General features: G+C 36.9%; 3 protein-coding genes and 1 pseudogene across 6 annotated transcripts in view; 2 read left to right on the top strand and 2 right to left on the bottom strand.

Moving 5' to 3' along the window:
- The window catches only part of SYCP1 (synaptonemal complex protein 1), a gene marked incomplete at its 3' end in the record, with an annotated part of 116,966 nt that extends 72,175 nt beyond the window's left edge, over positions 1–44,791 (top strand). For 2 of the 3 annotated variants that reach the window (XM_081308779.1, XM_081308780.1), the window contains 11 exons: positions 2,576–2,638; positions 2,799–2,861; positions 25,110–25,226; positions 25,634–25,744; positions 26,781–26,873; positions 27,108–27,182; positions 32,110–32,169; positions 36,528–36,707; positions 37,975–38,118; positions 44,464–44,553; positions 44,654–44,791. In XM_081308779.1, the coding sequence (XP_081164905.1) occupies positions 2,576–2,638; positions 2,799–2,861; positions 25,110–25,226; positions 25,634–25,744; positions 26,781–26,873; positions 27,108–27,182; positions 32,110–32,169; positions 36,528–36,707; positions 37,975–38,118; positions 44,464–44,553; positions 44,654–44,791 (1,134 nt within the window). The remainder of the gene's footprint in view (positions 1–2,575; positions 2,639–2,798; positions 2,862–25,109; positions 25,227–25,633; positions 25,745–26,780; positions 26,874–27,107; positions 27,183–32,109; positions 32,170–36,527; positions 36,708–37,974; positions 38,119–44,463; positions 44,554–44,653) is intronic. The other variant, XM_081308781.1, reaches the window with a different exon arrangement.
- A 26,178-nt stretch (positions 44,792–70,969) lies between these two features.
- On the bottom strand, positions 70,970–79,011 carry LOC308655455 (thymidylate synthase-like; annotated as a pseudogene). Its single transcript has 2 exons — positions 78,592–79,011; positions 70,970–71,905 (listed from the first exon to the last, which is right to left on the bottom strand). The product of its transcript is annotated as a thymidylate synthase-like (transcript).
- Positions 79,012–81,418: 2,407 nt separating this feature from the next.
- TSHB (thyroid stimulating hormone subunit beta) lies at positions 81,419–90,259 on the top strand. Its single transcript, XM_081306090.1, has 2 exons — positions 81,419–85,938; positions 87,135–90,259. Exons 1-2 carry the CDS (start codon positions 85,777–85,779, stop codon positions 87,387–87,389), a joined length of 417 nt encoding a protein of 138 aa, XP_081162216.1. The 5' UTR covers positions 81,419–85,776; the 3' UTR covers positions 87,390–90,259.
- Positions 90,260–95,111: 4,852 nt separating this feature from the next.
- TSPAN2 (tetraspanin 2) lies at positions 95,112–139,297 on the bottom strand. Its single transcript, XM_081306089.1, has 8 exons — positions 139,139–139,297; positions 123,945–124,047; positions 110,698–110,795; positions 109,306–109,380; positions 107,872–107,970; positions 106,592–106,663; positions 100,157–100,240; positions 95,112–96,408 (listed from the first exon to the last, which is right to left on the bottom strand). Exons 1-8 carry the CDS (start codon positions 139,205–139,207, stop codon positions 96,343–96,345), a joined length of 666 nt encoding a protein of 221 aa, XP_081162215.1. The 5' UTR covers positions 139,208–139,297; the 3' UTR covers positions 95,112–96,342.
- Between the last annotated feature and the right edge of the window lie 4,882 nt (positions 139,298–144,179).

Genomic DNA, 144,179 nt, shown 5'->3' with positions numbered 1-144,179 from the left:
AAGGCTTCTATTCAAAGACAAGGTAAAGACAAATGAGTTTTCCTTACTGTCCACTTTTATATGGCAGTTTTATTTCTTGTTTTTCTTCTCATTGAATGTGTAGTTCTTTGAATTCCTAGCTTAATGCAATACTGTCTTATTAGATTTCCTACCAGTAGTGAGCCTTATGTTTGTCTTATGTCTTTACTTGGGTGGGTTCAGCAGATATCCTTAGAACAAATGTTAAGTTGGTGTTAACCTGAAACGTACTAGTATAAATTTACAGTCATTTAAAATAACCAGATTCCTACTTTTTGTCTTTTATTTTAGAATTATTCTTAGAAGGATCTAAGTGGCTTTTCTGTTACAAATGGAAATACTTTTTATTTTTAATAAATAAAAATTATATGAATTTGATGTATAATTATAAAATTATAAAAAGTTTTATATTTGTATAAATATCCCAATAAAACTAATATGAAAATTAGTGAAACATTTCTCACTTATTTAGCTTTTCTTATTTTTCCTTTTGAGTTTTCTGAAAGAGAACATAAGTGGTCTTGGGACATGTAAAAATTTAGATAAAATAAATCACTTGTAGATAGAAAAAATAGTGTCATTTATTATTTAGTCTTAGAATATTAGCTGAATATGAATACTGGGGAGTGTTGTAAGAAAAATATTTAACAAAGTACTTTGTGTTAATGAAAGTGATTTTAAAATTTGTTGAGATTTGCTTTACTTTGATGGAAATTATAACAGCTTACATATCTGTGATGCTTTGGGGCCTCTTAGAAATTCGTACTGTGCTGCTTGTTTGCTTTTTTTTTTTTTTTTTTTTTTTTTTTTGAGTTGAAGTCTAATTGTGTTTTCCAGGCTGATTTAGAACTCTTGAGCTCAAGTGATTTTCCTATCTTAGACTCCTTAATGCTGGGATTACAGGTGTGCGCCATCATACCTGGCTCTGTGACTCTGTGATGCTTTTGTGGTATTCCAAATATTTCTTGAGCTAATATCTTGTAATCGAGTTCTGCCTGCATCCCCATATTAAATAATCCTACAAACTGAAATATGAAAATTGGTTTATTTGGAATTTTAATGAGAGGAATTATAATTTAGTTAGGAGAAGATAGAATATCACAGTATTCTTCTCTCCCAAATATAAGTTTAAGGATCTCAGAAATGAGAAAGGTAAAATAATAAGGAAGAAAACAAATTATAATTATTTTTATTTCTGAATGTAGCTTTTCACAACTTATTTAATAATATGATTCCAACCTTTTGTATATGGTGATTAAGAGGCACATATTACTTAAAGTAGTTGAATTCAGATACTTTTTAAGGAGATTAAGAAATGTTAAGCAATTAATCAAAAGTACATGAAAAAATGCTCACCATCTCTAGCAGTCAGAGAAATGCAAATCAAAACCACCCTAAGATACCATCTCACTACAGTAAGATTGGCAGCCATTCTGAAGTCAAACAACAACAAGTGCTGGCGAGGATGTGGGGAAAAGGGTACACTTGTACATTGTTGGTGGGGCTGCAAATTGGTGCGGCCAATTTGGAAAGCAGTATGGAGATTCCTGGGAAAGCTGGGAATGGAACCACCATTTGACCCAGCTATTCCCCTTCTTGGACTATTCCCTAAAGACCTTAAAAGAGCGTACTATAGGGATACTGCTACCACGATGTTCATAGCAGCACAATTCACAATAGCTAGACTGTGGAACCAACCTAGATGCCCTTCAATAGATGAATGGATAAAAAAAATGTGGTATTTGTACACAGTGGAGTATTACTCTGCACTAAAAAATGACAAAATCATGGCATTTGCAGGGAAATGGATGGCACTAGAGCAGATTATGCTAAGTGAAGCTAGCCAATCCCTTAAAAACAAATGCCAAATGTCATCTTTGATATAAGGAGAGCACTAAGAACAGAATAGGGGGGAAGAGCATGAGAAGAAGATCACCATTAAACAGGGATGAGATGGGGGAGGGAAAGAGAGAGAAGGGAAATTGCATGGTAAAGGAAGGAGACCCTCATTGTTATACAAAATTACATATAAGAGGAAGTGAGGGAAAAGGGGAAAAAAACGAGAGAAATGAATTACAGTAGATGGGATAGAGAAGATGGGAGGGGAGGGGAGGGAAGGGGAGGGGGGATAGTCGATGATAGGAAAGGCAGCAGAATACAACAGACACTAGTATGGCAGTATGTAAAAAGTAGATATGTAACCGATGTGAATCTGCAGTATGTATATGGGGTAAAAATGGGAGTTCATTATCTGCTTGAATCAAATGTATGAAATATGATATGTCAAGAGCTTTGTAATGTTTTGAACAACTAATAATAAAAAAATAAAAAAGAAAAAGGAAAAAAAAGTTAAAAATTTCAAATTTATATTGAGGTGTTATTTATTAAAATGTATAATTTTTATGTAATTTTTACATTTATGGAATTATTTAACAGCACGACTTTTTAAGTGAGTTTCATATTACCTGAATGTAATATTCTTATTAATCTGAAAGGTTTATTTTGACTGGAATATTAAGTACAATGAGTAAATAATGAATTTCTCATAATTCTGCAGTGTAATAATTTAAGGAAACAAGTTGAAAATAAAGGCAAGCACATTGAAGAGCTTCAGCAGGAGGTTGGTACTATTTATAAATATTCTCAAAGTCAAACCAATATTTTCACTGTAGTTTTAGAGAGTGATACTTTCATTTCCATTAGTAAATTTAAGTCAGTGGCAGTATAAGTTTGAGTCACTTTAGTACTAAATACAATTTTTTGTTTTTAATTTTTAACAGAATAAGGCCTTGAAAAAAAAGGGTACAGCAGAAAGCAAACAACTGAATGCTTATGAAATAAAGGTATTTGGCATTTTAATTTTTTAAAACCCTAATAAATACATGAGAATTTAGAAATGTTATGTCATTTATTTATACTGTAACAGTTACTTTCAAAGTTTTTCATCTTTCTGGATTGAAATCAATTCTTATAATTGTAATAGAATGATCACTTAAGTTTTGGTTGAGTTAGAATTATCAGAACAACTTAAAAATATATGTGGGTATTCTCTATGTGTGTATGTGTTCATCATCCTTACCCATATATTTAAAAGTGAATAAGCTGGGGGAGGAGCCAGCTTATTACAATATGATGGGATTTGTTGTTACATATCCTGTGGTCTAAGAGATTTGAGAGACATCAACTTTGTAGAAAACAAACTAAAGCCCTAGTAAGCATACGATGTCAGGGTCACATTTGGTTGTTTTATTCCTAAGTCTTTAAATAATGGTTGATGTTTAGTAAGTATTAAATACATAGCTTGTTTATTTTTATGTTTTGTAGTACAAGGTTTTGAACCCAGGGCTTTGCACATATTAGTCAAATGCTCTACCACTGAACTGTATACCCAGTCCTCTTTTCATTTTATTATGAGACAAGGTCTCACTAAATTGCTCAGGCTGTCCTCAAGTTTGATGTTCTCTTGCCTCATCCTCCATACTATCTGGAGTTATAGGCATGTGCCACCATGCCTGGCAATAGTTTTTGAATCTTGAGTGGAAAATAGTGGTTCTCAGTGTACTAAATGTGTGCTTTTTGGAAGGTAATAAAATTTTTACATATTTTTAAAATATGTAAATGTGATTAAAAATTAAGACAAATCTCATAAACTATTGACATTATATAGAAAAGTAGCTGATACATAATATTGCACTTGTACTTCTGGGTAGAGTCAGGAGAAATGTAACAGCATTATTTGTAGTAGCTCCAAACTGAAAATAAAAGATATTCATCAATAGTATAAAGATCAGACAATAAAAAATGACCCCTGGATAATTGAAATGTTGGAATTTTAACAGATAAAATCTATATACAGCTATTATAAACATGTTTAAAGACAGAAATGGTTATAATGAAATACTAAAATAGAGAATCTCAGTAAATAAACAAACTATAAAGGGAATTTAGGATTAAAATGACCTAGAACTAAAAGTAAAATATTATAAAACAAACAAAACAATTTCGTATGGTCCTAATAATATATTTAGACAAATAAAGTGTTAGTACAATTGAAGCTGAATAAACAGAAATCATCCAATTAGAGGAACATGGAAACAGAGTAAAAAACAAAAAGGGGAATAGTGTCTTAGTGGTCTTGTAGAATATTATCAAGTTTTAAACATGTAATTAGAGTATCTGAGAAAGAGGAGAGAAAGAATACGGCAAAAGAAAATCAACTAAGGAATTTCTCAAAAATTTCTAGCTTTTAATAAAAACCATTAACTTGAAGATCCATGGCACTCAACAAATTCAAAGAAAGATAATTAGAAAATCATACCTAGGTACTTAGTTGAAATACCAAAACCAAAGAGAAAGGCAAACTTTTAAAATTAGATAGAAAAATGTCACACTGTAGATCAGTGACACAAATTAGACTAACATTGTATCATAACAATGAAAGCTAGATGTCAGAGGAATGACATTTTTGAAATGCTGAAAGAAAGATACCACGAACTGAGAATTCTGTATGCAAGTAAAAATATCTAAGTTAAGTTGAAATGACCTCAAAATTTGCACTGTAAAGAATACTAAAGGAATTTCTTCAGACTGCAGAAAAATGACATCAACTAGAAACTTGGATCAATAAAAGGAATGAAAAGCACTAGAAATGGTAAATATGTATGTGAATATTAAAGGCTGTATATTTTTCTTCTTAATTTTTAGAAATACATATGCACACACACAAACATGTATATACACACGTATATCTGCTTTAAATGTTTTCAAAAAGTTTGAAATTGTAAGAAAATTTGCTATTATAGAGTTTATAGATGTGTAACAACCATAGCACAAGGGATTGGGAAGTAAAATAGCCACTTTGTTCCAACAGTTTTGCATTATATACACAATATTATACAATATTCTTTTATCCCCACATTTTTATTGGTGCGTTATAGTTGTACATAATGATGGGATTTGATGTTACATATTTGTACATGTACATGATATAACAATATAATTTGGCCACTATCATGCTCAGGCACTCCCCCTCCACATTCTTTTGTTCCTTTTCCTCTACTGATTTCCCTTTGATTTTCATGTGATCTTACCCCACCTTTCTCTTTCCTCTCCAACTTCTGCATATGAGTTTGACTTATCTTGCATAACATAATAGTTTTTAGTTCTATCCATTTTCCTGCAAATGACATAATTTCATTTTTCTTTATGACTGACTAAAAGAAAACTTCATTTTATATATATCACACATTTTCTTTACCCTTTTAAACATTGATGTGCACCTAGTGTAATTGCATAGTTTGTTGTGAATAGTGCTGCTATAAACATGGATATGCATGTATCACTTTAGTATGATGACTAATATTATTTATATTCTTGATGATTGCCATTCTAACTTGTGTGAGAGATGAAATCTAAATGTAGTTTTGATTTGCATTTCCCTAATTACTAATGATGTTTAACATTTTTTTTCATGTATTTGTTGGCCATTTGTATTTCTTCTTCTTTTTTATTATTTATTTTTTAGTTGTTGGACACAATATTTAACTTATTTATTTTTATGTGGTGCTGCTGAGGATCAAACCCAGGGCCTTGCATGTGCTAGGCAAGCACTCTACTGCTGAGCCACAACCTCAGCCCTGTATTTCCTCTTTTGAGAAATGTCTGTTTAATTCACTTGGCCACTTATTAATTGGGTTATTTGACTTTTTTGGTGCAAATTTTTTTTAGTTCTTTATATATTCTAGATATTAATTATTTGTCAGAAGAATAGCTAGCAGAGATTTTCTCCCATTCTGTGGGTTTTTTCTTCACATTTCTAATTATTTCCCTTGATGTGCAGAAGCTTTTTAATTTGATTCCACCATTTGTTGACCCTGTGTTTTCTTTTAGGGGTTGCATAGTTTCTGGCCTTATTTCTAGGTTTGTGATCTATTTTGAGTTGAAGGGTCTAGTTTCATTCTTCTACATATGGATAACCAGTTTTGCCAGCACTATTTGTTAAAAAGGCTGTATGTTTTTCTAATGTATGTTTTTGGCACCTTTATCCAGGAGTCAGACAACTGTAGATGTGTGGGTTTGTCTCCGTGTCTTATTTTGTACCATTGGTTTATGTATCTGTTTTTATGCCATTGTCATGTAGTTTGTGTTACTGTAGCTCTGTAGTGTAATTTGAAATCAGGTATTATGATGTGTCCAGCATTGCTTTTTTGGATTAGAATTGCTTTGCCTATTCTGGGTCTTTTATTCTTCCAAATTAATTTTAGGACTGTTTTTTCTAGTTCTTTGAAGAATGTCGTTAGTATTTTGATGGGAATTGCAGTGAATGTATATATTGCTGTGTCTTCTTAAATTTCTTTCTTCAGTGTTCTCTAGTTTTTATTGTATAGGTCTTTCACCTTCCTGGTTAGATTTATTCCTAGGTATTTTGGTTTTAGTTTGAGATAATTGTGGATAGAATTGTTTTTCTGATTTCTTTCTCAGCAGATTGGTATATAGGAAAACTATTGATTTTTTTAATGCTATTTTCATAACCTGCTACTTTGCCAACTTTGTTTATTAGCTCCAGGAGTCTTTTGATGGAGGTTTTTTTTTTTTTTGGATCTTCTAGGTACAGGATCATGTCTTCTGCAAACAGTGATAATCTGACTTGTTTTCCTATATTTATTCCTTTTATATCCTTCCGCAGCCTAATTGCTCTAGCTTGAATTTTGAGCACTATATTAAGTAGGAGTGGTGAGAGTGGACATCCCAGTCTTTAAAGAAATGCTTTCAGTTTTTCCCATTTACTGTGAGTTTGGGTTTGGGGTTTTATATATAACCTTTATGATGCTGAGGTTGGTTCCTTCTGTCCCTGGTTTCTTTAGTTTTTTTCTCATAAGTGGGTGCTGAATTTCGTCAAAGGCCTTCTCTACATCCATGAGATGACTAAGTGATTTTTGTCCTTAATTCTATTTATATGATAAATTACACTTATTAATCTGTGTATATTAAACTATTCTTGTATCTTTGAAATAAAACCAAATTGCTCATTAAGTTTTCTTAATATGTTGTTTAACATGGTTTGGTAATATCAAGTATTTTTACACCTAAGTTCAAATGGATATTGGTTTGTAGTTTTCTTTCCTTGTTGTGTCCTTTTCTGTTTTTTTCTGAGTGATACTAGTTTCACATAATGAATTTGTAAGTGATTCATCCCTTTCTATTTTATGAAATAATTTGAGGAGTATTGGCATTAGTTCTTTTTTAAAGGTTTGGAAGAATTCAGCTGAGAATCTATCTGGTTCTGAACTTTTCTTTGTTGGAAGGCTTTTAAAAAATATTCTTTTTTTTTGTAGATGGTTACAATACCATTTATTTGTATATTTATTTATTTTTGTGGTGCTGAGCATTGAACCCAGTGCCTCACACTTGCTAGGTAAGCGCTCTACCACTGAGCTATAACTCCAGCCCCTGGAAGGCTTTTTATTACTGCTTCTATTAAATTGCAAGTTACTGGTCCGTTTTCTATGTCCTCTTGATTGAGTTTTAGCAGATCTTATTTGTCTAGAAATGTATCCGTTTCTTCTAGGTTTTTTAGTTTATTAGAGTATAAGTTTCCAAAATAGTCCCTAATGATTTGCTAGATTTCTGTGATGTCTGTGGTATTTTCTTTTCATCTCCAATTTTATTTGTTTTGGTTTTCTGTCTTTTTCTTTTGACTAAGGGCTTACCATTTTTAAAAAATCTTTTCAAAGAAACAACTCTTCATTTTTTTTTGATCCTTTGTATTGTTTTTTTTTTTTCAGTTTCAATTTTGTTGATTTTTGGCTCTGTTGTTAATTATTTCCTTCCTTCTACTGATTTTAGAATTGGTTTGTTCTTCTTTTTCAAGATGTATCAGGATGTTGTTTAATTGGGAACTTTCTGATTTTCTTATGTAGTCACTCATAGCTATAAACTTTCATCTTAGAACTATGTTTATAGTGTCCTAGAGATTCTGATATGTTGTATCAATATTCTTATTTGAGTCTAAGAATTTTTTAATTGCTCCCTTGATTTTGTCTGTCACCTCTTCATCATTCAAAAATACATTGTTTAGGGGCTGGGAATGTGGCTCAGGCGGTAGCGCGCTCGTCTGGCATGCGTGCGGCCCGGGTTCGATCCTCAGCACCACATACCAACAAAGATGTTGTGTCCGCCGAGAACTAAAAAATAAATATTAAAAATTCTCTCTCTCTCTCTCTCGTCTCTCACTCTCTCTTTAAAAAAAATACATTGTTTAGTTTCCATATGTTTATAGTTTCTATAGGGTTTTGTTGTGTGGTTTCTAATTTCATTCCACCATTATCTGATAAGATGCAAGGAATTTTATCGGTATTTGTCTAGTTGTTAAGAGTGGCTTTGTGGGCTAAAATATGGTCTGTTTTGGAGAAGTTTTCATAAACTGCTGAGAAGAAACTGTATTCAGCTGTTGTTGGATGAAATAGTCTATAGGTGTCTGTTTAGTACATTTGATTTATATTATTTTTCAGTTCCAAAGAGTCTTTACCAAGTTTCTGTCGGATAACCTCTCCAGTGGTGAGAGAGGTGTGTTGAAATCACCCAGTATTATTGCACTGGAGTCTATCTGAGGCTTCCATTTGAGTAATGTCTCTTTTATATAATTAGTTGTACCCATGTTTGGGGCATAAATATTTACTATTGTTATATCTTCTTTTTTGATTTTTCCCTTTACCAGTATGAAGTGACTGTCTTTGTCTCTCTGATTAATTTTAGTTTGAAGTTTGCTTTGTTGGATGAGAATAGCTAGTCCTACTTTTTGGGAGGCTCTATTTGCATGGTATATTAATTTCCATCCTTCCACTTTCAGCCTGTGGCTGTGTTTGCCTGTAAGATGCATCTCTTGCAAACAACATGTAGTTCTTATATTTTAATCCATTCTGTCAGTGTATGTCTTTTAATTGAAGAGTTGAGACCATTTACATTAAATGTTATTAGAGAGATATTTATTCAATCCTGCCATTTGTTTCATTCATCATGCTTAATTTGGTCCTGTTTCTTATTTGCTTAGCTACTCTCCAATTGAAATTTGTTCATTTGAGAGATTTGGAGTTTATTTTTGATTTTTCTTGGTGGAGTATTTCTTTAAGTAAATTCTGTAGTGCTTGGTTAGTACTCATGAATTCTTTTGTTTCTGCTTCTTTGAAAGGTTTTTATTTTCCCTTCAATTTTGAAGGATAACATTGCTGGATAATATCAGTCTTGGTTCACTGTCATTTTCTTTTAGAACTTGGAACACATCATTTTAGCCCTTATGACTTTTGGGGTTTGTATTGAGAAATCAAAAGCTATTCTTATAGACTTGCCTGTAAATGTGACCTGATGTTTTTCTCTTGAGGCTTTTAAATTCTAACCTTATTCTGTATATTAGACATTTTAATTATAAGGTGTTGTGGAGAGATTCTTTTTTGATCTTTCTGTTTGGAGTTCTGAATGCCTCCTGTATCTAGATGTTCATCTCATTATAAAGGTTTGTAAAATTTTCTGTTGGTGTTTCCCTGAAGAGATTATCAGTTCCCTTAACGTGCATCTTACAACCCTCCTCAATCAGTGATTCTTAAATTTGGTCTGTTACTGTTGTCTCATGTATCATAACTACTACTTCATTGTCTCCTCCTCCTCCTCTTCCTCCTCCTCTTCTTCCTCCTCTTCTTCTTCCTCCTCCTCCTCCTCCTCCTCCTCCTCCTCTTCTTCTTCTTCTTCTTATTATTATTATTTGGTACTAGGGATTGAATTCAGGGGCACTTGACCACTGAGTCACATTCCCAGCCTTATTTTTATTTTTATTTATTTTATTTTTTAGTTGTAGTTGGACACAATATCTTTATTTATTTTTATGTGGTGCTGAGGATCGAACCCAAGACCTTGCAAGTACAAGGTGAGTGCTCTACTGCTGAACCACAATCTCAGCCCCTTATTTTTATTTTTTGTATTTTATTTAGAGACAGGGTTACACTGAGTTGATTAGTCCTCACTTTTTGCTGAGGCTGTTTTTTTTTTTTTTTTTTTTTGTGGTGCTGGGGATTTAACCCAGGGCCTTGTGCATGCATGCGAGGCAGGCACTATACCAACCGAGCAATAGCCCCAGCCTGCTAAGGCTAGTTTTGAACTCAGGATCCTCTTGCCTCAGCTTCCTGAGCTGCTGGATTACAGATGTGCACTGCTGTGCCCAGCTACTTATTTTATTCTCTTTAATGCTATCTGAATTGAATAAGGCTGAACACTTTATTTTCCAGCTCTTAGATTCTGTCTTTACTATGAGACTTTCAACTGATCATTTTATTTGATTTATTGACTTTCATTTCCAAGATTTCTATTTGGTTCTTTGAAAATATTTCTATCTCCTTATTGAATTTCTTTTTCATATACTTTATTGACTTTCTTAATTCTTCAGTTATTTTTCTGTATTCTCTTGGAATTCATTGATCATTTTTATAATGATTTTTTTTCTGCTATTTCATTTACCTCAGTACTTTTGGAGCCAGTTGTTGGGGAATTATGAACTGAGGAGGTATAGTATTTTATTTTGGTTCAAATTTGTTGTATTCCTGTGTTGGCTTTTATGTATCTATTGAGAGGGATTTCTCTTCTGTTTTTATGTGTAGACCTTTTTAGGGTATAGTTTTCACTTGCCAGAGTGTTTTAAAGACATCTAGATGGATACTCCATTATAGGTGTGGCATCTTCAGCCTCTGGTTTTACCATAGCAGATGTCTGTAGGATGTCTATAGGGAGGACCTGAGGGCCCACCCCTAGCCATATCTACTGATTGTTAGTTTGGATTTTTATATAATCTATTCTTTGTATTAAATTAAAGCTGGAGATTGTCATTAATTGGTATGTGGAGTAAGGTTGTGCTTTTAGTTGAGTTTATTTCAATAGTAGAGTTTCTACCCTCGAATTTGTAGTGTCTCTGTAGATTCTCAGCACCTCATCAAATAAAGCTAAACAAACAATAGCAACGACCAATGGAAACAATAAAATAAATACCCAGTTTATTATTACATATACAACATTACCACATGAAATGGGAATGTATGGTCAGCGATTGTCATTAATAAAAACAATAACCATGAACTTGATCTGGCTTTAAAGCAAACAGCAGGTATTAACTATGTAATCCACAGAAGTAATAATTGCATCAGCATTAATGGTGGGGACAGGAGTTACATAAACCAATTAATTCTAAAATATGGTAAAATACAGTTAATTAAGAGAAAATGTGTTAGGAAAGTAGAAAATAGTTTATAATATTAAAAAGTGAACAGAGAGAATGCAGAAGAGATGTAGCAGGTGATGTTTATAAGAAAGGAAGAGGAAAAACAGGAGAAATGAAGTAAAAGGGGAGAGGAAGAGAGAATAATAGAATTTAGCTGTTAGGAGAAGAAAAGAAAGAGAAACAGGGTAAACAAATGAAAACAAACCAAACCAAACCAAAATATAAAAACCCCAAATCCTAACTCTCAAAAGATAAGGCAAGGAAAAATAACTACATTAAAAAATCCTTAAAAAAAAGAGAAGAGTGTGTGTGTGTGTGTGTGTGTGTGTGTATTCTGAACCAATAAACAAAATCATCTTTTACACACATACAAATGGGCGCACACACACACACAAATGATTTTTTTTTAAATGACAGAATTATCTCCATTGAGGTTGTCAAAGTAGTTGATAAGAATGGATGGTCACTGTCCATGACAACCTGTTTCTGTTTGAGCTATATACTGAGAGTGAGCAAGGGTTGGGAGTGTTAACCCCTTCCACTTATTTATTTATTTATATTTGTTTTATTATGTTATACATCACAGTAGAATCTGTTTTGATAATAATTATACAGGCATGGAATATATTCTACTCTAATTTGGACCCCATTCTTGTGAATGTACACAAATGATGAGATTCATTGTGGTGTATTCATATATTTACATAGGAATATTATGTCAGATTCATTCAACTTTCTTTTTCCTGTCCCCACTTTCTTTCTTTCATTCCCCTTGGTCTAATCTACTGAAATCCTTTTCTTACTCTCCCCCACTTATTGTGGGTTAGCTTCCACATATCAGAGAAATTAAGCCTTGGTTTTTTTGGGATTGGCTTATTTCACTTACCATGATAGTCTCCAGATCCTTCCATTTACCAGCAAATGCCATAATTTCATTCTTCTTTATGCCTGAGTAATATTCATTGTATATATACACCACATTTTTTTTATCCATTCATCCATTGAAGAGAACCTAGGTTGGCTCCATAGCTTAGCTATTATGAATTGTGCTGCTCTAAACACTGATGTGGCTGTGTCACTGTAGTATGGTGATTTTTGATCTTTTATATATATATATACTGAAGAGTGAGAAAGCTGGGTAAAATGGTGGTTCCATTCCTAGTTTTTGAGGACTCTTCATACTATTTACCAGAGTGGTTGCACCAATTTGCAGTCCCATCAACAATGTATGAGTGTACCCTACATCCTCACCAACATTTATTGTTACACATACACACACACAAATAAATACACACACACATACATACACATACTATATATATATATATATATATATATATGTATTTTAAAAAATATTTTTAGATGTAGGAAGACACAATACTTTATTAATACTTCATTTATTTATTTTTTATGTGGTGCTGAGAATCGAACTCACTGCCTCACATGGACTAGGCAAGTGCTTTATCTCTGAGCTCCAGCTCCAGCTTTGCTTATATTCTTAATAATTGCTATTCTGAATGGATTGTGATGAAATCTCAGTATAATTTGCATTTCTCTAATTCCTAGAGCTGTTTAACATTTTTTTCATATATTTATTGACCATTTGTATTTCTTCTGTGAAGTGTCTATTCAGATCCTTTGCCCATTTATTGATTGGGTTATTTGCTTTTTTGGTATTAAGTTTTTTGAATTCTTTGTATATTCTGAAAATTACCTGAGGTGCAGGTGACAAAGATTTTTTTCCCATTCTGTAGGCTGGCTCTTCATGTTCTTAATTGTTTCCTTTGCCATGAAGAAGCTTTTAGTTTGATGCCATCCCATTTATTGATTGTTGATTTTACTTCTTATGCTTTAGGAGTCTTTTTAAAGAAGTCATTTCCTGAGCTGTTATGTTGGAGTATTGGGCCTACCTTTTCTTCTCGTTATGTATAGGATTTATTGTCTGATTCCTAGGTCTTTGATCCACTTTGAGTGGAATTTTGTGCAGGATGAGAGATAGGGGTTTACTTTTATTTTGCTATATGTGGATTTCCAGTTTTCCCAGCACTATTTGTTGAAGAGGCTTCTTTTTCCAATGAATATTTTAGGTATGAGATAATTATTTTTGTGTAACCCCTTCCTCTTTTTGTGTTGCTCTCTGAGTTGCACATTGGAGTGGCCTAATTCTGAAGCTCGGTGAAATAAATCTCAGCTTCCCTCTTCATCAATATGAGGGAGAGTGGAGTGGAAAGTACTGTCAGTTGGAGTTTTTTAAATTAATTAATTTATTCATTCTAATTAGGTACATATGACAGCAGAATGTATTCTGATTCATTGTACACAATTGCAGCACAACTTTTCATTTCTCTGGTTGTACACAATGTAGTGTCACACCATATGTGCAGTCATATCTGTACCTAGGGTAATGATGTCCATATATTTTTTTAATTTGTAATTGTAGATGGACAGAATGCCCTTATTTTATTTGTTTATTTTTATGTGGTTCTGGGGATCGAACCCATGGCCTCACACATGCTAAGCAGGTGCTCTACCACTGAGCTACAGCCCCAGCCCTCATGTCCATCTTTTTCCACCATCTTTTTTTTTGCCTCCATTCTCCCTTCCCTCTCCCTCAGTTGGAGTTTTGTCTGCACAGATCAGATGGGTGCACTCCCAGTGTGAGACTGCTGCAGATTTCTGTGTGTGGGGGTTCTAATAGGTGGAGCTTAGGTCTAATCAGGCCTGATGATTTTGTTGGGTGGTGTCTGCTCTGGACAGATTAGATCAACATACCCCTTGGGCCTGGCAATTGCAATCTCTGTTGAGTTACTGAAACTCAGAACCCTTCTAAGAATTCTACTCATGGGACAGGGGAACAAGTTCTCCACACACTCTGCTGCCCATGAACACAGCCTTCCCAGACTTAGTCCCTGAGTGTATTTACACTCACCTTTTCAGATTCCTGACCTGCTTCACTGGGTCATGTGAGTTGCCAGACTTAAAGGAGAAGTAAGTTGGGCTCCCTTTTGATTTTCTGACTTGAACCCCTGGGTACAGTCTTTTCTGTGCCTGTTTCACTCATAATCTCCTAAGTCCACCATATAGTAGGCACTTGCTGGGACAATGTGACAGTGTTTACTCTGATTTCCTAACTTCTGAAGCAGCAGCAGCTGCAGTATGGCTGCTTCAAGATGGCTCCCTCCTCAACTGTCCATGGTCAGTTGAGAAGCAGAGATCAATTTTCAAGCACCAGTACACAGGGCACCATGTGGATCAGTTAATTTCAGGCTGCTTTTCTGAACTGAGGTTTTTCTATACCAACTCTGTGTGTGTCTCAGTCTTCTCCCTCCCTCTATGGTGAACTAGTGCTATTACCACGGCTCCTGCTATAATGGGCTTGGCTCCACTGTACATTTTCTTCTTTGTTTAATGTACCCGAATTTGGGTCTCTAAGACACTCTGACTCTCCAATATTGAATTTTAGTGAAATCTGTCTTTTACCTACTGAGGTAAAGTACTCTTTTTGCTTGTAATTCTGAGCCATGGAGCAACTAGGCATACAGCCTTTTTCTATTCCATCATTTTGAATCAGTTTGTTTTTGATAAATTGAAGGTTTGTGGTAACTGTATGCTAACCCATTTTTTCTAATAGCCGAGATCACCATTAGCATCGTACCATTCTTTCTAATAGTTGAGATGACCATTAGCATTTTTCAGCAACAAATTATTTTAAATTTATTCTGTTTGTTGGTTTTTTAAAATAATTTTAATTTCTTAAAATTTTTAAATTTCTTTACTGGGGAGTGAACTGAGAGCCTCACTCATAGTAGGCATGCACTTTACCACTGAGCTATGTCCCCAGCCCTAAAGTATTTTTAAATTAGAGATATAAACTTTTTAAAGACAGTGCTATTTGACAATTAATAATATATTTTAAACATAACTTTCATATATACCAAGAAATTAGAAAATTCATATGACTCACTTTGTCATGATATTTGCTTAATTATAGTTGTCTGGAACCAAACCAAAAACCAAATCTCTGAGGTATTCCTGTACATAAAATATTTTATTGCTATATGAGTAATAAAATGCAGTTATTGTCAGTTCTGGATTAGAAAATCAAGCCTGCCTCAGTCTTGGCTGGGCACAAGATCACGAGCCACTGTGCATACCTTGTAGATTCAAACGGCAATTCTTTATTCCCAAACTCACACCAGCCCTCTACAAACATGTTCTCGGGAAATCCCAGTTCTGCCCCAAATTCACGTCCCAAATACTTTCTCAATTCCACGAGAACTCAACGGGAACTCAGGCAGCAGGATACGCCCTATTCCCAGCAGCAATAACCTTAAACCTGGAACTGCCTTAAACCCAGATTGTCTTAAACCGGGAATGCCCTAAACCCAAATTGTCTTAAACCGGGATACTTCCTAAAACCTGCAGGATACACCCTAAACCTGGATCCACCCTCATCCTTGAGCAGGGTCACCTTTCTCAAACACACATGCAATGTCACAGCGAATTTCCAAGGCAAGTCCATTTAACATGGGGTACACTGGCAAGGAAATTTCGATGCGTCATTCCTATTTGGCAATGGCCCTCAGCACAAGCCCAGACCATATACTGCTTATGAGAGCCATAATATTATTTAATTTAAAACCACAAAGAGATTGAAAGTAGAAAGATGAAGAAAGGTATACTATATATCATGTCAGCAGTAAACATAAGAAACCTGGAATAATAATTTTAATAACACAAAAAATAGATTTAGAGACAAGGAATAAAAAAAGCTCATAATGATATCATTCATAATGATAAAGGTGTCAGTTCATCAGAAATATATATCAATTGTTAATATATTTGCACATAATAGAACTTCAACATGCATGAAGCAAAAACTTAAAAATCAAAAATAAAAAAGTCAGTTTCTTAATCATAGCTGGAGATTATTGTACCCCTTTTTCAATAAATAAAATATCTCTAAGGATATAGACAATATGAACAATATTATTAGCTATTTTAAGTTAATTAACATTCACAGAACACTATACCAGAAATGGTAAATTCTGTTGAAGTGAACACTTACTAAGATATAAACCATATACTGGGCTACAGTCTCTATGCATCTCAAAAGATTGAAGTCTTACAAAGAATGTTCTTTTAGTATAACAGTGAAATAAGAAATAATAATTCATAAAATATCTAGAAAGGTAAGAATATTTGGAATTTAAACATACTGGGAAATAATTCAGAGGCCAGAGAAAGAGCAAAAAAGCAGAAATTATTTTAAATTGAATGATAGAAGTAAGATATCAAAATTTGTGGACACAACCAAACCAGTTCTTTTCTTTAATATTTATTTTTTAGAAGTAGTTGGACACAATACCTTTATTTTGTTTGTTTATTTTTATGTGGTGCTGAGGATCGAACCCAAGGCCTCGCAAATGCCAGACGATTGCTCTACCGCCAAGCCACAATCCCAGCCCACAACTAAACCAGTTCTTAGAAGGAAATGTGTAGATTTAAATGTATATTTTAGAAAAAAAGAAATGATCTAGATTTTCATCTAGAAATAAAACATTGAGCAAATTAAATTCACAGAAAGTTGACAAAAGGAAATAATAGAGATCAAAGAAACAAGACATAGAAAAACATAAGTAAAAATTATTCCTTGAAAGTATTAATAAAGTTGATAAATTCCTAGCAGGAGTGACCATGAGAAAGACATGGAGGAGATAGGAGAATATAAATTTTACTAAAGGCAGAAATAGGTTGTTATTAGTATAAATACTACAGCCATTCAAATTCTAATAAGGGAATGCTACAGATTACTTGATTTCGTGCCAAGAAATGTAAAACTTAAGTAAAATGGGCAAATTTTCTGTATATCTACTAATCTTCCTACCTATCTTTGGTACTGAGGATTGAACCCAGGAGTACTCCACCACTGAGCTGCATCTCAGTCCCCTTTCTGTTTTTTATTTGGAGACAGGGTCTTGCTAAGTTGCTGAGGGCTGGCCTCAAACTTGCAATCCTCCTTCTACTGCTTCTTGAGTTGCTGAGATTACAGGTGTGTGCCACTGCACCCAACTTCTTATTTATCTATTATGGAAATTGAATTTGTCACAAAAAATCTTTCAGATAAAAACCTAGATCTGGATTTCACTAGTGAATTCTGTCAAACACTTCAGTAAGAAACAATACCAGTCTTCCACAGACTCCTGAAAAATAAAAGAGTAGGAACTGTTCCTAACTTGATACCAAATACTAATGAAGACATAACAGGAAAAGAAAATTATGATCAACTGTCCTTACGAATATAGATATAATATCTTTAATAACATATTAGTAAATCTATGTTAGTGAATACATATATACCATATTACATTAAACAAGTGGAATATTCATCTTAGCAGTGTATGGTTGGTTTAAAATTTGAAACTCTTAGTATAACTTAATTTACCTTCTAAAAAAGCAGAAAAATCATGTAATATTAGAATAATTGGAGAAAAGCATTTGACAAAATTGTTAACACTTATTCATGATAAACTAGGAATGGAAGAGGACTTTCTTAATCTGAAAAAGAACATCTACAACTAGCATCATACTTAGTGATGAGACTGAATGCTTTCCTTTTAATATAAATAGTAATATCAGCTCTCACTACTCCTATTCAATATTGTATTATTCAAGTTCAAGCCAGTATAATAAGTCAAGAAAAAGAAATAAAGACATACAAATTGGAAAGGAATATGTAAAGCTGTCTCTCTATAAGTGTCATATTGTCTACATTAAGATCTATATTAAGAACTTCAATGTTTTTACAAAGTCGCCAATGACCAAAAACCAATTTCATTTCTATATATTAACAGATACTACTTGAAAAATTAATTTAAAAAAATATTTAGTTTTTAGTTGGAGTTGGACCCAATACCTTCGTTTTATTTACTTTTACGTGGTGCTGAGGATCGAACCCAGATATTCCCAAAGAGAGGTTTATACCAAAGCACATGCTAGGCGAGTGCTCTACCATTGAGCCCCAGCCCTAGCCCTTGAAAAATGAATTTTAAAGCATAATATCATTTAGGGTAGCACCAAAATTCATATAATAGAGATAAATTAACAAAATATGTGCAACACTTTTTACACTGAAAAGATTTAAACATTCCTGAGATAAACTAAAGAAAACCTCTGTAAATAATATACTATGTTAATTGGATGTTTCAGTATTTTTCAGATTTCAGTTTTACCTACATTGACTCAAGTCAACCCCCATCATATTTCCAGCAGTCTTTAAAAAAAAATAGACATTTACAGGCATTGTGATCCAGGCCTGTAATCCAGACCTGTAATCCCAGTGACTTGAGAAGCTGAGGCAGGAGGATTGCAAGTTTGAGACCAGCTTCAGCAACTTGGCAAGGTTCTAGGCAATTTAGTGAGACCCTGTCTCAAAATAAAAAGGGTAATTAGGGGATGTAGCTCAGTGGTGTGACGTGCCCCTGGGTTCATCCATGGTACCAAAAAAAAAAAAATTTTAACCAACTTCTTAAAAAATATATATGAACTTTCAAAGGACTCAACAATTTTGAAAATAAGAATTGCCCAGGCTGAAGTTGAACTTGCAATCCTCCTGCCTTAGACTCCTGAGTACCTAGGATTACATTCATGTGTTGTTGTGTCTGGTTCAACTTTTCTTTGTTTTAAGGTCATTTTATTATGTGGTTTTTACTTATTTATATGAAACATTTTAAACAAGATGGAATTCTATATGCACATTTAATGTGTTTTCTGCATTTATATATAATAGAAATTTTTATTAAAACAAAGATAGTCTTTATCTTTAGCGGTGCTTCTTGTCCTAGAACAGTTTTTCCTATTATAACTATACCAGTTTTCTTCTGTTTAGTTTTTGCATGGTATGTCTTTTGAATGCATTTATTCTTCATCCTTTCTGCATTTTTATGTTTTATATGTCTCTTATAAATGGCATATAGTTGTAGTTTATAATTTTATCCACTCTGGAAATCTTTGTTTTACTGATATATTTTGGCCTTAAGAATTAATTATTTCCTTTATGTCTCATGTCTAATTTATATACTATTATAATGTCAGTGTTGTTATTTATAATAATGAATTTGTTTTTTAAAGGATTTTATATTGTCTGGGAAGAAGGAAATAGTAGAATGAATTGGAGAGGTAATAATTATTGAGAAAATTTAGAATTGATGAAAGACATGAATTAACAGATATTCCCAAAGAGAGGTTTATACCAAAGCAGGAAAAATGAAAAGAAATTCACTTCTAGACTTAGTATAGTAAAACTACAAAATATTAGACACATTGGGGTATTGAAAGTAGCTAGAGAACAATGAAAGATCACTAATGAAAAAATTGTAGGAGGTGGATATCTTCCAACCAACAATAATGGAAGTCAGAAAATGGAAAATATTCTGAATTGCTGAGAAGATAATGGTTCCACCTTGAATTATGTCCACAACATACTTATCTTTTAAGAAAGTTAGAAAAATGAGGATATTTTTAGATTAAGAAGGGAAAAAAGAAAACATACTTTTATGAACTTTCAGACTAACAGACTTGATAAATATAAATATGTATCTTTCATAAATTTCAAAGGATTGAAGTCACATGGGATATATCCTCTAACCACAATTCTATTTATCTAGAAATTACAACATAACTTTACCAAAGTTAAAGTTAACTAAAACCTTTATTGTGAATATCATAATACCAACATATTTGAAAAAAAGTTAAAATGAAATAGATTGACCAAAAAATCTCAAAAAGAAATAATTAGCCCAGACAGACCTAGTGAAGAAATCAAATTAGTGATTTAAAATCTTTGAAAGGGCAAACTTCAAACTCAGGTGGTTTAAGATAGGAGTTTTGTATGTGGAAACTTACATGAATTAATACAGTCATTATGTGTGTTAAGTAAGGTACTTAGTCATTACATAGAAATCATTACTAGTCTTAAAACACCTGCAATTACAAAAATAAATTGTAAAATGTAATTTTAAAATATACTACTTATGTGAAAACGAAAATGCTAGTTTACTTTAAATTTATATACATGTTCAAGTAAAATTGTGTATATGTGTGTGTGTATTACATAAATAGTTGTATTTTTAAGGGAATAATGATAAGAAAAAATCTATATGTTCTGTATATATTTGAACAGTTAGCCAAGATTAACTAGGCAAATCTTTAGGAAGGACAGAGAAGTGTGTCCTACCAGATATGAAGATAATTTACATAGCTAAGGTAATTAAGACAGTATGATATTGACACAAAGGTAGTCTAACTAGTTGATAGGAGAGCCTAGAAAACAATGCATGAGTAAATGAAAACCTGACATAATACAGAGATTGCATTGCAGCAATGTAGTTTTGGGACATTTGACTATTATATCCTTATGTTATACACAAAAAAGAATTCCTCAAGGATGTAAATGTGAAAGACAGGATTTCAAAATATTTGAGGAAGATAGGGAGAATATCTCTATGATTCGGTTATAAAGAACTCCTAAACAAGATTAAAAAATAAACCACAACCTTATTTGAAAACATTGATAAATTCATATATGCTCTAATTTATAGCTTTTATCTAATTAGCAAAGAAACAAATCTTAACCTGGGAGAAATATTTAATATGCATATTATCCACGGGGGATTTGTTCTAGGATGTCCCTCAGATAACAAGATCTATGGATGTTCTTTATATAAAATGGTATAGAATTTGTATATGACATACTTACATCTTCCCATATACTTAAATCATCTCTAGATTATTTAACATACCTATACAGTATAAGTGCTACATAAATAGTTGTATTTTTAAGGGAATAATGATAAGAAAAAGTCTGTATATGTTCTGTAAATATATAGTTTTCTCCCCTAACATTTAAATTTGAGGTTGGTGGAATCCACTAATGCAGAACTTATGGATATGAAGAGCCAACTATGATGAAAAAAGAATTTGAATTGTATAATTAATAAGCAAGTCATTAAGAAAAGATGAAATACAAAATAGATAAATGGGTGAAAGACATGAACAGAGATTTCACAGAACACCAAACATGAAGAGTTAAATATATAATGTTCAATATTAAAGAAAATGCAAATTAAATGGCAAAACCTCAAATACTTTCACCTACATCATCAACTCTAGATGAATTTGTGAAGGATGTAGAAGTTATAACACTGTTGATGGCAATTTAAATTGGTACATGTACTTAATTATATTATAAAGTTGAACATATAAACTGCCCTGTGACCCAGCAATTCCAATCCTAGGCATATGTTATAAATGCTATATTTTTGCACTTAGGAGATGTTTACAAGAATGTTAAAGGATCTGTGAACAATTGAATACATAAAGAAAGCTGTGAGGGGTAGAGGGAAAGGGAGGGGGAGGGGGATTAGCAAAGATGGGGGAATGTGATGATCATCATTATACAAAATATATGTATGAAAATTTGAATTTGATGTCAACATACCTTATATACAAACACATTTGAAAAACTGTAGTATATATGTGTATTAAGAATTATAATGCAATAAAAGAGCCATATGTATAATGGCATGATTTTGGCGTGGACATACTTTATATACAGAGTTACGAAAAATTGTGCTGTAAATGGGTAATAATGAGTGTAAGGCATTCCACTATTGTCATGTATGTAAAAAATAAATAAATAAAATTTTTAAAAAAGGTATTGTGTCCATCTACAACTAAAAAAAGTTTAAAAATTACTTTATTGTTAAATATTTATGTGCTCAAACCAGGTCCTGAGCACAGGTGGACTAAGTTATTGTTTATATGATACAATGAGGAATGCTGTGAAATACTGTTGCCCCAAATATACTCTTCCACCTTCTGTCAAAGGTCTTGATATTATCACAAGTTTAAAAATTTGTTTTCTTCCTTTAAGGCAAATTCTTTCAAGGTGCTACAATTAAAATACAAACCTATATCTGGGCTGCTTTATCACAATAACACTTATATATCTTAAGAAGTTACAGGATAGGATTTGCAAGTTTAGATGAAAATGGATATAATATATTTACACAAAGTCCTTGCTGCCCAGGGGAGGTAAAGTTGAAGGATCAAAAAAGGATATCTGGGGTGAGGACACTTGGAAACCAATAGTTACTGAAAAGAGAGGGATAGAATACTTACGGGCAACTAGCTTACTTTATACAATCCTGTTCAGGCATTTGTTTTGTGTGCATTTACACGTGCACACACATGTTCACACACATGCACACATTCTTTTCTAATAATTATCAGTAATTCTTGGAGAAATCAATGTCCTAGCAGCAAATGATAACATAAGAAAAGAAGCAATTAAAGTTTAGGAGAGATGGGCAAAGTGGCACATACCTGTAATCTCAGCAGCTCGGGAGGCTGAGGCAGAAGGATTGTAAAATCAAAGCCAGCCTCAGCAACTTATTGAGGCCCTGCTAACTTAATGAGACCCTTTCTCAAAATAAAAAATAAAAAGGCCTGGGTATGTGGCTCAGTGGTTAAGCATCTCTGAGTTTACTCCCTGGTACTAAACAAACAAAAAATTAGGATGAAGAGACCAAGAGTTAAGCAAGAATATATTAATGAACAAAAAACACATGGTTAGGCTCTTTCAAAATATTTCTTGATTTGTTGATTTTAAAGTGGAATAAAGGAAGATAAAATATACATAGGAACTCAGATTCAGTTTTGTAAGACTGGAAGATGCTGCACCACAAGACACAGATCACCAAAGAGTTTTCCACTTTATTACAAAAGGCTGTGTGTTTATATAGGTCTAAGGAGAGGTCGCAGGGCTGAGGTAGATAACAGGTCGCCCGTTTATTGGCAAGCTCTTCCATATGTCAGTTCCGGAGCCCAAGAAGTTAATTCTAATTGGGGCTAAGGCTTCCCACCAGCAGGGTTTGAACGTTGGTGCCAGTGAAAGAAACAAAGAGGAGAAAGGGGGTCGTTAGACGCCATGCTGGGGTTTTTCTCTGTGGGTGGTGGTGCCGTTATATGTTTTCCCAACAATTTTACTCATTTTTTTTTCTGGAAATCTGTGTCCAGAAGTCTGTATCTTTATTTCTTGATAAATACATACAATTTTATGCATTTGTGTTTCTATGTGCCTGTATCTAAGTGAGGTGGGGAGCATGTGAGCACTGTGTGAGAGTATGAGAAGGATGCTAAAATCCTGTTATTGTAAGCCAAGTTATATAAAGGCTTATAATGTTTACAGAGATTCATGAATTCAAGGTATAGTTATTTCTTATACCTAACATGTTAGGTACTTGCTAGTATATCCCATGATCACATTAGCTTTTTAAAATGACTGGTGTTCTGGTTTATTTAGCTTGTGGGTACAATGTGATTGTCAAATAATTTGCTTGTAAACTTGTGGGTTTTCTTGCCCATGATTTTCTATTTTCTATTTGTCTCCACAATTATTACTCTTTACTATCCGCTAAGGTACTCATTCTTGTTTTTATCTTTTTTTTTTTTTAAAGAGAGAGTGAGAGAGGAGAGGAGAGAGAGAGAGAGAGAGAAGAGGGAGGGAGAGAGAGAGAGAGAAGAGGGAGGGAGGGAGAGAGAGAGAATTTTTAATATTTATTTTTTAGTTCTCGGTGGACACAACATCTTTGTTGGTATGTGGTGCTGAGGATCGAACCTGGGCCGCATGCATGCCAGGCGAGCGCGCTACTGCTTGAGCCACACCTCCAGCCCCCTCATTCTTGTTTTTAATAAACAATTTTTCTAATTGTCAGGATACTTTTAAACTTTGTTTATGTCTTACAACTTGACAGTCAATTTAGGTTGATATGAAAAGCAATAAAATATTTTCAGTTCCTTTATATGGGACATTAATAAAATGATATTTGAAAAAAAATAATATAATGGAACACTACTATTTAGAGGAAATGAATGTAGTTTAAATACATAAGTATCTAGAACATGCTGTTGAGTTAAAAAAGCAAGACAAAAAATATATGCACTGTGGAAACATAAAGTTCAAAACAGATATTAGGGATATATAATTTTGAAAGAAAGTTATAAAGAACAAGGAAATAAAGAATATTTATTTTAAAATATCAATATCAGGAATGTTTGTTACACTTGAGGAGGGGGCAGTAGGGAAAAACTAATGAAAAGGGATATTCAGAAGCCTTTATCAATATTGGTAATGTTCTGTGTCTTAAAGTTGATGGTTGATTCATGGATACAGAATATAGTCTGATTCACTGTTAAGTTATCCATGCTTCCCTTCCCCAATTTCTGTCCCTACCATGTACACCCTTCCTCAATTCTAATTCATCCCTACCCTAAGATAAAAGTGAATCTGAGTGTAAGTACTAATTCAGGGCACTTCTTCTTTATTAATAATTATTACATTTGAGTTATAAAACTCAGTAAATATTTATACAAAGTATATAAAACAATAGAAATTGAGGGTGTTTCTTTACAGAAAATTAATCTCTTTAGAGTATGCTTTCTCTTTTGACTATATGGGTTTTCTGTTCTAGTTACTTATTGTAATAAAACATGTGGCACTGAAGTTGACTGATTTAAATATTGTTAAAATTCTTTAAAAATAAACGTGAATGCTTATTTTATATTACTTCTCAAGACTAAATATATATTTTAGGTGGCAAGAGAGACTGTGGAAAATGAAGCATGTCTCACCATATGAAAAACATAAGGAAAACGATACAACCATTATTCCATGAATAAGTTATCTAAATTCACAAAATACAAAATAACTATGGAATATTTTCAAGTAATCCACAGCCTTTACTAATATTCATGCTATTTTTTTTACTTAAAGGTCAGTAAATTAGAGTTAGAACTAGAAAATGCCAAACAGAAATTTGAAGAAATGTCTGACAACTATCAAAAAGAAATTGAGGACAAAAAGATATCAGAAGACAATCTTTTGGGAGAGGTAGGAAAATCTCAATGTGTTTAGAACTTATACTAAAATTCTATATTTGTTTATTTGCATTTGAAGAAAAAAGTAATATTCTCAGTTTTTAAATTGTGATTTTTAAGAAGTTTTTATAAATGTGTATTAGTGACAGTTATCACTTTATATAGAAGCTAAAAGAATTGTAAATATTTGAGTATTCAGTAGCATATAATTTTTTTTAAAAGTTTAAATATCAGTGTTTCATTGTCAATTCACTTGAGAAAAAGCACCCTAAAATACCCAAATAGTATACATTTTCTATTTACTTTTCTAATTTCCTGGAGTTTGAGTTTTGCCATATATATATATATATATATATATATGCTTTTTACAAATTAAATTTGTTTTTGTATGTTAATTTTAAGAAACTTTTAATTTGATAGGTTGAGAAGGCAAGATTAATAGCTGATGAAGCAGTAAAATTACAGAAAGAAATTGATATACGATGTCAACATAAAATAGCTGAAATGGTAGCACTTATGGAAAAACATAAGGTAACTTTATATCATAAAAATTATTAATTGGAGCCATATTTCTGATCAAAAATGAACTCAAAATATTCTGATTTCTTAGAGAAAATTATTGTACAACAGTGACTGATTATAGCTGGAATTCTTTTGATCCACTTTTTCTAATTTTAGATTTTAATCATACATGGCTTAGGTGCCACTTCCTTGAGTAAATATCCTTATCATATATTTTAGATGGGTGTAATCACTCTTTCTGAATTCTTCTAGTAGTCTCATTGCTTGCACTTTCCATCTTTTATTTAAGGAACATACCCAGTATGTATTTCTTATTAGTATTTGTATTCTCTATGTGGTACCTAACACTAAGCTAAACAAATTTTAATAAAGTAATAAATAGATGAAAGACTTAATGTTTGTTGTGTATGTGAGTGTCTGTCAGGAAAGTAGGCCTCATTCCCTTTTAGACTTGGAAAGACGTAGGCTGTACCTACCTATTCATTTATAAAAATTGTTGCTGGAATCTAACATAATTATGAGGTAACCAATGAAGATTTAAAAAAAATAATTAATATTATGAACTCATATATTTAAGTATGTTATGTTTCTGTCCAGTGAAGTTTTTATCCATATTGATACTCAAATTATACCACCTTTGGCCAGTGGGAACCTCTTCAAGCTTACTGGCAAGTCCTTTTGACTTGACTCTGCTAGTCTCTGATAGCTTTCTCTTTGTAATGGCAAAGTTTTCAAAGCTCATTTTGTATTCCCTCTCTCAGATTTTGAATCAGCCACTTCTCTAAGAAGTCTGTGTATTTCTACTGCATTTTTTAAATGATGAAATTCAGTGTTTCTAATTAAAAGGAGTTATTTCTTGCTCTTCTGTTAGGATATTTTCAAGACTGTTTAAGTAGTTTGGATGAAAAAATATTTTATATATATATACATACACACATATATACACAGAAACTTATAAATATCACTTTCTTCCAATATTAAATATTAGGATATCAAAGACAACTCAGTTTTGATAGACCTAAATAATTTTATTTGTTTAATATAGCACCAATATGATAAGATTGTTGAAGAAAGAGACTCAGAATTAGGACTTTATAAGAGCAGAGAACAAGAACAGTCATCAGTGAAAGCATCTTTGGTAAGATACAGTGTTAAATCTTTCTTTAACGAAAACTATAAAAAAACTTATTTAAATGAAATCTAGTCATGTTCAACTAGCAGCTTTCATATTTGTAGGGTTTTAAAGGATATTTTATGATGAATTTATTTCTCTATATACAGAATTGAATTTACTTGGAGTACTGGTTTACATTTTTATTGTCTTGAGAAATATATGGAAGTACTTATAAACTTCATGTTTCTTTTTCTTTAGGAGCTTGAACTATCTAATCTAAAAAATGAACTTTTGTCCATTAAGAAGCAACTTGAAATAGAGAAAGAAGAAAAAGTAGGTTTTTTTTGCCTTATAGGTAAAAGATTGTAAGATTTAGATGCAAATTTGTGCTTTAAGTATGTTATATTAGAGAAAATAATTTTATTAATTTGGATAACTAGGGATTAGAAAATTCAGTTTTCCCTGCTAGCTTTTCCCTAGAAGTATTTAGCATTTAAATGCTAAACACATGAGGATGTGTGTACCTTTAAGAATAGAAATGCTTTAAAAATAACTATTTGAGAAGTATTATCATATATTAATATTTAAAATACTTTCATATGACTTTTCAGCTAGTCATTGTTTCAGAAAAATGGCTCATATCTTTTGCAGTTTATAAGATGAATTGACTCACACTTTAAAATTAAAAATGCTAGTTATTTATTTATTTTTTGCTTTCTGTGTAGCAGGCACTGTATTGAATACCCTACTTTAATCCTTACAATAATGTTGTATGCAATACCTATTATTGTCTTCATTTTTACAGAGATTGGGCTGTTGATTCAAGATTACATAGTTAAGTCTTAACAGTGCTACAGTAGCAACCAGATTGTAACATGAGTTTAGAGGAAACAAGCCTCCAAACCATAGCACTGGGTAAATGATTAACAAACATAGTAGTTCCTCCTTGTCTGTCATTTCACTTTCCATGGTTTTAGTATCCACAGTTAACTGTACTCCAAAAATATTAAACAGAAAATTCCAGAAACAAGCAATTCTCAAATTTTAAGTTGCATATCATTGTGACTAGCATGATGAAATGTCATGCTATTCTGCTCTTTTATTTTTGTCCTTTTGCCTCAAAGTCAGCCTGTTCTGATACTTATGCTGTGACCCTCACTTTTCTGTAATTTGTCCCTTACATTTTAGATTTACTAACCTTGATTAAATCTCTGATTTGAGTCTTCTTTTCTCTGATAGTTCTAATCATATTTATTGTTATGATATGTATTTTATTTTGGATTTTTGGGATAACCCTGGTCATGATATATATTTTTAAATGCAACACTGATTTATAACCAATATTTTGTTTAGTCCTTTTATATTAGTAAATTAGAATGGTTTGTAGTTTTATTTTTTGTTGTGTGTGTGTGTTTGTATGTATGTGTGTACATGTATATGTAACATGAAATTAACTGTCAACACTTTTTAGATGTACTGTTCAGTGGTATTAATACATTCACATTGTTGAATGAATATATTTCTCATATTTTTTTATCTTGCAAAATTGAAACTCCATATCCATTAAGCACTAATTCTACACCATCCCCAATTCTTGGTAACTACCTTTATGCCTTCTCTTTCTTATTTTGACTACTTTAGTTGCTTCATATGAATGGAATTTTACAGAATTTGTCCTTTGGTGACTTTAGTACCCACAGTTAACTGTACTCCAAAAATATTAAAAAGAAAATTCCAGAAACAAACAATTCTCAAATTTTAAATTGCATATACCTTTAAGGTTCATTCATGTTATGGCTTATGATAGGATATCCTTTTTTAAGACTGTATAATATTTCATTGCATGCATAGGCTGTATTTTTAAAATTCATTCATCTCTTATTGGTTATTAGGTTGCTTTGATCTCTTGTCTGTTGTGAATAATGCTGTGATGAATGTGGGTATGCATATATTTCTTTAAAATCCTGTTTTGATTTCTTTTGGATATATACCTAGAAGTGGAATTGTTAGATCCTTTGGTAATTCTGTTATTAATTATTTGAATAACCTTCATATTATTTGTCATAGTGACTGAACCATTTGACATTCCCAATTGCAGTATAAAAGAGTTTCAATTGAATTGCTCCATGTCCTTGTCTGTCCTTGTTATTTTCTGCTTATTTGATAGTGGCCATTCTACTGTATGTGAGATGATCTCTTTGTGGTTATGATTTAAATTTTTCTTATGATGAGTATTTTTCAGCATCTTTAAATGTGCTTGTTGGCCATATGTATATCTTCTTTGGAGGATTAATTATTCAAGTCCTTATCTATTTTTTAATCTTATTAATAATTTTAATTGCTTTTTTTTCAATTGACTTGTCATTGAGTTGCTTATAGGTTCTGAATATTAACCATTGTTGGTATGATATATATTTTAATAATGTTCTTGTCCTTTTGTTTTTTTGTTAAATATTAATAATTATCTTTTCTCTGAAGTGTATGCATGTTTGTAACGTGTATAAGGTCTTTTCATTACATTACTGATTACCCTTATATCTTAAGTAATATACCTAATTTTTTTCCTGCTTCATCTTCCCCTGAAAAAGTAATTTTATTATTTATTATTTGACATAGTCAAGATTTATTTTAAAAAGTATATTCTATTCCTTTATCATGATTCCTGTATCTAACTTGAGCTTTATATTTATGTAGATTCAATTCATTATTTATGTTGAACCTTTTTTTTTTTTAGTTCTTAAAATAATTCTCATTTTACCTATAAGTCCATTGGTATGAGGAAACTATTATCAGATTATGTCTTAACTTTCAATTAGTATAGGTTGGCTTTATGAGATTATCGAAAACCACCTTCCTCACATGTTTCATAGTTTGATGAATCTCTCCCTAGTGATGTGAAATTTGTTTATTTTCTATCTGGATGTGAATGAAGAGTTGTAAGATCTTCTCGTTGATCCTTCCAGCCTTAAAATCTTTTACTCTGTGGTCAGAACTAGCTATGGGGATTATGACTATACTGGGTTTATCTATTTAAATGGTATACCCAGGAACTAAAAAAAATAGCTAAAGTTTAGGTTTCTCGTCTCATAGACTCATGAAATTTATTACCTGACCCAGATATGCTTATTTTTTTTGGTGGGTCAGGTAATAAATTTCATGAGTCTATGAGGTTACATTGTGACTAGGGTTATGTTGTGACTAGTGAGAAATAGTTCTAACATTATAGATCCTTAAGAATTGGTGTTATCTTAGGGTCAATTTTAATTATCCATAAATATTAATATTTTTATCTTTAATACACAAGATAGTAGGAAGGATGCAGGCAGTATGTATTTGCTATATTGTTGCAGAGTCCTTCTATAGGAGAACTGGTCTTCCTTTTTATTTAGAAAGTTTCAGATTTGTAAATTTATTTAGATCTGAAATTTGGTCATGGTGCTGTTATTCTGTATTCAGGTAACCCTGCTTTATTCTGTCTTTGCCAGGCCAGTTTACTTACTCAGATTATAGCAACATTTTATTTACTTAGATTAAATAGGGATTTTAGTGGGCGCATATCTTTGATAATAAGGAACTCATGATCAGTTGGCCACCACCAAAGATACATGTTTGTATATGAGGTAATTCACACCTTAAAAACACATTGTAGGTTTTTTTTTTTAATCTTATTTTTTTTGGTGGGATTCTTTTTTTTGTCTTTTTTGGAACTGGGGGTCGAACCCAGGGCTTTGCAAATGCAAGGCAGACGCTTTGCCACTGAGCTACATCCCAGCCACATACAAACAAAGATGTTGTGTCCACCAAAAACTAAAAAATAAATATTAAAATTTCTCTCTCTCTTAAAAAAACAACAACAACAACACATTGTAGGGGCTGGGGATATAGCTCAGTTGGTAGAGTGCTTGCCTAGCATGTACAAGGCCCTGGGTTCAATCCCCAGTCCCATAAACAAACAAACAATAACAACAACAAAAACCCACATTGTATCAGATCTATACTAAGATATCCAACAAAAAGAGTTGTGGAGATAGTGCAGTTATGGGAGATCTTTCTCCTTTTGTCTTCTAGAAGGCAATATATTCTGGGAATCAGAAATGGTGCAGTTGTGGGAGATCTTTCTCTTTTTGTCTTTTAGAAAGCAGTATATTCTGGGAATCAGTGTAATATTGCTCATTTAGCAAATATAAAAAGAAGACAAAGTTCCAGCTCTCTAGAGTATACCATTAGACATTATAACTGAAGATTAACCATTGGTAGATAATGGATACACAGTAAGAACAATAAATACTATTAAATGAGTTTATTGCCTGCTGTTTTTATGATGGAATGAGTTGTGCGTGTGGGTTTTGTTGTTGTTTTTTTTGCATAGGAACAATACTGTGAGAGAGATACTATGATGTATGCAAGGTATTCAGTGAAAATAGATAAATTCTGTAGCTTAGCATATTACACTTTCCACAATGACCACAACATTTTTATCATTTTATCTTGACTGCTTCTATACAAACATTATATTCTTTAGCAAAAGTTACATATTATTTCCTATTGTGAATTTTTCTGTACTTATTCAGGTGATTATATTTGCTTCTCAGTATTTCCCTTCTTTTTGTCCCTCACCTCTGCTTACCTTGTGCTGAAAGTTTATTCTTTATTTTAAGTTCCACTGAAGTAAACCTTTTTTTCCAACACACAGGGAAAAGTTGATTCTGCCTTTAACAGCCCATAATATTTTGTATTTCTTTGCAGTTCTTTATAGTTACTTGTATGAATCCCTTACTCTGCAATCCTTTTTTAAATTTTTTTTTTTAGTTGTAGGTGGACACAATACCCTCATTTTATTTATTTATATGTGGTGCTGAGGATCGAACCCAGGGCCCCACACATGTTAGGTGAGCGCTCTACCACTGAGCCACAACCCCAGCCCCTCTGCAGCCTTATTCATTATTTTATTTTGCAAATAAGAAAGTTGAGATTCAGAGTTTAAAGAGACTTGATTGCACAGATACATACTAAAAACACATCAGAATAAAAAGATTATCAAAACCAAACCATACCACTATAGAAAGGAGATAATTGTTTTTCCTTTCCTTATTTTATAAGATTGAAAGGTAGTCTTTTTTTTGTTGATAGTTAATAGGAAGTATTTTGATATTATTATTATTATTTTAATAATAATATTTTGTGCTTTTGGTAATAAGAATATTCATTTGTGGTAATAAAAATGATTATGTTGTATACATTTTATATTAATTTTTAATAGGAAATCCTCAAAAGAGAAGCAAAGGAAAACATAATTACTCCCAAAGAAAGAAAAGACAAGGTGAGAGTTTTATGTAATTCTGATTTCCTGTATAACCAAATCATTTTCTAACATTTGCTTGTAAATAATCATTTTATTCATAAGTAGAAAAATAACATTTAAAATATACCACACAGGGGCTGGGGATGTGGCTCAAGCGGTAGCGCGCTTGCCTGGCATGCGTGTGGCCCGGGTTCGATCCTCAGCACCACATACAAACAAAGATGTTGTGTCCGCCGAGAACTAAAAAATAAATATTAAAAAATTATCTCTCTCTCTCTCTCTCCTCTCTCACTCTCTCTTTAAAAAAAAAAAAACAAAAAAAATATACCACACAATTTTATTTCCTAAAGTTTTTTTGCTATTAATCAAAAGCATTAGCTAAAAATTTCAAAACACCTTTCATTTGGAGATTAGAGATGATTTCAGTCTTTACAATTCTTATATAGTACTGTCTAAAGGTACTTGTGTTTTCTCTCTTGAAAAACTTCAAGAGAGCTTATATTTAGATTTATCTAATTTGAGTTGAGGGGACTAAATAAATAACATTGTGTTTTCCTCATTTAAGTTCTAAAACAATTAATAAAAGCAAAGGAGAACCAAAAGAATATCTTTATTGTTGATAAAATACTATATTGGACTATATGGTTTATAATTAAAGGCAAGAGAATTTCTTAATCTTGAAATTTCAGATTAGTCAGATTTACCTATTCTGTCATAAGTAAACCTTGACTTGGACAGGTCTACTCACTTGATGGCCAGTTTTTTTTTTTAATATTTATTTTTTAGGTGTAGATGGGCACAACACAATGCCTTTATTTTTATGTGGTGCTGAGGATCGAACCCAGGTGTCCCGCCCATGCTAGGCGAGCGCTCTACTGCTGAGCCACAATCCCAGGCCCTTGATGGCCAGTTTTAATATAAAAACTTATGGCAGAAGCAACAGCAAATGTGTGCTTCCTCTTGTTTTTAAGAGGAGGAATAATGAAGGAGCTGTACTATAGGTATCCAGTTTGTCCTTCCAAATTCACCAATCACATTAAACCATTGTTCCTTTCCTAAGGTGGTGGTGGGAGGTTAGGAATGTTACCCTAGTAGAGCTTCCTACACATGGAAGGAAGCAACAGGTATGGGGAGGAATACACCTCAGCCTCTATAAACCTATTTGATAACATTGGATTGTTACAGAAGAATTTTGATTCAACCAGTTTTTAGTTAATACAATTAAGTATTTACATTTGAATTCAAAAGAGAAAGAAAGAAATATTAGACCTATCAGTGAATATTTAGTGCTTCATTTGTCCCAGACACTGCAATAAATACTTGACAACAGTATATTTGGAGAAATTTTCATTGTAATAAAACTAACCTGCAAGGTTGGATATAGTCTTAGGGAAGTGTTTTATAAGGATAAACAAATTGAATAATCACTAATATTCTTTTATAAACATAGGAGTTATTTATATTAAAAGTATATGCCATAAATTCTTAAAGGGATGTTTTGATTTATGTGTAATTCCATATTCTATGCCTATTTTTTGTATATTTTGTTTGCAGGGGGTTTGGATAATACCAAATTTCATTTTTATATATGTTTTAAAAATGAAAAAAGTGTTTCAAGAAGTGAAGAAATTTAACTAGGCTTTTTGGGTACTTTATTTTAATATTACGGAAATATCATAGGCCTTATATATAATAATCATTAAAAGTTATCAAACATTTCCGAGTTTGGGCAAGTTGCTTAACTCCTTCATGCCTGTTTCCTCATATGGGAAAAGCTTCTAATAACACCTACCACCTAAATTTGCTAGGAAGATTAAATGAAATGATGTTCATAAAGCATTTAAAACAGTATTTGGCATAGAATAAATGTCGTATGTTTAAAAAATAAAACAAAAAAGTGCATGTTCTTTATATATATATATATATATCACTAGAAATAAAATATTCAGAAAAGATGTAAGGAATAGTGTTTCCACCATGTATTTTGAAGAAGGACAGATAATCTCCAATGGTGAGCCTTTTCTTTTAGGCTACCAGGAAAATGTCATTTCCCTGACATGCCACAAGGTGGTACAGTGACTTCAAATTGTCATTCTCAGGCCAAATCGCGGGGAAGTATGTTCATGAAAAGTCAAACTTTGGAGGTTCCAAGGGTGACCATTGATGAATCAAGAGAGCAGAAAAACTTTATAAAAATTGTTTATTCATATACCATGTGCATATATTATTAAATGACCTGTGTAACTCTACATTATTTACAACCAAAGAATTGAGAAGTTATATTCCATTTATGTATGATGTGTCAAAATGCATTCTATTGTAATGTATAACTAATTAGAACAAATTTTTAAAATTTTTAAAAAGAAAAAGTAAAAAAATTGCTCATTCAATTATGATGTAATAATATGTAGGAAAAAGGACATAGAAATGCAATTCTGAAAAGGGGCTACCAAAATTCATATCTGCTGGAAAAATGACTATGAAATGATAGATGAATAGAACTGAGCAAAAAACTATGAATCACTTAATTTGGCTCCTTGATTTTATGGATAGACACAATTTAAGCCTAGAGATGCTTGGAGATTGTTATGGTTAGATATGAGGTGACTTTCAAAAGTTCATGTGTGAGATAATACAAAAGAGTTCAGAGGTGAAATGGTTGGATTAGGAGAGCCTTAACCTAATCAGTACATTAATTCACTGACAGGGATTAACTTGGTGGTAACTGTAGGCAGGGGGTTGGCTGGAGGAGGTAGGTCATGGGGGGTGGTCATGCCTTTGGAGTTTATATATTTTGTCTGTGGTGAGGAGTGTGCGCTCTCTCTTTTTCCCTTTCCCTCACTCTCACCTCTTGTTTCTCTCTCCATCTTTTCCTCTCTCCCCTCTTCCTGGTGGCCATGTCTTAAGCTGTTTTCCACCTCCAAGCCCTTCCACAATGATGTTTGACTTCACCTCTAGTCCAGAGCAATGCAATCAGCTGTCTGTGAACTAAGACATCTAAAACTGGGAGCCCCACATAAACTTTCCCTCCTCTAAAATTGTTATTTTTAAGTCACAGCAGTGAAAAGTTGACTAAAACAATAATTTACTTAAAATCACCTGGCAAGAATAGTGAGAAATCCAGGAGTGAAGACCATATTACATGGCTCCTACTTCAATGTTTTTTTCCCCTCATCTTTTTTATATGCACACAATATAACATTATTTCAGTAGTTTTTAATAGTACATGTAGTCCACCTCTTAATCCTGCACCCCATACTCTCCTAATTTAATCTTACTGTAAATTCAATCATCAAGCTTTTGAAGTATTGTCACTGTGACTCAGTGCATGTGTTTGTATGTTTGTTTCAGTGTTTCATGTGAGTGATTGCCAGGATAGAATTCATGGAGATGGTGGTTAACAAAGGAAGTGGTAAAATAGAAAGTGATGAACATGGGTTTCATGTAGGATTCCACTAAAGGAATTATTAATAGCTTTTACTAGAAAGCCAGATTAGATGCTAAAGGAAACTGTATACAAAGGTAGAGAGGACTAGAATGAAGGAAAATGAGTTGAAGTAAGGTTAAGTATTTGGAGTAAATTTACAGTTGACTTACTTTCAGAATTGAAGCAAATAGCCATTTACTCAGTTTGTTTTTCACGAAAATATCTTTTTCTTTATTTTCATGATTCCCCCCCCCCACTACCTTTTTAGGGGTGGTGCTGGGGATTGAACTCAGGGGCACTTGACCACTGAGCCACATCCCCAGCCCTATTTTGTATTTTTTTAAGAGATGGTCTCACTGAGTTGCTTATGCCTTGCTTTTGCTGAGGCTGGCTTTGAACTTGCTATCCCCCTGATTAAACCTCCTGAGCCACTGGGATTATAGGCATATGCCACTGTGCCTGGACCTGTATCCCCCCTTTGCTTGAACATGAGTGTGGCTAGTAAATAGAGAAAGACAGATATTTTTATATATAAGAGAGAATGAATAAAAGAATACATAAAAGAGAATGGATAAAAATGGAAAGTAAATTGCCCTCTGGCTTTTAGGCTATTAGACTATTTCATAGATGAAGGCTTTTTTATTTTATTTTTTGCCAAGAAGGCAGACAATGATTGATTGATTTGAGAAATCTCAACTTTTGGTCAGTAGAGTAACCTTGTTTTCATAGCAGATCTATGAAGACAGGGAAGAGGCATTTACCGTAATCATCTTAAATAGTCTATTAAAGTGACAGAGTAAGTATAATTTATTCATGCTTAACTAATAAAATATAAATTTGGGGGTAAATTCTAGTTTGAATATTTTAGAATTCTACTAGTTATACTTTAAATTTAGAAATAATGAAAATAAAATTTAATGATGGAGTTATTCACTTTTGTTTAATGCAGAAAACACAGACATCTTTATTGGAAACACCTGAAACTAATTATCGGAAATTTGACTCTAAAACAGCCTCTTCACAAAATATGTCTCGAAATTTTTCATCAGCCAATCATGGCAAATCCAAAGATAAAAGAGACACTCTGTGGACCTCCGCCAAAAGTACTTTATCTGCCCCATTACCAAAGGTTGGTTGCTGACATCCCAAGATAATAGTAACTTTCTTTTTAAATATTTTTTTTAGTTGTAGATGGACATAATATTTTTATTTATTTATTTTTTTGTGTTGCTGAGGATCGAAGCCAGGGCCTCACACCTGTGAGCTACCAATGAGCTACAGCCCCAGCCCCAGATAGTGACATTTTTTAATCAAAAAGAAGGTTCTGTGAAAGTAAATACATGTAATGCCAATGATTTAGGAAGCTGAGGCAAAAAGAATTGCCAAATTTGAGACCATCCTCAGCAACTTAGTGAGATCCTGTCTCAAAAAACAAAACAAAACAAAAAGTTAGAATTGAGGGCCTTTACACAGTAAAATTCTCTGGATTTAATCTCCAGTACCAAAAAAAATAAAAAAGATTTTGGTATTACATTATTCTTACACACACACACACACACACACACACACACACACACACACGTAAAGCTTTGAAATAGCTCTTTGTTCTACTCTTTTTGTTGGCAGGCTGTACCAGGGTAGTGGACTGTTATTTAATGTAGGATAATGTAGAGCCTAGAGATTGTGAATGAGAACAGGGAATATTTAGACACCATAAAGTTTGCTGTTCTTACAGAAATTTGGCATTTTTGGAGTAAACACACTGTAGGCTGCTTAAAGCCTTTGTTAATTTTCTGAGTTATGAAAAATATAATTTTGACCATTATTTAACCAATATTTTTATTGCATTTATGTAGGAGTGAAATGTTAAGAGTTCTCATCACTCTGCCCTTTTGCTGATGTCACTGCCATTTTAATTATAAAAAAATTACAATATAATATGGAATACTAAACCTTAGTTAATGCAAATTACCTTACCAACCCAAGATAAACATTTTCTCACAGAGCAATAAGGAGCTTTATGGATAGAGCAAAACTCACTCCAGTCTTTGTTTTTAATTATAGATAGAAAAATTGGAAGTTCATTTTAAGATTATTTATTGTTGAAGCTGGAGAAGTCTGCCTCTCTTACTTTCTGTCCATTTTTAGTTAGTTGAAAGAAAGGACAAAGCAGTCCATTATTGTGAATTTTTTGGAGAAAAAATTTCTGGAATCAAAGCATCCGAATTAAATTTCTATTCAAAATTTCTGTCTCATATATTTGACAATAAATGGAGATTTTTAACTGCTAAAGATTTAAATTGTATTGAATGGTTTATTAAATCCTTTATTAATAATATACTTTATTTGACAGAATGTCTTCTTTTTTTTTGTTTTTTTTTTTTACTTTCGTATAGGCATATACAGTGAAGACACCAACTAAGCTAAAAATACAGCCTAGAGAAGAAAAGAATACATCTGTTGAGGAAAGTAATAAAAAGAGAAGAATGGTCTTTGAATTTGATATTAATTCAGATAGTTCGGAAACTACTGATCTTTTGGTAAAACATTGTAAATAATCAGTATTTATTGCTTATATAATTTATTATTTGTCTCATTATTTCTTGATATGTGTGTTTGTGTGTGTGTGTGTGTGTGTGTGTAAAATATGTACCTAGTATCTATCATTGCAGTACTGATGTCATGGAGCTAATATAATAGAACCCTTATGCTTTTTTTAGTATTTTTGAGGAATTAGTGGTCAAATAATTTTCCTCTAAATTTCAGAAAATGTGGCACTTGAAAATACTGGCAATAGCATTATTGGAATATGAAATGATTAATCATTGTGTTGTTTTCCAGCAAAGATTTATAAAAATAAGTTAAAAAATAAATTGGGGTGAATATTTTTAATCTTGTAGCCAAATCTGTTAAGGGTCTGCCTCTTTTTTTTTTGCATGTTATACATGTTACTTTATTTGACAGCACTTATTGGTTGATAATTTATATCAAGGTATGGTTGACAAATGTAAAATTTCACTCTTAAAGAATTAATGTAGTAAGGACAGCATGTTTAAGGAAGCTATTTCCTCTAGCACTCTGTGGCTCTGTTTACTCTATATGTATGTATGTATGTATGTGTGTGTGTATATATCTATATCTATATGTATATATATATATAGCTATTTTCTAAAATCATAATGACAGTTTATTGAGAATAATTAAACTTAGTTCATTTAATTTAAAAACAGATAATGCTTATCTTACTAGATATAGCAAATCACCAAAAAATTTTAATGACAAAATTCTGACCAAAGCCATTTATTTCATTATTACCATTTGTAAGTATAAGATTATTTTTTCCCAACTTCAACATATGAGAGAGAACCTACAAAACTTATCTTTCTCAGTCTGGTTTTTCCCTTAACATACTGCTTTCTAGTTCCATCCATTTTCTGTAATAACCCAATTTGTTGTTTTTTATGTATGACTGAATAAAATTTTATTTTATATATATATATATGTCATCAATGATCATTAATGATATCATTGATGATTGCCATTCTTACTGGAGTTAGATGATACACACACACACACACCCCAGATTTTCTTTATCTATTCATCTGTTGATGGACCTAGACTGGCTCCATAACTATTGTGAATTTCATAACTATTGTGAATTTTGTAACTATAAACATGGACATGCACAAATTTTTGTAGTACACTGTCTATGATTCGTTTGTATAGATACTGAGGTATATCTGTATCATATGGTAGTTACAATTTATCAATTTCTGAGGATTTTTATACTGATTTCCATAGTGGCTATACTAATTTACATTTCCACCAATTATGCATGAGGGTTACCTTTTCCCTTCATTCTCTTTAGCATTTATTGTTTGTATTCTTTGTTTTAAACACATTTTTTTTAAAGAGAGAGGGAGAGAGATAGAGACAGAGAGAGAATTTTTTTAAATATTTATTTTTTTTAGTTTTTGGCGGACACAACATCTTTGTTTGTATGTGGTGCTGAGGATCGAACCCAGGCTGCACGCATGCCAGGCGAGCGCGCTACCGCTTGAGCCACATCCCCAGCCCTATTGTTTGTATTATTGATGATTGGCATTCTTACTGGAGTGAGATGAAATATCAGTGTAGTTTTGATTTGTATTTCCCTGATCACTAAGGATATTTAACTTTCTTTTTCATATAATTGTTGACCCTATATGCTTCTTTTGAGAAGTGTCTGTTTAGTTCATTTGCCCATTTATTGAACAGGTGTGTGTGTGTGTGTGTGTTTTGAGGTTTTTGAGTTCTTTTTATGTTCTGGACATTAATTCTCTGTCAATTGAGGAGCTGGCAAAGATTTTCTCCCATTCCATAGATTCTGTTAACTTTTTCCTTTGCTGTACAAAAGCTTTTTAGTTTGATGCCATCCCACTTATTGATTCCTGCTGTTATTTCATGAGCTATAGGAGTCCTAGTGAGGAAGTTGCTGCCTATGCTTACATGTTTGAGAGTTTCTCCTAAGTTTTCTTCTAGCAGATGCAAAGTTTCTGGTCTTATTCCTAGACCTTTGATCTATTGTAAATTGATTCTTGTGCTAGTGAGATATAGGGATCTAGTTTCAATCTTTTACATATGAATATTCAGTTTTCCCAGGATCGTTTGTAAAGAGGCTGTTATCTCCACTCTGTTTTGGGCACCTTTGTCAAGAATTACATGATTATAGATGTTTGTCTCTGCATCTTCTGTTCTATTCCATTGGTCTACATTTCTATTTTTATTCCAGTACATGCTGTTTTTATTATTCAACTCCATAATATAATTTGAAGTCAGGTACTGTGATGCCTCTGGCCTTACTCTTTTTGTTCAGAATTGCTTTGGCTATTCTGGGTCTTTTGTTCTTTCAGATAAATTTCAGGATGTTTTCCTTAGTTCTGAGGAAAATATCATTGGTATTTTTATTGGGATTAGGTTGACCCTGTAGATCACTTTTGGTAGTATAACCATTTTTATAATAATAATTCTACCTATCCATGACATGGAGGTTTGGGGAATGGTTATTTTCCTGAAACCTAGACTTGAATGATTAGATTATTTATTTGGGATCATTATGTTGTTGTTGTTTTTTTAATGTAGGCACTCATAGGTATGCACTTTTCTCTTAGAACTGTCTTTGCTGTGTCCCAGAGATTCTGGTATGTTGTATTTCTGTTCTTGTTTGATTCTAAGAATCTTTTTAATTTCTCTCCTGATCTTTTCAGAAGTGCATTGTTCAATCTCCATGTATTTATATAATTTCTGTAGTTTTTCTTGCTATTGAATTATAATTTTATTCCATTATGATCTGTTAAGATGCAAACAGTTATTTCAACTTTTTTATTTCATAAGACTTGTGCCAAAAAAAAAAAAAATACTTGCTTTGAGTCCTAAATAATGATCTATTTTGGAGACAGTTACACAGGAAAGTGTATTTGCCTGATGTCAGATGAAATATTCTGTAGGTGGGTGTTAAGTCCTTTTGATCTACAGTATGTTTTAACTCTCTAGTATCTTTGTTGATTTTATGTCTGAATGACCTACGTGTTAGTGAGAGAGGCATATTGAAATAAACCCAGTGTTACTATATTGGTACCTATCTGAACCTTTATATTGAGTAATGTATTTTTATTATGTAATTAGGTGCCCTGATATTTGGGGCACAAATATTAATTATACATTCTAGTTGGGTTGTTCCCTATATCAGTGTATAGTGACTTTCTTTGTCTCATTTGGTTAATTTGGGTTTGAAATCTGGTTTGTTGGATACAATAGTAGCCACTGCTGCTTGCTTTTGGGGTCCATTTGTGTGAAATACCATTTTCCATCCTTTCACTTTCAGCCTGTGAATGTCTTCCAGTGACATTCTTGTGGGAAACACAATTGGGTCTCATTTTTAGGTCTCGTTTGTCAGTCTATGTCTTCTAATTGAAGAATTGAGGCCATTTATACTCAATGTTATTATGGAGAGAGATGTATTCTTGTTATTTTGTTTTATTTCTAATGTTTGTTTCTATATTCTCATTTGCTTATCTATTATTCTAATGAGATTTAATCTTTCTCATTCTCTTAGTTGTTTTTATCTTCATCGTCTGTGTATAGGATTTCTTTAAGCATAGTCTGCAATACTGGCTTAGTAGTCATGAAGTCCTTTAGTTTATACTTATCTTGGTTCCCCTTCCCAATAGCTTTATTTGCAGAAATAAGAAAGTCAGTACTCAACTTCATGTGAAATTTGCAAAGGGTCCTAAATGGCTAAAACAATCTTGGAAAATAAGGTTAAAGTTAGAGAACTCACAGTTGTTAATAGTGATACTTACAACAAAGCTAGTGATTAAAACTATTTGTTAGGGGCTGGGAGCATGGCTCAGCAGTAAAACACTTGCCTAGAGGCACTGGGTTCATCCTCAGCACCGCATAAAAATAAATAAAGGTATTCTGTCCATCTACAATTTAAAAAAAATTAAAAACTATTTGTTACTGGCAAAGGGACAGATACATAGACCAATGGAATAGAACAGAGAGATAAGAACTAACTCATTATAGTAATTGATTTTTTTTTTTGACAACAGTGCCAAGACCACACAATGGGGAACAGACAGTCATGGTTCTTTTCCCCACAACAGATAGTACTGGGAAAAATGGATACTCACATGTAAAAGAGTAAAGTTGAACCCTTGCCTTATAGCCTATTAAAAAATTGACTTGAAATGGATCAAAGATCCACTTATAACTAAAACTATAAAAATCTAGAAGAAAATATTGGAGAAATTCTCATGACATTGGATTTGTCAACAACTTTGTATATACAACACCAAAAGTGCAGAATAAATAAAATAAAAAATCGATAAATTGAACCTCATCCAAATTAAGAACTGTTACATATCAAAGGACATTACAAAGAAAGTACAAAGACAAGTTACAGAATCGGAGGAAGTATTTGCAAATAATTTGACATGGGTTTAATGTTTAGAATATATAAAGAACTTCCACAATTCAACAATAATAAAACAACTTCAAAAAAAAAGCAAAGATAAGCTACAGAATGGAAGGAAATATTTGCAAATAATTTACCTGACAGGTGATTTAATGTCCAGAATATATAAAGAACTCCCACAACTCAGTAACAAAATAACCCAACTAAAAATGGGTAAAGGACTTGAATAGATTACATATATTTTTTATTTAGTGTGCTATAATTGATTTTATTTTAGTAATAGTTTACCATATGATTTTTAAAATAATTTCTCCTTTCTGATATGGCTTATTGGTACATAGTAGTTCTGAGAGTATTTGTAAAGGTAGCCCTACAACTTATTCTGTTGATACCTTAGAATTCATGAAAATCTGCTTGAATATTCTTATCTGTGAGGCTTCTGAAATTTAAGTGTGAATTTAATGAGCATGAAGATATCATGTGAACTGACTGCTTACCTGAATGAATGAATTGTGTAGTGTATTCATTGAGAATGGATTCTATAACTAGATACCTGAATTTGAAACCCACCTCCACCTCTTACTAGTTGTACAATGTAGGGCAATTACTTAAAAAATGTGTGTTTAAGTTTCTCATCTCATAAAATTGTGAAGATTAAAGCTAACTATGTTGGGGCTGGGGTTGTGGTTCAGTAATAGAGCACTCACCTAGAGTGTGCAAGGCCCTGGGTTCGATCCTCAGCACAATATAAAAAATAAATAAATAAAATAAAGGTATTGTGTCCAACTAAAAAAATAAATATTAAAGAAACTAAATATTCAAAGCACTTAAAACTTGTAATAGCTGACTGGTATATGGAAAATACTAAATGTTATATATTATTATTTAGGGGAATTTCAAAATTCATAAATTGATAACTACAATTTTAAATATTTTATTGTGATGAAATACCCGTAACAAAATTTACCATTTTAACTATACAGTAATCAGATATGTTAATAAGTATATTCATAATGTGCATAACCATTATCACCATCCATCTATCTCTATAACTCTTTTCATCTATCTCTATAACTCTTTTCATCTACTTCATTAACTAATAACCCCTTTTTCCACCCTCCCTGCAGCCCATGGAAACCACCATTCTGTTTTGTGTCTATGGTTTTGTCTACTCTGAGTATCTCATAGAAGTGGAATCATACCCAGTTTGTCTTTTTGTGACTGACTTTTTTCCACTTATAATGTCTTCAGGATTCACCCATGTCATTGTATGTGTCAAAATTTTCTTACTTTTTAAGGATGAATAATAATAATAATAATAATAATAATAAATATATATATAATATACATGTGTATAATATATGTATATTTTGCTTGTTCATTAATCTGTTGGTGGACATTTGGATTGCTTTCACATTTTAGTTGTAATGCTACTATGAATATGAATTTTCCCTTCAAGACTCTGCTTTCAGTTCTTCTGGGTATATCCCCAGCAGTAGAATTATTAGATCATAGATAATATTATAATTTTTGTAGGATTATAAATGTTATTATCAGGTCTAAGTGTGAGTCGAATGAGTAGGGTGGGGGAAGTAGGGGAGAATGTAGGGGAGAACAGTATTATAAAGACTCTAAAAACGGAAGAAGAAATCAGTAGAAAAGTACTTTTAGGAGTATATTTAATAGAATAAAAATCTAGGTCCTATTTTGGCTGATTGAAGATTTACTTTGTTGTCTTCTTCCTTCTTTGGTTTTTCTTCTTTCTCTTTTTCCTCCTTTCTTGACCCTCCTCTCTCTCCTGTCCTTTCTTCTTTTTTCCTCCCCTTATTCTACTATTCATTCTCATATGTGATATGTTGACAGAATTTTAATGATGTAATGTTAACGATGGTAGTCCCAACATTATATTTTTGTATTTTTCTTCAAGAGCATGGTTTCAGAGGAAGAGACATCGAACAAACTATACAAGAATAATAATCCACCAGTTTCTCATCTTTGTGTCAGAACACCAAAAAAGGTAGCTTTTATTTTATTTCAGAAAGCAAATTTTAAAAGCCTGGCTTTATTTTTTTAAAAAAATTTAAAAGCATTATCATTTTATTTTATTTTACATTTAGACTCCTTCATCTCTGTCAACCCCTGGATCTGTGCTAAAGTTTGGACCTGTGAGAAAAATGAGAGAGGACCACTGGGCTATCATTGCTAAAATGGATAGGAAAAAAAAACTGAAGGAAGCAGAAAAGCTATTTGTTTAATCTCAAAAAAACTCAGTGTGATTTTTAATAGCCTCAAATTTATGGTTAATTTAAAAATTATTTTCCCCAAAGCCAAATTTTATCTGGAAGTTGAGATCTTAAAAATATTTGCATATGGGGCTGGGATCATGGCTCAGTGGTAGAGTGCTTGCTTCCCATGTGTGAAGTACTGGGTTAGATTTTCCAGCACCACATAAATAAATGAATAAAATAAAGGTCCATCAACAACTAAAAAAAAAATTAAGTAAATTTGCATAAATAATTTGTGTTTCTTTATACAATTAAATTTTTTGGCTTAAATGTGAAATAACTATATATTATCTGAAAACTTGTCGTTATATTCAGATAATTAGATGATCATATTTTGTTACCTTTTACTGTATTCATGAAAACTGTTTTTACTAAATTTTCAAATCTTTAAAGTTAGCCTTTGCTAGAAATGCTTTATTGTGATTCATTCTTTACTATTAAATATTTTATATGCAAATAAATGCTTCTCATTGATTCTGTGGGGATATCAGAATAGCTAGTAATCATGTTCAGTTTTTTAAATCTTGAGAGCTTATTAGTGGAGTTTTATACTTCTCAAGAAGCTTTGATTGCTCTATTTATGAAATTATTAAATGGCTTTTTATGTCAGGAAAAAAGGCTATAACAATATGATTTCCTGAAGTACTTCATTTATTCAAGATTCATTAAGCAAATATTGAGTTTCTACTAAGAGTCAAGCATTAGGTCTAGATTAAGAATATAATAGTGAACAAAAAAGAAAAATATACTTTATTTTCTAGGAGTTTACATTGTAGTGAGAGAAACAGACAATAAAATAAAATAAATAACAAAGTATAGTATATTAGTTAATGATAATTACTAAGAGAAAAAAATGAGGAATAGTACTATGTGGAGTATAAAGTGGGTTAGAATTTTGGGTAGGTTAGCCCTCATCTAAATAACATTTGAGTGAAGATTTGATGAGAATAGCAAGTGAGCTTGAGCCTTTCTGGGGCAGAATATTCATGGCAGAAGGAATATGAAATACAAAGGCCCAGAGGGAGGAATGTACCTAGTATTGTTTGGGAAGCAGCAAAGAGGCCCTTGTGGCAGGAGGACAGTGAGCAAAAAGGAGAGTAGAAAGAAGAGAAGGCCTGTTAATGGGATGGGGAGTTTAGGTGGCAGAATTTGAGTTTATAGATTACTACATAAGAATTTAGGCTTCTACTTTGAATAAGATATGCAGTTATTAGATGATTTTGAGCAAAAAACCATGATCTGACTTATGTTGTAACAGGATCTTTCTGCTAAAATAGTGAAAACAGGTTCTAGTAATGCTTAGGAGAGATGATAGTGATCCAAACAAGAGTGACAGCAGCAGAGAAGCGAAGTAGTGAACTTTCAGATGTAGTATTTTGAAGGTTATATGGGATATGAAAGAAAGAGAATGGACTAAGAATAACTTCAATATTTTTGTCTGAACAATGGAGTTTTGCACATCATATGTTTGAAATGAACATCAAACATCCTAATACCAATAGTGGGTAGGATTAGAGATAGGCCTAGACTAGTAATGTAAAGTTGGGAGTAGCATCTGTCAAGCTATCAGACTGGATGAAAACATGTGCAATCATGGGAGTTATCTACCTTAAAAACAGAGATCAGAGAGATGATAAGGAGCTATTAAAGTATTAGCCAGAGTGGTATTAGAAAAACTAGAACTATGGTTTCTTGGAAGTCGAGTAAGGAAGTATTTCAAAGAAGACAGTGTGATAAATTGTATTAAATGTTTCTCAGAGATAAAGTAAAATTGATTAATGTGTTACTAATGTGGAGATAATTGGTAATCATTATAGTAGTTTTAGTGAAGCAGAGTTTGATTGGAGGAGTTTAGGAGAGAATAGGGGGAAAGGAAGGTGGAAACAGCTATTACTATCAGGTATAAGGAACTCAAGAAATTACACTTTAAAGGAAGAAGATAAATGGAGAAGTTGTTGGAGAGGAAAGTGGTGTAATTATCTTTTTATAAGAAGTAAGGATTATAACATGTTTGTATACTCGGGAAAGACTTAGGATATGGGAAAGATGATAATGTAGGACAGAAAGGAGAGTTTTTGTTGTTGCTATTGAATGTTTTACTTGTAATAGGTAAGCAGAATGAAATTTAGTGGATAAATGAAAGTATTGGCCTTTAGGTAGAAGAATAGACAATTCTACCACAGTAACAGAGAAAAGTAAGAGTATATGGCACAGAATGATGATAAGTGGATGGGAGTTTCTAGAATTTTTTGTTTCACAGCTTTGGTTTTTCTCTGTGAGGTAGGAATTTAGATCATTCACTAAGAAAGAGGGTCAAGGAAGAAAGTGCTGAAGGTTGTGAGAAAAAGAATAGATTTGAGGGGCTGGGGTTGTAGCTCCGTGGTAGAGCACTTGCCTTGCACACATGAGACACTGGGTTCATTCCTCAGCACCACATAAAAATAAATAATTAAAAACAACGGTATTGTGTCCATGTTCAACCAAAAAAATTTATAAAAAATGAGTAGATATGAAGGACTCAAAGTAGGAAAATGAATGGACTTTATGAAAAAACAATACATGAATAAAAATAGTTTTGGAGTTGTCTGTAAATAATAATTATGGTGTGGTAGAATTATAATCCCCCTGTGGCAGGGATTGTTTTGTAGGAAAGGTTAGCCAAGAAAAAATGAAAATGTTAATAACAGAAATTTTGTTCTTCCTTCAATTTGTGTAACTATGACTATAATTTGATAACCCAGCTATAGTCTTTCTAGCTTTTTCTCTCTAAATTGAAACTTCATAAATAGTCTCTTGAGGAAGCATTTTTGGAGGATTATTAGTCTTGAAAATATAATATTTCACATTTAAAACTATATATTTTAGAATATCTTAAAATAACATAGGACTTGTGCATTAGTTAATAGCTGCTTTGGCTAACCATTTACTTATTTATTTAAGTCAACATTAATGTGATTATTTAATGAATACCATTTCTATAGGCAGTGATTCAGTAACTCTGGCTCCTTCCAATTTGTAGTTTACCTGCTTCAACAATTGGCTTCCAAGGTTATTGCAAAAAGCAAAACAACATGAAGGACCCATGTGGGAAGTCTGTAATAACCCCAGACTTGAAACAGATGTATATCACTTCTACCCAAATTTTACTTTCTGCAACTGAGTCATATGGCCATGCTGAAAGGGAACTATGACCCATATTCTAGATACCTCTTAAGAGATCATGAAAGGATTAGGTGAACAACTTGCCAGTCTGTTAAAATTAGTTTACACTAATTTTCAATATTGTTTTTCCTTTTAATTAAAACAAAGAGGTAAGTGCCGGGGTTATAGCTCAGTGGTAAAGCATTTGCTGAACATGTGTGAATCATTGAGTTCGATTCTCAGCACCACATATAAATAAATAGGTTAAAAAACAAGGAGTTAAGATTCCTAAGGTTTGAGAGATTGCTTACACATGCTGAGCATGCTTCTATTTTGAAAACTTCCCACTCTTTCCAGCACTTCTGATTCTCCTTACCCTGCTCTTTTTCTCCCTATGGCATATGCCATTTTCTAACATACTTTGTTTACTCTGTTTATTATTCATTGTCTCCCTTTATTAGAATGAGAATTTTACAAAGGTAGTTATTTTTGTCTGCTTTATTTATGTATTATAAGTGGCTAGAACAATGCCTGGCCCATGATAGGTACTCAATATTTGTTGAGTAAATAAAATATAATACATATTAAAGAAAAACTTACATGTACTGTATTGATGATTCTTACAACTAGTAAAATTTTAGCACTGAAATGTTGAGTACATGACTTGAAATCAAATATGAGATTTTCTTGAAATTATTATTATACAATACTGTATTAGTATAATAGCTTGAAATAATTATTATACAATACTGTATTATTATAATAGCTTATATTTGATTCTTCTTTGAACCAACTTAGAATCAAATTCAAAACTAATGTTATTGTTTTTACTTTTAAACAACTCCTAGTATTAATAAACAATTGGTTTTTCTTATTTTTGCAGTGTTGGCTGTCCAACCCAGGGCTTCACACATGCTAACAAGTACTCTTTATCACTGAGCTACACCCCAGCCCAACAATTGGCACATTTATAATTTGATTATTTAATTGTGAAAATTTTGTAAGCTAATTACACATTTATTAAGCAGTGCCTTTAAAAGGATTGAGTACATTTTAGATAGGAAGCTTTTTACCATTTGGGGTTGGAAGGAAACTCCAATTCCTTGTCTTTTAGCTACTCTTTGTAGGACTGATTGAGTTAATCTGAATGATGAGTTTAGGATAAACTGAGGCTATGGGACCTAGACTCTTCTGTCTTTTGGGTATGGAGCTTCTAGTAGTGACCACATGATCTGCTCCATACTACTGTACAGGACAGGTAGAAGGATAGTTCTATTGTGAGGAGATAAGATTAATTCAGGAGACTATTTGATAAATAGGTTGGATACTTTGAGAAGAAAATTAATTGGTCTTTAGGAGAGCTAAATAATAAATTTAGCTTGTGTCTTTGGTGGCATTATCTGGACAGTAGCCACATAGAATTTTTCAAATGGGGTACAACTGTAGCCTGTGGTAGTCTTATCTTTACAAGAGTTACTGCCCCACCCCCACTGCCCCCACCACCCCCTTTTTTTGTACCAGGGATTGACCCAGGGGTGCTTAACTACTGGGCTTCAATAGACAATGCATAAGCTTTGTCTGAAGCAAAACTGAGTCCCTTAGAGTATACAGGCCATAGACTTCAGAACAAGCCTGGGCTAAGTGGGTCTCAGCCAAATACCCTGTTAAAAAAGCAAATGTTAGCTATAATAGACTCAGGCAGAAGTCACATTTCGGATAGACCTTTTTTTGAGGGGGAGTGGAATTTACTTTGATAGTAGAACAAAAAGAATTTGTTGGGGATGAGGATGAATTGAGAAGAAGAAAAGGTACAAAGCTGAATTTTGAAGTACTGTTTTGGGCATTTATAATGTTTGATATATCTTAGATATCCAAATAGAGATAATGAATGTATAAGCAATTGAACAAATGGTTATAGAGTTCTCTAGAATAAAGTCAATATTTAATGATCATTGGCATATATAGATGCCATTTAAAGTACTGGACTGAATGCACTGTCTTTACAGATAATAGATGTGCAATTATAGAAGAGAAAGGAGTTAGTACTGAACCTTGGGGCACTGGAACATTTGAAAGTGAAAAGGGGGAGCCTAAAATGAGATTAAGAAAGAGGAACTTGGAGAGGAGGCAAAAACTTCAGGAGAGTAAGGGATCTTAGAAGCTTAAAGAACAGTGATTAAAGAAAGGAATATGCCCTTGTATCAGATCCTGCTGAGTGGCAATATGTGAAAGCAGAAAATAAATAATTGAATTTGGAATTATCTGTATCATACGATCTCTGCTCTCAGTGATTCAGCCAATGAACAAATATTTTATGTATAAACAAATGAATCACTTATAATTAAGTAATTCAACAGTATTCATGTGTAAGAGGTACAGAGAAGTTAATGGTAATTTCATGTCATTTATTTAGGCATCAGAGAAGGCCTTCTGGGAGAGATGGGTTTTGGACATAAATAGGAGTACAACAGGTGTACAAGAAGAACAAGAGAAAACTAAGCCAGAAAAAATAACAATATAAAGAAGTGACGAGTAGTTAGGAAGAATAAGCCATGCTCTTCCCATGTAGTAGTACTTTGTATGTTGTAAAGCATGGACGTTTTTGGTATGGAAAGTGGAAAGAAAATAAGACTGTTGTTTAAAATATGGTATTTTGAAATTTAAGTTTTACAAACATTTTCAAAGTATATAAGATCTACTAATTCTATCATCCACTGAGTTGAAGAAAAAAACTTGTTTTAGGAAGATCGCTAAGGATAACTGGAACAAGGTAAGGCTATTGTGGCTATTGAAATACACTCCAAGTAAGAGATGAAAAAATTTTTTATAGATTGAAAATTTAAGTTCCAGATTTTTGGATTAGATCTAATACCTGTCTTAAGAAAAATATCCATAACTTTATCAGTAAAATGTTTTCTAACTCATGTAAATGTAAATTAATGATGTCAAAGAGTAAGTTGCTTTGGTTGATATAAAGGTTATATATATATATTATTCATAATTCAGATAATTTAAATTCAGTTCATGGGCTATAGTAGTACAATAAGAACTTTAAGCAGTGACAGGTCAACTGTGGGTTAGGAATAGAATGACAAATGAGAAAGATAAGACTTAACATTATTTAAATTATGAAATCATAGCTTAAGCTAGAAGGGAACAGAAAAGATCACTTAATTTCAATGTGTAAGTAATATGAAGCCAATACAAACAATGACCTTTAATCTCTATAGTATATACATAATTTATACAAGAGCACAAATGTGATCATATAATAAATCATTATGTCAATGAATGTTGAAAATATATTCTGACAAAAATATATTCTACAAACATTTCATAAAACTAGCAAAATGATACAAACTATAGTGCAATTGTCTAACTAATAATTTCAATTTTAATTTTTAAAACTTGTTGCTCTATTTGTTTGATATGGCTGTCTACAGTAAACCTATTGAGTTCCATGTTTTCATATTTGTGAATATTTTAGTGAAATTGATACAGGTGCATGAAAATAGGTTGCAAATCATAATCTACAGCTTATTATATAATTTATTATCATTAATGTTAATGATCTCACTGATCATTCACATATAACTTTTTTCAATAGAACTTTAAAAACAAATATTTATTTCAAAGTTTACATAAGTGGTATGTTTGTTGCTCTATTTGTTTTTTAGATGTTCCATAAATGAGAAAAAGAGACATAATGAGTTAAAAGAAGACTTTGTCTGAGTTATGATTTGTTAGGGAAAAATGCATCAATTTTTTTCACTGACTTCATATTGGATGAACTGTACTTATCAATAGAGAACTTATCCTTTCTTCAAAAAATATTATTTGTAGAGCTGAATTATTTCTCAGTTTTTACTAAGTAAATTATTCTTACCCCTTATAATAATATCTGAGATTTTTATACATAGTTTGCCAGCTAAAAAACAAATAATAGGCTATAGGATTGTCATTTAATTAGGTCAAAACTAATTATTCAGTCCAGACTACAAGTGATACGACATGTTAGTTAACATTATGGAGTTTGTTTAGCTGCCTGAGTTTGTAATCCTAGCTCTGCCTTTACTAATAACCTTATTGTGGCTCACCTTTCTTTTCTCTAAAATGGGGCAATTATGATGATTAGAGGAAATGAGATAGTATACATTATGAAAGGTGCCTAACCCAAAGAAAGTGCTAATAAGTCTTACATTTAATCATTAGTAATAAAATCAGTGTTGTGAATTCCCATGAAAAATGTGACTTCAATGAGTTTTAATGGATTTGATTCACTTACAAAGGCAGGGACAATGAAATAAGGACTGATACTCTAGAAGTTCCATAGCTCCAAATTGGTTATATGGGAGTCTCTCTATTCTCAGAAAACCCTTCATATCCTGGAAGTACTTGAATTGTTAGCAGAACCCATTTTAGCAGGATGCCTTTAATAGCCATTATTGTCACTCACCTGTTTCTCCCAGGTTCTTTAAACTGAAGTTAATTGGAGGCTGTAGTTCCTACAAATGGACACATAAAGATGACCACAGGACAGCTCTGGTCAGTGACAGCCACAGTATCTAGAGGGCCAGATGGTCATGAAATACTGGCCCATTGGTGCCAGCTCCATTCATGGAATGCTCTCAGCTTTGTTGAGGTCTTCATCTGCTTTGGAAGACACAGGAGATGGCTTCTGTGCACAAAATCCAAGGCAGGTTTACTAGAATGCTAGAAAGGGGTCCAGGAAGGACCCCTGGGTGATAGCAATGTATGGCTCTCGGGATCCAGGAAGAGGTTAAGAGTTTAGATGAATTTAGTGTGGTCTGGCCCTTCAGAAATTCTGAGGCAGGGAGAAATCAGTGATAAGATTTTTGTTTTTTTAAGGTGTAGTCTTGCTATGTTGCCCAAGCTAGCCTTGAATTCCTATGCTCACTCCCAAGTATCTGGGACTACAGGCATATACCACTAGGCCAAGCTAGTGGTAAGATTTTTGCCTACTGAATTTTTATCCTACAACCTCAATAAATCCACTTATTTTAGAAGAATTTTTGTAGATTTCTTGTAGATCATGTCATCTGTGGAAAAAACATTTTTACTGCTTCCTGTTCAATCTATGTTTTTTATTGCCTTACTCTACAGGCCAGTAACTTCAGTACAGTATTGAATACAAGTAAAAATGGACATCCTTATCTTTTTCCCAATTATTTCACCTTTAAGTATGATGTTACTGTCCTTTATCAAATTTAGGTAGTTTATTTTTGATACTAGTTTGCTGAAAAAATTGTCCTGAATGAATATTGAGTTTTGTCATGCTTTTTCTGATTATTTGAGATAATTTCATGGTATTCTTTCTTAGTCTGTTAATATAGTGAATTACTTCAATTGATTTTTTGCGGGGGCAGTACCAGGGATTGAACTCAGGGCATTCAACCACTGAGCCTCATCCCCAGCCCTACTGTGTATTTTATTTAGATAAAGGGTCTCACTGAGTTGCGTAGTGACTTGCTGTTGCTGAGGCTGGCTTTGAACTCTTGATCCTCTTGCCTCAGCCTCCCAGGCTGCTGGGATTACGGGCATGTATCATGCCCGGCTTTTATTTATTTATTTTTTTAGCATTAAACCAACTGTATGTTCCTGGGATAAACTCCGCTTAGCAATAATCTGTTATGTTTTTTATTTATCATTGGATTTGATTTGCTATAATTGAATGGAGAATTTTTATGTTCTTAAGGGATGTTGGTCTGTAGTTTTTGTTTTTTGTAATATTTTTGTCTGGTTCTTCTATTAAGGTTATGTTGGCCTTATAACGATGTATAAGAAGTATTGTCTAGTTCTCAATTTTTTGGAGTTTGTATAAAATTTGCTTTATTTTTTTCTTAAATGTTGAATAGAACTTATCAGTAAAGCCATATGGGAACCATTATGAGCTTTTCCTTGAATATTATGTTTAAATATCAAACTGATTTACATAATTAATATGTAGATATTTAGAGTTGCTCTTTCTTCTTCAGCTATTTTTGATAAATTATGTCTTATGAAATGTGTCTATTTTTAGTGGTTGAATGTATTGACAATAGAGTAGTTTATAACACTAATATAATTTAAAAATCTGTAGGATCTGTTGTGATAACACTTTTCAATTCCTGATTCTGGTGATTTTAACCTTTTTTTCTCTTGACTAGTCCATTTAGATATTTGTGGATTTTATTGGTCTTTATGATTTTATTGGATTTGGGGCAGGGTTTTGTTGATTTTTCTCCATTTTTATTGATTTTATTTCCATTCTTGCCTTTACTTTTTCTTTTCTTTTCCTTTATTTGCTTTTCTTTTAAGGTAGACACTAAATGACCTTTAGACCTTTCTTCCCTTAAATTGGATGCTCTGTATTTGTACTTGTTAACACATGAGTAATTTGTTGGATTTGGTCAGAGAAGGCGTACACATCTAACCCAAAGAGATGAAATCATTCTACAGATGTTTGAGAGGTTGTTTTAGTTGCCTGTCATAGTTTACAAAGGAAAAGACCAGAGTTGCTATGTAGGGGAAGATGTCTTATTTACCCTTCTGTCAGTTCTCAGTTTGGGTTCTGTAATAAAACATAGCTCTTTCTCTTTTCTTTTCAGTAGTGGGGATTGAACCCAGGGATGCTTTAACCATTGAGCTACATCTTCAGCTCTTTTTATTTAGGGTCTTGCTAAGTTACTGAGGGCCTTGTTAAGTTGTTAAGGCTGGACTCGAACTTGAGATCCTCTTGCCTTAACATCCTGAGTCCACTGGGATTGCAGGCATGCACCATTATGCCCTCTTTTCTAATATCACCACCATGTCCTCATCTTTTCTAATATACATATTTAAAGCTCTAGATTTCTCTGTAAGCACTGAGTTAGCTATATTCCACAAATTTTGATCACTATATTTTCATTTTTGTTCAGTTTTAAGTAATTCTAATTTTCCATGTGGTTTTTAAAAAAAATTATTGAATATTACAATTGAATTTTTAAATTTCCAAATATTTGGAGGTTTTCCCAGATATCTACTATCAATATTTAATTTTATTTTGATAAGGATCCATACCAAGTATTATTTCAATTCTTTTAAATTTTTTGAGATTTTTCTTATGGCCAAGAATATAGTCTCTTTTAGTGAATGTCCCTTGTGAACTCATGTGCATGTATGAAGAATATGTGTTCAGTTATTGGTGGGTGGAATGTTTTGTAAATGTCAGGAAAAGATGGTATGTGTCATCATTCAAGTTTTCTTTGTCTTTTCTGATATTTTGCAGAATTGTTCTTTCATTTACTGAGAGAAATATTGACATTTCCAACTATAATTGTAGATTATCCATACCTTTGAATTCTATTAGTTTAATTTTATGTACAGTCTTGACTCAACTGTGGATCAACTTATGATGTTTCCTTATTTTTTTTAATTTATTTTTTTTATTGGTTGTTCAAAACATTACAAAGATTGCAGAATCACATCGGTTACACATCCACATTTTTACATAATGCCATATTAGTACCTGTTGTATTCTGCTACCTTTCCTATCCCCTACTATCCCCCCTCCCTTCCCCTCCCATCTTCTCTCTCTACCCCATCTACTGTAATTCATTTCTCTCCTTGTTTATTTTCCCATTCCCCTCATAACCTCTTATATGCAATTTTATATAACATTGAGGGTCTCCTTCCATTTCCATGCAATTTCCCTTTTTTCTCCCTTTCCCTCCCACCTCATGTCTCTGTTTAATGTTAATGTTTTCTTCCTGCTCTTCCTCCCTGCTCTGTTCTTAGTTGCTCTCATTATATCAAAGAAGACATTTGGCATTTGTTTTTTAGGGATTGGCTAGCTTCGCTTAGCATAATCTGCTCTAATGCCATCCATTTCCCTGCAAATTCCATGATTTTGTCATTTTTAGTGCTGCGTAGTACTCCATTGTGTATAAATGCCACATTTTTTTATCCATTCATCTATTGAAGGGCATCTGGGTTGGTTCCACAGTATAGCTATTGTGAATTGTGCTGCTATGAACATCGATGTGGCAGTATCCCTATAGTATGCTCTTTTAAGGTCTTCAGGGAATAGTCCGAGAAGGGCAATAGCTGGGTCAAATGGTGGTTCCATTCCCAGCTTTCCCAGGAATCTCCATACTGCTTTCCAAATTGGCCGCACCAATTTGCAGTCCCACCAGCAATGTACAAGAGTACCCTTTTCCCCACATCCTTGCCAGCACTTGTTGTTTGACTTCATAATGGCTGCCAATCTTACTGGAGTGAGATGGTATCTTAGGGTGGTTTTGATTTGCATTTCTCTGACTGCTAGAGATGGTGAGCATTTTTTCATGTACTTGTTGATTGATTGTATGTCCTCCTCTGAGAAGTGTCTGTTCAGGTCTTTGGCCTATTTGTTGATTGGGTTATTTGTTATCTTATTGTCTAATTTTTTGAGTTCTTTGTATACTCTGGATATTAGGGCTCTATCTGAAGTGTGAGGAGTAAAAATTTGTTCCCATGATGTAGGCTCCCTGTTTACCTCTCTTATTGTTTCTCTTGCTGAGAAAAAACTTTTTAGTTTAAGTAAGTCCCATTTGTTGATTCTTGTTATTAACTCTTGTGCTATGGGTGTCCTATTTCCTTATGAAGAGACTACCTTCGCTTTTCATGAGATCCGCCCCCAACCTGCCATCTTTTTCCCCTTTTTCCTCCCTAGCTTACACATATGAGAGAAAAGATATGATCCTTGACTTTCTGAGTTTGGCTTATTTTGCTTAACATAATTCTCTTAAGTTCCATCTATTTTCCTGAAGATGACATAATTTCATTTTTCTTTATCCTGAATAAATCTCTACTGTGTATATATAACATTTTCTTTATATGTTTATTTGTTGATGGACATTGAGGCTAGTTCCGTAATTTGGTTGTGCTGCTATAAACATGGTTATGCATGTGTAACTATAGTATGATGACTTTAATGCTTTAGGATAAATATTAAAGAGTGGCATAGCTGGGTCGTATGGTGGTTCCATTCCTAGTCTTTTGAGGAACCAAGGAGCATCTTTATTTTGAAGTTTGGTCTTAGGTACAAAAACATTTAGGCTTGATTTTTTTCTTCCTTGCTGAATTCAATCTTCTATCATTATAAAATGGCTCTCTTTAATAATAGAATATTCCTTGTTCTGTTTGCTTTGTATTAATAGTTTTATTTTAATTAGCATTAGCAATTGTATCTTTTTGCATATTTCTGTTTTCAGTCTCTATGTATGTTTTTAAAAACACCTTGGGTTTTGTGAGATACCCTAGGCCTTTTTATAAATGTCTTTATTAGTACATTATAGTTGTTATACATAACATTGGGGTTCATTTTGACAGAATTATACATGCTGGGAATATAATTTGCTACACTTCAGTCTCTAGTACTTCCCTTTTTCCTCCCTTCCTCTCTCCCCCTGTTCTCCCTTCTCTACTCTGCTAGTCTTCCTTCTATTTTTAAAAATTAGTACTTTATCGATACACATAAAGGTAAAAATTCACTGTGGTATATTAATATATGCACATAGCATAATTTGATCAGTTTCATTCCACTGTTCCTCCCTTTTCCCATCCCTCCTTTCTTCCCCTCAATCCCATTCCTCTGCTCCACTGATTTCCCTTCTGTTGTCATGGGATTCTTCCTCACTTTTTTCCTTATTTTGGTCTAGCTTGAAAACACTTGACTCTTGACTTTCTGAGTCTGGTTTATTTCACTTAATTAGCAGGATGTTCTCCAATTTCATCCATTCACCAACAAATTCCATAGTTCAATTCTTCTGTATGATTGAATAGAACATTGTGTGTATATACCACATTTTAAAAATTCATTCATCTGTTGATGAGTATCTGGGCTGGTTCCATAACTTGGCTATTATGGATTGTGCTGCTGTAATCATTGACTTGTCCATATCACTATCATATGCTGATTTTAGTTCTTTTGGTTAAATACCGAGGAGTGTGATAGCTGGATGATACAGTGGTTCTATTCCTAATCTTTTTAGGAATCTCCATATGGCTTTCCAGAGTGGTTGTACTAACTTGCAGTTTCACCAATAATGTATCAGTGTACCCACATTCTTGTCCGAACTATTATTTGTATTTGTATTATTTGTATGATTGTCATTCCAACTGGAGTGAGATGAAATCTCAGTGTAGTTTTGATTTGCATTTCCCTAATTGCTAGGGATGTTAAACATTTTTTCATATATTTGTTTGTATTTCTTCTTTTGAGAAGTGTTTAGTTCTTTTACCTATTTAATAATTGTTTTATTTTCCCTTGGGGTTAAGTTTTTCAAGTTCTTTGTGTATTTTGGATATCAATCCCCTGTCAGAGGAGCAGGTGGCAACAATCTCCCATTCTGTAGCCTCTCTCTTCATTCTCTCTCTCTTTTTAAAATTTTTTAGTTGTATATGGACACAGTAAAACTCTTTATTTTATTAGTTTATGTGGTGCTAAGGATCAAACCCAGTGTTCCATGTATGCAAGGCAAGTGCTCTACCACAGAGCCACAACCCCAGCCCCTCTCTTCATTCTCTTGTTTCCCTTGCTATTCAGAAACTTTGCCATCCCACTTATTGATCTTGGTTTTATTTCTTGTGTTTTAGGGTCTTGTTAAATGAATCAGTAATGTGTAAAGTGAGTACTTCTATAAAAAATATGGTCATTTTTAATTTTTAAATTCAATTTGATAACTTTTGCTTTATAATTAGAATATTCACTTTTAATATAATTAACAATATTGTTGCATTTAAGTTTATCATCTCGCTATTTATTTTTTATTTGTACCATCTGTAATTTGGCTTGATTTTTATCTTCAACACAGGAAACTTTTTTTTAAAAAAAATAACATTTAAAAGAATTTATATTTTTAAAATATTTATTTTTTAGTTGTAGTTGGGCACAATACATTCATTTTATTTATTTTTATGCTGAGGATAGAACCCAGGGCCTTGCACGTGCTAGGTGAGTGCTCCACTTCTGAGCCACAAATCCAGCCCTAAAAGAATTTATTCTTAAGAGCAATTTTAGGTTTATAGAAAAATTGAGCAGAAGTTATAGAGATACTATCCCCCACCTCCAACTCTCTTCCACTATTAGTATCTGCACAGAATGGTATGTTTGTTGCAATTAATGAACCTACATTGACATATCATTTATCATTGAAAGTCCATTAGGATTCACTGTTGGTTTTGTACATCCTCTAGGATTTGAGAAATATGCAATGATATGTATCAACTATTATAGTATCTTGCAGAGTAGATTCACTGTCCTAAATATCCTCTAAGCTCTGTTTAGTTAGCCTCCTTCTCTCAAATCCTGGCAACAAATGATTCTTTTACTGTTTCCATGGTTTTACCTTTTCCAGAATGTCATATTGTTTAAATCAGACAGTATGTAATAATATTTTTGACATCTTTCAGTTAGTAATATGCACTTAAAATTTTTCCATGTCTTTTTATGACTTGATAGCGCATTTCTTTTTACTGCTGAATAATATTTCACTTTCTGGATGTAACACAGTTTGTTTATATATTCACTCACTGAAAAAGGTATCTTGATTGCTTGCAAATTTATACAAATATGAATACAACTTCTAGAAGCATCCATGCACAAGTTTTTGTGTAGGCATAAATTTTAGATTCCTTTGGGTAAATACCAAGAAGTATTATTGTTGGATATCATGGAAAGAGTATGTTTATCCTGTGAAAAGCTATCAAACTGTCTATCTTCCAAAATGATTATACCATTTTGTGTTGTCAGCAGCAAGGAATGAATGTTGCCATTTGATAGTGTCAGTGTTGGATTTTGGCCTTTCTGATAAGTGGGTAGTGGTATCTCATTGTTTTAATTTTTAGTTTCCTAATGAGAATGTTGAGTATCTTTTCATATGCTTCTTTGGTGAGGTATATGTTTAGGTCTCTTGCCCATTTTTAAAAAAATCAGGTTGTTTATTTCCTTATCACAAATTTTAAGAGTTCTTTGTATATTTTGTATAACAGTTCTTTTTTCTGATATGACTTTTGAAAGTTTTCTCTCAATCTGTGGCTTATCTTCTCATTCTCTTGGCTTCTTTTTTTTTTATTGGTTGTTCACAACATTACAAAGCTCTTGACATATCATACTTCATACATTAGATTGAAGTGGGTTATGAACCCCCAATTTTACCCCAAATGCAGATTGCAGAATCACGTCGGTTACACATCCACAATTTTACATAATGCCCTATTAGTAATTGTTGTATTCTGCTACCTTTCCTATCCCCTACTATCCCCCTCCCCTCCCCTCCCCTCCCATCTTCTCTCTCTACCCCATCTACTGTAATTCATTTCTCTCCTTGTTTATTTTCCCATTCCCCTCACAACCTCTTATATGTAATTTTGTATAGCAATGAGGGTCTCCCTTCATTTCCATGCAATTTCCCTTTTCTCTCCCATCTCATGTCTCTGTTTAATATTAATCTTTTCTTCCTGCTCTTCCTCCCTGCTCTGTTCATAGTTGCTCTCATTATATCAAAGAAGACATTTGGTATTTGTTTTTTAGGGATTGGCTAGCTTCACTAAGCATAATCTGCTCTAGTGCCATCCATTTCCCTGCAAATTCTATGATTTTGTCATTTTTTATTGCTGCATAGTACTCCATTGTGTATAGATGCCACATTTTTTTTATCCATTCATCTATTGAAGGGCATCTGGGTTGGTTCCACAGTATAGCTATTGTGAATTGTGCTGCTATGAACATCGATGTGGCAGTATCCCTGTAGCATGCTCTTTTAAGGTCTTCAGGGAATAGTCCGAGAAGGGCAATAGCAGGGTCAAATGGTGGTTCCATTCCCATCTTTCCCAGGAATCTCCATACTGCTTTCCAAATTGGCCGCACCAATTTGCAGTCCCACCAGCAATGTACAAGTGTACCCTTTTCTCCACATCCTCGCCAGCACTTGTTGTTGTTTGACTTCATAGTGGCTGCCAATCTTACTGGAGTGAGATGGTATCTTAGGGTGGTTTTGATTTGCATTTCTCTGACTGCTAGAGATGGTGAGCATTTTTTCATGTACTTGTTGATTGATTGTATATCCTCCTCTGAGAAGTGTCTGTTCAGGTCCTTGGCCCATTTGTTGATTGGGTTATTTGTTATCTTATTGTCTAATTTTTTGAGTTCTTTGTATACTCTGGATATTAGGGCTCTATCTGAAGTGTGAGGAGTAAAAATTTGTTCCCAGGATGTAGGCTCCCTATTTACCTCTCTTATTGTTTCTCTTGCTGAGAAAAAACTTTTTAGTTTAAGTAAGTCCCATTTGTTGATTCTTGTTATTAACTCTTGTGCTATGGGTGTCCTATTGAGGAATTTGGAGCCCGACCCCACAATATGTAGATCGGAGCCAACTTTTTCTTCTATCAGACGCAGAGTCTCTGATTTGATATCAAGTTCCTTGATCCATTTTGAGTTAACTTTTGTGCATGGCGAGAGAAAGGGATTCAGTTTCATTTTGTTGCATATGGATTTCCAGTTTTCCCAACACCATTTGTTGAAGATGCTATCCTTCCTCCATTGCATGCTTTTAGCCCCTTTATCAAATATAAGATAGTTGTAACTTTGTGGATTAGTCTCTGTGCCCTCTATTCTATACCATTGGTCCACCCGCCTGTTTTGGTACCAGTACCATGCTGTTTTTGTCACTATTGCTCTGTAATATAGTTTGAAATCTGGTATCGCTATACCACCTGATTCACACTTCCTGTTTAGAATTGCTTTTGCTATTCTGGGTCTTTTATTTTTCCATATGAATTTCATGATTGCTTTATCTATTTCTACAAGAAATGCTGTTGGGATTTTGATTGGCATTGCATTAAACCTATAGAGAACTTTTGGTAATGTCGCCATTTTGATGATGTTAGTTCTGCCTATCCATGAATAGGGTATATTTTTCCATCTTCTAAGATCTTCTTCTACTTCTCTCTTTAGGGTTCTGTAGTTTTCATTGTATAAATCTTTCACCTCTTTTGTTAAGTTGATTCCCAAGTATTTTATTTTTTTTGAGCATATTGTGAATGGAGTGTTTTTCCTCATTTCCGCTTCAGAAGTTTTGTCGCTGATATACAGAAATGCCTTTGATTTATGCGTGTTGATTTTATATCCTGCCACTTTGCTGAATTCATTTATTAGTTCTAGTAGTTTCTTTGTAGACCCTTTTGGGTCTTCTAGGTATAGAATCATGTCATCTGCAAATAGTGATAATTTAAGTTCTTCTTTTCCTATTTTTATGCCTTTAATTTCTTTTGTCTGTCTAATTGCTCTGGCCAGTGTTTCGAGAACTATATTGAATAGAAGTGGTGATAGAGGGCATCCCTGTCTTGTTCCAGATTTTAGAGGGAATGTCTTGGCTTCTTTTTTAAAAATATTTTTTAGTTATAGCCCGATATAACACCTTTATTTTATTTATTTATTTTTATGTGGCACTGAGGATCAAACCCAGTGCCTCAGGCGTGCCATGCAAGCACTTGACCACTGAGCCACAACCCCAGCCTCATTCTCTTGGCTTTTTAACTGTACTTTAATTTTTAGCGTTTGCTTTAGGGTTTACAAATGCATCTTTATAGTTTACTCTCAAATTATATCACTGCACATGTAGTGTAATAACCTTACAGAAATATATTTCCAATTTTTATTCCTGTCTTTTGTTCTATTCGTGACATATAGTTTACTTTTATATATGTTAAACACGGTGCATGCCACCTTATCTGGAGCCCCCAACAAGCCCTGAATGAACCCCGAACCCCACGCTCCCTGCTTTGCCCAGAGCCAGGAACACCCCTGTCCGCGCAGAGAGGAATACAGAGGAACACGGGCACTGCGGTTCCCTATCCACCAAAGTGAGGCTATACTCAAATCACCTCCTCCTTGGGACACTGTGGCCACCACCATCGCCCTTCCCACGTTGTAATCTTCACTGTGGGACAACAGACAGGGCCAGGAGGCAGCTGCCCGTTGCAGCACGCCACAGAGTGTCATCACTAAACAGGCCACCCAATGCCATTGCACAGCCTTTCCTTCCAGCCCCATCTCTGAAAGTAGTTGCCTCCATCTTGGGACACCTCCACGGCCATCTGGAGTTACCTCTCTGCCACCTTCACCACCTTTAGTTAGGACAGATTTCATCTTGGGACACCGACTGAGACCTGGAAGCCCAACAGCAAGGTACCTACAGGCTTGATACAACTGCTGCCACCAACTAGGGATGTGGCTGCTTCCATCTAGGATCAACAACCAGACCAGGACCTGGAAAACTGTCAGCAGAAGTATCCCTGCTAGGTGTGCTAACAATCATCATCCTGTTGCAAAGGCAAGAGGGAGCCTTACATGGGGTTGCCTCTCTTTCTTTCTCTTTTTCTCCTAAAGGCCAACTTATTTTGATTCCCCATTTGCTTGTCCTATAATCTAATACCTCTATATTCTTACATCCTACCTCATAAACATCACATCCTACCCCTTCTTTTTCTGTACAACACTAGAAACTGTAAACATTTATGCAAACCTTCTGGCTATATGGTAGAAGATAACCATACTTGTCATTTATGTTTATACACACACATATATATACATATATATATATATATATATACACATATATATACATATATATATATATATACACACACATATATATATATATATATATATATATATATATATATATATATATATATATTGTAGTTGGACACAATACCTTTATTTTATTTATTTTTGTGTGGTGCTGAGGATTGAACCCAGTACCTCACATGTGCTAGGTGAGCACTCTACCACTGAGCTACAACCTTATCCTGAAAATATTTCCTTTATTCTTAGTTTCCTTAAGGAATATTTTTTCCCTAAACACATTTTGGAACTCTCTTTTCTTTTCCTTCAGCCATGGGGAGGTCCACTAAACCTGATTAATATTTGGGGCAAGAGAAACTTAGCTCTGGCCTCCTGCCTTTTCTTTGAAGCAAGCCCAGAGAGTGATGTTGCTGGCACAAGGAGGAGGCATACAATCCATCGCTGGGGATTCAGTGTACTGACTGAATTTCAAGTGCCTGTGGAACAACCAGTTAGAGATGTAGTGTCAATTGGATACATGGCACCAGAAGTCAAAAAGAGGTCTGGACTGCTATCTTATAGATAGGTGAGAATAGTGGGCCTGGGGTAAATGACTAGTAAGAATAAATGAATCCCTTGAGGGCAGTGTCTGTCATAAGGTAGAGATTTGATGATAAAATGAGTTAATGGCTTTTTGAATATCCATCATTCTCATAGAAAATAATTCTAAACACTGGAACAAATTCACACATATTCATTACGGGAAGTTTGCTGCATAATGAGTTGATTATTCCTTGGTTACCACTGATTAATTTGCTGACAGAATTTTTTTTAAAAGGTGGTATTTTTTTAAGATGGACACAATAACTTTATTTTATTTGTGTATTTTTTTTTTTTTTTACTGTGGTGCTGAGGATCAAATCCAGTGTCTCATATGTGCTAGGTGAGCATTCTACCACTGAGCTACAACCCCAGCCCCTGACTCAATCACTTATTGACCTTTGCATATAACTATACTATGAGCTTCTTTTAAAATAAAAGGTATGCAGAACCAAGATGAGAAAAATTAAGATAACTTTTAGTAAGATTAATAACATTGTTGGTTATTTACTGAGAAGTGGTTACACCTGTTATTTTGAATATAATTAGTACTGCTCATATTATTCAGCCAGAGAAATAATATCTAATTACCAAGATGTTATATAAAGTAATATAAGTAGCATTAAAAACATTATACTAAAGAATAGAACTAGTTTTGATATACAGGAAAGGAAATTTGATAGTGTTCTGATTTGATGAAAGCATGAATTTTATTTTATTACAGAAGATGTTAGTAACTTATTAACATTTATATATGACCTTAATTTCAAAAAATGTTTTGAAATAGACATAAAAGAGCTTGTGTAAATTCATATAAATCTGGCATATTAGGGGTTTTCATCTGTTATCAAGAGAGAAGCAATTGACACAATACATATTAAACCAATTTTGCCTCTTCACTGGGAGCTTTAAGATAATAAAATAATCAATATGCACCTTAGGGCCAATTTTATTTGCTATGAATTACCTGTATTGTTTATGAAAAAAACATTCAAGATAAATTAGGTAACAGTTGTGTTTTAAATGCAACGCTATTCTAGTATGACTCTTATAGATAACAGATTTCAGATGGATAAGCTGATATTCTAAAAATATGTATCTTCTTCCCAGGATTTTAGAATTTTATAGAAACGGAGCATATTAACACAGAAAAATACTTTATGGGGAGGGGAGAATGTTAGTAAATCTGATTCAATGCTGCTTTTCTTTTTAATTAATTGAAGAGTTTGGGTAGCTTTTTTTTTCTTTGAAAATGAGTTAAAATTTTAATAAAATATGAAAGATGTCAGGAAACTTAGATTTTTAGCTTGGCTTTGCCTATAGTATCTATAAAATATCAGACTATTTAATAACTTTTCCAGAGATTTATTTGTATTTCCATTTATTTATTCAACCTATAAGTATCTATGGAACACTTAATACATAGTGTAGCCTGCTTTGAATTCTAAGGATACAATGATGAGCAAGACACTTAAGGTGCTCCCTTTAAAGTGCTTGAATTCTTGTTGGAAGTGAGACAAAGAATAAATGGATTAATAAATCGCATAATATAAAATGATAAATACTATAAAGAAAATATGAGATGGGGGATAAAAAATGACAGGGAAAGTATACTTTATTAGATTTGATGGCCAAGGAAGGCTTTTCTGAAGAAGAAATTTTAGCTGAGATGGTAAAGAGGAAGCCATTCAAAACTTTGGTGAAAGAGCTCTTGACAGTGCTCAAATAGCAAATGCAAAAGCCCTGCTGCAAGAACAAGTTTAGAATGTTCAAAGAATATGACAAGTAAAAGACGGAATGAGAGAGTGGTGTGATATGAAATCAGAGAAGTATGCACAAATCACTTCTACCCACTGGATTTTCAAAACAGCTTTGAACATTCTAAACTTGTTGAGGTACTATTAATTTCCTAAGATTTTTCTCCCAGCTTTTGGTTATCCTTGGTTTGTGGCAGCTAAACTTCAGTCCTTACATGGAATTCTCCATGTTCATGTGTGTGTCCAATTTTCTGCTTTTAAAAAGGACACCAATCATATTGGATAGGGGCCTACTCTGTTCCAGTGTGACTTCATCTTACTTAGTTACAAGCAGAGATTCTAGGATTTAGGACTTCACATGTGAATTTTAGGGGTATATAATTAACCCCTAAACTGCATAAATTTAAAGTGTACAACTTGATAAAGTATGTATATCCTGTGAAATCACAATCAAGATACTAATATAGTCTTCACTTCCCAAACTCTTTGCTCCTTGGTAATCCAGTCTCTTATACCCTTTCATACCTTTCCCCATCCCCCAGGCAATCATTAATCTGCTTTCTGTCTTATGATTAATTTGTATTTTCTAGAATTTTATGTAAACTGAATCATATGGCATGTACCCATTTTTTGGTCTAGATTGTCTCACATAGCATAATTATTTTTAAAATTCATCCATGTCATTTTGTTTTAGTGGTTCATTCCTAGTTATCACTGACAAGTATTCTATTGTATGCCATAATTTGTTTATTGCCTAGGGATGCACATTTGGGTTGTTTCTAGTTTGGGACTATTATAAATAAGGATTTTATGAATGTTTGCATTCAAGTCCAAGTATGGACTTGCATATTTATTTCTCTTGATAAATACTTAGGAATGGAAAGCCTTGGTTTTGTGGTATGTTTATGCTTACCTTTTAAAATAACTGGTTGTACCTTTTTTGTAGTTCCATCAGCAGTATATGAAATTTTCAGTTGCTCTACATCCTTGCTAACATTTTTGTCAATTTTAAAATTTTATGCATTCCAAGAAGTGTGCAGTATTATGTTTTGATTCCCTAATTTACATATCTCTAAGACAAATGATGAACATTTTTATCTGTTTACTTTCTGTCTGTATACATTGGTGATGTGTCTGTTCAAATCATTTGTTCACTTTTAAAATGGGGTGATTTTTTCCCCTTTGCCTGATTGTACCTTTAGTATGGTACTATGCAGAACATGTGAAAGAAAACATTTCTGCCTTTTTTCTGATCTTAAAGGAAACAGCATTCTTGTTTTTCAAAATTAAGCACAGCTTTTTTTGTTGATGCCCTTTAGGAATTTAGGAAGTTTTTCCCCTACATTTTGGATTGTCAATGCAAGTGTGTGTGTGTGTGTGTGTGTGTGTGTGTGTGTTTCCATTGAGATGATCATATGTTTTTTTTTTAATATTTATTTTTTTAGTTATAGGTGGACACAACATCTTTATTATATTTTTATGTGGTGCTGAGGATCGAACCCAGTGCCCCATGCATGGTAGGCAAGCACTCTACCTCTGAGCCACAACCCCAGCCCCATATGGGATTTTTAATATATGCATTTTTTTAGTTGTAGTTGGACACAATAACTTTATTTTATTTATTTATTTTTATGTGGCGCGGAGGATTGAACCCAGTGCCTCGCACATGCTAAGTGACTGCTCTACTGCTGGGCCACAACCCGAAGCCTATCATATGGTTTTTATTTTTCATTTTGTTTGTAAGGAGAATTTCACTGCTAGAATGCAAACCAACATTGCATTCCAGAATGAGCTCCACTTAGTCATGATTTATTATTCTTTTAAAATAGTGCTTTTATTCAATTTGTTAAAATTTTGTGAATAATTTTTGCATATGCTCATTTCATGAAAGTTATTGGTCTGTGATTTTAATTTCTTGAAATGTTTTTGTTAGCTTTGGTGTCAGGATAATGCTGGCCTCACAAAGTGGATGGGAATTACTTTCTCCTCTTCACTTTTTCTGGAAAAATATGAATTTGTGTAGAATTGACAATGCAGGTCTATTAAATGAGTTGGTAAATATTCCATTCTCTGTTACTTTCTGTGCAAGTTAGATCTTGTTTTTTATGTGTTCCATTGAATTTCCCTAGTCATCTGGGCCTGGAATATCATTTGCTGGAATTTTTTAAAACCACAAATTTAATATCTTTAGTAGATATAGGACTACTCAGTTTATTCCTTCTTGAATGAGATTTGGTAGCTTGTGTCTTTCACAGATTTTGTCTGTTCATCTAAATTGTTGAGTTTTTAATATAAAATTATTTATAATACTCTTATCATTCCAATATCTGTGAAATTTGTGATATTATTTCTCTTATCTCTAATCTTTGTTATATTTTTTCTGACCAATCTGATTAAAAGCTTATCCATCTGTTTGATTTTTTTTTTCAAAGAATGGGTTTTGGTTTCATTTTTCCCCTACTGTTTCTTTTTTTTTTCATTGATTTCCTCTTTAATATTTTTTATTTCCTTTCCCTTTGCTTATTTTAGATTTAATTTTCTCTTTTTCTAGTTTCTTATGGTGGAAATTGATATCAGTGATTTATGACCTTTGTTCTCTTCAAATACAGACCTTTCAGTGCTATAAATTTTCCTCTAAGTATTGTTTTAATTGCAGTCTACAAATTTTTATGTGTTGCATTTTGTTTTTTTTTATCAAAATTAGAATTACTTTTATTGATTTTTTAGAAAATAAAGGATGGCAGAATGCATTACAATTCTTATTACACATACACAGCACAACTTTTCATATCATATTTACTATTAGCTAAAGCTATTAGCTAATAAAACTGTGATTGAGACTTTATTTTGAAATATAAAAATAAAACTGCAAGAATAACTTACTTTATAGACAACCAGCCTTAGAGTATAATTGCTACCAAGTCCTAACTCCAATCCTATCTGTAGATGGCTCAGCATTGGGGACAGAAAGCAGATGGAAGCAGCAGATTGCCTGGGGCTGGTATCCAACACAAACTCACCCAGGGCAGTACAAGGAGGATTTCCAAGGTTCCCATTCACTATTCCTTCAAGCAGCAATGCTGACAAGTAAACAGGGAATGGATATGTACTAACCTGATTCGACACCTACTCTGATTCAATTCAAAGGCCAGCAAAAGAGGCAACACTATAGTAGTTCATAGAAATCCCCTCAAATTCTTTCTCCCATGACCTCAGTCTTCACACAAATCACAAATCTGTCTCCAATTCCTCCTCAGATCTTCCTCTAAGATGGAACTGAGCAGATTTTAGAGAGGTCTGCCCCCAGAAACTTCTTTCTTCCTTTTCATGTGTTTTTTTCTAATTTTAATGTAATTAGTATTGTAGAAGCATCATCATCAGAGCACCTGGGCTGGGGGGTGCACAGCCTAGCCTTGGTTAAACCTTCATCCTTTGTTCAGCCTTCAGTTGTGTTCTTCAAGATCCTGAACTTTGAATGTCAGCCAAGATGGAGTGGAAGAAATTATTGGGGAACTGATAGTAAAACTTGAATAATGATTTGTAATGGGGTTTTCTTCTTCATTATTTTCCATCCTTTTTATTCCAACTTTGATCTGAGATGCCATCAAATGCAGAAACATGCCATAAAAACTCAAGGAGAGACCCCTTTATTCTTGCCACAGGTCTAGTAGAGGGGCCCCTGCATGCTAGTAGGCATGGAAGAAAATTTTGAGTTGTTTATCCTTTCATCTCCTCTCCTCTCCTCTCTCCCAGCCCTGCCTTAGGCCAACCCCCATTGGGGAACAGATGTGCTGTGACAGCAACTGTGATATTTAAAACCCAGAGAAAGAAAGAGAAAAACTGTGTCTCTGGCCAGAGAAGGAGAGGTAAAAGGCATCTGGGAAGTGGAGGCATGTATATCAGGCAGATTCAAATAGCACAGCAAAGGTAAAAACAGAACTGACATAAGAACCACTGCTCTGAAAAGGAGAGACAACGTAAGGTTTGAACCTGACTACACAAGTACTCATGAATATGTACACTTAAATTATTATTATGGCCTGCCAACAACATCATTATCATAAGGATTCAAACATGCTACTGAGAAAAATATCTATTGCCCATGGTGGATTTTTTCTGAACATGATTAAGACTGTGCAACAGGCAAATGGGTACTTTTTAAATATCTGAGATCCACAGAAAGAAATAATTTTCCAAGTTTTAGGCATTAAAAGTTATTATGTAATTACAGTTGACAAAGAAAGGGTCTGCTGTGTGAAATCAACTTGAGATCAATTATTCACAGAATTCTCAATAATTTCACAGAATTCTCTATAGGAGAGCATAAATTATAATGTATAATACTTCAGAATAGAAAGATTGCAAAGTCTTTGAGGAAAAACAAAAGAGTTTTCAATTAACAATTTGAAAAAGGCATGGACGTATCTCCTTCTCAGGGCAATAGTTCTTTTTTAGTTGATTTTTTACTTTGTTCTTTTTAGATATATGGAACAGTGAATATAATTTTAACGTATTATACATACATGGATTATAACTTAATGGGATTTAGTTAGGATACCATTCTTGTGGTTGAACATGATGTGGAGTTACCCTGGTGGTGTGTTCATATGAACACAGGAAAGTTATTTCTGATTTGTTCTACTTTTTTTCTATAGGGTATATTTTTATTATGCACAATTTAATAAGTCATTTTTTGCAGACAGTTCTTTATTAGAGCAACATATAAAAAATAAGCATTCATAAGCTCCTGTATTATGATGGATGGGTTGAAACTCATGAAGTTTTCATGAAGCCAAGAGACTGAAATACTATATATTCTTGCTAAAAGTATATAAATTTCCACTTTCTTCTCTCAGGATTTTCATGCTCCCTCAGTTAACAAAACATGATTACTAAAACAACAGCAGTTATGTCTGCCAATGGTAACATACTTAAAAGCTAATGAAGAATAATTGGTAAGTCAGAGACAGATTTTTGACCTAGTTCCTTTTTTTTTTTTTAGAAAAAAACTTTCACCTGGGCATCAGGCCCAACCCCTACAGTGACAAGACCTTTCCAACTCCTTTAAAAGCACTCTAAACAGCCATCTGCTTTTTTAATGGTTAGATGTGGATTTTACCCTTCAATATGAAAGTTTTTAACTTTGAAGTTATCAATTTTCTCAGTGTTTGGAAGAATTTTGAGCTTTGGGAAAGCTCTTGCTGCTCATAGAAGCTGAATTTTCAGTGGCTCAATGTTATTCAGTTAAATACATGCATCTCCCAAAGAATGCATAAATTCCCCTGGTTGTAGGTCCCTGATGTGTGCAACCATGTAAGGTAAGCAGGGCATAGCTGTCAATGCTGAAAGGCATGCCCAAGCCCATGACTCCTGACCTATGGTACATCCAGCAGGACAGCTCCCATTCACCTTGTAGTACTGGCAGAGGACATGGCATGGAGGCAGCACCATCAGAGGAAAATCTTTTGGGGTTCCAAACACACATGATAATTCTTCTGGCTTCAGGGTTGGTTTTGATGGTGTCGATCACTTTTTGCAGATGGTCTACTCCTTGATCAGAATAATCTGAATCCATATCTTTGTGTTCTGCCCAAAAATGTCTCCACTGGAAGCCATAAACTGGGACAAGGTCCCTTTCTTTTCTGGTGGAGAATCCCAGGCCATCTCAAAAGGCTTGAGATGCATTGGCGTCCCCGATGTTTAATCCCTTGGAAGATAGTTCTTTAGCATTTGTTGATCCCTTGATAAATCACAGCAACTCCTCTAAAACACCATTCCATAATACATGTTTGGTTGTCAGTAGAGGAATTCATTTCTCAGGCTGTAGACAGGGTGCCGGTGTCTATGCAGTCTTCCTTCCTGAAGCCACAACACATGATGTACTTTATCTATCCCAGGTACTGCAGCTCCCTGGGCTGCAGCTGCTGCTCTGTACCCTGTTCCTCTTCCGCCCGAGAGATCTGCGCTCCAGTCCCCTTCCTCACCTCCAGCTCTCCATTCCTCCCACCCATATGTTTTGCATTTTATTCAGTTAAAAAACTTTCTAATTTTTCTTTTGGTTTCTTCTTTAGTTCATGAGGTTACCTAGAAGTGTTATTTAGTTTCTAAATATTTGAGATTATTATTAGTGACTTTTAATTGTTGATTTCTAATATAATTCTGTTTTGGGTAGAGATATATTTTGTATGACTTGAGTGCTTTTAGAAAAGAATGTGTGTTATTTGAGGGACAGTACTTTCAATAAATGTCAATTAGGAAATATTTTTATTTAAATCATATATCTTTAATGATTTTGTCTATTGGTTTTATCAAATATTGAGGTGGGCATTGAATTATCCAAATATAATTGTGGATTTGTCTTTTTCTCCTTGATGTTCTATCATGTTTGCTTCATGTAATTTGAAGCTTTGTTTTTAGGTGTATTGATAGGTTGACTCCTTTATCATTTTGAAATAATCCTCTTTTGGGGGTGTGTGTGTACCAGGGATTGAACTCAGGGGCACTTGACCACTGAAACACATCCCCAGCCCTGTTTTTTGTATTTTATTTAGAGACAGGGTCTACATTGAATGTTTAGTGCCTTGCTTTTTTTTTTTTTTTTTTGCTGGCTTTGAATTCAGATCCTCCTGTCTCAGCCTCCTGAGCTTCTGGTATTACAGGTATGCGCCTTTGCACCTGCCCTTGAAATAATCCTCTTTAGCCCTGGTAATATTCTTTGCTTTAAAGTAGCAAGATATAAAAATCAACACCCATAAATCAAAGGCATTTCTGTATATCAGTGACAAATCTTCTGAAACGGAAATGAGGAAAACTACCTCATTTACAATAGCCTCAAAAAAAAAATAAATAAAAAACCCCAACCAAACAAAAAAACCTTGGGAATCAACTTAACAAAAGAGATGAAAGACCTATACAATGAACCTAAAGAAAGAAATCAAAGAAGACCTTAGAAGATGGAAAGATCTACCTTGCTCTGGGATAGGCAGAATTAATATTATCAAAATGACCATACTACCAAAAGCATTATACAGATTTAATGCAATTCCAATCAAAATCTCAATGGCATTCCTCAGAGAAATAGAAAAAGCAGTCATGAAATTCATCTGGAAAAATAAGAGATCCAGAATAGCTAAAGCAATCCTTAGCAAGAAGACTGAAGCAGGTGGCATCGCTATACCAGAACTTAAACTATACTACAGAGCAATAGTAACAAAAACAGCATGGTATTGGCACCAAAATAGATCAGTAGACCAATGGTACAGAATAGGGGACACAGAGATTAACCCACAAAATTACAATTACTTACATTAGACAAAGGCACCAAAAACAAACATTGGAGAAAAGATAGCCTCTTCAACAAATGGTGTGGGAAAACTGGAAATCCATATGCAACAAAATGAAATTAAATCCCTCTCACCATGCACAAAACTCAAAGTGAATCTAGGACCTAGGAATTAAACCAGAAACCCTGCATCTAATAGAAGAAAACGTAGGCCCTAATCTTCATCTTTTTGGATTAGGCCCCAGCTTCCTTAATAAGACTCCTAAGTGCAAGAATTAAAATCAAGAATCAGTAAGTGGGATGGTTTCAAAGTAAAAAGTTTTTTTCTCAGCAAAAGAAACAATCAGAGAGGTGAATAGAGAGCTACAGCTTGTGAGTAAATTTTTACCCCTCACCCATCAGAGCACTAATCTCTAGGGTATATAAAGAACTCAAAAAGCAGTAATACCAAAAAACCAAGTAATGTAATCAATAAATGGGCCAAGGACCTGAACAGACACTTCTCAAAAGATGATATATAATCAACAAATATAGGAAAAAATGTTCATCATCTCTAGCAATTAGAGAAATGCAAATCAAAACCACTCTAAGATATCATCTCACTCCAGTTAGAATCGCAGCTAATAAGAATAGAAACAACAATAAATGTTGGTGAGTATGTGGGGAAAAATGCACACTCATACATTGCTGGGGGACTGTAAATTGGTGCAGCCAATATGGAAAGCAGTATGGAGATTCCTTGGAAAACTGGGAATGGAACCACCATTTGAGCCAGCTATCCCTCTCCTCGGACTATACCCAAAGGACTTCAAGACAGCACACTACAGGGACACAGCCACATCAATGTTTATAGCAGCACAATTCACAATAGCTAAATTGTGGAACCAATCTAGACGTCCTTCAGTAGATGAATGGATAAAGAAAATGTGGTGTATGTAAACAATGAAATATTACTGATATAAATATTACTCAATAAAAGAGAATAAAATTATGACATTTGCAAGTAAATGGATAGAGAAGATAAAGCTAAGTGAAGTTAGCCAATCCCAAAAAACCAAATGCCAAATGTTTTCTCTGATATAAGAAGGCTAATTCATAGTGGAGTAGGGAGGGGGAGCATGAGGAGGATTAGATGAACTCTAGATAGGGCAAATGGATGGGAGGGAAGAGAGAGGGCATGGGGTTAGAAATGATGGTGCAATGAGATGGACATCATTATCCAAAGTACATTTATGAAGACATAAATGGTGAATATACAACCAGAGATATGAAAAATTATGCTCTATATGTGTAATATGAATTGTAATGCATTCCACTGTCATAACGAAATTTTAAAAAATTTAAAAAATTTTCTTTATTTTGAGAAGTCAACTTTATTTTGTATTAATATAGCCACTCCAGTTTTTTTTTTTAATACCCAGGGGCACTATACAATTGAGCTACATCCACAGGCCTTTTTATTTTTTATTTTGAGACAGGGTCTGGCTAAGTTGCTGAGTCTGACCTCAAACTTGCCATTCTCCTATCTCAGCTTTCTAAGTAACTGGGATTACAGGCATGTACCACTGTGCTTAGATATAGCTTTCTTTTTATTAGTGTTAGTGTGCTATGTCATTTTATATCCTTTTTACCTTTAATCTGTTTATGCCTTCATGTTAAAAAATGTTTTAATAGGTAGCATGTAATTAAGTCCCACTCTGACAGTCTTTGCCTTTTAACTGATATAGTGATAACTGATATATTAATTTCTCACAGTTTTCACAGGCTTATGGTTTGGGGGAGTCTCAACTGGGTTCTCTGCTCAGGTCTCATGAGACTGAAATCAAGGAGCCAGTGGCTGCATCCTTCTCTGGAAGCTTAACTATGGAAAGATCTACTTCCAGACTCCCTCAAGTTGTTAACAAAATTCAGTTCCTTGTGGTAATATGACTGGATTATTTTTCTTGATGTTGGTCAGGGCCAACTATTAAATTCCTAAATGCCACATTCAAATCTTTGCTACCTGGCCCTACCCTCAATGTGGTAGTTTGCTCTTTCAGGATCATTAAGAGAGCATCTGGTATGGCTTTTTCTGTCTCTGACTTCTGGACCCTCTTTTAAAAGTGCCCACTCAGAATTAAGAGGCTTTTTAAATGGGGTGAGTACACCAGAGGTGAGGAGTTTGGGAGAGCTCTCTTAGAATTCTGCCTCTCACAATCTATGTACTTTAATATGATTATTGATATGGTTGGGTTGAAATCTACCATCTTGGTAGTCTTTTAGATTTGTCCTTTCTATTTTTTGTTTATTTTTTCCCCCTTTTCAGATGTCTTTTGGATTACACATGTTTTTATAATTCTATTTAATTTACTTTTTGGCTTATTAGATATAATTCTCTGTTGTCTATTTTAGTAGTTGCTTTAATAATTATATACGTATACATCTTTAAATTAATAATAGTCTACTCTTAGGTAATATTATATTACTTTGCACAGAATATAAAAAGTTTATAACAATATACTTGCATACCTGCTCTCTTATCCATGTGTAATTGTTGTATAATTTATTTCTTCACATATTATAACCATCATAATATATTGTTGTTTTTCCTTTAAATATCCAATTATCTTTTAAAGAAATTTAAATAAGGATTGAAAAATTTGTATTTCTTCATTCCTTATTGTAGAGCTGGATTTTCCATCTGGTATCATTTCTTTCTGCTTAAAGTGTATGTATATTGGTAATAAATTCTCAGATTGTGCATATCAGCATAAGTGTACATTTTTTTCTTCATTTTTGTTTGTTTATGTTTTTTGGTGCTGGGGATTGAACCCAGGGCCTTGTGCTTGTGAGACAAGCACTCTACCAACTGAGCTATATCCCCAGGCCCTTTTCTTCATTTTTGAAAGATAGTTTGCTGAGTCAAGAACTCTGGACTGGGGGCTGGGGATGTGGCTCAAGCAGTAGCGCACTCGCCTGGCATGTGTGCGGCCTGGGTTCGATCCTCAGCACCACATACAAAAATCAAAGATGTTGTGTCCGCCGAAAACTAAAAAATAAATATTAAAAAAAAAGAACTCTCGACTGATAGTTTAAGTACTTTAATGATGGTGGTCTACTGACTTTTAGCTTGCATTGATAGTTCCTACTAGAAATATGCTGTCAGCTTTGCTATTCTCTTCATTATGTATATTTCTCTCTGTCTGCTTTTAAGATTTTTCTCTCTATTACTGGTGTCAAGCAATTGATTATGTGTGTCTTAGTTTGGTTTTCTTTTTTATTTTAATTCATGAGTTTCATTGGGCTTTTTGGATATGATTTATAGCTTTCATAATGTTAACTTTTCAACATTACATCTTTAAAACTTTTTCTGCATCCTCTCCCTTTGAGGACTTGAATTTCATATATATTTGGTATCTTCAAGTTGTTCCAAAATCACTGATGCTTGGTTAATTTTTTTCTTTGTGTATTTAATTTAGAATTGTTTCTATTGCTTTGTCTTCAACTTCACTAAACTTTTCTTTTGCAGTTTCTAATCTGTTCAACTATTTTAGCACATCTTTCATCAAATTCATTTTTGTTTTCATCTTTCAAAGTTAAATTTGCCCATATCTCCATTTCTTTATATGCTTATTAATCTTTTTGTAGCTACTTGAAAATATGGACATTAGTCATAGTACCTGTTTTGTTGTTTTTAATGTATTATTTCTCTTATCTGTACCAGTTCTGGGTTACTTTCAATTGGTTAATTCTATCCTCATTTGTGTTGCATTTTCCTGTTTATTTGTGTGCCTTAAGATTTTTTTAATTGAATGCCACATATTATAGATTATTCTTTGTTTAGTGCTGAATATTTTTGTATTCCTATAAATATTTTTCAGCTTTATTATATGACTAAGTTAATGTTACTTGGAAACAGTTCATCTTTTTAGGTATTACATTTAAGCTTTGTTAGAAAATGGCAGGACAACATTTGGTCAAAGCCCAATTTTTCCTCACAGTTGATGGAAAATCCTTCTCAGTATACCTACCTCATTTCCTGAATTAGGAGATTTTCCCACTGTTGGTTGGACAAGCACTAAGCCTCATTTTGTGTGACCTAAGGCTGTTTCCTTAATCTTTTTTAGGTGTTTCTTTCCCTAGCCTCAGCTAGTTTCCTCACATGCATAAGTTTATCAATTTTCAGCTGAATACTCAGAGATTCTCTGCAAATCTTCAACATTTTCTCTCTGTGCAGCTCTGTTCTCTCCAGTTCTTTGTGAAGTCTAACTGCTTTTGTGTTTATAGAGTCTTAGGTCCATCTCCTCAATCTGGCAACATTTTTGGCCTCTGCCTAAGTATCTCCCTGCACAAAGGCCAAGAAACTTTCTCTAGGTAGTAAGTTGAAGTTTCCCATCTGTCTGGGATCTCAGTCTTTTTTAACCTGATGTTCAGTGTGTAGAACTATTATTTCTTTTCTTTTCTTTATGTTTAACAATCTTTAATTCAAATGTAAAAGTTCAATACAAGCCATTTGTAGAGCTTGGGATTTGTTGTTCTTTTAAAAACAAGAATAGAGGAAATGTGACAAAATGATCTTTCCACTTTTTTCAAAAACTTTCAAGGATAGATCATGGGGCCATAAAAGATCTATTAACCAAATCCACTATCTCCCCCTACCAAGTCTTACACCCATTCCATAATCTTAAAATATATTCCTGAATGAAGATTTACAGTTCATCTTTGATTACATAACCATTTAAAAATATTTAGCACCAGCTTGCTTCCTATAATGCCAAACAGTCGTAAACTACTTCAAATCTGCATTTCTTCTTTTTAAAACAAGGGGGCAGTTACTTGTAGAAAGCAATACTTGGTCTCCCCATACATTTCCCAGAAATGGCATATGCCTGCCATTCAAAGGCCTCGACACTCTCATGCTTTCAAAGTGGAATACCTAGCCTAATGTGCATAGAAGCATGAATGGCAAAGTTGAAGATCAGTATTATAACTATTTTTCTATTTATTTGAAGCACAGTAAAAAAAAATCTGTACACTTTGGAAATTCGGTGGCATAAGGTACACTGCCATTAACTTGAGGGACATTACACAGTAAAAAAAAAAAAGGAGAGAGAAAAAAACTAAAAAGAAAAAACTTTTCTCCTGTTTCAAACACTGCATTACATAATTTTACCTGCCCAAACAGACCATTTACAAATAATAGGTCAATAAACTGCTAACATCCATAAAAAGGTAGCTTTCTTACTAAAATGCAAGAATTTAAAAGTGGTATCTAAACAAGAAAAGACAAAAACAAACTGGAATGAAAAACTAGATATCACATCTAAAATCGGGGTTTCTTGTTTGGGTCTTCATACTCTTTTCTCCCTCTACCATAGCCTGCTGGAGTTCCAGGGCCCATTCATCTAGGACCCTGTATACCCACAGGTCCCGCACCTCCCTGCCCAAAGTACTCAATACTCGTGTTGCTTCCCATCATGGAACCACTCAGAGTTGCTGGTGGAACTCCAGGATTAGCTTCATAACTTATGCCACCACCACCACCTAGAGGTGGAAATTTCTGGCCTCCTGAACCATAGGGATCTCCCATGTTTATTGCTCCTCCACCACCCATTCTCATGTCTCTTTCTCTTGGATCCATGTAGCCCATCCGGCTATAACTTTCCTCACGTTGGCGAATCATCATCTCTTCCTCCCTTCTACATTTTTCCTCCTGCTGCCTCAATTGCATTTCTTTACGTTTCTGCATTTCTTGATTGTGAAGTTCTTCCATACGTCTTAATTCTTCCTGACATCTCATCAGATCTTGGAGTAAAAGATTTGCCTGATGCTCATGAATAGGCATCTTCCATTTCACTTTCCAACTTGCCTTTTGCATCCTTCATGTTTTTTTCAACTTATTCCCTTTGCTGTTTTTCCATGTCATCCAAGGACTTCCACCTCTGAGAATATTCATACTCAAATGTGCCATGCTGAGCAAAACGAGGTGGTATTTCTCCTTTTGATACATTGGATTTTTCTGTGCAAGTTTTTCAGGAAGACCATCTTTATCATTTAATTGTTCAAGTGGTTCCACAATGACTGGACGAGGAGTTGTTGTCAGTAGGAAAACACCTTCATTGCTTCGTTCAAATGCTTTTCTTGCTGCTGATTTAGAAGCAAATTCAACAATGCCTTTCCCTATAGATCTACCGAAATCATCCACAACAGCCCTTTCAATAGACCAAACTGGCTAAAGGCTTCTTCCAATAGAACTATTATTTCACATATCTTGTCTTGCTTTAAGTTTATTTTAGGTAGGAGAGTAAATCTGGATCAGAAGTGCAAATTTAATTTGTGTAGGTTCTTTTAATAGCATGAGATCATACACATGAGTGTGCCTTTAAAAAGAGAATCCTACCCAAATTTATGTATTTTATATTTTTCTAGTAACAGGCCAAGTGCATATCAGTTAGTATATATTACTATATATTGATACACACACACACACACACACACACACCAGGGATATGCATATAAATCCACTAGAAAGTGAGTTCCTGGATCAAAGCTTTAAACAACAGAGTCATGTATTTCATTAGAAAGGAACATCTAACATTCCCCCAGTTACCATGCTCTTGTTAACTTGCCTAGAATCACTTAAAGCAAGGTTAAAATTTGGCACCCCAATTGTAATTTTCCTAGATTTAGAATTCTCTCACTGCACAGTAGTTCATATTCCCAAGAAATTAGGGGCCCCTGAACTGGTTCTCTCTGGTTTAGTTTACTAGAGTAAACTAAATTTTATCTAAGGATGTTTCTGTTCTGTGAGTCCCTACTTAATGAACTATAATCTAATTGAAAGCATAATTTAGAAGTATACTTCTTTTTAAATATTTATTTCTTTTAGTTGTAACTAAAAGAAATATTTATTTCTTTTAGTTATTTTTATTTATTTATTTTTATGTGGTGCTGAGGATCGAACGCAAGGCCTCGCATGCGCCATGTGCTCTACCACTGAGCCACAACCCCAGCCCAGGAATATACTTCTATAACAAATAGTTGAGTCTTAGCTGCTATAGCCAAGTTTCAATTACAGGTGGCCAGCTGACGAGGCATACCGTAAGCTGTAACCTATCAAGTTGTTTCTGTACCTCATTTCTGCTTTCTATCCACAAATGCTGCCTACTGATGTTGTAGAGCTTCGTTTTCTAAGCTGCTTCTGATTCTGAGGGCTGTCTGACTTGTAAATCATTTTTTGGGGGGCAATTAAACTCTATAAAATGTACTTTTTCTTTAAGTTTTTATTTAACATATCCCAGACTCTGCCTTGACATTGCTATTATCCTCTGAGGAGACTTACCTATGCCAGACATCATTTTTTCTTTAACTTTAATGAAAACAAAGACAAGGGTAAGTGAAGACAAATAGAATTGTGAGTGGCCTATAAGAATATCTATGATTTATTAAGTATCTACCATATGCTAGGGGTTCTATGTATGTTCTCTGATTCTCTTAAAACCACTAACTAGCCATGAGGAGGGCCTTGAGGAATCAAAAGAAGACTTACACAAGGGGTGTTTCCTCAGGTAAATCATGAAAAATAAGTAGAAATTAGGTGAAATGAAGCATGCAGTGGGAGATCAGGGAGGTGTTTCAACAGATGGAATAACATATGAAAAGGCTTGAAGGCAAGAAAGAATGTGACTAATTTGAGAAACTCAGTTCACTTTGGCTGAAAAATGAAGTGGAGAAAGGATGCAACTTGAAGATGGATTGGTGGGAGATGAGAAAACATGCAACTGTAGATCTAGAGCAGATTATGAGGGCTTTGCAAATGAAACTAAGGAATTCTGATTTTTTTTCTTGAAGGCAATTTGGAAATGTTTAATCCAGCGAAAAGTCATTTAAAGTAGTAAAATTGAGTTATAGCTATGGAGATGGAGGAATATGTACATTTGTTCCAAAATTCAATATTTATGCATTCCTTAGTTATTTATGCATTCAACAAATATATTGATTGCCTACTACATATTAGGCACTGTGATTAAATATTGGTTAAATAAATATATGTTGAATTATTTTAAATTAGCTGTCATTTATTGAGCCCTTATTTTGTGCTAGGCACTGTGTTAGGTGTCTTATAGAAATGTTGATAACACCTTTTAACAGGTGAGGAAACTGAAGTAAACAGAGTTCTAGTATTCCAATGACATATAACTAGTAAATGACAGTCAAAATTTGATCTCACATCAGTTAGTATCTTGCAAGATTTTACCATGTTACTCAAGTGAACACATTTCACGTGTTAACTGTACTTAATATTTTTAAAATCCAAAGAAAAGAACAATAAAACATTTTGAACTAATCAAGAAAATTTAATCAGCAACATATGGGCACACTGCCCTAGATTTCCATAAAGAATTTGCATTTGTCATGTAAATAAGGAATAATTTTATATTTATCTACATGAGCAGTTAGGTAAAATTTGGAGTACTCAAACCCCCAAATAAATTTTCATTCCTAAGACTTACTAGATGATGTTAAAGTGTTATTTTTTACTTCTTTTTTCCCATTCTGTGTCTGTACTTTATTAATATTAACAAACATTAATAAAGTATGTATTTAAAAGAGCAATTTTATTTTGAAATAGGAGAGAGGAAAATGCGTGTTACAATAATGTCAGAGTTTCCAGTGGAAGATATTGTGAACTTGTTTGTCTAAACATATTTTATTTGGGGTTCAGTATGAATTTTCAATAGATGTCTTTCAGATAAGAAAGCAGTAATTCAAATGCAATTATATAAACAAGAAGATCAGAGGGGAATTATCGTGAAGGGTATAAAATGAACCAAGAGTCTGGGTCATCACAGAAGCAGCTCACCAATGCAAAGTAAGGTAGGTTTCTATAATGAGAAGGCTCTGTGAAATAAAATGTTCTTATTCCAAGTTTCTTTTATTTTCAAAACTGTATTTATTTAAAAATTGCAAGTGTAAGAGATAATTTGCTTTAATAGGCTCTAAAATTTTTAATTATTGCTCTAAATAGTTCAGAAGTTGGTGAAGGTAGGTGAACTACATACATAAGTTAAGAAAAAATTCCATTAACTTAAAGGAAAAGAAACAACTGGTTGATTTCCTGAGGAAGAATGTTTGATGTGCATGACATTCTCCTGTTTACATTTGATTCAAATGTTTTTATCAATTGAATGTGTATTAAATCTTCTCAATTACTAATGGTCATTTTTGATCAAAATATAATTCTGGGAAGTCTTAGAGTAAATTCAGTTTTCAGTACCTGCAGGGGCAATATACTCTTTATTAAAATTTTCTTTAGTTATTTAATAGTAAAACCTCCTTGGATGATATCCAACACAAACATTTGCCTATAGTACATTTTGCTCTCTAGAAAAATGTACTGCTTTAGGGAAATTCTGGTATTGTTCATAAGATGGGCAATAGATTCTTCTTCCTTTTTTCTTTTCTTTCTTTCTTTTTTTTTTTTTTTTGTTGTTGTTGTTGTTGTACTAGGGATTGAACGCAGGGTGCTCTGTCACTGAGCTATATCCCCAGATGGTCGCTCCCTGTCCCCCATCCCCTTTTTTTTAAAATTTTGAGACAAGAGTTTTGCTTAGTTGCCAAGCTTGGCCTTGAACTTGTGATCCTCCTGCCTCAGCCTCCCAAATTGCTGGGATTACAGGTGTGCACCACCACTTGACCTGGCAGCAATTGATTCTTTACTTCCTTTCTGAAATCTCATAGAATCACAGACTATTTGTGCTGCAGAAACCCTCCAGATCATCTTCTGTTTTTAAGCCTTTCTTTCATAGATGAGGAAATTGAGGTTCAGAAAGATTATGAAGATGAAGTTTTAATTCCAATAAAGAAGTAAAGGAGAAAGAAACAGTTCTTACTTTCTGTATGTAAACAAAAGTTGTATCACTGTTATGGCTGGTAATTCAACACTTTTAATATTTTACTTTTGTTAGTTTAAAGTTCTGCATTTATAAGAAGAACTTCAAAAATATGTGCAATGAATAGGGCATCAATGGGGAAAAGTTATAACACAATTTTTTGATCCTAGAATTTTAAAGGGGGTCAAGTGTATTTGTCTATTTCTATTTTGCAAATGGGGAAACAAAATTCAGACAGATTAAATATTTTAGTCAATTTTTCTTAGATCAATGGAGAATTCTGTTGCTTAATTTCTAAATCAATCTTTTTTATCACTTGGTCACCACACATCTATTTTATATAAAATTGTAGAGCTAGAGGTTAAAATAAGTGAAGTTAATTATTTCCTGTGGTAAAAAATCAGTAGGTAGCTGCCCAGACAGACAAGAACTGTATGATCATAGTGGATGAGTGTTTTACATAATTTACCTGGTTCATAATTTTAAAATCCTGCAGACGATACTCCAGGTCTGTGGTTCTTAAATAATGAAACCAACTCTATATCATAGTGGGAATTCTTAAGAAAACCTAATTCCATAAGTAAGGAATTCCTGTTGGGGGGCTGGGATTGCAGTTCAGTGGTAGAGCAGGTTGCCAGGAGAGCACATTGCCAGGCACGCATGAGGCCCCAGTTTGATTCCCAACACTGCAAAAAATAAGGCCATGGGATTTCATATATTTTTTTCTTTTTTTTTTAGTTGTAGATGTACACAATATGTTTATTTTATTTGTTTATATGTGGTGCTGAGGATGAAACCCAGTGTCTCACACGTGCTAGGTCAATGCTCTGCCACTGAGCTACAACCCTAGCCCATAAATTCTTATATTTTTGCTTCCTAAATCAAATACAAAACAAAAATAAACAAACAAAACCCCTACAAGGAATGCTTGAATGGGCAATATTTTACTTAAGGGTTCACTAGTCCTTCCTCCTAAAATGATTTAGTTCACTTCCTTTTCTATTCACAAGTATAGTAAACCTAAGGAGATCCTTGATAATTGTGAGTTATAAGTTGGACTCTTTAAGAGAACCTAGAACAATGGTATTATTTGAGTTCATACTTAGCTCCTCCACTGGACTGTCAATCCCTTAGATCAAAAACCATATCTTACTCATTTTGTGTCTCAGTGTCTGACTCTGATGCTCACTATATATTTTTCCAGTTTATCTTCATTTCTCATTCTAGGAATAAGAAGTTGGTTGAATGACTACTAGTCTTTAGAAGTTGACATGTAAGATAAATCCCTGATTACCTCTGAAAAATATGCTCTTCATTTTTTTTCTTACAAGTTTATTGAAGACAAATTCTAGTTAACTGAGGCTTGTGTGTATGAATTTCAGTAAGTAGGGGTATTAGCTTAAAGATACTGTTTGTATATAATTGAAAGTTTTGAGAAAATATTGATAATTTTTTGATGATTAAATAAAGATGTTTAGTGAATAATTATTTAATATTACGAGAAAACATCTTGTGTTCATAGATAATACTACTCCACTACAGGGTGTATTTTCTTTACTGACAATGATACTTGAGAAGAAAAAGAACCCAAACACACACACACACACACACACACACACACACATATACACACATACACACACACACATACACACACACGCACACCCCTATCTAGCTGTACGATATTAGTAAAATGAAAAAATCTTCTTAATCTTTGAACTGATCAACCTACATCTCAAAGTCTGAAATTTGATTACCCTCTCTTAGTAGCAAAACAAAAATAATTATGTCATAACATTATCCAGATCATTACAATGCCCAATTGGTAGTGAACAAGTTTTCCATTAGACAGCTCTATTGAGATGCATGTTCTACTTCTGCAAGGGGATCCTCTGTTGTTTCCCATGCAGCAAAAAAAATTTAGTATTTCTTTCTTACAATAGATCATCATCATTGATTGTATTATTTTCAATGTGTCAAACTATGTATTTTGCCTCTATATTCTATTCAAGATAATGAGTTTCATATATCTTCTGTGTAAAATTATCTTTTATTTGGTCCAACTCTGCTTCTTTCAATCTTAAAGGAATATTCTATGGGTTCAGAAGGTAGGTCCTAGATTTCTAAGTTAGCCTATTAACACTAGTGTAATTTTAGTTTCGCTTTTCTGGACTTTCTCTAGCTTCATGATATCTTCCTTGACTGGAAATGGTGGAATTATATGCAATATTATTTGCACTGGAATGGTACTAAAATTTGGTTATGCCTTTTCTTGTTTTCTTTGTCCTTTCTGATTATGAACAAAAGATTTGTTGGCCTTTTAAGTTATTGGGCCAGAGTTTTTAGAAAACTACCATTCTGGGAAAGCTCTTCCTGAAGGATAACTATTAATTGACTTCTTATATAAAGGTAGTTATTTGGATTATATTTCTACTGAATGAATTATTTCCCATTTGATTCCCATATGCATCTCTGTGTTGTGTTAACTTCAGGCTTGCCATTTTGCTCTGGCAAGCTTTGTGGCACTTGAAAGCGGGACCTCTACAATGTGAGCTCCTCTACTATGAGTATGTGAATCATAGCCACATCAAAATGTATATTTTAAGGTTTGAGAGTATTAAGTATATAAAAACATCTAAACTTTTCCAAAATGTGTCTTCCAAATGTTCTGAAAGAATACATGTAATAGGTTTTTAAATTTTATCTTTTATTTTAGCATGACTGCTATCTTCCTGATGTCCATGCTTTTTGGTCTTGCATGTGGGCAAGCAATGACTTTTTGTATTCCAACCGAGTATACAATGCATGTCGATAGGAGAGAGTGTGCTTATTGCCTAACCATCAACACCACCATCTGTGCTGGATATTGTATGACACGGGTATGTAGTTCATCTCACTTTTGGACATAAATTATATAAACATAGAAGCAGTTCATTCCTATCTGTAAAGGAAATGAGGTAAATCACAACCTCATTTTCCAAATCCAATGATTATTGGCTCCTTAAAAGTAGAGCACACAGTTTATAATATTATGTGGATTTACTCAGCAAAATGGGTACAGATAAATTTATAATAGTTTTGCTATCCATATTTGTTTAAGCCTATCTTATTCCCATAATCAGGGATAAAAGAAAGGAAGGTATCAGTTTTGTCTCTGTAGGATTCAGTGTAGATGTATTATTGGGGAACAGGGTAAAGGAATCCTCTCTTAGTTGTTATTTGTGACAAAGAATGGAACCACCATTCTCACTCCTCAGTCTATACCCAAAGGATTTAAAAACAGCATAGTTGGGGCTGGGTTGTGGCTCAGCGGTAGAGCACTCGACTAGCATGTTCGAGGCCCTGGGTTTGATCCTTAGCACCACATAAATGAAATAAAGATATTGTGTCCAACTACAACTAAAAAATAAATATTTTTTTAAAAAACAAACAAACAAAAAAACCCAGCATACTTCAGGGACACAGCCACATCAATGTTTATAGCAGCACAATTCACAATAGCTAAACTGTGGAACAACCTAGATGCCCTTCAGTAGATGAATGGATAAAGAAAATGTGGTATATATACACAATGGAATATTACTCAGCAATAAAATCATGGCATTTGTAGGTAAATGGATGGAGTTGGAGAGTATAATGCTAAGTGAAGTTAGCCAATCCCAAAAAACCAAATACCAAATGTTTTCTCTGATATAAGGAGGTTGATTCATAGTGGGGTTTGGAGTGGGGAGCATGGGGAGGATTAGACAAACTCTAGATAGGGAAAAGGGGGTGGGAGGGGAACGGAGGGAGCATGGGGGTGAAAAAGATAGTGGAATGAGTTAGACATCATTATCCTTAGTACATGTATGAAGACACGAATGGTGTGAATATACTTTGTATACAGAGATATGAAAAATTATGCTCTATATGTGCAATATGAATTGTAATGCATTCTTCTGTCATATATAACAAATTAGAATTAAAAAAACAAAAAAGAAAAAGAAATATAATGAATCGGCATTCATCTGTTTCCATTATCTGTATGTTTTCTAAAGTCCTATCATATTATGCTCTCTTATGTATTCATTCTCAGGATATCAACGGCAAGCTGTTTCTTCCCAAATATGCCCTCTCCCAAGATGTGTGTACATATAGAGACTTCATCTACAGGACTGTAGAAATACCAGGATGCCCACATCATGTTGCTCCATATTTCTCCTACCCTGTCGCTGTAAGCTGCAAATGCGGCAAATGTAACACTGATTATAGTGACTGTGTACATGAGGCCATCAAGACAAACTACTGCACCAAACCTCAGAAGTCCTATCTGCTGGGATTTTCTGTGTAGCTTTAAGAGCAATATAATTTGCGATTTGGTTAAATGTGTTTACCTGGGGAAAAAAAAAGCCTAATAAAATGTCATTATGTTTGACAATACCTTGTATATATCTTGAGTATTATTCCATCCACGGGCATACTTACACAGGCATTAGAGAGCTTAAAGAGCTTAAGAAAAGGTGAGTGAAAAAGCCTTTTGTAGTTTTCACATGAAAGAGGAGAATGGAGGTAAAACAGAACAGAGAAATGCAGTGCTAATGAAAGCCAGACTTGAGCAGGTCCTCCTAACAGAGGACCAGGAGTTTGTCTTGACAGAGAAGGTGAATGTGGGTCCACTGCAGCAATGAAGAGAAAGCAATGTGATCAGAAGCTGAAGGAACACATGGCATCAGGGTACTAGAGACATTTTCTTCCAAAGGCTAGAAGCCAGGCTGGAATGGAGGTAGGCAGTAAGGAATATGTGAAATATGTAATATAAAGCTTTAATCCTACTCATTCAAATGCACAGGATAAAACTCCACCAAAACTCAGCAGAGTATGGAACTCTTTAATTTAATTACTCTGGTGGGCCAACTGACCTATGAAAGTTATACCCCAAAAGGTCAATTTACAAAGCCTAGAAAAGAGGCCACGATCATTTTACATGTGGAAGTCTAAATCCTTCCTAGTCCTTGAAGTAACAGGAGATACTTTCCAGCATTTATACAAAAAGCTACTTGTACTGTTTTGACTTTTGATATCACATTCACTTTCTATATCATGAAAAACTAGTATAATTATGAAAGGTTTTAGGGACAGGGTGTGAGTGCTAAGGGATTTAAAGAAGTAGAACCATCCTAAATTTTAATCTAAACCTTCATTAATATTGAAACATTGTTTTTTTTTTTTGGTGAATATGCTTAGTAAATGGCTCTTTATTTTCTTTTCCTCCATTAGATACTCTGTGAGAGTTTGGTTTCAACAGACAATTGAATTGAGAGAGGTCTAGTGGCTTGCAGACTTGACCTCAAAAAGACTATCCTGTATTTGTCCATTACTTTCCATGTTCACTGCCATCATCAAAGTAAAAACTAATTGTCATTAGGGCCATTTAGCTTTGCTGTATCCCAATCACTGGTTAAATTCCACTGGGTATCTTGTAAATGTCTGCCTGCTGATAGTGCCCTTGGGGAGGATGATGCGGTGCAGATAAATTAGTACCAAACCCATGCTTTGCCCCTGGGAGGAAACAGATGTGCATTTATATACAAAAGAGTTAAGAACCTACGTTATTTTTGCCTTAATATCTGAAGTTAATATTTTTATTATCTCCAAATATTAATCTGGGGCTTTGGGTTCTCCTATCTGTGGATAACATGGATGCTTAAATCTACCTATCACTTAAAACTGTTTATCAAATACAGATTTTTAATTAATGAGTAAAATGTCTAACGTTCCAATCTAATTGGTATTAGCCACAAATGACTTTCACGGATTCTGAAAAACATTTTTTTTTCCAAGGACTCGAACCCTGGAAAGACCAAGAGTTTTAGGGAGGCCACTCATAAATAGTCCAGACGGAGATTTTAATAACTTAAGTAGGTTTCCTCAACTTGCAGTGAGACAGCCAGACCTGGACATGTGTATGGGCCTGTACCATCCTGAGCCATAGAACTCTAGAGTGGGTGCAGGAGAGACAAGTTGTTTCCTTCCACTGAAGACAATCTATTTGGATAGAGGCACACACGAATTATATTAAACTATTCTTGAAAGTGGAGTTATCCAAGACAGAAAAAGCCTTAGCATGGAGCTTAAGGATTGGGATGACCAGTTATTTGCTTCAGTTGGATCCAGAAACTTGGGAATATGATGTGCTGTTTTGGAGGGGCTTGGCATCTCTTGGTTTAAGAAAAGGAGAATGGATAAAGTTTAGAAAGGGAAAGCTAGAGAATCATTGCTTGCACAACAGGGGAAAGATGGAAAATGGAATATTTCTGAAGTGACTCAAACTAAAGTTTAGAGGAGTCAGTTCTTGGCAGAAGAAGTTTGAAACTCAGTTCTTTCAGGTGAAAAAATCTCTTATTCCTCATTTGACTCTGAAATATAAAGAATTCTTTCATAACTTAGATGGATTTGGGATCAGTGTAGCAGCATCTCTGTTTTTCTAAAGACCAAACTCTTTAGGAATAAGTGAATGTACCAGGATGAATTTATTGGCAGGAAATTCTGGTAACTGAAGTTCTTTTATATAGAAATTTCCTCTTTTTTTTACTTAAGAGCAGCAAGTCTGAGTCTTTAAGTGCAATTAAAATTCTTTTATCAAGGTCACTTCTGCACTAACACTTTTTTTCGATGTTGGGTTTTCCTCTACCCTCTCAGCAGTCCTGGTTTTTATTTTTAAAGACAATTCTGTCTCACATTCTCTACTTCTGCTATCTCCTTTCTACCTGCTGCCTCTGTCATCTTAGCATCCATGTCCCTGCTTCTCAGAGTTGCACCTTTTTCTCTGCGAGTTCTTCTTATTCGGACTTTCAGTTCAAGTTGTTCGAACTTTCAATTCAAATGGATTGAACCACAGTTCATCTCTTAAGCCTTTACTTTCTTTTTCATCCTTAAACCTTTATTTTCACTCTAAAACTTCACCATTAAACCTTCTCTTTCCTTTTCTGTAACTAGACTTGGGTTTCTGACACCTCACCTGAAAAGGCCTTACTGATCCAGCATCTTTCCCACTAGTTTCAGAAGATGTTCCTGATCCCATCCCCCATCTTCTCCAGCACCTTGCTGTTTCCTCCTGTATCTTTTCCTACTTCCTCTTTTTTGACACATCTTCAGTGTGAAGCATCCATAGATCTCTTCCCATCCTAAAAAAAAAAAAAAGAAAAAGAAAAAGAAAACAAACTTTTCTTGGCCTTATGTAATTTTCTAATTATTTGTCCTCTCACATCTTGAATTCTTATGCCAAGTTTTTGCTTTGTTTTCTTTTTAAATAAAAGAGCCTGCTATATTAACCATCTACTTCTTCACTTTGCATTCTCTTCTCAGTCCACTACAATTTGACTTCTATAATTTGAAACTATTTTAGTAAGGGCAATAGTGAGTAACTAATGGTTCAATACACAGGATACCTTTTAGTTTTGATCTTCCCTGACCTCTCTGTTTCCCAGTGGAAGTCACATATCTCTGTTCACAATATAACATAGCCATGGCATTTAAAATTCGTCTTAATTAGGATGAAATCAACCTTCTCTAATTTTTTTCATGCCTTTTCTTTCTACCCTTCTCCATAATGACTCAAAATCTATACTATGGTCTTTAGCAAGCAATGGTAATGTAAGTCTGGACTGTATTTTTCTTAGTAATTTTGCTTGATGCCATAGGGTGAAAATTCTAAACTTCATGAAAGAAGGGCTAGAGCTATAATAATCTTATGTGTTCTATTAACCGTTTGAACACTGTTAAGCGTAGAGCATATAAGAAACTTGGCTTTGTATGAATTTGTCCTTGGATGTCCTAAGGAATTACATCCATTTCATAATCTGAAGTTGGCTTCATACTTAAACCAATACTTTATTGCTGAACTAGTTAGAGTTGCATTAAGATGTTATATGGCAGCTACTAATGAAACATGGGAAGCTAAGAGAGACTCTCTGGCCTGAGATTAAGAAATGGGTGGAGAGTAAAGAATTGTTGCATACTTTTAATAAGAGTATTTGATTCTAATTTTTTCAGCTTGATTTTTCTCTGGGGATTTAATCATGAGAAGTGGCTTGTCTTGTTCAAATGTCAGTACTATCACTTTTATGTGGATGATTCCTGAACTGCAGTTTTAGTGCAAACTTTTCTGAACTTCAGGGCTGTGTATCCACTGGCTGTGTGTATTTTCTTTTGGATGTCCTGCGGTGAATGGTGAATTTTTAAACAGTGGCAGAAAACCGAACTTGAATCTTTTTTGTTGTTGTTGTTGCTTTTACTATTATACTCTATTGGTATTATATATATATAATATTATATATATAATATTACTATTATACTCTACTGGTAGAGGAAGTCATCTCCTACATCTCTGATTCAATCTACTTTTCTTCCTGTGCAGCACTATTTTCCAGCTACTGAGTCAGAAATCTAGGTTCCTCTCCTTTCTGATTCCTCAAATCTAATTTCTCTTAAGTCTACTTCCTATGAGGGTTTCTAGTACATTAGTTAGAAATTCCTATAAGTCAGGTCTTTGCCATCCAATCACTCCTTATATTTAAGCTGAGTGATCTTTACCTTTAGGTACATCTATAAGGCACTAATTTAGAAAAACAATAAATAGGAGGAAGACCAGTAGAGTAGAGGAAGGGAAAAGGGAGGGAGGAGTGAAGGGAAAGAGGAAATACTGGGGATTGAAATGGAGCAAATTATATTCCATGCATGTATGATAGTATAATAGTAAAAGCAACAACAACAACAAAAAAGATTCAAGTTTGGTTTCCTGCCACTGTTTAAAAATTCACCCATGACCACAAGACAAACATTAGCTGTCGACATGTTCAGTGTTTTCATGCTCTGTGTATTTCAGGGTCTTCAGCACGCTTTCCCCACAAACCCTCTTCTTTCTTCCTCTTCCCCTACCACTTTTGACTTGGCTAATTTGTAAGGGATTTTTAGCATTCAGTTTAGAGACCCTAGCATTCAGGAGATGTCTCTCCCCTGATCTTCTTCCCAACTTTGAGTGGGTCTTCTCTGGATTAATGATTATCATAGTACTTGTCTCAATATACCCACCAGCTTTTCTGCACTCTAAGCTTGTGACAGCAAGCAGACTTGCCTTGCCCATCATACCACATTAGTAGTCCTATAAAATGTTCCACAGTGCACAAAAGAGTAATCCCAAACAAAGTTACAAAAGCAATTCCAATATTAATGTGGGCTGCATCTTACAATGTGGAGCAGGCCCAGAGAAGAGCATAGGGACATTGGCTATTGATATCAAGTTTTTGAATTAAAATAGGATTGGGAAATATATCAAATGCTCTTCAATAATTCAACAAATGAATATGCTCCTATAGATAACTGGAATCATACAGAAGTATCTTCAATTCTATATGATTTTTAGAAAATTATTTATAGTTAACAAAACTCAGGAGAATTAACATAATAATTATAGCAATAGCTAATATTCACTAGTTGCCAGGTGTACTAAACACTTTATATTGGTTGTTTTACTTTGATTTAAATTTCTATTTATTGTGATACTGGGGATTGAATATAGGGTGCACTGCCACCAAGCTACATCCCAACCTTTATTATTATGTTTTTTTCTTTTAAGTTTTATTTTGTGATAAGGTCTCATTAAATTGCCCAGGTTGGTCTCAAACTTGGGATTCTCCTACTACAACTTCCCAAATTTCTGGGATTATAGGTGTGTGCCACTGTGCCTGGCTAATTTATATTATTTAATATAAATAAAAGCCATCATAAGTTACACAGAGGGAAAACCCCCAAAACAAATATGAACGTTTTGGAAGCGTTTTTGGCACATTAGCTAAACACTTCATGAAATCAACATCAATGACACTTTGCAAAGTATAGGACATGTTACTTCTATCCTTCATGCTTTTTCTGTTTCCAAGGGATAGCCATCTGAACATGGTTCCTGGAATATATTTTGCTTTTCTTGTTATAATAAGGACACCCCAAAATAATAACACTCTGTATTGGTGTAGGTGTTTCACCTTTAAAGGAATACTTATAGATACAAATACTATGTACCTGTATATTTAAAGCAAAAAAAAATGAAGAATCATGTTGAAAGAAAGTGAAAAATTTTTGTCTCTCTTAAAATACATATTAACACAAATTTGATTTTGATGATCCCAAACTAAAATACAGCTAACTTCAAGGGCCCTTGAGTGTTCTCCCATAGCTTTGGGGAAAACTGGGTTTCTGAGATGAGAAGCTGGTGGTCAAAGAGGATGGCAAGGAGTCCAGGAACCAGGAAGGATATAATGTGCACCTATTGAAGCCCCAAAGGCTGCTCCCAGAGCAATGGAAGCCACCTTTTGCCTGTGACAGAAGAGTGGCTCTTCTTTTTAATCTTTGATAAACTTTAGAAAAGTTGCTTCCCTCTTCACCCATCTTCCCACCAGCCTCATTCTCACCCAGCCACTCCTTTTAGGCATTGCTCACAGAAAAAGGAGAGCAACATTGTCACTGACTGCATGAAGGACCACACTGGACCCTGGGTCATTGTACAATCTTACAGATTAAGCCACAGATAACAAAGAAGCTATTTTGGAGAAGAGAAGTTCAACTTGGATTAAAAAAATAGTAGTTGAAATACAACTATATGCAATGAAAGTCTTTAGGGTGTTGCTTTGGAAAATATTCAGCTCTTAATAACACTATAGGAAGATGACCAGTTGTTTCATATACCATATTGTTTGGTTATTGATAGTAACAAACATTTAAATAAGTTGTGTGAAGATGTGTCAAAAGATATACAAGGATTTTAAGATAACTCAGACAAGCAGTTCCAATACATAGAAAATTTAATTTAAAATAACTTAAAATATTTCATCATTAAGAAGTTTTAATTCAGTGCCTTGGCACCAGGGGTTTAAGAAAATGTTTGTGTCTGATCTCCAATTAGTTCAGGTAAACAAATAACTGAAATATTATGCATACAAGTGTGTGCATATGTATATATATATATAGACATACATATATGTGCACATACATATATGTGTACATGTATTCAAATTATAGATGTATATATACTCAAATGTTTTCAAGATATATAGATATAGATATAGATTCAAGGTATATAGGGATTTTCTATCTATATGAAACTATGTCTCTGTATGCATGTGTGTGTATATATACACATATAAAATCTACCCTCACTTAGCAGTGGAATTTTCTAATTTTACTTATGGCACTTATTTTGGAAAGCTTAACCCCCTAAAGGGGCACATTAATCATACATGAAACAGATTTCTAGTCTTGTACTTTAACAAAATTTTTTAAACATTTAAAAAATCTATTTCTACTCTTTCACTTTTAATTACTGTAGTCTTCTTTAAGATTGTTAATTCAGATATGGAATGAAATTTATTTTTGTGGAATAAAAGATAATTCTGAGCTGGAGGAACCTGAGTATACACTTGGACCTATCTCCTGTCATTTAGGGGAACAGATGAACTACTTACTAAACTTTGCTTAAAATGTTACATTTGTCAACTATTAGAATGCAAATATTTATTTCATGAAGTGATTTTCTTAAATCTCTTTTTTTTTTAGCCATAGACACAGCAAAGTAGCCATGCACAATTAAGTTTTTAGCTTGCTTCCAATCTGACTTTTTTTTTCCTAGAAAAGTTGTCCTCCAAAGTTAGTAGCAATAGCAAGTATGGCTGAAAGAAGTATGGTGCTTCATAACCACTACTTTGAACAGTTATATCTTTCCAGCAAAATGTTTGTTAAGGTTCTTGGGAACCTGGCACTTCCTCTTAGTGCACAGCCAAAGTTTTGTGTTCTCACATGTATAAGAAGTTCACTTGGGAATTTCCAAAGTCCCCCATATTTTCACTTTTGTGTGACTTTTTGAAATGCAATTTTAAAAAAAAATCCATGATTTACTAAATGTAACAAATTGCTAAAAATTTCTGACAAATAGGCCAATTTAGGTCCTAAATGTGGATTTCTTTACTTAAAATCAAGAATTAAGACCAAAAAAAAAAAAACCTGAAGATTTTATTTTCATAGGGGACTTGCAGAGAAAGGAATATATTTGTATTGCGTATGTTTGTATATAAGTATTTTTGTTTCCTGAACTTGTCTTTATTGTGGGTATACAACTCAGAGATGTTTTTATTTGGCCACTGATGCTCATAAAATAATATCTGAATTGTGCAGGAGTTTTTTAAATTTAAGTGGTCAAAACCATAGTTATTAATATATGAAGAATTCTCTCTAGGTGAATAAATAAGAAAAGTACAAAAAATTAGGAAAATATGTAAACTCAAGTTATGAGGTATTTCAAAGGTACAGTGCCAATAAAAAATTTCTTTCCTACAATTTGCAACTGCCAGATTTCTTGCTTTAGTTGTTCTATTCTCATGTTTGGAGAAACATAGAAGAGTTCAAGATAAAAGCCCTTTTGAGGATATGAGGGTTGCAGTAGTTCAGAGCAGAGTCAGAAAAAGAAAGGGATAAAGCAATACTTACATGTATTTGTATAAGAACAAAAATATTGCCTTAAAAGTTTTTTTTTTTCAGTTCTATAAACACTTTTATAGGGCACATGATTGTCTGTGTGACTACTCTTTCCAGAGGGAGGTTTTGTTTTTGCTTTTTTTTTTTTTTTAAATACTAGGAAAGCATGACTTATTCAAATTAGATTTTCCATGCTATATTTAGTTTTACAGATGTGTTAGTTTTAAAACTGTGGTTTACTGTATTTTGGGGGAGAGAATATATATTAAAAAATCCTAGGAAACCCTATATTCAGACAGAGTCAATTTCAACACTGCACCATGATCTCTCAATTCTGTAGCTTATTGCTTCCATTAAGTAGAAATCCCCAAATTCTCTGTATGCATCTAATTTTCCTGGCTGATGTCTGAGAAACTGAACCATTATCACATTTTCTGAAATCCAGGTTTTAAAAGTTTCTCAAAGCTATTTGATCTTTTTCTGGTAGTTAAATAGGTTGTTCCTCTTACAGAACAAGAATCAGGAACTCCCAGCCAACAGATTTCTATAATGTATATACCAGAAACACACGGCTCACATGTGACTATGTTCCCAGTCAACATACCATTCACTCAAGGGGCAAACCAGTAATGAGCCAGACGTACATACATGTGCAAATGTACAATCGACAGTAAATTATTTTAGATTCTAATGTCCTCTGAACATTAAAAATGAGCTGAGAGACAGCTCCTGAGACATTTAGTATGAAAACTCTAGATTGCAATTTTCATGATGAAGTAGCTTCAAATCACATCTCGTGAGTTTCGTATTGCACAGCAAAGGACCATACTGAATATCATGCCAAAGATCTGAAACAGAAGGAACACTTGTTAGTGACTTTCAAATGTGTATTATTTGATTAAAAGGTCAGCAAAACTGCTTAGGTGTCCAACTCAAGTTAATAAGTAATAATTACAATCAATAATTACTGGTTTATATGTTTATGTGTTCCTTGAAGATGGCTATGGAGCAATAGTTCTTTATTCGCTGCTTAAAATGCATTATTATATTATTATTGTTAACAAATAACAAGTCTCTGTTTTAAGAAAAGGAGTGTTTCTGGCTTATAAAACAGGTCTTAATAATTGTAAAAGATTGATATACTAACTGGTTTTGGAGTTGTATATTTTAGGGTTAATCCTAGATCATTTATGTATTCATTTGAAAAAATGTGTTCATAACTTCTTGTTGTTTAAAGATACTTATGGTCCAAATAGTTTTCTATTGCTAGAAAAGCTTTAAATTCATACCAAAATGTGGGTCATGTCTTCATTCCTGGCCCATTTTGATGTTCAAATAATTCTTCACTATTTAACTCAATATTTTTACCAAAGTACAAATGGAAGTATTTGAACTATGATATTCCTAACTTCTTCTACCTCTTGAATAGTTCTCTGAGAAGCAAAATACTTGGGCCAACTCAGTATCCACTTCCATGGTTTGAACAGAAGAATTCCAGAAGATTCTTCCTGTCTTCAATCATTTCCTCGATGTTTGTGCAGAGCCTGTGGAACTCTGTCTGTGGGTGCCCTTTTGTAAATGACTGTCAAGTTTTAGTTTTTAAAAATGGGCACCATAACTCTCATTAATTCATTCCATCATAAGTCAGACTAAGATCTGTAAATGCTAAACACAACAAGGTACGAATAACCAGTTGTCCTGGAAGAGCCCTGTAGACTTAAGTAAGGGCATAGCCAGGAACAGGATTTCATGCTTCTGGCTGTCAGAACTCACTACTAGCATGTGGCAGGGAGACACCTAATGGACATTTGGTTAACTGATTACACTGGGCGACTCTCACCTTATTAGAACAAACAACAAAATAATTAAATATCCCCCAAAGGATAATTGTATTGAAGGCTGGTCCCCAGCTATTAGGAAGTGGTAGAATCCTTACAAGGTAGAGCCTAACATAAGGAAGGATGTTAGGATCCCAGTCCCTCCTTTCTCTCTTTTGCTTCCCAGGTGCCATGAAGTAAGCAGCCTTGTTCCACCTTATGTTCCCCACCATGATTCTCTGCACAGGCCCAAAGAGCTCTGGGGCCAAATGACCATGGACTAAAACTCTGAAGCTGTAAACTTTCCTCTTTTTAAGTGGTTTATCTGAGGTATTCTGTCACCGTGATGGAAAAATTAGCTAACACACCATGGTCATAAGGTTGGTAGTACTCTGAAGAGATGCCCTCAGAAAGAAACTTCTTCAGTCTCAGCCTGCTGCTGTCAAGAGTCATGGGTGACTTCTTTTGGCTGTTTATTTGTTGAGATTGTAGAATAGTTTGGAGACTCTATTTATACCTCCATTATAGAATGTTTTCAACCCACCTGCCTCAAGATTGTCTTTGAGGAGCTGCAGAAATTGCAACCAAGCTAGCCCTGGATCAGATGGTGAGGGCCTGACAGGTGTTGCTGAGTTTAGGGGTTCTCAGCATAGTGTTTTCAACCACTGTCCTGCCTCTCTGTGCACTAAATTCAGAAAAGGGGAAAAGTGCTTGTGTGTCCCCTGAGAACTACCAGTTCATGGATTTCCTCACTGTTTTCATACTTTAGTGAGGGCTGAGAGCCAATCTTTATAGATGTCTGGAGAGTATGTACTGGCTTGGCATTAGTTATTATCATCTAATCTCTGGACAATGGAAATCACCTCCTCACTGGCCTCCTGGACTCCAATCTTGCATTACTCCAATCTTTCCCTGATGGCTGCATCACATCTTTCTAAACCTCAAAGACCCCCCTCTTCTTAGAAATGAAGCCAAATTTCTCAGAAGGGCACATTAAAAAAACCTCAATCATGTGGACCTCATACCCCTCCAGTGTCATCTCTGGTCATTCCTACATACCTGTCCATGGCTATCAACTCCTCTATTATACTCTTCTTTTGTACTTCAGGAGTCCCAAACCACCTGGAAGCATTATGCCTCACACTCTCTCATATGCTGACCCTTCGCCTAGTTTCTAGGTTTGGGAACACTCAGAACAGCTGGCATTTATTGAGTGCCATACGTGCCACAGGCTTTATATGAATTAATTTGTAATAATAGTTTATATGTAATATCCCATTTAATTTTCACAACAATCTTATAATTTGGTATATTAAAATCCCAATTTTTAGCTGGGGGTGATGGTGTACACCTGTAATCATAGCTACTTAGGAGGCTGAGGCAGGAGGATCACAAGTTCAAGCTCATCCTGGGCAATTTAGTGATACACTGTACTAAGCACTGTACTGTACTAAGCACTTGCCTCCCATGTATGAGGCCCTGGGTTCAATCCTCAGTACCACCAAAAAAACCCATTTTACAAAAGAGGAAACTGGGGCATAGAGAAATTAAGATACAATTCCAGGGCTTGTAAATAGTGGAGTGAGGAGTTGAATCCAAGTCATGTGATGCCAGAGCTTGTCCTATTAGTCACTGTGCTGTGCTGCTGCTTCAAATCATAGGTAAGAAAGATCAGGGTGATATTATGCCATTTTGAATTGAAAATCACTTACCTAACTTAATATTGGTGGCCTTAAAATAGATGTTATTGTGCTGATACGCTCAAGGTCACAATTAGGTCAATGTTGAAATTTATATCATATCTTAGAGGACTAATTATTGATGTATTTAATTAACTTTTTCTTAGAAAATGTACCATGAATAAATGTCTTTGTCCTTTATGAGAATTCTCTTTTAAAATACTGCTATCTAAGAAACATAATGGGTGCTAAAATTATTGCATCAAAGTGGGTGTGGAACGGGATATTTACACGGTCTCAAAGCATCTTTCCATAAAACATTAACTATGAAGGAAGAAAGAACAACTTAAAATGGGCAGATCTTGGAAGATACTACTTTGTTGATGAGAGGACACTTGACATTCCTAACCATGGGGCAAAATGACATCTTGTGGCACCTGAGAGGTGTAGTGAGAAAAGCAGAGTCATTTCTGTGACATATCTACCCCAAATTCATAACCTCATACTTAGCATATGGAAATAGCAGAAAAACTCAAATTGAGGAATATGCTACAAAATACCTAGCCTATAATTTTAAAAAGTGTTCAAGTCATAAAAGTAAAGAAAGGACGAAATGCAGTCAAGGTTCTTGAAAGGATTGAAAAGAACATTGTAAGAACCCTTTTGCTATTAAAAGATATTAGAACAGTTAACAAACTTGAATGGGGATTTATGGATGACTAATAGAAGGGTTTTTTTTTGTGTGTGTGTGTTTGTGTGTGTGCTTTTCTTGCAACTATTCTGTAAGTTTGGAGTTATTTCAAAATAAAAAAATTAACATCACAAAAAGTGAGACTTTTTGAGATCCTGACATAAATGTTATACCTAAATACATTTTTGGGGACAATTAGGAATTTGAACACTGTGTATGGATTGGATTATATTAAGCAATTATTAATTATTATAGTTATGGTTATGATGATGTGGTTATTTAATGAATAAAATGATGTGATGCCTCAAAATTAAAAAAGATACTGCCATCTCACACTTCAAGAAAAATCATATGCAAAAGTTTGAGGCTCCTTAGAGGGCAAAAAAGGTAAGTTCTGGAACTTTCTCACCGTGAGACCTGCAATTCCAATACCGACAATTCCGATGAGCTGGAGCTTAACACTGATTATGGTCTCAATTTCATCAATGCAATTCTGTTTTGAAAAAAAAAGAAGAAGAAGAAGAAGGAGGAATGAAAACTGCTTGTATGTGAGAATCATCCCCCTCATCCAATCCTTTCCTTCTCTACAGATCATTCTTCTGTGAGAGCTAATCTATGTCAGCTTCTGCCCATATTTAAACCATTCCTCTTGGGTAACATCATCCTGGTAACCTTCAAGCAAAAATGTAATTTTGGGAAAAATACAATTCTCTTCTTTTGGTTTCCCTATTTAGGCCAGTAGCTGCTCAGAGCCCTAAAATCTGGCTGGAGGAAGTTGTTTCTCTGAGACCTGAGGCATATGAAAATTTGAGGCCTCTTCTTACTTTCAGTGAAGAAAAATAAATATTCCTAAAATAAGAACCCTTTATTTTTATACTGTCACTTACAGTTTAAAAGATTTTCTACATACTCTATCCAATTAACTATGCAAGGTAGGCATTACCTATTAAGAAACTAAAAAGTCTGTATAGGTTCAACTAAAACAAAAACTGTCTATGCGGGCCAGGTCTGGGGAGTTAGAGGACCATTTTCTCTTTTGGTGGCCAAGTGGGCTGTGGGTTTTTATCATTACGCCCATAAGAGACTGTGAAGCCTGGATTCAAAGGACCATCATGGACATGGGAAAAACTGGACAGAGAACAAAATAGATCACCTGTAACCATTATTTGCTTCCCCAGTTTCAAAATTTGGAGTCCTTTTAAGTAGAGGTATGCTCTCAACCCAACTGCATCCTCAGACTACTCAGATCCTTTTCTTGTCACTGGTGGGCTTCCTCTGATACCCATATAAGCTACACAAAACCCTCACCACTTCCTCACGTCTCTTTTCATACTTTAGTGAGTCAACAAACATTCCTGGAGCAACCACTTTGCATCAGCCCCTAAAATGGGTTGGTGGAAGTGAAGACTAAGACACGGTTTCTTCTGCTTATATTACATCCGGGAAAAAGTTTCAGAAACACTCCTATAGACTGTGGCTTCCTTATATACTTCAGAAAATGGGAGTCAACCTGAAGCACTTCTTTCAATCTTCCTCTTCTTCACCTCAGCTCTTTTTTTTTTTTAAATAATTAAATGGTACGTCATCAAGCCAAGGTTCACAGTATTATCTCAACAAGAAAAGGAAAATAAAGGGAAAAAATAAAATCTGCAACAAAAATGTCTATTTTTTTTCTAATTTTTCAGTATTTAACCTGAAACAAAGAGTTCCACATTCTTTCCTGAACACCTGTCAAGTTTGCATTTCTTGATGACTAGAAATCTCCACTATTCATTTAAGGAAGAAATCATTCGAACACAAAACTTACAAAAAGAAATTATGCACAGCTTAAGTTAAAATACATCCAATATGTTTTTCAATATAGAGTTATTCTTATGAAATATGTAGTCATTCAGTTGTCTCAAATCTACTTAGCCACACTTTTCCACACGGCTAAATGAGTCAATTCACGTTAGAAAGAAAGAAGTTTAAAAACATGCTCCCTTCCTTCAGTTCCAGGACTGTCACAGGTAGCAAACAAAGAAAGGGGACATAGCAGTATCATCCCTGACTTCTTCTCCTTAGTGCCAAAGAGGTGCACTTCTCTGTTGAAAGTTAACCTCTTTCTTCTCTGCTCTGGGTTTCATTCCCTCTCTTCTCTTGAGGATGCCCATGAAGCCAGTTACCTTTCCGCTTCCCTATACATTAGGCCTCTCCTTTATTGACATTTCCACTTATCAAATAACATCAGGTTCAAGTTCTGCAATCTAAAGAAATAATAATACTCATAATACTGTCCTGTGATTGCCCATAGTCCCTCCTTTCCTTCATAGCCAGTTTTTGTTTGTAAAAAGCAAACTAACAAAACATGTATTGACTTTAATAGTCACAAAGGAAGAAATCTGGAAAATACATGTTAGAAAAAAGAAAATAAGAAACATCTGTACTCCCACCAAGATAACGAACATTGTTTGGTGATTCTTACACAAACAAATGTGCCCACATATGTAGTTCATTCCTTATATTCAATTGTATGCTTTTTAAACTTAATATTACAATTTCAAAAATGTCTTGTTTAAGTAACATTTCTTAAAACTGTGATTCTTATTGGCTGTAAGATGATGAAACCTTCATCAGACAAAGGTATTATAATTTATTTAAACAACCCCCTATTGTCAGATGGTAAGCCACTATCCAATATTTAATTCTTATGAACAACACTATAGTGAATACCTCTGTATAAAAATTTCTATCCATACTTATCATTCCTTTTCCTTAGAATAAATTCTGAGAGTGAAATTTCTGGATTGAGGGGCATGAACATACTTAACATTCTCGTCTTACATAAATGTACTAACCTCTTAAGACTACTGTACCAATTTTTTAAATATGTTCATTTCACATCACTGTTGCCAAAACTGTATGTTATTATTAAGGCAGGAAAAATAACTTGGCCAAATTTCAAAGGTTAACCAATGGCATTTCTTCACTTAAATTTGTAATTAATTTTCAAGATTACTTTTAATTGCCTATGCTTTTATGTGTTTAGTGGTCATTTGGATTTGGGTTTTATTTTTTATGAGGTCTTTTCCATATCCTTGGCCCAAAGCCAAACTACTGGAAAGGATGCCCTCTTTTTTCACATCCTGCAGTCTGGGCTCACCATTTACCTTCTTAAATGCTAAATCCTGTTGGTTTTTCTGTAGTTGCCTTAGTGGACCTTCTTGGGCTTTTAGTTTCCCCCTAAACACTGCATTTTCTGCTTCGTGGGTCATTGCTAAGACTGTTCCCTCTGTAGGCAGACTATCCCTTCTCCCTCTTAAATTGCTTAATTACGGCTCACTTTCCAAGATTTAGCTGGGAGGCATCATTACCTCTACTCAGCCTTCACCTGGTCCCCCATACTCTGGCTTTCCGAAGTGACTCCTCTTTGTACTTCTACAGCACCACAAAAATTCAACACATCACCACTCTGTGCCCAACTACATTTTTATACTGTACTTATTTCTGTGTTTACTTTTCCTACCAGACTGCAAGCTCCTTGTCCATAGGGATCTTTTCTTATACATCTTTGTATCCACAGTGCTGGTGGGAGGTAAGTAGTCAATAACACTGAACTGACCTCCACCATAGCACCTGGCCCTGGTGACCGACCATTCCCTTCTCTTTCTATGGTGTCTTCTCACTTGTGCCTGGCTATTCCTTTTAGTTTCCTCACTTGAGCACTCCTTGTATTTGGCTAGTCATTTTTTTTAAGTTTGCATAAAAAGTTTACATTTTATTTAGGCTTTGGATATTTATTCCAAGACTATAGTATGTGCCTCTGCTAAACATGTGTTTTATGTCTTAATCAGAAATATGTAGAATTTACTTTAAAAATTTACAGACACACATAAAAACTCTCAATCACACTTTCCATGTAGGAAGATGATAAATGACAGAGATGCCCGTTGCTAGGCTTAACTGCTGCTATTCCGCAGGGTTCTACCCTTGCTGTTCTTTTCTTCTAGATCTCATGGGTCTAATCCATATCTATAACTTAAGATTCCATAAGTCACTGACACTCCAACTTCTCACCAAAGTCACAAACCAGATTTTCAAACTGCCCATTGGATATTTCCACATAAGTTCCTATGACTCCTTAAGAAATCATCGTTCTAAACACTGGACTCCTTTATCTTTCCTCCATAACTGGCTCCTTCTCCTCTATTCCTCAACTCAGTAAATGATACCATATCTATACAGGTGGAGGAGCCAGAAACCGAAAAGACAGTCCCCCCTCCTCTGATGGCTGACTGGTCATCAGTCCTGAAGACTTTACATTCTTCTTGCCCTTCCTATTGCTCAGTCCAGTTGTCTCAGTTAATATTTCATGCCTGAGAACAAGAAAAGTCTTCTTGTTCTCATGTCTGGCTATTTATTTTCCACAAATCCTCCATACTGCTACTAGAGCAAACTCAATAAAACACACATCCTAGAAGGGGAATAGCTAGGATGGTGGAAGAAGATGGTCATCATTACACAACATACATGTATGAAGATGTGAATTTGGTGTCAACATACCTTATATACAAAAAGAGATATGATATTATAGTATAAAGGTGTATTCAGAATTGTATGCAAAAAAAGAGAGCTCATGTATAATGGCATAATTTGGCGTGAACATATTTTATATACAGAGTTACAAAAAATTGTGCTGTGAATGGATAATTATGAATGTAATGCACTCCACTATTGTCATGCATGTAAGGAATAAACACACACACACACACACGTACTATCCCAGACTCTACCTTTTGTGGTTCCCTAAGCCAGCAGTATGAAGGATAGACTTCTGGCTTCACGAGAGTATCCGAGGACCTTCAAGAATGGGTCCATCCTCTTTGAAGAACTCATCTCCCACATATACGCTGAGATTTTAGGCTCTTCGATGCTGCACTTTCCTGAATGTAACCACCTTCCTCTGCCCCCATGCCTGTGCCTTATCCCGTTTGCCTAGAATATCCCTCTCTCTTTCATTTGCTTACTGAACTCCTACTCAACCTTCAAAATGCATCCTGATAATCACATCAGGGAACCTTCCAAGGGCCCAGGTGAGTCTGCTGTGCTCCCTCTCACGTAGCCTTGACTCAGCCTGTGGGGTGCTAAAGGCTCCACCGTGTGTCTCCCCAGCTGGATGTCAGTACTTCATGGGTGGACCTGTGCCTTGTTCATTTCATTCAACTCAGAAGGACCCAATAAATGTTCAAGGGTGATTAATGACACAGCTGGAACTTACAGCTCATTGTCCCTTCATAGCTAATCCTAAAAGCATCAATATTACCGTGTCTATAGTCTCATATTTCCTTTTTTCTTTCCCATGTTGTGCCTACGTTTTCCCCAAATACTTCAGTGAGACTATGTGGCAAAGATCACTGATGATCCTCTAAGCAACAAATACTGTAGTATGGACTCTCTCGGACTTTTCCTTCCCAGCCTCTTATTCTGGTTTCTCGTCCTCATCTTACCCTGTAAACAACAGTCTCCTCACTCTTTCCTTCTCTCTGGGTGTTCTGATTCACCCCGAGGGCTTCAGGTACTGCCAACATGCTGAGATTCCTACACCTAAGTCATCCTCTCAGGCTACCTAGAAGTCCCACAGGTACCTACGACAAACTTGATCAAAATTGAAGTTATCCTTTGCCTCCAGGATCTGCTCCCTTCACCTCTATCAGTGAGGAGAGCCCCTATCCATACAGCCACCCAAGCAGAATTATGAAAATCTTAGCCTCCTTCTTTCCACTCATAACTTATACCCAGTAAGTCATCCAGTCTTGTTGATTCTACCTCCCGAACATTTCTGGAATATCTTGCCCCTTCTCCTTCACTACTGTTTGTGACTTGCTCTGGCTCCTTTCCTTGTAAGAAAGAATGACCAGAGGTGTCACCTAACTGGTCTCCCCCTATTGTCTCCAACCTTCCATTCTACCCTTCATGTAGGGCAGCCTGAGTACTCTTTCTACAACACAAAACGGTTTATGTTTCCTTCTCTGCTAAAAGCGATGGATTTTTCAAACCTCCAGGGGCAACATCTTGCCTTTTTCTGCCTCTCCCAATGTGACTATTGCCATTCCCTCAGGGTCCCTGTCCTTCTGCAGTCCTGGAGCTTCTCACCAGCGTGCCTCTGTTCTTGTGGCTTGCTGGGCCGGGAATGACCTTCCTTTGTCAAAATTGAATCCCAGGATCCCCTTCTAGATGGAGCTTCCCTACTTCTGTTGTGTTTCGTGACATCCTGTATAGACTCTTGCATATCAGAGCCCTAGACTACTTGGCAAGGCCGCTGAGGACAGGGACCATGTCCTTTTCATCTTAGGTGGCAACATGCCTGACGCAGCAATTTACAGATGAGGCATTTATCAGCACTGTGACTCTACTGGAGAAATGTGGGGCAACATTTTGGGGGCACACACCTCTGGACCTGGTGAGCATAATTAATACCATAAGCATGAGGGGCTCATAACTGGCAAGTGAGGGGCTGGGGTGGTGGCTCGGAGGTAGAGCGCTCGCCTGGCATGCGTGAGGCACTGGGTTTGATCCTCAGCACCACATAAAAATAAAATAAAGATATTGCATCTACCTATAACTAAAAAATAGATATTAAAAAAAATAACTGGCAAATATATACCATCATTCTCCAGGGTACTAGGAGGCCACAACTCAGCACTGCTTTGCTTATTTTGCATGGGGAAAAGGTGAAGCCCAGAGGCCACCGGGAGAGGGTCTCCTAGGGTCCCTGGAAGGTAGAACCCGAGCCTCCTTGCCTCCACCCTGAGGGCAAAAACCATTTCACACTACAGGGAAGTGGGGGTCCCCGGTAGAAGCTCACCTTGTGGCCTAGAAGTTCCTTTGGGCACGTGGGTTGGACCTGTTCAGGGCTTTCTTTTCCACAGCACTGAAACTAGAAAGTCAGAAAGAGATGTTAGGACAGGAGCCGGGAAAGCGAGAGTTATGAGCCTGGGCATCCCTGCTGAGAGCAGGTGGTGCCGAGGCAGCAAAGCAACTATAAGGTCCTTCTCTACAACCCAAACTGCTATTTCTAGAAAGGGAGCAAAGAATCGCATCGTCATGCTAGCAAACTAAGAAAATGACTTCCTTAAAGCTGCCTGAGTTTCACCATAGGAAGTGACTCAAGGCAACCGAAACAAGGCAAGAAGCTAATAGACAGCGTCTGTGAAAATTGCTGCTTTTTACACAGGAGCTGGGCCTTTAGAGTCCTTCCTTCAGAAGGGGATTCATATAACCTTTTGAGGAACTAAAGTTTTATGAGCTTTGAGAAGGGCTCATTAACTAGGGGCTGCCTGAAGGACAGAAGTGGTCACAGTAAACCCCAGGGGTTCAAAGACCGACTTTAAGACAGGCTAGCAAACAGGTGACTTGCTTTAGGGCTTGCCCTGTGAAACAGAGGGACCTGTGTGCTGCTCGATGGCTCTGGGGTACTTGCCAGCATTTTTTTTGTGACAGAGAAGTTCCAAGTACCTGAAAACGCTTGGCCCAAGAGTTCATAGCGTTTCTCCCGTATCAGTGTTTAAGAAATCAGAACGACTCTGGCTTGGCCCATTTCCTCTGTCAATCTTCTTTGACTAACTGTCTGTATCTCTGAGCCCTTCACTGATAGCACAGGCCCACAGAAGGCTCCAGAGGGACAGCCTCTCCTGCGACCCTTCATTTTACAAACGAGGAGATGACTGTGTATCAGGGAGACCAAAAAACTTGCTCAGGATCACAGAGCTGTGAAGTTGCAAAGTTGCAGCTGGAAACTAGCTTTCCTGACTGACATGCCACACTTGCTTCTGCCACACCAACATGCTGCTCTCTGAGAGATGCTGACATTTATGTGGGCTGCTTTCTCTGTGTTCTTGTTCGCCCTCCTTTGTCTCTTTTGGGCACACATTCTGACTTCCTCTTGTGAACTCGGTGGTAGGCCTCTTTCTCTTCTGGGGTTCTATACAGAATGCAAACTATGGCTCTCACAAGGGCTAAAATAAGATGCTGCTGCTTGCCTTTACTGAATTTATTTTTATTTTGAATCCAGGTGCTGGGGAGAGAACCTGGTTCATACATGATCTTTAGAAGACATGAGGTTAAGGAACAAGTCAAGTTACTTACTGCTGAGTGGAAGGTAACAAGAGTCCCATTTCCCTTTCCCCTGTCTTTAAGGTAATCATTGTAAGCCTCTTCGTACATGGTCTGTACGTGTCGTATAGCCTGAAAAAATACCAGGAAAACTGAGGGTATGCTGAGTGGGAAGTTTCGAACAATCTCTTTTCATCAAAGAAAATCCCTTGTTCTATACCCCTTAAAAACACTGCCTTTCCATGTATTTAAAATGATGCTGCATATATGACACAGAATAGATTCTAGAGTTTCTTTTCTTTTTGTCATGCTCGGGATTAAACCCAGGGCCTTGTGCATGCTAGGCAAGTGCACTACTGCTGAGCACATCCCCAGTTGATTCTAGAGTTTCTAAGATGCTTTTGAGGATGAAAGGACAGACTAACCCAAGAAGAGTTTTCAGAGACCAGAAAGATTTCTTAGAGTGGAGGTTTCCAAAACCTGATAGGGCTTCAGCATCACTGGGAACCGAGTTTCCTGGGCTCCACCCAGGAGATTCTGATGCACAGCCAGGGCTGGGAACTACGCAACCATGGTACCTCACTGGTTAAAAGGACTGAAGTCTTCTCATGGCATTGTTTAACAGATGTTCACCACCAAAGAAGACTGTTTGCATTCAAATACCATATAAAGTTTGGAGAATGCTTCTCTGATATAAAAGCATGTGACCCCCTAATCCACAGAAATCTCAAAAGGTCCTACGATCTAGTTTCACTTCTGTATGGAGCTGAGTTTAAAGTAACCTATGAATATAACCAGCTACTTTGGAAAAATTCCAAAAGAGGTGACATTTCTTATTGTTATAGGTTTGTCATTTTTTGGTCTAAAATAAATTCATTAACACATTATTGACAGCACATGAATTAATCTGAAATATAGTATACTGACAGTGCCATTCTTCCATTCTTCTTTCTCCCCCCCCACCCCCGCCCCGCCTCTCTCTCTAAGTGTTTATTTTCCCCAAAGCCTATTTCACTTGTGGGTTCTCCTGATACTGTTCTGGACACCTGGAGTTGGGCAGCAATCTAAACTGACTTTGGGAGCACACAGTAGGTCAAGTTTTAGTCTCTGAGGATGTCACAGCCTCTGTACAGGCCAAGCCTTAAGGATAAACTAGGGATGCATGTTCTTCTCAGTCCCCTTTTTACTTTTGCCTCATTGTGAACTAGGGATAATCTTAAACTAGTGAGCTTATTTCAAAAATCATACACTACATTATAAATTTAATAAATGCTATGAACAATCTCCCTAGAAAAACACATAGATGTGTACATATGCATACTAGTACATACACACGCTCAGTCCTATGCACTACTTCTTTAGATTAAGAAGTTCTGCTCATACTATAACTTTGGGCACTATTTGGTTTTTTAAATAACACTCTATGTATCTCATAACTTTTGCCATAAAAAAGTAATTTTTACTTACTACACCCTTGCCTATAAAAGCAAATACTCCAGTGGTTACTTCAGCAGCGAATATCACCAGTAGGCAGGTAAAAAACTGTAGAGGAGAGAAAACACTAATTTCATTAATTTAATACCTTTTCAATGTATTCAGTCCCTTTGACTTTAGTTATATTGAAAAGGCATTAGGCAAGGTTATTAGTTTGAGTTGATCCAGCAGTAAGCATTTGCCCCTTTAGTTTCCTTTATGCAACCGTTGTTTTTTTCATTCATCTATTCATTCATTCAGCAATTGTTTATTGAGCATCTGTTCTGTACCAGTTACTGTCCCTGGTGCTTAGTATACTATAGAGAACAAGGTCTCAATGTCTCTGCAATCATGAACTTCACATTGGATAGAGGAAGATACTAATGAATAAAGGATTTAAAATTTGAATAAGAGAATTTTATAGAGTGATACAGAAATGCCACCATCCCAGGTCAGTGCCTGGCCACCTATGTGCTCAATAAATACTTGAAGAGCAGAAAAGACTCTATAAAGATATAAAGCGGGGTCAGGAGATAGGTATCATGGGGTCTGGGCTTGGAGAAGAGTGTGGAAAGGCTTCTCTCAGGGGGTGTGTATTGTGGGGAAGTGGGTGTCCTCTTGGACAAATTTCCATTCAGGTCTTGGGTTTGCTTTGATCAAACCAAGTTCATTGATTTGTCATTGATAAACAAGGGAGAGATGCCCAACAGCGGGGGAGAGAGAGAAAGAATGGGTGGGTGAGGAAACAAGTCAGGCATTTTTATACAGCAAGAGGTCAGAAGCAGCAGAGTTAAAAAATCCAAAGGTTGCAATGAGTGACTGAAATGAGAGACTGCCTAATAAAAGTGATGCTTCACACTCCCAATGGAGAAACAAAAAAACTCCCCCCGCCCCTTCTTTCCTCTTGTTTCACTTATACATTGGCATTGGCTTTATAGCAGTTAACTGATTTTTTTTTTTTTTAACCAGAGTCTGGTGGTTGAAATAAGCCACTAGAGGGATGTTTGGTTAAGTTATTGATCTTAACCAGAAATGCTTTTCTTATAGATAACAGCACTTCCCTTGCCTATAGGCATCTTTTAGCTGCCTCATCCACAGTGAAATATTATTTTTTTAAAAAATAATCATAATTGCCCCTTCCAATTACTAGGCACTTTTCCTTCCTAAACATCTTTACACTAATGACCTCATTTTTTCACACTTTCCATATGAGGCAGGAACAAAAATAATATTATTCTTATGCAAGAGACAGAGAAACCCCAGACTTAGGAAGATAAGGGAGAGTCCAGGGCTCAGTGAGTCCTGGGGGACCCTGGGCTGCAGGCCAGGCATCCTGACTTCCTTCAGACCAGCGCCCCCAACCCCACCCCTCCATGCCCCACTTACTGATCCGAGCACACACTGTGACTCCCGCATGGCTCCACAGCACCCAAAGAACCCCACGGCCATCATCAGGGCCCCAGCTCCAACCAGCACGTAGAGCCCTGTGGGAAAGAGGTCCAGGGAGATTATTCAGAGTCAGGCTAAGTGAAGTGCCTGGCTCTCCAGCCCCTGAGGGCCAGAGCAAACAGAAGGACTTCACCACCACAAACTGGGCTCCAAATTCTAGGCACCCCGGAGCATTTGATTGTCCATACTGTAATGAGTAACACCTGTTGAATGCTTCCTGGGCACACCGTATGCCTTGGCAGTGTGCCGTGATCCTCTGAGGTAGGGACTACTATTGGAAGCAAAAGTAACCAACACAGTTTCGGCACCATGATGAAAGCACAAATAACCAGGACGGGAGAGGCTCCACGGATCAGCCGTGCCTTTTATTCAGGATCAGAGTCGGGCATTGGAGGGGCTCACTTTCCGGGTAGAAAATGGCCCTGGTTACATAAGGGATCTGTGTTTTATAGTTTACAATGAGGGTGGCTTAATCACTGGGGACTGAAGCAGAATGTGTCAGTTTGGGCAGCCAGGAAAAAAGTTGTAAAAAGTCTGAAACTTAGTGTCACTGGGAAGGGATGGAAGCTCAGAGCTCTGTGTCCATTGCTTCTCTTCTTCCTCTTGGACCCAGTGTTCCCCAGAGCTTCACTATTTGCTTTTCTCCTTCCAGGACTCACGGGCAAAGGGAAAGGGTGAAAGTCCAGGGCCCAGCGCTGAGCATCTGCCTCCTTGCTTCAGGACCCATTTTCACTAGGAAGGGATGAATGTTTTGCCTTCTTCCTCCCCACCTCTTCCTCTCCTCCTCCCAGGGCATCCTGTCTTGGGGATTGTCATTTTCCAACTGTAATCCCCAGTTCAGAGAAGAAAGCCAAGTTAAGGAGATAAAAGAAGCTGCCCAAGGGCACACAGCCAACAAGAGGTGGAAGCCAGAGCTGCCCACCTCCCAGAGCTCACACCTGGATGACCACAACATGCCTCCTCAGGCCAGGCTCTGCAGCTCAGATTCCTATACCTTTGCACAGGATGTAACAGTGTCCCCTTTATGCTTTGCATATAACCCTTGCTGCTCTGCCACTGCAGCTTATTTTTAAAATGGACATGTTTCTTTCTTTTCCTCTCTCCCTGTTCTTCCCTAATCTCTCCCCTCTTTAATCTCAGGGGAAACAGGATTATCTTTCTTCCCCAACCTACGAATATATATCTGACCCTGAGTACATATCCACCATAGGAACGAAATAATCCAGACTTTGGCGATGGCACCAGAAGATCTCAGAAATGACCACCTCCCAAATTAACAAGTGAATTACAACTCCAACAGAGAACACGTGGAATGTAGCCTTTGAATCACCTCTTTAAAAGGCTCTGTTTCTGCTGATGGATAGAATCACAGTCTCCTGTGTTTCTCTCTTGCTAGCAAAGCAATAATTCCTTTCTCTCAAAACCGTGTCCTTGTTATTGGATTGGGACTGGGGACAAGGATGGAGATTTTGACAACAAGGAGAGTTCTATGATCCACAGGAGATTCATGACACTGAGTTTAGGGGTGGTCAGGAGCTGGTGAGAGAGCTGGGACACAAACCCAGGCCTTTCTCCTGAGCCTCTGCACTTGGAACTTAATGGCTGTCTCTATCTGAGAGGCCTGAGGCCCAGTGTTTGGGAGGAAAAAATAGCTGTCCAGGCACTGAGGGGAGCTGCTCGGACACAGAGGGGGCTTTTGGTTAAGGACAGGAGCAGAGGAAACAGCAATGAAATATGGGTTTTGCATGATTTTTCTCCTTTAGAGGGCAATACTGTAGACCCTCGGCAAAAGAGGCTAATATTAATAATTAAGAGGGGCGAGAGAGAAGGTCATATTAATATTCTTAATACAATCAGCTACACCTATGAGGGGCTCATTTTTTCTGGTACTGATCTGAACACCTAGTGTTGATTTTTTAATGTAAAATGTAATTCAGGACAGGCCTGTGAGGTAGGCACTTTTATTAACTCCATTCTTTAGTCAGAGGAACTGGGCCTCCAAAGAGTAAGCCATTTGCCCAAACTCACAGAGCTGCTTAATGGGCAGTGCAGGCCCTGAAAGCTAGCTCCTCGGCAGAACGCCATCCTGCCTCTCTAGCAACAGCAGCAACTTTAGTTTGGGTGGTGACTTTTACTTCCTACCTAAATCAAACTCAAGAATAGTTGTTCCCACAGGGAAAGAAAAGGGCAGACATGCTCGGGCTCTGAGAGAACTTCAGCCAAGCCTTCCCTGGTTTCCTTCTCTGATCCCGAGATAAGGGGGAACACAATGAGACCTGGTACTTGGCTTACTTGCAATAACTCTCATAGCCTCTATTTTCTTTTCTGCATTTTACTCAGATGAGTCACCTGGAAACCACTCCCATTTGCCGGAGGTGGGGGCTGGTGTCAGGCCTCTTTGGGGAACCCCTGAGCCTGCCATTCAGGCGCTTCCTGGGGCTCCACTGGGTTGCTGAAAGTGGTTTGTGGGCAGGCCTGTCTGTTCACTGACCAAGCGAGGCTGCTTAGTTTCCTGCATTGCCCAGCCTCGCTCAGGGTCCTTCTCTGGGTTGGCTACTCTGCAGTCCTGAGGGAGGTTCAAGCTTCCTGCTGTTCCAGCTCTGCCACTTCCTCCTGTTCCATTTTCTCTAAAGGCTAATTCAGTGGGGAATGAATGTGGTAACTAGAGAAATAATAGCATATTAAAAACAATAATATTGTTGGCGGCACTGACGAAAAACCTTATCGTTTTTAATAATGTTTTCATTTTTCAAAGCAATTTCACTTCCACCGTCTCATTACTTCCTCAAAACAACCTGGTTAGGTAAGACAAGCGTTTGTTTTACAAATGGGGATCAGCAAGGCAAAATGCTGTGGGCCTGGACCCCTGACTTCCCACCAGGCTCTTCTCACCCAAGCAGGCTGAATGAAGGGCAGCAGGAGGGACACCATATTCAATGCCTTCTCAACAGGTGGCCCATCTTACTCTATTGATTTCCTGCTTAAGTTGTTCATGGCCTCCCCATTGTTACTGCTACAACTGCAACATGATCATCTGTGTGGAGTCACAGCCTGAGGACCAGCACACCCTAAACCCTCATCCATCCCTCACTCCGGCCATCTGGAGATCACTGTGGTCTGACCATGCCTTGCTCTTTGCTGATTTGTGCCTTTGCAGATTCCCATATTTATCCCTCTGTAGATTTTTAAACCCACAAACCTTACTCATTCTATCTAGAGAGAATATGCTGGATATTTCAAGTGGATCAAGAGTAAATCAATTTGGAAGTGCTGGACTGAGATACCTCATCACCCATCTTTGCTTAGAGATACATGCTGGGAACCCATCTCAGCAAACATCCATGAAGCCATCAGAGGGCTGGACTGTCCAAGGTCAGGCAAATGAGAATGGAGTCCCAACACACTGTGAGAAAGTCTGGAATATAGGGGAAAAAAGGTGCTCCTGCAGAGGCTCGGGCTCAGTAGGCAGAGGCCCAGGGTCTGGGGAGGACAGAGTTGATCTGCAGTGTGCACAGCTTGATCTCTCTGGCAGAGATCCTTATGTTTCTGAAACAATGAGCTCTTCAAGAACATATGTTGGCCAAGTGTGGTGGTGCATACAGGTAATTCCTGCAGTGGGGAGGTTGAGGCAGGAGGATCAGAAGTTCGAGGCCAGTCTCAACAACTAAATGAGGCCCTAAGCAACTTAGAGAGACCCTGCCTCAAAATAAAAAATAAAAAGGGCTGGGGATGTGGCTCAGTGGTCAAGTGCCCCTGGGTTCAATCTCTAGTCCCCGCCCCCCGCCAAAAAAAAAGCTGAGAATCCCAGAGCTCATGGCTAAACCAACCTGTAACTGCCCTAGCATCTCTCTGTCCTGAGGCCTCTTTCCATCCAGTCTCCACTCATGTAGGAGTGTGTTGTTGTGATTCCCCCACTCCCCCATTCCCAGTGAGCCCTGCTTATAGAGCTGGAGAGAAATCAGAAGAAACTGTGCAAGTGGCAAAATTCCTTTTATATATATATATATTTTTTTTTTCCTTTTTTTTTAGTTGGACACAATACCTTTATTCCATTCATTTTATTTTTATGTGGTGCTGAGCCTGGGCCCCATGTGTGCTAGGCGAGCACTCTATGGCTGAGCCATAGCCCCAGCCCGTGGCAAAATTCCTTGGGCCTCCTGAACCCTGTTCCAAATCTGGTTGTAATATTCTGCACAACATAAGACCACCTATGACTTCCAAGGATACCTTATCCTTTATATGCTCCTCCTTAAAAAAAAAAAAAAAAAAAAACAGCTGCTGGATGAATAAGTTAATTCGCAGCACATTTTAATTCCAAGATGGTTTCTACAGAGCCCTCTTCTTCCCACGGCACGTGTGATAGATGCATGGCCTATTTCCCAAATCCCTCATGCTTTCCAAGCCCTACTTCTCTTGATTTAAAGAGAGAAAACACTTTGAAATTTCATTTTTATCTTTAATAGCTGGGTGTTACAATGCCAGTGATCTCTAGTGACATGCTACCAACAAGAGCTTTTTCTGAACATCTTACTTCCCGACAATTCCTGCTTCTCTCTCTCGGATTTTGGATGCGTCTTTTAAAGCAAGTAGCATCAATACAGTTAACACACAAAGGGGATGGCTTTTTAAGGCCTGTTGGCATAAATTCATTATAAAATGGCTCCCCCTTTGTAGGGACTGGATATTGGTGTGGTCATAAACATTGGCTTTTAGCAGCAGACAGTTTCATATAACATGCAAATGACCATTTTTCATCTAAAAATAATGTTTTTTATGCTTCTGCATAAAAACTCTCCTTCTCAGCTTTTCCTGAATGCATATAATTCCACTTGTCCCTCAGTATCCCTGGGGGATTGGTTCCAGGACCTCCTTGGATACCAAAGTCAGTGGGTGCTCAAGTCTCTTATATAAAATGGTGTAATAGTTGCATATAACCTAAACACACCCTCCCATATAGTTTAAATCATCTCTAGATTACTTATAGTATCTGATACAGCATAAAAGCTACATAAATAGTTGTTATACTGTATTGTTTAGGGAATAATGAAGAGAAAAGTATCTACATATTTAGTATAAACAAGCTTTTTTTCAGAGTCTTTTTGATCCGTAGTTGGTTGAATCTGTAGAACCCACGGCTTTGGAAGGCTGGTTTTAAATAAGTATCTAGGGGAAAGGGAGGACTTGGTGCTCTCTGAATAACACCAATAGCTATCAGTTACTGTATCTCATTCTCGGTGCTTAACATGTCTCAGTCATGCAGTCACTCATCACTATTGGTAGTAAGCACCGTGTCCTGGTGGCCAGCCTGCTCTGAGTGGCATCTGTACTGTGCACCTAACAGACATTATCTCAAGAACCTGCTGGCTGCACAGTTCAGTCTTATAAACTACTCTCTCCTTTATCTCTTCTTCCTATTCTCTCATGTCATTGTGCATTGCAGACAAACCCTTCCTCAGCATGCCTTCTTGACAAGTAATACCAATAGGTAACATGTACCGAGGGCTCACTCAGAAACAAGTACGGCGCTGAAGCATGTTCAGATCTCGCAGATGAGGAATCTGAGACACAGAGAAGTAAGTATTTTTCCTAAGATTGCATAGCTCGTGAGGGGTTACGGTGGAATTGAGCCAAAGTGCAAACCCTTAACCGCCAGGCCACACACTCAATAGGAACTCAGAAGAACAGTGACTCTCTTAGCTAGAAATCTGCTCATTTAAAAATGGAAGGAGCATTTTCTTGAGAAAAGTACTTGAGGTGTCTAGAAATGATGATTCCTGGATTTTCCTCTGAAAGAACAGGCCTGGCACCCAAAAATCTAGGCCTGCCCACCTTGCCTGTAAGTAAGTCCTCTTATTCTTTGGTTTTGTTATCTTCAACATGAGAATGATTATCAGCTCGTTGTAAAAGTACTTTGGAGAAATGATCTCAATGCTATAAACTACAGCACCTTTCTGTTCTCCGGCTAGCAAGACTGTCAGGTACAACTGAAGACCAAGAAGTTAAAAAATATTCCCAGAATGAGTCAGAGTTTTTAAAAAGGCAAGCCAGCCCCTTAATGTTCAGCACAGGAACACTTTCCTTACACATAACCTCCAGCCACAATCAAAGCCAGGCTCCAGGACTCTGAATCCAGGGAGAGACAGCTGCAGCCAGGCTGTGACCCTGGAGAGCCAAGTGGCTCCTGTTTGTGTGGGCAACCCTTCCATGGAGAAAGCTGCTCACATCCTCTGCTTGCAGACATGACCTCATGCGTTCCAGAACATGGGCCCTCCGGTAGCCCAAGGGCTGAGGGGATCACTCCCCACTCTGAGCTCCTAGAAAGAAGACCCTGGGGTGTCTGCCCATCCAAAAGGCAGGCCAGAGAGGGACCGCAACAGGACATACATAGCATGGGCAGGTTGCTGGAATTTGGAAGATGTGGGACTTCTCCTAAGAGTTCATTGAAAGAGACTAGAAGGGAGAAGGTCTTGGAAGCCCCAGTAACCCAAGTCCTCTTACTGCCAGGATCTCCCTCCCCCACCTCAGCAACCCAGGACACCATGGATCAGACTCCAGGCCTCAGCCTGGCCCCAAAGGGCCTCGAGAGATTGCAGCAGGCGGCAGTCAGTCTGACTACCCTCTCCTGCTGTCCTCATTTCCACAGCTGGGTCCTCTTGTCTTGGCCTAGGATCTGTCACTCTCCCAAGCTTGGCAGTGGCATCTGGATCTTTACCCCAGGAAGGGAAACTCCATTACCAAGGAGCGAGAACCGAGGATGCCAGAAAGAAAAGAATCTCCCAAAGATGGGGAGTTCCTCTAACAACGCTTAACAGTCGTCTGCCCAAAAGCAGGGAGCTACACAACACACCTTTCCTGGGGTCTCTTGCAGAGTGGGACTTGAGGCTGGGAGTGCAGTTATCTTTTCCTTTTCTTGAGATGAGGTCTTGTAAGATGCTGAGGCTGGCCTTGAACTTGCAATCCTCCTGCCTCAGCCTCACAAGTAGCTGGGGCTATAGGAGTGTGCCACTGAGCCCAGCTAAAGCCTTGTTTCTTGAAGAACCCCTTGAATGTGCCATGTTTGTTTAGAACACTCTTTAGCAAAGGGGTCACAAGAGTTTAATGATTGCTTTGGAATTTATTCTTGCAAAAAAAGGAGTGTGAGAACAGTAGACAGAACCCCCAAACTGGGCCTGTTTCTTTTTTAAACTCTTGTTATCTCATACTGTATACTAGGGTGTAGCACAAATGGTACCCTGGTTTATTTTTCTTCATGTTTTGTTGCTAGAGAGAAGGTATCTTTCTTATTTGGAAAGTTAACTATTGAGAGAAAATATCAATTTCTACAAACATGTACATTGCTCTTCTTATAAGAAATATCTGGTGTAGAGAAAAAGTCCCGACTTCACAAGTGTTTTTTGTTGACATTATCCAGGGAGGTAGAAAATGAGCAAGCACAGGACTGGGTGTCCGCAGACCTGGGTTTTTGCTGAGCCCTGCAGGAAGAGCTAGGAAACCATGACTGACTGCCGGCCCCTGCTGCTTAGCCCTCTGGTCCCTAATTTCCTTATTCCACCTAGTGCTGAGTTTCTCTGATCACCTACTTCCCTAACCTCTGAGCACTGACCGTGATCATCCTCAACACCAGCTGCTCGGGATGACCCAGAGGAGAACTCAGGGTAGGTAAACCCACATCCATGGCCTGTACTGCCAAGGGCAAGCAAGAAGGATTCAGACTCTGCTTTTGTACTGTCTTCCTTGCCAAGAATCCAGCTCCTTTTTCTCTACTTAGATAAATGAATCTCCTTGATTCTCAATCCATGAGGCTTGAGAGTACCAACTTACCTCAAGCTCCAAGGTGGGCATGAAGCCCAGGCTTACACCAACCAACAGCTGGCCATAAGGACTGGTTTGGGGATGGGCACTATACCCAATATGGCCACTGCAGGCTAGGCTGGGGATTTCAGGTGGATCTGGCTGGAATGAAAGAAGCGTGTTCTTTTACTGGGGTTTCTCTGGAGTTGGAGCCTAGAGCCACTGGCAGCCATTTTATCACGTGGAGAGGAAACTTGCCTAAGAGGGTTGCCAAAGGGAAGCAGAGCCAACAGATGGCTACAGGCTGGATTCTATACATCATCTGAGTCCCTGGGACCCGTACTAATCCTGGACTCTTCAGTTATGTGAGTCAATAAATTTCTATTTTAGTCATGTCAATTGGAGGAGGTCTCTGTGACTTGACATAGAAGAGTCTAGTCAGATAAGTCCATGAAGATATGATATGATGGGACAGCTCTCTCATTTCTCAGGCAGTATGCAAACTGCTCTTGTTGAGGTTAGAAAGCAGACTCGGGAATGTCCGTGAAGTGCTAGTTCACCCTTCTGCTCAACACAATAATCTCCTCAATTAACAAAACACTTGATCCTGATTTTTTTTTTTTTTTGTCACAGTAGTGGTGAAATACCAACAAAAAGGACAGTTCATTTTCTTCTGTGGGAGTCTGTTCAACTTTTTTTTGAGTTATCCGATCATTAAAAATATTTTCTTATATTGAATCCAAATCTGTAGCTGTGAAATTGCTCTAGCACTTTGTTTCTGGAGCAACAGAGACAGGCCACTTGGGGACTGGCTTCCATCCCTAGATCCATGTAACTGCCTTCAGTAACTCTCCTGAGAATCATGAATTATTACTGCCAGACGTGGCTTTTCTATCACTGGCATCTTGTGCCATTTTGATTCCTTCTGTTCCTGAGTCGGATTAGTTAGGCTTAGTTGGAGTTAACAATATTTCTTACCTTGCTTTCTTTATAATTCTCATTGCAACAACTATGGTTTATGCCCTTATTTCTTCACACCTGGCTATATCAATAATCTATACCTTTTTTTTTTAAGTCTTGTGCCTGCCCTCTTATTCCTCTGTTGCCAGAATAATTTCTTTAGAAGGCAGCACAGATCCCACTGGCCACAAGCTCCAAATTATATATTGCTTATCAAATTAATGGTGACATTCAAGGCCCTTTATATCTGTTGTCCTTCCCTCTCTTATAAGTAAGTGATCTTAACTTCCTACCATGCCCCACTCCTCACCCCTGAAAGCGAGCGCCTCTGTGCCATCTAGGTTTGCTCATGGCTGGCCTGTGCACACGCCTTGTGCATTCTTGACTCTCAGTCTTTGCAATCCTCATCTTCTTCTTTTCCAGTCTGGTATTCAAAATATAACTCAAATCTTTCCTGCCTTACCAGTTTAGAATGACCTTTGATGCACCCACTGCAAATACACTAGCACCTAGTTACACACTAGCTTTTATTGTAAATTTAAGTCGTTAAGACAATGAATCTTTTCAAATATACTGCAAGTTATGTGGAGGCCATTACAGCATTCTTATATTTTTTGTGTGTGACCCCCAGTTCCTGTGCCTATAAGTTGACTGGAGAATGATATTGATAGGTTATATTTTTTTCTCTCAAATGAAGGAATCTACAAAAAAATGGAAAGAGAAATTACTTGAAAACTATGTTTTAGCAAATATTTAGCAAAATCCAAAGAATTAAAATAATCATGGAGAGATCTTTAAAATAAGTAGATATTTAATAACATTGAGAGGGATACAGCTTCTCTAGATGTTTTTTTTTCATGGAATTTGAAAAGGGGTTTTCTTTACTACTGCTAAAAAATGTCCACCTCTATCTCAGAAAAAGTACTTTCTTTATTGTTCCTAAAAAAAAAAAAATGTCTAGTTCTATCTCAAAGTACAATTTAGAGCTTGAAATCCTTCACCTGCAAACTTGGCAGTGAGAGTGAGTAGGTGGCTGAGTTTAGGCACATTTGATTATTGCCAAACAACTTGAAGGAGACTAGGAATGGAACTGAACTGGTTGGTGTCTTCCCAAGCATTTTCCTTCTAACTAAGGGTGAACTTTTCTCCATTGCCCTGAACAATTAGCCACAGTCCCCATAGATAAGGTAAAAATTGTGGCTGCCTGCCCTATATTTATTTGTCAATCCTAATTCAGAGTCATGAATAAAGCTTTCCCTAACTCAATCTATCCCAAACTGCCTGTCCTTCGAAGCTCTATGGGAGCAGCCTGTGCTCTCTCTCTCGCTCTCTCTCTCTCTCTCTCTCTCTCTCTCTCTCTCTCTCTCTCTCTTCTCTCTCTCTCTCTCTCTCTTTCTCTCTCTCTCTCTAATTCAGTATTTATGTACCATTCATGTAGTGCCTACCATGTGCTTGTGACTATTATCTGCTCTTGATTATTGAAGAGTTCCTTCTCCATATGTCTGGAGAGGCATGAAGCCTATTTAACATGGGATTAAGTGGGATTTTGTTAAAACTGAATTCAAAATTGTGGGGAATGCTATGTGATCGGTAGCTTCTGGAATATCAGCGACATGAGTGTTATGGGTTAGATATGAGTTGTCCCCCAAGATCTCATGTGTGAGACAATGCAAGAATGTTCATAGGTGAAATTATTAGGAGAGGCATAATCTGATCAGTAGATTAATCCACATGGATGGATTAACTGTGTGGTACCTGAAGGCAGGTAGGGTGTGGATCGCTGGAGGGTATGCCTTTGGGATTTACATTTTGTCCCTGGTGAGCAGAGGTCTCTCTGCTTCCTGGCTGTCATGCCCTGAGCTGCTTTCCTCTAGCCATAGAGTCAGCTGACCATAAACTGAATTTAGGAAACTGTAAGCCAAAATAAATTTTTCCTCCTCTAAGTTGTTCTTGTCAGATATATTGGTCATAGTAGCACAAAGCTGATTAAAACAGCGAGGGAAGATGCATTCCTTCTCCACTCTTCCCTCTGCCTGAGCCTGGTGTCCCTGGTGTGGGTTGAAGGTGACAGAACAAGGGTGGGTTAAGCTTGTCCTTGGAACACTTGAAGGCTTCTCTGGAATGGAAAAATGCTTCTTGAGAAGTTTTCAGAGCCAGGAGTCTCTCAAGGAGGAATATTTGAAGTGTATGTTTGCTAGCTTTGATGGAAGTGTGCGTACTACCTGGGAGCCATGTGGATAGAAAAGAGCATTTCAGGGTTAAATCTTTAGCAGATTCCTCTGCTTTTTCCTTGCCACAAAATGCCAATCTTGTCCAACTGTTATAAGTCCTCTGGGGAACTTGGGCCTTGCTCCAGACCCAGGCATGATTATCAATTAATGAAAGCCAGTCATAGTTATTCTCTTCTTGGCCATGATTGGATATAATGCAAATCTGGCCAATAAGCTGCAGGGGGAAATGTGCTTTTCAGGAGACTCCTGAGAAAGATTTCATTTATCCCTCAAAAGGACCATATGAAGTGAAACTTCCTTTTTTCTTGTTGGGATGTTGTTGTCTGAGGACACAATGTTGGAGCCACTGAAGCTATGTTGGAATCAGAAGGGGACATCTTAGGACATGCAGAGGATGGCAGAGTAGAGAGAAGAACCGGGGTCCTTGATGACTTTGTTGGGCCCTGAACTAATTCTGGAAATTCCCCACCTCCAGACTTCTTTAACCACATTTCATCAATTTTTGAGTTTTTTTTTAAAAAGCATTTTAACAATTCTGAGATTAGGATTTATCTTTTATAATATGTTCTAATTAAATTGGCAGCATTTTTTTTTCTTAATGTAACCTAAAATAATTGGGTGTTTTTTTAAATCTATATGTAAGATTTCATAAAACATAAATGTTCTTATTATATTCATCTTTTTAAAATTAATTTTTAAAATTTATATATGACAGCAGAATGCATTACAATTCTTATTACACATATAGAGCACAATTTTTCATATCTCTGGCTGTATACAAAGTATATTCACACCATTCGTGTCTTCATACATGTAATTTGGATAATGATGTCCATCACATTCCACCATCATTTCTAACCCCCTGCCCCCTCCCTTTCCCTCCAACCCCTCTGTCCTATCTAGAGTTCATCTATTCCTCCCAATCTCCTCCTCCCTACCCCACTATGAATCAGCCTCCTTATATCAGAGAAAACATTCTTCATTTGGTTTTTTGGGATTGGCTAACTTCACTTAGCATTCTCTTCTCCAACTCCATCCATTTACCTGCAAATGCCATGACTTTATTCTCTTTTATTGCTGAGTAATATTCCTTTAGTAGATTTTCTGCTACTTTCCTTTGTAAGTATTGTAATCAGTATGGCGATTTTCCTCACAGGATGATTCTGGGCGTGGAAGGTGTTTGGTGGAGGAGGTGGCCCAGCCGCTGTGATTTGGTCCTTCATGAGGACATCCATGGCTCTGAGTGGGGCCTGGACTCTTTCTTTTCAGAAAGAGATTCAGGGAAAGAGATTCTGCTCTTATTAGGCTCTGGAGCCAATGACCTATATGGGTTCCTCCCTCTCCCCAGGCATAGATGTCACAACAAGCAATCCAAGTTTACTCTATGGCCCGTGGGGTTCTTAAAACAGCCAGTCAGTTACGGGGGTCGCTTGCATTGACAATGGGCTTGGAATTTTTGAAATCTAGAGTGCATGTCCACTTAGCTGGAGAATGAGAAAAGGCTCCAGCAGAGGGCTGGAAACAGAGGGAGCTAAATGCATGGTGACCATTTGTACCCCTGCTCATCTCACTCTGGGTGGGAGGCTGCACCCCACCCCATGCTCCTCACCCCTTTCCTACTCCTGACAGGAAGCAGAGCTGATGCCTCTTCTCCAGGGCTAGCCTTCTTGTCCCCGCCTCTCCTCTCTGCAGTCCCTAGTCATGGAAGGACTGGGATTAGCATCTCCAAACCTTGAATATCTCTCTTCATTTGAGTTACATTCTTCTCCGGTGCAAGTTGAAATACAAAAATCACAAAATCAAACCCTGACTCTGTAGGGGCACCCTGTCTCCCTGGATGGACTAGTGAATAACAGACTTGTGTTATCCTCCAGGGACACAGAAGGTCTTCTAATTCTTTAAAATGAATTTTCATTACATTTCCTTGAGACTTCTTTTCTGGCTGCGCTGGCCTTCCTGTACTTTGGAGAGTGGAGGAATGGGTCATGTGAGGGAGCAGGAGAAGCAAGGTCCTGTCCACCTGCCTCCCTAAGCACAGCACTGAGGGCCAGGTGGAGCACAGGGGCTCCGGTGTTGGCTCCTTCTGCCTCTTCCCTGCCCCTCCACGCCTCCCCCTTCCACCAAAGCTCAAGTGCAGCTTCTGCTCCATGTCTCCCAGCTGTCCTACCTGAGCTAAAGCGTAGGGAAGCTGAAGTCACTCACCCATGTAGAAATACTCTGGGGACTTGTCCTCCGACGACAAATCCTTTATGGTGCCTCCAAATCGAAACCATAGTCCAAAAGCAATGACGGCTGACCCGGCCAGCTGAGGGGCAAACAACACCGTATTTACTATGGAAGTGAAGAGGGGGTGTGCAGACCCACTAGCAGGTGCAGGCACAGACAAGGGCTCACCCTTGGACATTACCTAGTCCACCCTTCATCTCTTATGGGGGAGGAAAGGGAGGCTTACAGAGGTGGAAGCATGTACTCAAGCCCCTCGGCCTGGTGTGATGATGGCACTAGGTCCACACTACCCGCTGCCTGGTGGTTATTGGGCACACGTGCCATGCTGAGGGCATCTCAGAAACACTATTCTAACAACATCCCCCTGGCAGCATCTTCTCCTTGCCTTATTGTCCTTTGCTGGTTCATTGAAACTCGTCACCAATATCACAGTGAGAGGTGACTGGGTCTCAGATGCCAGGTCACCAAGAGCAAGATGAACTCCAAGACCTGGGGGAACTTTCCTTTCTCAGAGCAAAATGCACCAACCTTCAAACCCACCCACACCTCATGATGCGCACTCTCCAATTAGAATGTCATTCCAGAAGTTTCTGTAACCCTCTCGCCCCCAGTCCTGTGTGGTGGTCACTGTCCTGCCCCTTCCTGGGGATGAAGTAGGGAACCTGGCTTTTTTTTTTTTTTTTTTGGTTACTATTTTGAGTTTCCATGGAAAGTGAGAGAAGAAAAAATAATTTTCTGAAACAACGTGGTCTGTGCTGTGCGGCTGAGGGAGAGGCTGGGCGGCTGGCACGGGCGGTGGCCGGGCAGGCTGGCAGCTGGTAGAGTCATCACCCGGGCTCCCTCCCTCCCCTCTGAAGGTTGCTGTGGGGCTCAGCATTAAAGCCAGAAGCCCTTTCTGCCATTGCAGGACCATCACTGCTGCAGGCCAGCAGGCTCCTGCTGTGGTGTTCTCAGATTTCACTGTATCAATCAATCAACGCGTATTTACTGGGCACCTTCTGGGCACAAGGCATGATGAGAAAATAAGCAGAAATGTAAAAATAGCCTCCTGCTGCTGCCACCCTGTCCAGTCTCTGTTGGGCTGCCCCAGTCTTTCCCCAGACAAGTAATTCAGAGTCTGCCCCTGCAGGAACAGAGAAAAGCACGCCAGGGGCTGATGACATGAAGACAGGATGAAAATCACAGAGGCAGAGGTTTAACAAGGAAAAATCAAAGTCAGGGTTAGCCCAGAGACTTTTGCATACGGGTTCCTTCTGTCTTGTGGGCAGTTTGTAAAGGACCTGGTGCTGTCTGGCTGGGTTTCTACCAGGACTTTATCCTCCTTCACCTTCTGTCCCCCAGGGCCAATTCCCTCCTCCCCGGGTTTCTTCAGAAACGCTGCAGCACTTCAGTGAGAAGGAGTCCCAGGGCAGAGTTTTACCAGGGGGACTCTCCCCATGGGGAATAACTAACAGTTTCCAGCCTCAGAGGAAAGCGCTAATTGAATAGTGTGAGGGGCAGCTAAAGGAACTGGGCACAACCAGCTTTTGAAAAAACTGCTGAATTTTAAAAATCAGCAGCATGGCCTGAAAACCTGGAAAGAAGTCATGTTAAAAATGTTAAAATAGTCATAATATTTATCATCGAAGGGAGAGATTACAGGTGACTTTCTTTTAACCTTAAAAATATAGTTTTCAAACAGCGTTACGTGGTAGTTTTTTTTTTTTTTCTATTAGAAAAAAAGTGAGGAGAGTATGCTTTTGTTGTGCTTTAACTTAGAAGGAAACCAGTTTGGGGACCTCACTGTTGCTGTGCAGGAAAGATGGTGCTGCCCTCAGTCAATTGCTGTCCCTGCTGTCCCTGCTCGTCAGGGGGCTGCCTGGGACAAGTTGTCCAGCAAAGCCTGAAGGGCAACCTTACCACCCTCTGCAGTGCCTGATGGAAAGAGAGTTTCCAAATACAAAGCAAAAATCTATTGACAGAGGCGCCAGGCCAAAGCCAGAAGCCACCAAGCAGACTGTGGAGGAGGTGACTGGTCCCAGGGACACCCTACCATGAGGCCACATTTTTGGAATCTCTGTACACAAACTCTAATTTATAGCTGTCTGGGATCATCCTTCCAGACGGAATACATTTGTCCTGTTCTGGCACGGATGTGTTTGATGCATAATGGAAAATTAAAAGAGAGGTTGCAATTTAAAGCCATCGGGCAAAGGGGAAAAAATCTGCGCTTGCTCATCCCTGCCCCAACCCCCAAACCACACGGGTTTCCTCCTGGTTCAAGGAATTGTGGCTTAGCTGAATGTCATCACTGTGTGGAGGGGAATCCTCCCCGTGTGCTGCCGGGGGGAGCTAGCCAGGGCTGATATTGTGATGAGAAACAGAGTGAGCACTGCTTTGGGAAGAGGCACAGCAGGTCCTTTTGAACTCACCAATCCTGTAAGGCTCATGCAATGCTCTGTGTTCACTGGACTTATTAGCCCGGTCTACCACACACTAGAAATTGCCCCCCAAAAGTTCACACCAATTGCCATCAAGTCAGCATGAAGGTAAGTGAATCTGGTGTCCCCAAGTTCTCATTACTCTCTGTTCCATACAGCCAGAAGAGATGGTCTCCCCTGAGGGAAGCCTGCAAGCCCCTGTAATCCTAAACGACTAGGCCAACACCCCCCTATGCCCTAATTCTCTCTTCTTTTAATCCCAGTCCATTTTTTTTTTTTTTTTTTTTTTTGCATTCAGTCATATCTGCACCTCGGTCAAGGTTAAAAACAACTAAGGAACGAGAGGACATCTATGGCTCAGAGTGGGGCTTTCTTCTTTTCTTCTCTTGCCCCTACCCTCATCTGCTTTCGCTTCCTCTCTTTCTTCCTTGAGTGTTTATTCAGCGGGAACCAACTCTGATCTAGGCTAGCTATTGTGCTTGGCATCAGGGAAACAACGAAAAAGGTGGGGATCGCAATCCAACATGGAAGATAATCAACATGAAGTCATAAATGCAATATGAGGCAGGGAACAAGCAGAAGAGGGAGAGCGTGCACGCGGCCAAGGGATGGTGCAAAGCACAACCACCCGTGTGCAGCAGTTGTCCACTTTTGATGTATACCCTGAAGAGAACTGGAGGGAGGTGACAGCTCCCAGCCGAGGAGCACAGGGAAGGGCTTCATTTCCTTACCCTGATGCTGGGCTGGGGAAAGAGACGAGTCTGGGGGAGGCCAGAGTCTGGGCTTTAGTAGGAAGCCGGGGCAGCTGGGACGCAGGGCTTCTGCCTACCTTTGTATCATCTTGGGAAGCCCCAGAGCCTTGAGTGAAGAAGGGATGGAGACCCTTCTTTTGATGGGAACAGCCAGGAGCATGAATTTTGCTTGGGTGCCTGATACAGCAGGGAGCCAAAGATAAAGGCCTGAGTGACTGTGGACCAGAGAGAGAATACTAGGGAGTGAAGCTAACAGCTGAGAGGACCAGAAAGAGTTCACCATACCATTTGAAGAACTTTGCTGAGGCCTCCTTCTAGGGCCAGTATCACGCCTAGGGCCTTTGAGAGAATTATAACCAGAAATATTGTTTTGTAGGAACGGGCTTTTTCATACCGCAGAATGAGTTAGACCTTCATGTTAATCATTAAAAAAAAAAAAATCACTTATTGAGCATGACTGTGAGCCAGGAGCCTAGGACTCAGAGTTGACAAAGAACCAGTCCTTCTCCTGGGTTTCTCAGGGACTCATGGAAAGCTATTTGGTGGCCTAGGTAAAAACCTAGTCCTGCAGGTGAGGATCCAATCACAGGCCCAGCCTACTAGAATGCACACAAGAAGACGCCAGATAACATCACCTCTTCAGTCATCTCTCCTTTTCTGAGGACCAGTTGTGCACAAGGCACTAAAAAATGTGATGAAATGAGGTCTGAGGGCAAAAGTGGGCCCACTACTTAAAAACATAAATTAGAAAAAACAAAAACCAAGACGAGAAGAATGCAGTGAAAGGAACAGTGGTGTACAAACCTAAGCCATTAAAGAGGGGCTCGCCAGATTTTCCTGGGTTATTCCAGTAGCTAACCATATTCCAGAGTGTTTGCGGGACACAAAATTGCAAATTGTAAGCACATGTCTTTAGAGAAGACATGTTTGTATTCTAAAACTAAAGAAGCAGAAGAGAGGACTGAAGACGGATTTAAAGAATTTTAAAGCAAACTGGATGGGCAGAGTTTCTTGTAAGTCATGGCTATCTGAAAAAACTAAGCCATTTAGCATAAAGCAAAATTTGTTTATGGATTTCACCTTTATTTTAACTGCATTTATTTTCACTTTCCTGGGCTCGCTGATAAAAGGGCCTATCGTGAGGACATAGTTTTTTCACTTAAAGACAAAAAAGATTTTATGAATCACAAACACGGTCCCCTGTGGTAGTCCAGCTGGAGACGGGTAGTGCTGGGATGCAAAAACGCAGAGACCACTCCCTGGACCTGGCTCCTCCTGTCTGCCCAGCCTTCCCTTCCTGGACACAGGCCAACGTGGATCACAAACAGCAAACACGTGGTACTGCTGGTGAGCAGTAAACCTCCTTTCTGGGTCAAAAGCACCCCCAGAGACAGTTCTAGATAGTGCCTATGCTTATATCTAGGTACCAGACCAAAGAATGATCCTCAGAGGCCCTAAGCCACAGTCTCAGTTCCTTCTTCCACTGGAAGCCACTGCTCTTGCCGTTTCCTAAGACAGAATGCTCTCCTCCCCCCCACCAGACTGACACCCACTCGGCGCTTAGCTTTCCTGTCACTTGGGGAAGACTACCCTAGCCTAGTTATTTGTCTTTTTTTCATAGCACATGCAACCATTTCTATTTAAACATTTCTGTAATTTTTTCAAAAAGGCCTGATTTCTGTGAGGGTAGGGATGGGAGCTGTGTTGCTGTAGTACAAACCCCTTCCTCTTGTCTTGCAGAATGGGCTCCCATTCTGTCAACCGACATATGACATATGTCAATGAAGAAGCAGAAGACCTACAAAAGATACCACTTAGGCTGTGTTGTGGATGGAACTGCGACCCCTCACCCCACGATTCACACACTGCAGCCCTACCTCCCAGAGCGGTGATATTTGGAGACGAGGCCTTTGGGAGAGAATCAGATGAGGTCATGAGAGTCGGACTAGTGCCGTTATGAGAAGAGACACCAGAGAGGCTGCTTTCTTACCCTCTGCCATCAAAGATGCAGTGACAAGGCACCACCAGAACACCAGGAGAGGGTCCTCATGAGACCCGACCCTGCTGCCACCCTGCCCTCAGACTTCCACCTCCAGAGCTGTAAGGCATACGTTTCCGTCATTTAAGCCACCAAGTCTTTCTCCCCACCTTTCCCTCCGTTTGGTGCTATAGATTGAACACAGGGCCAGGTATTTCTTTCTTTCTTTTCTTTTTTTTTAATGTCATCCCAAGTTGACTAAGACAGGCTGACAGGAGCAATTGTGAACAACCTCGCTCACAGCTCTCCAAGGGAAGACTTCACAAAGGCCTCTTTTCAAATTCATCTGCACCCGGGAAACACTGCAGATACCTTGGAAGGCACTGAGTGAACACAAGGTTGAATATACCCAGCAAAACAGTCGCCCATGGACAAAGAAAACCAAATCGGAGTATGTAGCCTCAGTTCTATTTCCCTGAGCCTGTGGTGACATGTTAGAGTAGATCTATGCATCTCTGTTAGTGGCAAGAAGAGGGACATATGAACACTGCATACGATTATAGCAACACACACACCACACACTGCATGAGAATGAAAGAATAAACAAAGCCAATCCTGTACTCTTGCTTCTCCAGGATGAAGCCGTGGGCACATGCAACCCAGTTTGTTTGTGCTGAAGTTTGTTTGTGCTCTTCTTTGGGCTGAAGTCACACAAAGTTGGAAATGACACTTTCATCCTAGGGTTTTCATTAAATGCTTTCAAGCTAATACTTGCTCTCGGTGGCAATTATCATCCTAGATGGAACTATAATGAGCACTCACTCATGATATTTGATCTGATTGAAACCCCATTAGGATGCCATGAGGGTAATGCAGCCTCCGCCTTTTAGCAGGCAGATGTCAGAAGCACATTTGCTTTAGAAGATGATGCTAATTTTCTCAAAGTGGAAAACTGGCTCCCAAGACTTTCATCCTATTATGCCCTGAAAGCAGGACCAGGATTTAGATGGCACTTTCTCAAAAATCAAGGATTTTATCAGAAAAAAAAATACGAGAGCTGAATGTCATATGACATTTACACCAAATGCCCCTGAGGGAACTTGCTGCCCTGACCTCAACATCAGGACCAGGTGAGGGGGAACTGGAGGCAGGACCAGGACGGCAGGCGATGGTGAGGAGCCTCTGATGGTCCGGAAATACACAGCAGCTCCTTAAGGTATCCGCGTGCCAGATTTCCCCTACTATTTTCTTCATAGAATTTCGGTAAGAACAGGCGCATGCCAAGAAAGACTTCTTTCAGGTAAGAGTACATTTCATGATCAATCAATGCTTAATTCGTTCTCTGGGCTGGTAGAAGCCCCATAGAATCAGGAGTGTTCTGTTCACCTCTGGGCTATCTATTGGTGCCAAACACATGTTCTTCCGTTTGTTGAGGTTTTTATAAAGTTAACTTGCCTGGATCAACTGTTTTTCGAGGAAGCAGTTTAAAAGTGCTGCGGGGAAGCAAAATAAACCCGGGGTGGAAAGTTTTCTGTGAACCATAAAGCAGATAATTCACTTCTGGATGGTGGAAAATGTGTTTATGTGGTGGTTACACACAACACCTTTTATCTTCAAAGAAATGCAGGGGAAAGGAGTAGGAGAGGATGAAACAGCAAGAATTATGAGAATGTTGATGTTGATGGCTGCTTAATTTTCTCTAGACAGCAAAAATGAATGTCACAGACTACCAGCTAATGATCCGGTGAGCAGATGGTTTTATCAAGTGAAGGTCAAATATACACAAGTCTAAAATCCAATCCACCAGGTCACAGAAGTGAATTAAACTAAGGGTCGGCCTTACCTCATCGGGAGGAGTATCTATGGGTAGAATAGACAAAAATGCTCTTTTCTAAGTTCTCTGCATTGCCTTCTAATAGATAAGACCCATCCATCTGGGACTTATTCTAGGCTCACCCTTCTATTACACATTTATCTTGGGGGCCAAAATGACCACTCACCTATATAGACACGTCATCTCATCTATATGATGCTTTATATAAGCAAAGACATTAATTAATATTTATGTTTCAGTGTAAAATTCTTCCAGGTGTTTGAAAGGACTACTTCTGAGCAGATTGAAAGATTTCTTAAATATTGATCAATAGGAATAATATTTATCCAGTTTTAATTGTTACAGAGAAATAATGGCAGAAAAAAAATATTTCAGGCAGAACTCAGGAATATGGTGAGAGGAGGGGCATATGAACACTGCATATGATTACAGTATTCTCTATACAGCAAAATGAGTGTCAAAACACTTCATTTAGGAAAATGTTAGCTTGGATGGAAGCTAGTAGAAATCATGGAAGCCCAGGTTGGTGTTCTATAGATAATTTTCTTAACATTAATTTTACCAGAGCCTATTTGAGGTCAGGAAGGTATAACATGGCCCATTCACGGAGTTACAGGCAGATTCTGGCACATGGAAGGAGAACAAATTGGCTTTGGGTCTGAGTGACAGCAGCTTCCTATGCATCCCCAACCCCACACTGCCCCTGTTGGGGGGCTTGTCATCTCTGCTCAATTCCCTTGTCCCCTGTTTACAAGATGGTTCATTTCCAATCGCCATCACAATGGAGAGGGTGGAGCTTGGCCTATGTTTTGGAAAATCTACCACCTGCTCATCTAATTTTACTTCTTCTGATTGTTCATACTGAATAACTGATGCTCGAACATGGGTAACAAATATGTCACATGTACAGACAGCGCTGTGGCACAGGGGAATTACTGTGGTCAAACTGGGGGTTCTAGCCAACTAGATTGAATCAGGCTCCGCACTCACGAGTCCTGTGACCCTTGGGCAAACCTCTTATCCTCTGTTACCCCCAGCTTCCTCATTTGCAGAGCAGAAAGAGTCATAGTATCTTCTTAAGAGTTTAACTGAGTTCATGTTACACACTGGAACAGTGAGGGCCCAGCACTTAGTCTTATTACCTTGATAGACTCACTAATGTTACATTCAGACTCCAAACTTGATCTTAGTCCCATGGTACCAGTAACTTAGTTGTCTGCCATCTTTTGATGTTGGTTGGCACTATGTTCCCACTCTCCATGACAGCTGAAGTTCCCTTGAGTTTTCTGAACTATCTATACCAGAACACCAGTAGCCCTTTACAGACCCTATTTCCTCTTTTCTCTAGTTTTAATTAAAACCCAATAAGGGAAAAATATGTCTTTGTGAGAGGAAAATAATTTTATTTAGGCTAGAGCTGTCCAACAGAAATTTCTCCAATGATGGAAATGTTCTCTATTTGTGCCATCCAATATGGTAGCCACCAGCCACCAATGGCTATTGAACACTTGAAATGTGGTCAGTGGGACTGAGGAAATGAACATTACATTTTACTTAACTTGAATTGATTTAAGTTTAAGTAGCTGCACATGCTCAGTAGCACGGCCACTGAATTGAGTGTCTAGAAGTCATGTTAGTGTCCAAGTTTTAGCCTTTAGACTTGGAGTGGTTAAGAGCATGAACTCTGGAGCCACACACCAAAACCTGGCTCTGCCACTGGCCAGCTGTGTATCCTGCATAAGTCTCTTACACTCTCTGTACCTCTGTTTCCTCATATAGAACCTGGGCATGATAATAGCTTTTATCTCATAAGATTATTGTGAGGATTAAAAATGCTCATATAGAAATGTGCTTAAGAGAACATTTAGTACATAGCTTACATTTATATAGTGCTTCCTATCCTTCAAGTTTTTTCTGCTTAAATTAATTTATGAAATTGTCTCTTGATACACACTCTCAATTTCCATCTTACTTTTCTTCTGTTTTAAAATGATTGGTTAGTGGTCTCAAAGTTTCTCTTGCTTCTGCCATATGTCAGGGTATTTTATCCATCTTTTCACACCTGCATTTCTGGAATACATCAAAACTAAATCTGGCATTGGATTTAATGATCCCGCTCACAGACTTTACACTTTCCAGGCCAGTATCATTTCTTATGCTGTGTATTACACTTGTCCTCAAATTTACTACAGTGGGAAGAAAATGGGATTTAAAATAAGAAGACGTGGGACATACAACCTATTCTGCCTGACTCAGTTTCTATATCTGTAAGATGGTGGCAGTTATACTGTTCCATGGGTTTGTTGTGATTCACAATCATATGGGATAATGGATGTGAAAGCATTTTGTAAACTAAACATCATATAAATGTTCATTAGTATTGTTATTTTGTTCCTAATCAAAGCCAAAGAGGATGAAAATGCAGGCCAAGGTAAACCCCACTCATCTGTATGATGTGCTCTTAGTCCATTGGATATCCCCTTCTTACTGGCCTCATTCTCTTGATTCCTTTCACTGCTTGGTGACCATGACACAATTTGTTTCAATGATCAGTATAACATCACTTGCTTTAGAAACATGTATAATATCACTTGCTTTAGAAAAAAGGCACACTGTTGGTTGTGACATTGTCAATATTAACATTGGGCGGATGGAGGTAATGTTTTCTTTTGTGGCACACGGCTGGAGCACCAAGAGACTTCACGGATGACGTTCTAGAATAGCACAGTAAAAGACAATGGATGATGGTAATTCTAGAAACCGTCAAGGATCAGTGTAGAAAAAAAGGATCTGAAAACAGCCGTGGTAAAGTGGTAACTGGAATTAAAAGCACTGCCAAGAGCAAGCCAAGAGAAGGAGCTCCCTGCCCCAACCAGAAGTGAGGGCATCTGGTGGGTCTCTGACCTCTTTAGGTCACATCTGAAACAGAGGTTCTCACAATGTGGTCCTAGAGCTTGGGACTTGTTAAGAGTTGCAGACCTACTGAATCAGAATATGTAACTGAACAAGGTCTGGGTTGGTCTATGCACATCCATGTCTAAGAGGCTCTTGACCCCAAAAGCTTTCCCATGCCTCCTCTTGGACTCTAATGGCACAGAGGCAAGGCAGACGACAAACAGCTCTGCTCTAAGGTCAGTGTGCACAGCCCTGTCAGCTGAAGCCATGATGAACCTCTACTAGGTGCTGAGACCTGAGAGAGAACAAGTGACAATCAAGGACAAAATGGAGGCTACAGAAAGGCACAAGTGCCTCCTGATCCAGGATATCTCTGAGCTGCCAGCACTTGGCAGGGTGTCAGGTACACAGCAGGAGCTCAGCACAGGCTTGCTGACTGAATGGATTATAGAGGAGGGACCCTCTCCTTTTGACTCCACACCTTTGGTAAGACTCTTGGCACTTTGATTGGTTGGACATGGGACACCTTCTTGCTTCTCCTTACTTGTATGGGTCTCATGGAATCTGGATTCTACTTTCTTACTTGTATCTCTAGTATTCAACTATCACTCATATCTTATATTATGGAGTATTTACTATGTGTGTGGGGATGTGCCATACTTGAGGACCTTACATGTATTAACTCATTTTATTTGCACAAAGATCAGACTGAAGTGAGTACTTCATCATGCCTGTTTCACAGAGGAGAAAAACTGAGGTTCAAAGAGGTTAAACAACGGAGCCAGGAAAATAGTCAGGCAGTGTGGTGCCAATCTACACCTTCCAAGCTTTGAATTCCTGGATCTGAATAGCCATGCTGTGCAGACCTGCCCGAGGTCTACCAGGACACTGTAACTACAGCTCTGGATTTCCCAGACTGACCCTACTGTAGACTCCTTGACCTCCTAGCAGCACTAGGTCCCTCTGATCCACTCTGGTAGGGGCTGACTCTCTGCTGCTGTCTTCTCACCTTGACAGAAATCAGGAATGAAGACTATCCTACAGTGAGGCTGAGCTGCTTTCTGGGGTGGTCTAGCATTTCTGTGGACTCCAAAGGGTACATTCTTTCTTTTCTTTTTTCTTTTTAAGCCAGTTTCTCCAACAGGTGATTTCTCTAAAGTACTATTTGACATATTTGGGAAAGTGGAGGAGGCCACCTCTGTAAGATTCATTTGATCCAAGCTTCTTTTACTCCCAAGCCAAAGAAACACTATCTTTCCTACAAGCACCTGTTAGGTATCACCAAGTGCAAACCCAAAGCTGCATTAGTAATGGTGAGAAGGAAAGGAGAGAAACTTCAAACTTGCCATATACAGCATCTGGCTTTCAACAAAGAACTGCCTGGCTTCCTGTTGGACAGGGACAGTGAGCCACTCATTACAGCACAATGATAGGAAAATGCTGAGCAGACAACAATAAACCAAGGAATAAACAGCGCCCAGGTTTTTCTTTAAACCAACATGTGTGGCTGGGTGGGTTGTGGTGTTTTATTTATATTGCTATGCAACGGAGGAAAAAAAAAACCCGAAGGTGATTTCAATGAAAGGCACAGGAAAATACTGAGCTATCTGACTGCAGTGCCTGAATTTAGACCTGACAGATGTTGGGAGGGGTTTCATGGTAGACATCAACCATGATATCAGAAATTAATTGAGTAGAGTTAATGGGTAGGCTTTACTTTTACTTTAAAAAGAATCCAGGCGGTGGCCCTGGGCCAGGCACTGCAGGCTCTGGCAAGATCTAGCTGAATGTTTAGAAAACCAGGAGCACAGCTGAGGGGAGCTTAAACCCAGTTGCCTGAAGGAGGTTACAAATCTAGCTGTCAAATTGCAGCTCAGAAAACCTCTATGCCTGCCCTCCGGCCAATTTCTGACAGGGCCCAAAATGCTGTCATCTAGGGGACCTTATACCTCAGAAGGGCAGACATCTAAGGGTGTGTGTGTAAATGTTACACTCTTAAGTCACAGCTGAAGCCTGACCTTCCAGGAAAAGCCCTCCAACTAGGAAAAAACAACTTCAGAAACTAGGGTGGGGCTTTTCTAGAATCAGGTTCCTTTAGTGACAATGGAGGTAGATATCTAAATAACTTAATCCATTCCGTTCTTCCCTGTCGGGCATAAGGCCCTGGTTTCAGTTTGTCCCTTTTGTGTTGGTTGTGCGGCACAAACACGGGAAGATGGCCTCTACTTGCTGCTGTTGCACAACCCTGTCCCCTGCCCCCTGCAGCCCTGTGGAATTGAAAGAGAGAAAGGTCCCCATACTTCCCTACTGGGCTCAGTCTGAACAGCAGCCAGGTAATGATGGGCAGGCAGAGATAGGTCCAGTGGACAACTGATTATGTAAATCAGAAATCCATACTCAGTTTTCTAACCTGAGATTAATGCAGCTTCATTAATTCACTCTACAGATATTTATTAAGTGCCTCCTATATGTTGGACACTATTCTAAATGCTGGGGATACATCTGTGAACAAAACAGAAGAAAAAGAAATTCCTGCTCTCAGTGCTGTTAAGTTCTAGTAGGGAAAATCCACAAGTACACATTAAGAAGATAAGGTATAGTTATTCCCAAATGAAGACAAGTTGGAAGTCATTTGGCACACATGTGTACTGTTTGCCAATATTAAGGGAATCAGGGGAAAGAGCTTTATGTTGAATGCTTCATATGTGCCAGGTACTTACTAATAAAACCTTACTAATTAACCTTTTTGAGCACTAACTATGTATAAGGCTCCTAAAAGGTGAGGCTGGATACTTAACATATTTGATTTTAATGCTCTCAACAACTCTATTTCTCCACTCATACAAATGATAAATCAAGCTGAGAAGTAAAAATAACTTGCTCAAGCATACTCTGCTTGGATCTCTGCCCTTAAGCCTGATGGCTTCTTTGTATAGATGGTGGCTCACATGCCCCTTGCTCTGCATTTCAGCTGGTGATGCTGGTTTCTCACCTTTGCCTTAATGTCTTCTTCTTCAGAAAACTTTGCAGCCTCCTTAATGTTACTGTGATCCCTTCTCTGAACACCTTAGTCAGAACATATATACCAAAGGCCATATATGACCTCAGTGGCTAACACATGGAGGGACTCAAAATTTGCTTTGCTGCTACTTCCCTTCCTTACTGTGTTAATGGTCAATGGTGTGAAATTTGTCACTTGATTATATACTGAACTTTTCTTTTTTTCGGGGGGGGGCAGTTGTTGTTCTATATGCATTGGTCTTGTTTCCTCAAGTAGATTAGCTACTTAGGAAACAGTGTTTGCAGTTACTAGTGCTTATTTATTATTTGTTTAGTCATTATTCAGTAGTGGCTCTCAAACTTGCACATGGGTCAGAATTACCTGGGTGGTCTGTTAAAATAGATTGCTGGGTCCCTCTTCCAGAGTTTCTGATTCAGCAGGTTCAGGATGGGCAGAGAATGTGCATTTATGACCAATTTCCAAGGGATGCTGAAGTTGCTGGTCCAGGAGCCACACTTTTGAAAACCACTGATTAACTGAATTACCACACTTTTTAAAAGCAAGTAGGCAGAGTTTGAGACCCAATCTTTGCCTCTTGCTAGCTGTGTGATCTTGGGCAAATTAACCTGTTTGAATCTCAGTTTCCTCATTTGTAAAAATGGGGATAATCCGATGCACATCAGTATTGCCATGAAGATGAAGTGTGATAATGAATGTAATGTGCTTAGCCCTGTCCTTGACACATGGAAAACACTCAATAAATGCTTCCAATTATCCCTGGAAAGGCTGGCACAGCTTCAAGCATTTAATAAGAACTGAGCCCAGTTTAAGAACTTCTATTCAGGCTGCTATAAACTTCTTTTGAATTTGTAAGCAGTGAGAGTGAAAGGTGCTACTGCAGCAATGACATCTATAATTAATTAACGGCGTTGGAAATTAAGCCAGCCTACATACAAAATAAGGGCCTTGAGAAATGTTCCTCCTTACAGTATGCTGAATATCAATGTCCAGGTGTACAAAAGTCACATGTATCTTTAAAATGCAGGGGCTGTTCCTGGGTACCTCCTCCACACATTCCATTGCTGAAAGATGCTGAAGATGGCTACTTGGAAGAGCTTGGAGTTGTTGGAGTCACCCAGACGTCAGGGCTAATGGGTTGGCAGACACAAACTGGGCCCATTATTCAATAATTAATTACTTGCAGTCATGGGAAGCAACCTCCACAGAACAAATGGTTTCAAAGCACCTAAGCCCCTCCTGCTCCCTCTGCCCTCTAAAAACCTCTTCACCCAAAGCAGGACCTATATTTTCACTCAGGGTCTATCTGAGCAGTTACTATGGGTGGCCATTAAGAAAGCCCAAGAGGGACTGTGCAGAAGACAATTTTCAGACCTTTCTCAGAATTCTCCAGGACCTGGGGCTGAGTACCCAGGGGGCTAAGGATGGTGGAGCCCTAACCATTCTCTAATAATATAGAAGACAAGGGTCACAGTCTTATCTCTCTGTGAACTACTAATTCCCGGATTGTTGTCAGCTCCATAAAACCCTGCAAAGTTGAATGAGATCATCTCCATTAGCATTAGTATTTAGCTGCGGACAGGAAACTGTGGGGAGATGCTGCTGCCTCTTGGAAGCCCCTCAGTGCCCCCCAACATCCGTCCCTAAAGAGCATTCCCACCTCCTCATTCACTAGGACCCTGTCATAATGCCTAGAAAAAGGATGATCCTTCCCCACCCCCACAATTTTCATTCCTACCCCCACTTTCCTAAAGAAATCCTCAGAGGCAGGTGGTGTGTCCACACACTCTGGATGCGGTGGTACCCCACAGGCAGCCCCCTAGGGCAGGGGTTTCCCTCCCAACCCATTGGCCAGGCCACCGGGCTCCCGCGGAAAGGCAGAGCGAGAAGGGGGTGTGTGTGTGCCTGGGAAGCTGGAGGGGAGCGCGGACCGCCGGGCCGGGAGCCCTCAGGAGGTGAGGAGTGGCTGGGTCCCCGCACCTGGCGTCACCCGCCCGGAGATAAAAACCGAGGCAGAGGGGCTCCTCCCGGGTGAGAGCCGCTCGGTGTCTCCCTTCTTACCGGTTCCCAGGGCTCAACCTTCTCTTTTTCCCGTTCCCTCCCCCTCCATCCGTCCCCCTCTTCTTTGTCTGCCTCCTCGCCTCCGCCGGTGGAACACCCTGCCCTCTCCCGGAGCCGGCTCGGACGCGCGGCGGTCAGCTCCCCCGAGACCCCGGCCCCGCGCCCGCCGCCGGTCCCCCTGCCCTGCTGGGCCTGCCGGCTCGGGTCTCACCCAGAACAGCAGGTTGAAGCCGAGCAGCAGGTACTTGATGCACCGCAGGCCCCCGCGGAAGCGCCCCATGCTGTGGCCCAGGCGGCGGGCTCCCGAGTCCCCAGGCCCGCGCTGCGAGCCCGGGGAGCGGCGGGCGCCGGCAGGGAGGGGCGGGGGGCGGGCCGCGGGCGGGGCCTGGGGGCGGGGCCTGCGGGGACCCGGAGCCACGGGCTGGCGAGTGGGAGGGCAGGCGGGCAGGGACGCCGGGAGGGTGCGGATCCCTCCTCCCAGGGACTCCCTCCTTTCCTTCTGCCGCGGAGACTCCCTTCCTGCCCTCCCTGGGGTCCCTGCTCCCGGCGGCTGTCCCAGCATCTGCGACGAGAGAACGTCCGCCAGGGAAGCGGGCCCCAGCTCATCAGCGCCCAGGGCCTAGACTCCTCGGAGGCCCTTCTTGATGGATGACACGTAGGTCGCGGCCTCGGTGGCTCTGGAAACCCAGGAAGGTGGCTTCAGGTAGAAGAGATGGCAGGACCCGTGGTGGAGCACCCGGCGGAGTTTCCAGGGCTGTGGTCCCCGGCGCCCTCTTAGCTCACAGGCCGCAGAGGCGGCTGGCAGGGGACCCTCCCTCCTGCCCCCGCCCCCTGCCCCCGCCCCGCGCCTCTCCGACGGTTCTTACCTTAATAGGCAAGAACTGGGGGAAGGCGCGCGGTGCGGCCACCCGGAGCCCTGCTCCCCACCCTCCTCCCACCCCCATATCCTGCTAGATACGGCAGATGAGAGGGCTTGAAATGAATCCAAATTCCCGGGATCTTGATTATGTTGTGGAGATTGGAGAAAAGGGGGCGGTTTGGGTTTTGCTTTGTTTTTATTAAGTTTGGCTGCTGGCGGGAACTCAGGCTCCCCACTCCCGTTGACTAAAGTGTCTACAATGTGTGGTGTCAGACAGTGTGGGGGAGACAGGGAAGTGCAAAATTCAGGGAGCTTATGCATTAATTTAGCGACATTCTAAGTGCCAATTATAGACCAGGCATAGTAGCAAGCCCTGGGGACTCAACAAGGAGGGAGTTAGTCAGCTCTCCTATTGCCTATCTGTAGAGACCGATCTGTATGCAATGAATTGTAGCAAGGTGTCAGGACAGGTTAAGCGCTGGACAAGCATCCCTGGCCTCACTGCATTGGCCAGGAGAGATTTTGCTAAGGAGAGTGAGACTGATCCCTTCTTGAAGAATGAGTCTCAGAGGAGAGGAAGAGCAGTCCAGGTAGCATGTGCAAAAGTTTGCAAGGGACCAAAGCTTCCTGGGAAAAGGATGAGAATCTTTGCTAGCCAGGTGCAGCAGGAGCCCATGTGAAGGCAGTGGGGAGGTGAGTCAGGAGAGTGCTGGAGCCAAATCACAGCTTGCAGGTAGCTGTTCAAAGTGCAACACAAACTGAGGGCCTCAGTTTCCCATCTCTCACCTGCAACATGGGGATAGTACTTGTCTTAAAGAATTTTTGGAAAGATTAATGAGTTAATGTTTGCAAAGTGCCCAGAACAGTGCCTGCACTGTAAGTACAGTATAAGTACTGTAAGTACAATATAAGGGTTAGCTGTTTCAATATAGAACTCAATCAGCCAACCATTCAGTCTCCACCATATTGCCATCTTGGCCTACATCCGCATCTTTGGACACATGTTTGAAAAATCTAGTGAATTTTATTAACAAAAATGAGTAGAAGAAAGAAAAATGAAAGTGCTGATTCTGTAGTAAGTAAGCATAAGTCTCACACAGTGAACTAGAGACAAAGATAGAAGTTAATAGGTATGCAGATGCAAAGCTTTGATTTCAAACACAGTTCTATATCTGACACCTCTGTTTTACTATAAAGGAAAAAAAACTAAAGAGTAGTGTCTACTACCCAGCAGGCATGCAATCAATCAACTAAATGAACAACAATGATATTATAATTTATATATATTGTTGAATTTCACATCTCTAAGACAAAAATATATTTATTTAGACATTATATTCAATATTCTGGGAACAGAACCCTTATTATGACATGCGAAGCTGTTGTTCCTTCACACTTCGATTTTAGCTCACATGTAATAGACAAATGATTGCCTGCTTAATGTAACAGTTTTAGATTTTGAGTCTGGACTCTCAAGCATTCCACAAAGTACAGCATCCCTTTATGTTCAAAACATTAGAAAAACTAGGGATAACAGGAACTTTCCTTGACATTGTAAAAGCTATCTATGCTAAGCCTCAGGCTAGCATCATTCTGAATGGAGAAAAATTGAAGGCATTCCCTCTAAAATCTGGAACAAGACAGGGATGCCCTCTATCACCACTTCTATTCAATATAGTTCTCGAAACACTGGCCAGAGCAATTAGACAGACAAAAGAAATTAAAGGCATTAAAAATAGGAAAAGAAGAACTTAAATTATCAGTATTTGCGGATGACATGATTCTATACCTAGAAGACCCAAAAGGGTCTACAAAAAAACTACTAGAACTAATAAATGAATTCAGCAAAGTGGCAGGATATAAAATCAACACGCATAAAACAAAGGCATTCCTGTATATCAGCAACAAAACTTCTGAAACGGAAATGAGGAAAAACACTCCATTCACAAACAATATCCTCAAAAAAAAAAAAAATACTTGGGAATCAACCTAACAAAAGAGGTGAAAGATTTATACAATGAAAACTACAGAACCCTAAAACTAGAAGTAGAAGAAGATCTTAGAAGATGGAAAAATATACCCTGTTCATGGATAGGCAGAACTAACATCATCAAAATGGCGATATTACCAAAAGCTCTCTATAGGTTTAATGCAATGCCAATCAAAATCCCAATGGCATTTCTTGTAGAAATAGATGAAACAATCATGAAATTCATATGGAAAAATAAAAGACCCAGAATAGCAAAAGCAATTCTAAACAGGAAGTGTGAATCAGGCGGTATAGCCATACCAGATTTCAAACTATATTACAGAGCAATAGTAACAAAAACAGCATGGTACTGGTACCAAAACAGGCGGGTGGACCAATGGTACAGAGGACACAGAGACTAATCCACAAAGCTACAACTATCTTATATTTGATAAAGGGGCTAAAAGCATGCAATGGAGGAAGGATAGCATCTTCAACAAATGGTGCTGGGAAAACTGGAAATCCATATGCAATAAAATGAAACTGAATCCCCTCCTCTCGCCATGCACAAAAGTTAACTCAAAGTGGATCAAGGAGCTAGATATCAAATCAGAGACTCTGCGTCTGATAGAAGAAAAAGTTGGCTCCGATGTACATATTGTGGGGTCGGGCTCCAAAATCCTTAATAGGACACCCATAGCACAAGAGTTAATAACTAGAATCAACAAATGGGACTTACTTAAACTGAAAAGTTTTTTCTCAGCAAGAGAAACAATAAGAGAGGTAAATAGGGAGCCTACATCCTGGGAACAAATTTTTACTCCTCACACTTCAGATAGAGCCCTAATATCCAGAGTATACAAAGAACTCAAAAAATTAGACAATAAGACAACAAATAACCCAATCAACAAATGGGCCAAGGACCTGAACAGACACTTCTCAGAGGAGGACATACAATCAATCAACAAGTACATGAAAAAATGCTCACCATCTCTAGCAGTCAGAGAAATGCAAATCAAAACCACCCTAAGATACCATCTCACTCCAGTAAGGTTGGCAGCCACTATGAAGTCAAACAAGTGCTGGCGAGGATGTGGGGAAAAGGGTACTCTTGTACATTGCTGGTGGGACTGCAAATTGGTGTGGCCAATTTAGAAAGCAGTGTGGAGATTCCTGGGAAAGCTGGGAATGGAACCACCATTTGACCCAGCTATTGCCCTTCTTGGACTATTCCCTGAAGACCTTAAAAGAGCGTACTACAGAGATACTGCCACATCGATGTTCATAGCAGCACAATTCACAATTGCTAGACTGTGGAACCAACCCAGATGCCCTTCAATAGATGAATGGATAAAAAAATGTGGCATTTATACACTATGGAGTATTACGCAGCACTAAAAAATGACAAAATCATGGAATTTGCAGGGAAATGGATGGCACTAGAGCAGATTATGCTTAGTGAAGCTAGCCAATCCCTAAAAAACAAATACCAAATGTCTTCTTTGATATAATGAGAGCAACTAAGAACAGAGCAGGGAGAAAGAGCAGGAAGAAAAGATTAACATTAAACAGAGACATGAGGTGGGAGGGAAAGGGAGAGAAAAGGGAAATTGCATGGAAATGGAGGGAGACCCTCATTGTTATACAAAATTACATATAAGAGGTTGTGAGGGGAATGGGAAAATAAACAAGGAGAGAAATGAATTACAGAAGATGGGAGGGGAGGGGAGGGGGATAGTAGAGGATAGGAAAGGCAGCAGAATACAACAGTTACTAATAGGGCATTATGTAAAAATGTGGATGTGTAACCGATGTGATTCTGCAATCTGTATTTGGGGTAAAAATGGGAGTTCATAACCCACTTGAATCTAATGTATGAAATATGATATGTCAAGAGCTTTGTAATGTTTTGAACAACCAATAAAAAAAAGAAAAAAAATAAAATCTTGTGTTCTAAATACTGAAAAAAAAAATAGACTCTCCCAATCCCCCCATTCACAAAGATGAAGCCTCTCCTTTTAGGGGAGTCTGACCCTTGGCAGGACTAGGCTAAAATAATTCTCTTTTTCTTGTACTTAGTTCAGAAAGCAAACTGACAGATGTTTCGGCAAATGGGATAGAGTGGTATCTAATGGGGCCCAGATGGTCTCTCTTCTTTTCAAAGTTATTGAATCTGGATGTTATACTTGAAATAGCTGTTTCCAACTTGGTACCATCCTCAAGACAGACCCAACAACATTGAGGATAACAAAGCAGAAAGTTGAAAAAACCTGGATCATTGAAATCATCCCATTCTGAAGCCAAGTGTAGTTTGCGTTTTGTCTGTTTGTGCATATATATGTATATGTGAATTGTGGGGGAGAGGCATCCTAAATAATGACATAATAAAGAAGTTAGACTGTGATTAATTGTCACTAGCATCGC

Source organism: Spermophilus citellus, assembly GCF_964194105.1.
Source record: "Spermophilus citellus genome assembly, chromosome: 9".
Classification (NCBI taxonomy): Eukaryota; Metazoa; Chordata; class Mammalia; order Rodentia; family Sciuridae; genus Spermophilus; species Spermophilus citellus.
Note: the sequence above shows the minus strand (reverse complement) of the source record. Positions and strands in the feature narration are given on the sequence as shown.

Excerpts from the sequence above, each read along its gene's own strand:
- TSHB (XM_081306090.1), top strand. The coding sequence starts at position 85,777 with ATGACTGCTATCTTCCTGATGTCCATGCTTTTTGGTCTTGCATGTGGG. Across the intron at positions 85,939-87,134 it reads CTGGATATTGTATGACACGG|GATATCAACGGCAAGCTGTT; the intron begins GTATGTAGTTCA and ends ATTCATTCTCAG.
- TSPAN2 (XM_081306089.1), bottom strand. The coding sequence starts at position 139,207 with ATGGGGCGCTTCCGCGGGGGCCTGCGGTGCATCAAGTACCTGCTGCTC. Across the intron at positions 110,796-123,944 it reads CCCAGAGTATTTCTACATGG|GGCTCTACGTGCTGGTTGGA; the intron begins GTGAGTGACTTC and ends TCTTTCCCACAG. Across the intron at positions 107,971-109,305 it reads CTTTTATAGGCAAGGGTGTA|GCTATACGACACGTACAGAC; the intron begins GTAAGTAAAAAT and ends GTATTTTTTCAG.